We start from the raw sequence: 144,179 nt of genomic DNA, 5'->3' as shown, positions 1-144,179 counted from the left end.
AGAACAAAGAGCACATTTTCCCGGGGAAGAGGCCAGTGCTGAGAAACAATGGCCGAGCTGGCCATCAAAGTGAGCTGCGCCTACAGTGGGGACAAAGGCTGAGCTGGGGATTGATAAGGATGGCAGCGTGCCCTCCCCCTCCTCCTCCCTCCTCGTCTTCTTCCTCCCTCTCCTCCTCCTCCAAGCATGTGTGCCAGGCCTCTGAGGCCCATCTGCCTCACTCCCCTCCCCCCCACAGATCAGACTGTCTCCTCAGTGATTGGCCCCTGGCCTGTTCTTTCCCATTCCAGCACTCCCTGGCCTTCCTCCTCGGCTCCCCTGGCCTCTTGCAACCTTCCTCTTAAGTGTACTTACTCAGACTTCTGCATTTTAGCTCAGAAACTGCCTCCTCTCTGCTCTCCATGACCTTTGACCCTTGGATGGATGGCCCCCCCTGCTGAGATCTTGCCCAGTGCTGGCTTCCCCGCCTGCAGGCCTGCAGTATCAGCACCGAGTGGTCACCAGCTGACCGTTGGGAAGGGTGAGACGGTTTCTTGTCTTTTTGTGTTCCCTTCGTTATTGTTGGGCTGATGATTGGAGAAACACACACACACACACACACACACACACACACACACACACACGGTTGTGGTACCCACACACTTGGCCAAGGTTCTCCCTGGGAATCACAGTCCTTGATTCACGGTTCTTTAACACTGCCGGCTCGGGTGGGCCAGAGGCCACATTCATTCTGTAGCAGCACCTGGGGTCCCAGACCACGGCCACCGGGACTCCACTCAGGACAGGTAGGTGGTCCTGGGGAGTCAAACCAGCAGCCTTAAGCTGGCAGGGCAGGTGCTTTAGCCACCGAGCCGTCCCCACCTGGGCCTGGGAGACAATTTCTTTTTTATTCTTTTTCCAGCACCAGCCCCACCACTAGTGTCAACTTCCCTTCACCAGTGTCCCAGGTCCCCGGCCCCCACCCCCACCGTCCAGCCTGCCTCCTAGACAGGCACATTTTTAAGTTTGCCTGTTGTGGCCGCTTAATGAGTTTGTGAGTATAGGGGCCAGCCTGGGAGGAAGCATGGGGGTGTTTGCCGAATGAACCCAGCAATGGGTGATGTGGAGTGAGCTCTGACACAGGCCTGCAAATGTGTTTAGGGATCATGTTTTGATTGAAATAAAACTTCTCAGAGCACTTCATCTTTACTTAATTTCCATTAACTGCTATTTCTAAAGTACCTTTTCAGGTCAGGGCACGGCTATGCGCTGAGCCAGGGATTCAGTTGGATAGAATTCCTGCCCTCGTGGAGTTCCAAGACTTGAACTGAGCAGGGAGATAGACATTAATCAATTGCATAATAAAAATTTTGCAGGGAGAGTGCAGGGCAAGACATTGAGAGAGCATATTCATTTCAATATGAACTATGTGATCATAAGGGTTGAGTCTTCCGCAGGCCAGAAGGCCTAGGGCTGGGAGGGATGGATCAAGGGACAGTGTGTCTGTTCTAGCCTCAGCCCAGCAGGGAAGATGGGCAAAGTGAGGAAGGCTTTAAAAGCATGACAGCTGAGCCCAGACCTAAGGGAGAAGGCAGCACCAAGGAGGGAGAGGGCAGGAGGTAGAAAGACACAATATTTACTATAATTGGCCGGTGGGGTTGGGCTGCCTATAAGACAGAAGCGCCCATGTATTCAGCTATCCACACAATGCTCTCCAAATTCATCTATCACTTGTATCACTTGTCATCCCGTTGATCTTCCATTTACTCAAGCGGGCACCAGTAACGTCTCCATTCATCCCTTTTGTGTGCTAGTGCAGCCCAGTGATATCTGCCTGCTCCCAGAATAGGAAGAGCCTCAAACTGTTCATTCAGGGCTTTTTTTTTTTTTTTTTTTTTTTTTGCTTTTTGGGTCACACCTGGTAATGCACAGGAATTGCTCCTGGCTCTGCACTCAGGAACCACTCCTGGCGGTGCTCAGGGGACCATATGGGATGCTGGGAATTGAACCCGGTTCGGCTGCATGCAAGGCAAATGCCCTACGCGCTGTGCTATAGCTCCAGCCCCTCATTCAGGGTTTTGACAAAGAAGTCTGACCATCTCGGTGGGCAGCCGTGCGGTCTTTTGACATCCTGTGGAATCCAGTCGATAATAGCTCTAGTCTAGCGGTCGTCTCTGAATCGCATTACATGTCTGGACCATCTGATTTTTGATGTCTTGGCAAACGGCACAGCATCCTTTCTCTAGGTTAATAAACACAAATTCATCTATACTGTAGCAAATGTTAGGATTTCTTTTTTATACAGCTTAACCAGACTAGCGTGGTAGCACAGCAGGTAGGGTGTTTGCCTTGCACGTGGCTGACCTGGGTTTGACTCTTCTGACCCGGGTTCGATTCTTCCATCCCTCTCAGAGACCCCAGCAAGCTTTCAAGAGTATCCCACCCCCACAGCAGAGCCTGGCAAGCTACCCATGGCATATTTGATATGCCAAAAACAGTAACAACAAATCTCACAATGGAAATGTTACTGGTGCCTGCTCCAGCAAATCAATGAACAATGAGAGGACAGTGCTACAATGCTACAGTTTAACCATGCTCCATCGTGTATATATAGCTCCTCTTCTTAATGCACAAGTCTTTCTAGATTTTGGTTATTATAAATAATGATGCAATAAAGATTGGAATAAAAAAGATTGGAATTAAAAAATATATATGCACATAACTTCATATGTGTGGGGTGCTATTAGAAGCACATAACTTCGTTTTGTTTTGTTTTTTTAATTTTATTGAATCACCGTAAGATAGTTACAAGCTTTCATGTTTGGGTTACAATCTCACAATGATCAAACACCCATCCCTCCACCAGTGCACATTCCCCACCACCAATATCCTGGGTATATCCTCCCTTTCCCACCCTCCCCCTGCCTCCATGGCAGACAATATTCCCCATACTCTCTCTCTACTTATGGGCATTATAGCTTGCAACACAGACACTGAGAGGTCATGATATTTTGTCCATTATCTACTTTCGGCATGCATCTCCCATCCCAACTGATTCCTCCAGCCATCATTTTCTTAGTGATCCCTTCTCTATTCCATCTGCCTTCTCCCCTCCGCTCATGAAGCAGTTTCCAGCTATGGGGCAATCCCCCTGACCCTTGTATCTACTGTTCTTGGGTGTCAGCCTCATGTGATGCTACCCCACACTCCACAAATGAGTGTAGTCCCTCTATGTCTGTCCCTCTCTTTCTGACTCATTTCACTTAGCATGATACTCTCCATGTTTATCTATTTACAAGCAAATTTCATGACTTCATCTCTCCTAACAGCTGCATAGCATTCCATTGTGTAGATGTACCAAAGTTTCTTTAACCGGTCATCTGTTTTAGGGCACTCAGGTTGTTTCCATTTTTGGCTATTGTGAACAGTGCTGCAATGAATATATAGGTACAGATGTCATTTCTACTGTGCTTTTTTGCATCCTGGGGATATATTCTCAGAAGTGGTATTGCGGGGTAACATGGGAGCTCAATTTCTAGTTTTTGAAGGACTGTCCATATTGTTTTCCAGAAAGGCTGGACCAGTTGGCATTCCCACCAACAGTGAAGGGGCGTCCCTTATCCCCCACATCCATGCCAGCACTGGTTGCTTTTGCTCTTTTGAATGTGAGAAGCACATAACTTCTAATAGTGCTTTTATGTTCTTTGGGTAAATTCCCAGAAGTAGAATAACTGAATCATGTAGCATTTCTGTTCTTAATATTTTGAAATATCTCCGTACTGCTCAGCCACCCATGATCCCACTGTCACAGACAGTCTGAGGATTCTTAGTAACTGCACGCTGAGCGACCTTACCTCACTGAGCCCCAGCCCCCTCTTTCATCCCCTAGAACCCGTGCTCCCTGAACCATCCAGGAGCGTTTGATGTAGGGTTTTGTTTGGGCGTTCATAGTAAAATATCTCAGTCAGAGTGGCTAAAACCCCAAAAATTAATTTTCTCACAATTCTGAAGGCTAGAAAGTTGAGGGGCAAGGTGTCAGAGAGTCAACTACTCCCGAGTCTGTCCTTGGCCTGATTGTCCACCATTGTCTTCATATGACTTCAGATGAAGTCATGAAATTTGCTTATAAAGGGATAAATGTGGAGAGTATCATGCTAAGTGAAATGAGTCAGAAAGAGAGGGGTACACATAGAGAGACTGCACTCATTTGTGGAGTGTAGGACAACATCACATGAGACTGACACCCGAGGACAGTAGATACAAGAGCTAGGGGGATTGCCCCATAGCTGGAAGCCTGCTTCATGAGTGGAGGGGAGAAGGCAGATGGAATAGAAAAGAAAATGATGGCTGGAGTAATCAGTTGGGATGGGAGATGCATGCCGAAAGTAGATAATGGACCAAACATGATGACCTCTCAGTGTCTGTGTTGCAAACCATGATGTCCAGAAGTAGAGAGAGAGTATGGGGAACATTGTCTGCCATGGAGACAGGAGGAGGATGGGAAAGGGGGGGATATACCCGGGATATTGGTGGTGGGGAATGTGCACTGGTGGAGGGATGGGTGTTTGAACTTTGTGTGATTGTAACCCAAACATGAAAGCCTATAATTATCTTACAGTGATTCAATATAACTAAAAAAAAGAAAAAAAGAAAGAAAGAAAGAAAGAGAAATAGAAAATGCTCTCTCTTTTTTTTTATTGAATCACCGTGAGATACAGTTACAAAGCTTTTATGTTTGAGTTTCAGGCATACAATGATCAAGCACTCATCCCTCCACCAGTGCACATTTTCTACTACAAATGTCCCCAGTACCCTTCCCCCTCACCCCCACCCCTATCTCACCCCTCCCCCTGCCTCTATGGCAGACAATTTCCCCTATACTTCCTCTCTACATTTTGGGCATTCTGCTAACTCCCTCTTCTTATGAGGATCCAGGTCCTACTGGATCCGGGGTCATCCTATTGGCTTCCTCTCATTCAAAGACCTCTTTCAGGATCCTGTCTCCAAGCACAGCCATGTTCTGGGGGACAAGGGTGGGTAAATATCTACATTTGAGGGCAATGCTCATGTCAGATGGAATAATATTTCTGACTTTCTGTATGGTACCTGGCACAGAGCACCTGTTCACTGAATATGGAGATCATTAGCAGTGGTGACACAGGGGACCTGATGGGGGAGATGGACACCTGCTCTCCCTAATGTGCTGAGATGGACCCTCCAGCGTCACCCCTGCTCTACATCCTCCTGCTGTTTCTCGAGCCCTTCGAGGTAGCAGCGATGGCTATGCACCACATTCCTTTCCTTCTCGCAAAATTCCATTGTGTAACTAGAGGAAACAAAGCCCCCAGCACCAGGCACTCAGAGAGCAGGACAGGAAGGAGGCTCAGGTCCTGTCATTTTTCGAACCAGCTACACCAAAGCTCGCAGAGGGCCCAGCTTCCGCTGCCACTCCCCGCATGTACCTAAAGCCGTGCCAGTAAACATTCTCTTCCTTGCCTTTCCCCCACTTTCCTCCCCTGCAAGGGAGACATTGCTTTTTTCCTAGAGGCCATCCATTAAAATATTATCAGGCACAGAAGACATAACTTAGGGAGCCGTCCTGATAAGATTCAATTGTCTCCAGGTCACCCACTGGTATCTTAGGCCAGATTCATTCTGGCAACCTGCCCGGCCCTTCTGGGGACAGCAAACTCTCCAGGAGCTGGTGACAAGGCCACAGTATGACCTGAGAGGTAACTTTCCCATCAGGCTGCCTGTTTGGGTGAGCAGCTAAGAAGGTTGTTGGTTTTGTGGATTTATTCTTGAAAGACAGTATCAGCACATCCTATTTGCAACGTGAGCCCAAGCAATGCCTAAAGACTGCCTTTTAGTCCATTGTATTTGCTTCCGCTTTGAGCCCTGCTTTGAACCCTGTCAAGATAATGATGCTATAAGAAATCACTGAGCAAAGAAGAGATGCTGAAATGGCAATTTGACCCAGCAGGGGAGGATGGGAGTAGGGGAGGCTCAGAAGGTTCTGAAAGGCGCTAATTGATCTTTAGGCCAGAAAGATCCTAATTGGGACACCCCCCTCCCCCCACCTTTGGGATCTATTCTGAGCCCCTGATTTTGTCTTGAGTTTTAAAATGGTCTGTCCTCATTGTACAAGAACAAGACCATGGCAAATCTGAGAGAAAAAAAATATTTGAAAATGGAAATTGTACAGACACTTATACAAAGAGCTGGGGAGATGACTTTGAGGGCTGGAGCTCAGGCTTAGGGTGCAGAAGACCAGGCTTGGTCCCTGGGCCACACTATCCCCCCAGTACCAGGTAGCTCCTGAGCTCAGCTGGGTGTAGCCAAAAAGCAAACAAAAGAATCCTAGACCTACACAAACATATATTTATACATGTATGCACACAAAAGTCCTAAGTCTACTATCTTAAGATAATTGTGGAAATAATTATTATCAGTGTTGGGATAGTTTGTTTGAGCCTTACTCTGGGTGCAGCTGAAATCATATTAGAAAACAATTCAAACATTTTTTTTCCCCACTGTATAGAAGCGCAATGGTCATCTCTTGCTTTTTTGAATTCGTGCTTTATCCTAGGCATTGTCTGCAGAAGAAAAGATTCTTGTCAGTGGATCTCCTATTAAACTGAGGCCGGGCTCTTACTTGGCGAGGCTCCAATGTGGAAGTTTAGGTTAGTGCAATTTTCTGTTTCCTTGTGGACAGTCTTGTTCTGTGTTGCTTTTATCCATTGGATACTCACCTTGTATAACTCTAGGTACTTGTATTCTCCTTTTCCTGAGGGAAGATCCCATCCTTCAGTTCCTGAGCTGTATTCTTTAAACACCCATCAGATTCATATTTGCATGGAACCACAAGGATCCCAGAAGCCAAGGAATGAAACCTAGCTAGAAAATCCAGACTGAAACAGGTTCTTTGTTTAGAGGGGACAGAAGGCAGGGGCAGGTGACCCTGGGTTCAGTGGGCAGGAAGGTTCAATACTGGGCCCTCCTGACAATGCAGTGCTGTCAGACCCAGCTGCTGAAGTGGACCACCAGGGACAAATCCAATGATACTCAACTTGGCTGGGGAGGCAGAACCAACATTGTCAGAGAGTGTTGACAGGACACTACTCTGGTCCAATGGTACATGGGCCACCAGAGTTACACCCAGTAATGCTGGAGGAGGCATGTGGTACCAGGATTCCAACTGAGTCCCTACAGATGCAAGGCATGTGGCCCTGACCTTTGAGCTACCCACCAGTCCCCACGCCCACATCTCTACACCTCACGTCTCATGTTCTTTGGATCACTCTAGGCTTCGTCTTACAGGGGCAATGCCCGGAACTTCACCCATCTTGATCTCAACAGGTCTTGACAGTCATGTCCCACAGTGAAGAGTTGAAGACCTGCAAGTTTTCCCCTGGGACAGAGAAAGATAAGGAGCCAACATCTTCCCCACGGCTGTCCAGATGTCTGGTCCGTGGCAGGCAAGCTCCTTCCATGCTGCCCCAGAGGACAGAACAAAGACATACATGGAAATTAAGGCTGCTTAGGTTTGACAACAGAAGGACTCAGGTTGGAATCTTTCTCCTTTTCTGACTGGTTGTGTGACATTGGGCAAGTTGTTTGCACTTTATAAAACTCAGTTCATGTGAAATGTGAACTGTATAAGGTAGTCTTGAAAACAGCCAGTACTGCACTTAGTATACAGTTCTGCACATAGTAAGGCATATAATAGGGCTCCAAAAGGGGTCACTTTTGTATATTTTATTTATTATGGGTAAGGCCACATCCAGTGGCCTCCAAAGCTACTCCTGGCTCTGTGCTCCAGGAATCATATATGGTAGTGGGAAACCAAACTAGGGTCAGTCGCAAACAATCTAAGCATCTTAATCTCTGTCCTATCTCTCTGGCCTATAACCATAAATTTTAATACTAGATTATGAATTCCAACCCTGAAGTGAGTCACATTCCAGCCCCTGGAATTTCAGCAGGCAGAGTTGAGATACCCATCTATCCAACGTAGGCGGAGACATTGCTTGGTTGACAGAGACAATCTCCAATTCACATTGCGGGGAAAAATGTGAGCCAGGATTAGCTAGCGGCCCCAGACATGAGACCTGGAATCCTGGCTCCATGACTGAGCAGATGAGGCATAAGGACAAATGATTCCCATTTCTAGATTCTAGCCATTTCAGCTATAAAAATAAGGACAACACAACAACGCACTTCTCGATGGGCTACTGGGGACAAGAAATTAAAAAAACATGGTTGTGATGCAAACATTTGACAAAACCTTAAAACTTCCCACCAAAGCCTATTTGCTTTCTGATTATCATTTTAAATGAACCATGTGGTGAGTCTCCTGGGGTTGCATGGAGAGAATGAATCACATTTCTGATGTTTTATCTGCCTTCCCGCCTCTCGCGCCTTTCAGAACAATCACTATATTTTATGGCATTGCTTAAAAAGAGAGTCAGCCAGGATGACCAGAGCTGCCTGGAGTTTGGAGGGGCTTAGGATGCTGCCTCACATGCTGTCTTTCATCTCCCAGTGTGCCTGCAGCATGTCCAGAGCTAATGGGGCCTCATCCCCAGCACTGGTCAGAGGCCTTAAGGACGCATCCCTAGCTCCTTCACGTTGGAGTGTGAAGCAACTCACAGATTTGGAGCGACTGATGTTTGGGCTGGGATGCAAAGCTCGGCCTGACATGCCTTCCATTAACTTCCTTGGGAAGAAAGATCCCAGAAAGGCAAGCTGCCTCCATCCATCTCATCCCTGCCATCCGGGTGCCTGGGACTTGCATCTGTCTCTTCAGATCACAGGTCTGCCCAGTGCCTTTTACTTCACTTGCCATTATAGGAGGCCAAACATTCCTGGTTCTCAGCACATGGATTTTCATTCATCACTTAGAAACGGATGGAGATTTTCTTCAGGGACTAAGGTGGCCTGTAGCTATGTCACTGCATAAATTCTGATGAGGTATTTTTTTTAATGCTGCACTATCTTGCTTCCACAGAAGACAGCGTTTGTATCAAAGTCCCATTGAACTTCCCACAGCAGGAGTGGCCTGTGGAAAGCTCTAAAGGCAGGTAGACCTAAAAACTCAGAGCACTTCTGGCATTTATTTGAGATATAAGGTGAGTTGCTGTGTCGACAGAATGAGAGAGATGGTGTGGGACAGACCTCCTCAGAGCAGAGGTACTGTGAATAGTCTGAACATTAGCTGTTGCTGAGCTGAGGTACAGTGAATACTCTGGACATTAGCAATTACTTGACTGAAGTACTGTAGCTACTTGGTGAATTGCTACAGTACCCTAGTTGTCACTCAGCTGAGTGGTGAATAGCTACAATACCCCTAGTTGTCACTCAGCTGAGTACTATGAATATTCTGAATATTGACTATTACTTGGCCAAGGTATTAGATGTGTGATCTCAGACAATCCATGGAGCATTTTTGAACTCCACTTTCCTCAACTGGAAAAATAGATCATCCGCAAAAGGTGGCTGAGAAGAAAGTCACAGACAAGGTTCATTTTCTTTTTTCCCTCCACACGTCGTGTTTCCTTGGCATGTGGTTCAGAATGGAAACTTGGAACTTGAAGGCCCCTTACTCTATAGAGTTCAAACACTAGCCACGTTTCAGCACTGCTGGGAAAATTGGAAATAATATTTGAAGAGTTCTGAGCATGAAGAGCGCTTCTGGCATTATTCCCGTCGAGTGACTGGCAGATAGATGACCACTTTAATTCTAAGTGATCGTAATTTAGATTTGGTGTCTGAAGTCATTGCCTTCCTCAGTGAGTAAAACAGTGTCATCTTCAGCCCCCACAGCTGCATATTGACACTGAGGTAGAGCTGGGGAGCAGCTGATGGGTCCCCTGAGGGCAATCAGGTCCAGGCTCAAATTACACAGGATGCTTTGGAGAAAGGTGGGGGAGGAAGACCACTCTCCCAATGTTCTTCCCAATGTTTTCCTGGCCCAGTTCAGATGTGTGTACTGTGGAACACTAGTTTCCATCTCTTTCCCAGTCTTCACAGTCAACCTGCTCATCCATCACCTCCAAGTTGCTTTGTCATGTGGGTCCCGACTCAAAGGATTTGAGAGGATCCTCGCTATCTCCCAAAGGAATTTCAAATTCAGAACATGAAGTCAAGGTCTTCTAGAACTTCCCACCACTTATCCTGAAGAGAGTTCCTGGTATCACTAAGAGTCACACACGCTTTGCTGGGACCTGGTCGTGTCATGCAGGACCCGAGTTGTGAGGAGCAAATTTCCTAGAGGAAACGAGAGTCTACTACTCAGAAACTATAAGAAAAGACTTGGCACTAGGCACTTGCACATATGACCTCTTCGTTCTCACCACCACCACCGTGAAATGCAGGTCCTGATTGGCTCTGTCTTGCAGATGTGGGAACAGAGCTACGACCGAGCTATATAGGGAGCACCTCTGAACTCACTCCCTTCCTTGTGTGTCAGACGAGAGTTCTGAGGCCTCCCCACTGGAAGTCTGAGAACTCCCCCAAATATTGGGAGGTACAGGGCCTGCCAACACTGCCTGGGCTTGAGCATTGCTACTCTTTCTGGGGTCTTCATCCTTCCCTGTAGGTCAGTTTCTGACCTACAGACATCAGTGTGGTGTGGAGTTTGGAGCTAGTAGGGTTTTCATGAAAACCTGTAAGTCATTCCTGGACGCTGGACTCATCACCATGTTCCCAGCACAAAGTAAGGGTAGGCAAGTCCCATCAGCTCCCACTGGAGCAGATCCACTTCTACTCATTCCCAAAATTCCTGTGTGAGCTCACAACTCTTGCAAATACACTGAGTGGGAACCCAGGCTGTGGAATTCATGAGGGGTAAGAATTAGATCTTGGGCCAGAGAGATAAGGCAGGGGTTAAGGCACTTACTTGCCTTGCAAAATGCTGACCCTTAATTGATCCCTGCACCGCATAGTGTCCTAAGAATCATAAGGTGCAGCTCTGAAGGCCTCAAACACTGGTTTCAGTGACCTGAGAAACTGCCTGCATCACAGGGCTCAACAACACCACGTCCTCAGGCCCCCACACTGAAGCACCACCGGCCTAATTGGTCAAGAACTGAGCCTCCTGTGAAATGCTTGGCAGAAATCCTCCTTGCACCCAAATTAGGTCTAATGTGCTGGTCTCTACATTTACAGCGCAGCGAATGCAGATGTATTGCTAATTCATCCGTAATCCACATGAATTGATAGGAGTGGCTGCTTTGCTTGGCACCCTGTGTGTCCTGTATGAATTGCAAGAAGAATGAGCAGTTGAGAGAAGTCACGGGTTCACAGTGACCTAATGGAATCTGCTGATCAGGCTGCGAATGCCCTCTTAGCCTTGAGAAGACTAAGGTAAGGGTTAGCGCCCAGAGGAGCAAAGGCTGAGCCCTCAGCACTTGAGTTCCACCTCTGCCCCCACTGACACTGCCTGACCTTGGGAGATGCCCCTTCTTTTGGGGCCCCATCCTCATCTCTTCACCCGAGATGCAGGAGGTGAATAAGTCCCGCCACACGCTTCCAAGTCCTGTAGTCATATGTCCCCACTGAATACTTTCTCCTGCTCAAATGCCTAAGGATATTTGAAAAATAGCTGAAATTGCGTAAGGAATATGAGTGTGAGAGGCAGTTTTTGTTTGTTTTGTTTTGTTCTTGGGCCACACCTGGCAGTGCTCAGGGCTGAGTCCTGGCTCTGTGCTCAGGGACCGAGGGACCATATGTGATGCCAGGGATCAAACCCAAGTCGGTCATGTGCGAGGCAAGCTCCCTCTGTGCTCCCTACTGGCCCAAGAGAGGCCATTTTTTTTTTTTTAAATCTGGGACCATTTGCCTACTAAGTAGAAGCCCTTGTAAATCACCTCCGATGCCCGAGCATATGTGTAAAGGCTTAGAATATAGATCATTCAAAAAGAAAGAAAGGCCTCAAATATTTGGTGCTTTTTTCTATAGGGGCATAAAAGTAGGAAGATTTTCAAGCTCTTGTTCCCCTGTTCTCTGAGGAGAGAGACAGAGAGAGAGAAAGGGAGATCACCAATTCCACTATTCATCTACACACACACACACACACACACACACACACACACACACACACAAAGCACAAAGACAGGGTAGGAGACAGGTAGAATGACATTTCTCTTCCCTCCTCACCCTCCTTTCCAGAATGTTCCTTATCACCCCTCTTTCCCCAGAGCATTGAGCATCACCTCATCAAAACTCTCCTGGAAGGGGGCGGACAGGACAGTTCAAATGCAGGTATGGAGGCCTCCCAGAGACCTCCCGAAGCAGGTGTTTTCCTCATGCTCCTCTCGGATCCCCACACCCCCTTCCTCATTTCCTCCTGGTGAGCCCCGCCACTTATGAAGCTGAGTCAGCGTTTAATTAACAACCACGTGGGGGCTGTTGAGTAGGGCCAGACACTTTCTCTAGCACTGCGGAGCTGGGGCAGCTGCCAGCAGCCCACTGTATCTGCCCTCAGCACTGACGCTGTCCCAGGCTTCCCTGGAAACCATGAGTGGCTCCGACAGCAGCTTCAGCGCCACCTCATACTCGGTGGTGACCCCAAATTTTACAGCAAAGAATAGGGGGCTCAGAGGGATTATAAAGCAGGGAGTGGGGAGTGACCATATCAGTCTGCTCCTCCCCTCAGACCCTGTGCCCCCCGAGAGCCCCCAAGACCACAGATAACCCAGACAGACAGACGCTGACCCAGCCACAGTGCCCTGCTTGGTGTCCCCTTTGGCTCAGCCCTGGGCCTGTGAGTTTGTCCCTCGAGGCCTAGGCCATATGCGTGAGTTTTCAGAAAGCTTTGTTCCTGGTCAGAAACTAAACCGCTATTTTTCCTGGAATGGCTTTCTGGAAGGAACCGGGACTGCTGATTAAATATGAAGTGGTTTGAAACCCAAGTGTCTCTCTCAATAACGTCATGTTTACTCCTGACCAGGAAGGGGTGCCAAGGGGCTGTCTCCTTGACTTATTTACGTGCCCGGGCCTCTGACGCCGCTTTGGGAAGCTTGAGGAGTGACCCTCTTTGGGCTGAATGTCACTCCCCCTCTGGGATCTGTGTCCTGAAGTGGCCGGAGGGTTGGGCGGGAGTAGCTGTCCCCAGTGCCATCAGCTCCCTGGCTGACCTCAGTCTGCCACAGAGCCCGCTGCCCAGAGGGAGAAGTGGAAGGGAGGGAGTCAGACCACGGACATGTGGGAATCCCTGGGGGAAGGAAAAAGAAATGCTCCTACAAACTCCTCAGAGACCCCGCATGGAGTTTTTATTCCTGTTGCCATTCTAATACTGTCACTGTCACTGTCATCCTGTTGCTCATCAATTGGTTCGAGCGGGCACCAGTAATGTCTCTCATTGAGAGACTTATTGTTACTGTTTTGGCATATCCAATACGCACGGGTAGCTTGCCAGGCTCTGCAGATACTCTCGGTAGCTTGCCGGGCTCTCCGAGAGGGGAGGAGGAATCAAACTCGGGTCGGCCGCGTGAAAGGCGAACGCCCAACCGCTGTGCTATCGCTCCAGCCCTATGACTAATAAAAATGAAGAATCCTCCAAAGACTTTGCTCCAAATTGCTTAGGATTTGAACCCTGGATTGTCTGATTCCTAAGCCCCTGCTCACTCCAGGAAGGAGGTGGGAGTGAGGGGGTTGTGGTAAGGGTGAACCAGCAATTTATTTAATGGCAAAGCTCTGTGCTACGTCTTTCCTCCCTGTGATCGTATTGGTTCCTTCTCCCACTCTTGGGAGGCAGGAGTGATCAGACCCATTTCATAGGTAAGGAGACTGAGGTTTAGACGATCAGCATGTTTGCCCCAGGCCACCCAGGTTAATGCCTGGTAGAACCAGGCTACTCCCGGGCTGATACTCACCTCTCTCTTCTGGATCTCTTTTTAACTGTGTCACTGACTAGCATGTGGCATGGGACCACAGGGTGACTTCTGTCGACCTCAGTTTCCCCTCGTGTATCATGAAAAGGCTTCCAAGGTCACCCAGCTTGACCTAATGGGAGACAGCAAAAGCCAATCAGAGTAGTCCCTGCGTGTTTGGGAGACAACCCGGCTCCTGGCTGGATTATAGATAAATATTGGTTAAGTCACTGGCCCTTGAGCCGTCTGCAGAGGGAAATATCTCAGAAGACAGAGTTTACAATAGCCACTGGGAAGAGGCTGGAGCAGGGACTGGGGTGTGGGAGTTTCCAGAGAACCCAGACACTCGAAGAACAACCCAGACAGTCCCTGAAATCAATCGCTTGCTCAGCCACGTTTTCAAGCAGAGCAGGAAGGGGGAGGGGGGATTTGGGGATCATGTGAAGCGAACGTTGACCTTGCTCGAAGCAGAGTCTTTCTGCACCTGCTCCCAGCACAGAGTCTCAGATCTTCACTCCAAGTTTCTTCCCTGCTCCAGCCATCCCGAGTCAAGGCCTCCAGGGCTCCCTCCGAGCAGCGTGGGGGGCGTGCCCTGGAGTAGAAGCTAGGAGGGTCCGGCCTCAGAAGGGAGAGGAGTGCTCGTGTCACATCCCCCTGTGCACCAGGACACTCTCGATGGTCGAAGAGGCCAACGCTGCAGGAAATCTTCTAACATTTCAGTAAGAAACTGAAGCAATGAAAAGGGACAGGAGGACACTATAGAGAGTGACAATTGTACCCCAACTGAAGGTGGTTTCTTCGTCCCAGTGCCTTTGCAGGGACGTCAAACATTGTTTACTACTACAATCCCAACAGGTTTCCCCAGCATAGGGCCTTTGGTCCTCAGAGCAACTGAGCAACTTAAACTCAGTCGCACACATAGATGACAGGGGTTGGAAAGACCATCTCTTAGGGCTGTAGATTTTGTTTTTAGTAATTTTTGTCTTGTTGTAGGTTGCCTTTGGGTTTGGGCAATGCTCAGGGCTCAGGGCTTAGTTGTGGCTCTGTGCTCAGGGATACTCCTGGTCAGTGCTCAGGGGACTATAGGTGATTCCAGGGATCAAAACCAGGTGATCAAAGACCTACCCTCTATGGTAGCTCTCAGGTCCCTAATCTGGAGATTTGGGTGGCTCTTAGTAACTCCTGACGCTGCCATGAGAAGCGACACCCACATTCTAGTGTCTGTCTTGATTAACATCCAGCCTTGACCAAGGCATTTCAACTCTCTGGTCTTCAGTTGCTTTATCTGCCAGGGAGTTCTATAGGGATCTGGAGGGGAGATTCATTTGCATACAGAGCTTGTCAGAACCCCTTGGGGGAGCAAGACCCTTTTGAGAGCTGAATAGGACTCTGCATTGACGAGAACAACCTCCATGCCACCACCCTCAGGCCCAGAGCTGGGCACCTGCAGAGAACTTCATGCACAGGAGAAGTTCCTGATGGCCTTTCCCAGGGTGGCTCTGGTGGCTCTTTGCTGAAACTCGACTGATTCCTTTTCTCTTTGAGGATTCTCCCTTTAGAGCCCGCATTCCTCAACAAATGCCTGGACCAGCAGGACTTTTTTATCTGATGCCTATTGCAGAACTTGTGACACAATGGATTTTTTTTTTTTAACTCTCCTGGAGTTTATTGGAAAATCCCAGAGGTGACTCAGAGACTTTCAGGAAAAGTGGCCCAAGTAGCCGCCTCTGCAGTCCCTGGATCATCTCAGCTTGGCTCTGTGCCAGGCCTGCCCAGAACAGCAGGCTGGAACTCACTTGCTCAGCCTCACGGCAGTGGGAGGGGGGGAAGATGAGGAGAAGCCAGCTGGGATAGGAGAGAGACGGTGCGGGCAGAAGAGGACCAGTCACCCAGGGAGGGCGTCCACATCAGGCTGCGTGCTCCCATCCAGGATGCATCGGTTGTGGGCCTTGGACAAGGTTCTCCTGGCTCAGTGGCCTCTGTAAATGGCAAGAAATCCCACCCTCTCTGCCATGGAATCCCACCCTCTGTGCCATGTTATCCCACCCTCTATGCCACCCTGTCTCTACAGAATCCCCCGTGCTCTGTAGACTCCCACACTCTGCACAGAATCTCACCCTCTCTGCCTTCCCAGTCACGTGCAGGTGACACAGGTCAGTGAGGTCTCACTGAAGGATGCGCCTCTGAGGCACCACCTGACCTCTGCTCTTATCCTTGACTAGGTACCGAGTCTATCCATTAAGATCTTGAATGATATATTAAGTTACTCCATATAAAATTGTCTCCCAGAGAGGCAGGGGGAGAGGTGGGAGGGAGGGCGGATACTGGAAACACTGGTGGTGGAAAATGTGCACTGGTGGAGGGATGGGTGTTCCATCATTGTATGACTGAAACCCAAGCATAAAAGCTTTGTAACTGTATCTCACAGGGATTCAATAGAATTTTTTTAAAAAGTTATTCCATATAAGCAAAGACCCTCATTTTGCACTGACTCATGAGTGTGATCCCCACAACCACCTTGTCGGTCAAAACTGTCCTGGGTTCCCAGTTTTCGGGGGAGGGGGAGAGCGGTAACTGTTCCCATAGAGGTGAAGGGACTTGCTTCAAACTGCACAGAGGTGAAGGGACTTGCTTCAAACTGCTATGTGAAGAGCTGTTCTAGCTCCAGGGTCTGCCCGTAGCCCTAAGCCTCTCAGCGTGCCTCCTCGCTGTCTAAGGACAAGATATGGCTCCTGTCTTCTGGAGACTGAAGTCCTCTGGGAAGAGAGACAGGTGAGCAGACCGTTACAGGGGGAAAATGGGCCCAGGCTATGAGGCAGACTGTACAAGGCATGCCTAGTGCCAGAGAAGGGACTTGACCAAGGCTGGGTTAGCAAAGAAGGTTTCCTGGAGGAAGAGGGTGTTAGACCAAGAAGCGGGCTTGGTCTAACACCACAGCTGTGGGATGAGAGAGACGGTGACTTGCGTGATTAGGGGTGTGTGTGGGGGGAGGATGGGAATATAGACTCCCAGAGAAGAGACCAGCTAAGGCAGCAGGTACAGGCCATTGACAGCTGTGCCAGGCAGGGCCTAGCAGAGATGTGTCATAGGCCCCATCCCCATGCCATCAGTTTAAGGCTGGCACATGGCACAAAGTGTGGGCCAGGGGCAGAAGGGTCATGAGGGATGTTCTGAGGCTAATAACGCACCACCTGCAGGGCAGGTGGGAGGAGGGTAGGGGGAGACTGGGACAGCTCCAGCCCTCACCCCCACCCACCAGGGGTCTGCTGCCAGGAGGCAGGAAGGGAGACTCTGCCCCTCCTGGGTTTCACTGGCCACATCCAACTGGACCCACTGTCACACTCAACCCTGGTCAGGGACTGGGGCTAGGGGTAGAAGGAAGGGAGAAGGTGCACCTCCATCAGACACCCAGGGTAACACAGCCCACCCCCGCGTGAGAATGTGGTCCAGGGTCCAGTGCAAGGAAAAGTGACAGTGGCAGGGTCCGAGAGCAGGAGACAGCTGAAGGACCAAGGCAAATGTGTCCCTGGGGGGGGTCCATGCTGTGGGTGCTGATGTCCAACAGGTCACCGCATGAGGCCTTTCTCAATTCAGGGAGGGGCAAATCTCTCCTCTTCTCCTGCCCCTGTGAGTGCACCCCAGCGCACCCCAGCACACCCCAGCCCTGGCGTTCTCGTGGTTGCCTCCCTCCTTCCTGATACCCAGCCAGGGGCTCCACACCAGGCAGCATGAGCCCACCCATGCTGCAAGGGTTGTGGGTCTAGAGCAAGGTGTCATGCTCAGACTGGGGGGCTCACCCGGAAACCTGCAGCTCTCCCTGTGATGTTTGCACAAGCCCTCCACTGCTGGCCCAGGCACTTGGATCTCCCTCCTCCTCCAGAGGTGCAGCATGAAGATCACAGGAATCCAGAGACTTGTTCAGTCTGTTCCCAGCACCCTCCAGGGGAACCCAAGTTGGTCAGGCCCCGCCGGCGGAGGGAGGTGGTCCCTTCTTTGTCCCTTCTTTCTCCTGCTGGAGCCCTCTGAGCCCCACACTAGGTCCCACCGAGCTTTGCTGGACGAGAGACTTGCTCCCCAGGGGCGCCCTCGGCTGATGAGGTGGGCATGAAGAGGCTCTTCCGTTGTCTTTGGGAGTCTGGGGTGAATCGGCCACCCCAGCCGTGAATGAAAGCTCGGCCTCTCTCCGCCAATCCCTATCCTAAACAGAGGGTGTCGCCGGCTGGGCAGTGGGCCAGCAGCCCACTCACGGGCCCCACACACAGGATATTGACCTTATGTGCCGCCACTTGAAGTGCTTTTCATTCAGTCACAGCAACTGTAGCGTGTCCTGGGAGCACTCCCGTTTCACGGAGGCCCAGGGAAAGCGTTTAAGAAATCCGTGCCTGGGAGCCACGGGGGCAGGATTCAGGAGAGGCTCTGGTCTCTGTTCGCTTCGCCTCCTTGCACGCTTCCTGTCTGAGTCGTTACACACCTACCACTACCCCTCACTTAGAAAGGGAGGAAAAGGAGGTTCAGGGAGAGTCGGGTTCCATCCGGACTCCCCAGGCTCACCCCTCCCCGTCCTGATTCCCTCCTGACTCTCAGTGCCCCTGGCTGGGAGAGCGGAGTTTCTCCCCTCCCGGACGCCTGTTTGCAGGACTCTAAAGCCTCTTACAAGTGGCCCATATTCCTCACATCCAGACTGGAGCCTGGCCAGGTGCTCCGAGTCATTCCTTGCTGGGGTCGCTGAAGCTCTGGGCCAGGGCCGAACCAAAGCCAAGTACGTGCAGAGGCAGGAAAGCCCCTAGGGTCCCATTCCTCAGCGCCTCCTCGGCCCTCAAGAAGTTTGCTCTGCAGCCAACAGAAAATATTGCCTTTCCTTCCTGAGAGTCACAGGGATGACACCTGGTTAGCCTGGGGTTACCACCACCTCCTAATCATCCTCACCCCATAATTATTCAATAGATGAAAACTCTAGGATGGGAGGCATCTTCATACGAAACCTGACTCGAACCACTGAGAAAACTGAGGCCAGCAATGAGACCAGGCCAGCTCCGGCAGAACCAGCCGGGCTAGAGGCCAGTTGGAGTCCCAGCCTTGACGCTCTCTGGCCTTTTCTCCTCCACACCTGGTTGGCTCCTCCTAGCACTTGGTCAGCCCTGAGTAAATATTAAAAATGTTTTATATTATTCTTAAAATCCTAAACAGCTGTGCACGTCCTTTGGAAACCATTATTTGTCTAAATGAAGAAAAATAGTGGAGGGAGTCGTGTCTCTCCACATCCCCCCCCAATCCCTTACTTAATCTGTTTACCTCAGGATTACTGGGCCAATGAACAAACTGTCCCCTTCCCTCCCCGAGGGGCTCAGAGGAGGGACAGCTAGGACATAGAGAGGAGTTCAGTGAACTCATGTTTGCAGAGTGCTTCCGTTGACACAGAGTTTTCATGTTACATGGACAGCGGCCCTGAGAAGCAAACACAAGCCTGTGGTGTGAGAGGCAGTAAGGCCTGGCTGTGTCTCCCCTGGACACTGAGTGAGGTAAGTGCAGGGCCAAAGTCCAGGCCAACACTCCCCAGCTGTGTGAGCGCGAGCCAGTTATGTGTCTGCCCTAAAAAAGAATCTGTCTTCCTCAGACACACAAGAGGCCTCGGCCCCACGTTGCAGGTGGGTTGGGAAGACGGAAGAGACGCCTGCCCTGCCCAGCACAGCACAGCACTCAGTTAATGCCAGTGATGGTCATCCTGGTGCTGCTGGGGACCACACCCCGAAATGCAGTGAAGCCCTGAATTTGATAGCTCAGTGTGGGGGGGAAAAACACGCACCCCACAGGTCTAAGAAAATCCAGATGATTTACAGTGAATATCAATAACTATGACAAGTTTGTGATCGATTTATCAATGTAATTCCTTGGCGTGTCAATAACTTGAATCACCAGTAAAATGCTCAATCTTGTGGTGTCTTTTCTCCACTTATTCTATGAAATTATCAAAATGTGCACAGAGATATACGCTTATAAACTTAAAAACAAGAAGAACTTACAAGTTTAATCAACAAGGAATTGAATAAATTGGTAAATCTTCAAGATAGAATATTAAGGGCTGGAGCGATAGCACAGCGATTGGGCATTCACCTTTCACACTGCCAACCCGAGTTCGATTCCTCCGCCCCTCTCGGAGAGCCCGGCAAGCTACCAAGAGTATCAAGTCCACACGGCAGAGCCTGGCAAGCTACCCGTGCATATTGGATATGCCAAAAACAGTAACAATAAGTCTCTCAATGAGAGACGTTACTGGTGCCCTCTCGAACAAATCGATGAGCAATGGGATGTCAGTATGACAGTATTAATATTCGAACAGCACTGTTGCTGTCAAATAGCACTGCTGTCCCATTGTTCATTGATTTGCTTAAGCAGGCACCAGTAACGTCTCCATTGTGGGACTTGTTAACTGTTTGGGGCATATCAAATATGCTACAGGCACTTTGCAAGGCTCTGCTATGTGGGCAGGATACTCTCGGTACTTGCCAGGCTCTCTGAGAGGGACGTAGGAATCGAACCCAGGACATCTGCGTGCAAGGTAAACACCCTACCCACAGTGCTGTTGCTCCAGTCCAATTAAAATCCTTTATAAACTAATCTAATGGATATTTTAATGTACTACAAATAGGAGTATATTTAATTTAAAGTTAAGTGGAAGAAGTAGGGAAGAGCTATGTCCCACTAAGAAATTTTATCAAGGTACCTTAAACAGAAGACTTCTTTACTCTAGACGCTTCAAATCACCAGGGCATAATTCTCCAGCATCAAAGAAAGGATGACGAGAAGTGGTGTGTCTGTTCCTTTGAACTATCCACAACTCAGAAACTTTTCTTGTGGTCTCCACATGAGGCTTACATTCTCAGAGTCCCTTGTAAGCCTCTCCTGACTGCAGGAACAATAGTTTCACATCTATCTGTTAGGCCAGAAGGAGAGTTATAAAAGACACACCTGTCTCTGAACTAGCCTCTCATAAGCCACCTTCCTGGTAGCCTATAACCTTCCAGGTATTGGCCAGAACTTAACCATAAGTACACACAACTTTGGGATGAAAGCTAGAAAAATGTAGTCTTAATTCCAGGTGGCACTGTGCTGGGCTGAAAATCAAAATTGTGCTCAAGAGTGTACATTTATGTTTGGCTGTAGAATGCCACATAGATGTGTGTAGGTACACAGAATAAAGCCTGGAGCCATATCAACATACCTAAATGTTTATGTCTGGAAAGTCACTTTTTAAACTTCTTCTATATCACCCTGGATTAAGAAAATAATCTTCAGCCCCGAATCATCTCAACTTTGAAGAACAGAGAGTCTGAAGAAGCTCTAATGTGTAATGAGGTGGTATTCGGAATGGTCTTTGGGAGGTAATTCAGGTTAGAATTGCAGAGTGTGGGGTGCTCACGATGTGATTGTGGAAGAGGGTGGGGGACCACAGTGACGACAGAATGATGAAGATGGGGCGAGACCACCCTATAATGTGAGAGCATCATGTAACGAGCAATGATCATTGATACCGGCATTTGGCCATCTACATTTACACAGTACTCAGGGGGACTGGGGCCGCTCCCTGTGTTTCTCAGCCAACCTGGCCAGGTGTTTAGTGCTGGGGCCGGAGGACTCAGTTATACTTGGACATTGCAGTGCTAAGGACCATGAGGGCTGCACCAAGCACCGTTCAGAGGCCTCCAGGGAAACACCTGGAGAAGCTGGAGGGGAACATGCGGTACCCCCGAAACACCATCCTGGGTCAGGCACATGCAGGGCATGTAGCCTCACCCCTGTACCATCTCCCAGGCCCTGAAAACCTTTCTGATCTAAAAAAAGACAGAATCTACTAACGAGCACATCCCTATTCAGTAAGGATTCCTTTCCCAGCTTCTCCTCCTATGAGACGCATTCAAAGGATGTGAACTGAGTCCCTCTTCTAAACCAGTCAGGGAATAGGACCTTTCTGTCTTCTTTTCACTGAGTCTTACCAAGACGGCAGATCCTATCACCCCCATGTTAGACTCCAAGAAACGAAGGGTCAGAGAGAAGAAAATGAGCAACTAGAGCAGGTGGAGCTCGATGTGAGAACACTCTGGCTTCAAAACTCATCCTTTACCTTCTCCTCCAGGGGGGCCTCCAGAATGACTCAGCACCCTCCTCCCCCCTGGAGCATGATAAATGGCAAATAATCCTCGCCCGAGTTCCCTGTCTCGTAGCTCAGGAGCCTCTGAGTCTGAGGCTTTCTAAAATTAGGCTGAAGGCTTCCTTCCTTACCTCCAGCCAATTTTAAACATAGGCTCCCCTATCCATCTTCCCTACCGGCCAATGTTTCCTCTGCACTTCACGGACCATCAAACCCCGCAGTATTTTTCCTATTGCCCTCTCGGCTTCCTCTTAGACATGCTGGGCCCAGTGTCTGGCCAACTCGTGAATGTTCCTCCTTCCCTAACCATGGGGAGCCCCTGGTCTGTCAGCCTGCACGGACCGTCTCCGGACCTGGGGGTCCTGGCGCCCCTGCCAGGTTCCTTAGCTGAAGTTCCTGGAGGCAGGCGTGTGGATGAGGGAGCTTGGGTTTCGCACTCACGAGGGCTTGGGTTTGGACCTCAGCTGGGCGATAATTCCGAAACAGGGATTTCTTCTTTGTAAAATGCGGGTGAGAATTCCCAGGCTGCATGTGAAGGCTCATTAATGTACTGCAAGGCACCTGGGAATGGTTAATAACTTAGTTAATAGATAATGTATTACTTCATCTTTTTTTCCATTGCCTTGATTGAAAAAGCCCCAGGGGCTAGAGAGATAGTGCAATGGGTAGGTTGTTTGCCTTGCACCCAGCCAGCTGGGGTTCAGTGCCCGTCTGAGTGCAGAGCCTGGAGGCAGGGAGTAAGTCCAAGAAAGAGAGAAAAAGAGAGAGAAAGACAGAAGAAAATGAAAGGGAGAGTGAAAGAGAGAAAGAAAGAGAGAAAAAAGAAATAGAGAGAAAAAGAGAGAAAGAAGAAAGAAAGAGAGAAAGAAAGAAAGAAAGAAAGAGAGAGAGAGAGAGAGAAAGAAAGAAAGAAAGAAAGAAAGAAAGAAAGAAAGAAAGAAAGAAAGAAAGAAAGAAAGAAAGAAAGAAAGAAAGAAAGAAAGAAAGAAGGAAGGAAGGAAGGAAGGAAGGAAGGAAGGAAAGAAAGAAAGAAAGAAAGAAAGAAAGAAAGAAAGAAAGAAAGAAAGAAAGAAAGAAAGAAAGAAAGAAAGAAAGAAAGAAAGAAAGAAAGAAAGAAAGAAAGAAAGAAGGGAGGGAGGAGGGAGAGAGGGAGGAAGGAAGAAGACAGGAAAGAACAGAAGGAGGGAAGGAAAAAGGAAGGGAGGAAGGAAGGAAGGAAGGAAGGAAGGAAGGAAGGAAGGAAGGAAGGAAGGAAGGAAGGAAGGAAGGAAGGAAGGAAGGAAGGGAGGGAGGGAGGGAGGGAGGGAGGGAGGGAAGGAAGGAAGGAAGGAAGGAAGGAAGGAAGGAAGGAAGGAAGGAAGGAAGGAAGGAAGGAAGGAAGGAAGGAAGGAAGGAAGGAAGGAAGGGAGGAAGGAAGGAAGGGAGGGAGGGAGGGAAAATAAATGCCCCAAACCCTGACTAAAGAATATCAATATCAACTACTCTTATGCCAACAATTACATGGTGTCATAGTTGAAAGCACAAACTCTAAGACATTCTGCCTGAGTTTGAATCTCGGCTCTTCCACCCAGTTATGTGATCTTATAATTAATGAATCTCAGTTTCCCCCAGTGAAAAAACAATCAAGGGCTTAATCACTTAGACATGTACCTCACCTATTTGCAGCCCTTACTGTGCGTGACCCATCATTACTATTACCACACAGTGAGTGAGTTCTTGTGAAAGGCCCAACTCTGTTAGACCCTTAGTGCTGCCTCTTTGGTGGTCTCAGTGACCTGGCTCATACTGTGCCCACCTTTGCACCGGAGAAACCCAGATGCACAGCTGGGGGAGGCTGGGGAAGTGATTCACCCCAAATCCCACAGCCCAGTAGGTGGCAAAGACTGGATTCGTGTCTGGTGTCACCACTCATGTCCTTTTCCCTCCTAACCCCAGCGCTAGGCTATCTGGCTCTGATTTCCAGCTCATTCTCCAAGGAGACCCCGTGGCTCCATTGCTACTTCCTCTCCTGATAGCTCAGAGATATTTCCACATCAATCTTGGTTTCCCTTGCTATTTATGTTCTGTTACCTTGCATATGTGGTATCAGAGGGTGGCCCCATCAGAAATTGTGTCTCAGTGGTCATGACCCTGCAGGAAATGCTCCCGGGCCCCCGCCAACCTGTCCCAGATCCCAGCTCGTGACTGATGGGCCGCATATCAGAGGGCAGAAGGCAGCTTTCGTTGGGAAGTAAAGGAACGATGTCCAGATTAGAGGACCTCCTACAAGACGCGCGTCTCCGTGTCCCGCTGAGTAAGTGGGTGTGCTTGTGTCCTGGTAAACAGGATGGTGCACCCAAACCACTGACGCTCATCCTCTCTCTGCTCTGAACGGAGGCCCCAGGGAGCAGGGAGATGTCACCAGAGAGAATATCATGAGTCCATCTGACAATGAAACTCAAATCACAGAGCAACTCCTGAATATAGGATTTCCTGGGGCGCAGGAGGAGGTGTATATACCCCTTTGAATTATTTCACACCACTCTGTCTTGTTCCCAAAGCTCAAAGAACCCCCCCAACCACCCAGAAGTCCCCAAGACATTGTGATGATTCTTGTCTCTGTCGATTCATTCCTTCATGCAACAACTCTATTTTGACCACTACTATATGTGACTATATGGTGTCAGTGGTGCTTCTCTCCCCATCCCCACCCCCCCCACTCACAATTCTTGAATTTCTAACCTAAAATATCTCAGCATGTGATCTTAATGGAAACTAGAAGCATTGCAGACATAGTTTGTTAAGGTTATACTGAAGTAAGGTGGACCTGTATTAATTGCACTTTCTTGAAAGGGGAAATTGGGGCACATGCTCACACACATGTACACAAACACAAACACAAACAGGATAATCTTGTGAAGATGAAGGTAGAGAAACTGGCAATGTGTGAATAAAACACAAGAAATATCCAACCAACAACCAGCAGCAAGGACAAAGGTACAGAAGGAATCAACAACACTGAGAGCTTGACTTTTGACTTCTAGTTTCCGGAAACAGAAGAAAATCAGTATCTGTTATTTGAGCCACTGAGTCAGTAATCCCTTGTTGCAGTAGTCCTAGTAAACTAAGACAGAGCCTGACCCAGTAAACTAAGACAGACTCTGACCGCCTTACACAGGATAGTTTCCCACCGGCAGAAAGCCCTCATTGCAGCAGGGAAGACACGCTGCATGCACGAATGTTTATGATTTCAGGTCACAAGTGAAATAAAGGAACTAAAGCAAGGTAAAAGGACTAAGTGACTGGTACCATCAAGAACATGCCAGGGATGAAATAACAGTTTGGGCAGAGACCCCAAAGAAAAGAGGATGAAAATCATTTGAAGTTAGGGAGAAAGAACATTCCATACCAGCGCCTTTCTCTAGAAGATGTTCTACCTCTCCTGCAGACCTCTTCATTCCTCTGGCTCATCCTTTAGGTATTGGTTCAAATGATGTCTTCTCCAAGGATACTTGCCTGCCCTCTGGGCTCAGCTAAATGACACTCTCCTCTCCTCTGGGTTTCCAGATACTTTGAGTAGAGGGGCTTCCCTGCATCCATCCTCATTCTTTTACCACTTCTGGGCCTGGATTGTGCTCTCATAGATGACAGGATCTTCATATTCTACTCATATCTCTATCCCCAGCCCTTCACATAGGAACTGGTGAATGGTATATAATACAAGTCTGTTGGCTGATAGATGGATGCATGGATGGATGGATGGGTGGATGAATAGATGGAGAATAGAAAGGGATTATATTCACCAGACCCTCATAAAATTATTATTACTGCATTCACTGCTGAAGAAACGGGAGCTCTCTGTGGAGGGATCCATGCTGTTACACTGACCATGTTCTAAGCTACAATTCAATTGATCCAAACTGGGAAGCAGCCGGATAGACAAGTCCACAGTAGGATCCCTCTTCCCTGAAGGACACTTGTATTGCATTCTCCTCCAGAGCCTTTAAGCAAGCAATCCGGCTGAGAGTCTTTATCTGACAGTGAGGACAGTCCGGATTCCGAGAGGTGAATCTAATCCCCTGGGGCAGACTGTGGAAAGTTGAGCAAAAATTCTTGCCCCTCCCCCCACTCTTCCTCTTCTGTTTATGTTGCTTCAAGCACAACCAATTGACTCCCAGAAATGCACCTTATACTTGGCCGTGGAGGCTCCTCGGCGTCATCTAATTCCTTCTCTTACGGACAAGGCAGGCATGACTCAGGAGTACCAGCCCCACCCCCTGTCAGCCTCATTGCACTCTTGCTCTAAACAAATGCCAGAGAGATGCCCTCAGTCCAAAGACAACAGGAAGCACCTGCCTCTCAAACAAACTAAACAAAAAAACTGCACAAAGAAAGATAAAAAGGAAACCATTATCTACGCATAGCCCAAAATTTCATTGCTCCCTGCATGAGGCATGTTGTCTTCAAGTCCCCTTTCTTTCCCTTTAATAGTACGTGCCTTTTTTGAGGCCCAAACTGGATGAAGACCTGGTGGTGACAAAGCCACCAATCACAGTCCCTTTCACTGCCTTTTAATGACAAACAGGTTGGGGGTGTGGTGGAATGGAGGCCAACCAAGTTCGAGGGGTTCCTCCCCTTGTGGCATAGATGGAGGGTGGTGTGGCTCAAGTAACCCAGCATTCCTGGGGGCCACAGCAGCTGCAGGCTAGGGTCACAAAGGTGATACTGTCTTCTTGGCCTTCTCTCAGTGGGAAGGCAGACGTGACTTCAGTCCTGCCTATCCACATTGCATCCACATTGCACAAGCGACTGCTCTTCAGCCCGGGCCTCTGGACCCAATTCCAGAACATGGACTAGACCCAGAGAGGCTAAAGTCAAGTCTTGGAGTTATTGTCAGCTCCAGTTCTCTGGTGAAAAAAAAAAAAGGTTCACATTTACAAAGCATCTGATATTTATCTCAAAACTGGTCTAAAATTGAGGCTCTTACTCATCTTTCTTGGTTTACGTCTACTCCTGTTTTCTCCATAAACAAAGATATTCACCTACCAATTAGCTAGGGAAAAAACCTTCAGTATCTTCCTCCTATCTCCTATCATCCCCAAATACAAAGGATGGAAAAAAAGTCGCTGAGTGTGCTTGAGAAATGTGTCTTCGGGGCTGGAGTGATAGCACAGCAGGTAGGGAGTTTGCCTTGCACGCAGCAGAACCGGGTTTGATTCCCAGCATCCCATATGGTCCCCTGAGCACCGCCAGGGGTAATTCCTGAGTGCAGAGCCAGGAGTAACCCTTGTGCATCGCCGGGTGTGACCCAAAAAGCAATAAATAAATAAATAAATAAATAAATAAATAGATAAATAAAAGAGAAATGTATTCTTCACTAGCCTTGCTCCCCTGTCCTGGACCTCTCTCCTATCTCAGGCGCTCTCACCTCTCTGGTGACCTTCCCCCACATACCTACATACCTACGAGCATCATCATCCTCTGTCCACTGCAATTTACCCAACTGAGTTAGTCCTTGGCTCCAACTCTTGGCTTCCCGTTTTCCTTGGGGTAGATGCAAGCTGTCTGTGAAATAGGTCGTGTGTCTCCTCAGCTCTCACCACTTCTTCCCACCACATTCCTCCCCAGCCGCTCTGCACTGGAAGTTGAAACCCCATCACACCGTCACATGCATTCACTTCCTCATACTCATTTTTCCTGGAATGCCCTCCTTCCTGCACCATCTCCTACCTCTTACCTAACTGTTCATTCCTTCTTTGAGGCGCAGAATAGACATCAGCTCCTTAAGGCAGCTTCTCAGACCCCCTCCAGCTCACCCTGGCTAGGGTAGGTGTCTTCTCCATGATGCTGTATGGGATCTGGATTGTCACTCCTCTCCTCCCCTGTGCGTGTGCATGTGTGCGCGCTTACAGACACACACACATACACACACACACACACGCATGCGTGCACACACACACACACACACACACACTCCTGTGCCTTGTAAATCCAGAGTGGCAGTCAACACTTGCCTTTCTCATCTGACTGTCTGCAGAGCCATAGCTCTGTTCTACTCATCTCTGCACAACCAGCTACTAAGTAAGAAAGAACCAAATACATGTCTAATAAATGAATGCAATGATGTGACTGTTGGGGAAATGGGAGGAAACTCGGTTCATTCCATGTCTGAGTGGATGACACTATCACTCTTAAGTTCAGAAAATAAGGAACGAATGAGGGTTTAGGGAGCAAACGGCAGCCCTAGGAGGGAAACAACTCACTAGACATTTGTGTATATGTGTGGCTATGTAGCTCACAAAGAACTCATCTGCATAGGAGACATAATTTAGGGGATTACTGCAGTGAGAAAATTCCCCCAGAGAGAGGGTCTAGCATAAGAAAAATTGGAGAACAGGGCATTAATAAGTGTGTGTGTGTGGGGGGGGAGAGAGAGAGAGAGAGAGAGAAAGAGAGAGAGAGTCATCTGTGCCAATGAGAGATAGAAAGTGAGCAGGGCATTTTACTTAGCATGATACTTTCCATGTTGATCCACTTATATGCAAAGTTCATGACTTCATTCTTTTTAACAGCTGCATAGTATTTCATTGTATAGATGCACCAAAGTTTCTTTAACCAGTCATCTGTTCTCAGGCACTCAGGTTAGGAAAGAGAGATATCAAATTGGAATGCCCCGCCACAGAGGCGGGGTGGGGGGGATGGGATGGGGGGGTGGGAGGGATACTGGGTTCATTGGTGGTGGAGAATGGACACTGGTGGAGGGATGGGCTCTCAAACATTGCATGAGGGAAAAACAAGCATGAAAATGTGTGAATCTGTAACTGTACCCTCACTGTGACTCACTAATTAAGAAATAAATAAATTAAAAAAAAATAAAAAACCAAAACAATAAAAAAAACAGTGAGCAGGGCAGTAGGAGCTCCTCCATTCAGTGTCACATCACCTGAACTGAGAAGAGTGTATCCTGCGAAGAGACCAGCCTTTCCCAATGCAGCAGGCATGCTCACACCTATTATCACCAATCGAGTCCTTGCCTCTATCTGCCGCCCACCCCTGCACACTGTAAATGACAGCTGGGCAGCATGCTAAAGTTCCCTGAAGGTAATTTGTCTTCCACCCCACCACACTTCTTCCCAGTCACTCTCTCTCCCTGAACGATCTACAGCCTAAAGATCCAGAGGGGCTTTTCTTACTAGGAAACCTTCCTACCCTGTGTCTCGTGGAGTCTCCAACTTCCTTCTCTAGGCTTCTACTCTTGATAAATTGGGCTTTGGCCACCACCTATCATACTGGATTTATGTTTCCGTGGATATTTTTCTCTACAAGGTTGAGTTGCTTTGGAGCAAAGTCTATCTGACTTATCTTTATCATACCCAGGGTGTCTGTCATCATAGAATCTGTTATCAAGTCAGCAGTTCACGTATTTCATTGAATGAATGAGAAAGAAGGGATGTCTCTGCACAGCAACGTTGCTGAGGAAAAACCTCAATAAAACTCCCCCAACATCAAAATCCAAGGAATATCAAAACACCAATTTAAAAACAAATATGAACACCAATGTTCATCATTGTGCTACTTCACAACAGTCAAGATCTGGAAATAGCCCAAGTGTCCAAAGTCAGAAGAGTGGATAAGAGATGCGGCATGTATACACAATGGAACACTATTCAGCTATAAGAAAGGATGGAGTCTTGAATTTTGCTACATGATAGAATTGGCAGGGATGGAGGGTCATGTTAAGTCAGAAGAAGAAAAACAGGCACTGGAGGCTCTTACCTGTATCTGGTAAATCCAGACAGTGGTCAGTGAAAACAAGCCCTTAAAACAACAACAACAAAAATCTGTGGAGCTCCAAGATTTTCCAAGGGGGCCACAGGTGAATAACCACAAATTGAAGGACTAATGTATAAAAAAAGGGGAGATAATTGTAGGGCAGGGTGGCCCATCAGTAAAAGGTTGAGAAACACTGACTTAGAAAACAGAGACTATGGGAAATAGGGGTAGAGGTAAGGTAGGAAGGAGGCAGAAGGTGAAAAGGGACGTAAGGACAATGGTAGAAGGATACTGGCACTTTGGAGTTTGTACAGTCTATTGTATGCCTAAGGCACAAATACACTATTGTAAAACAAATATCAAGATTGAGTGTCAAAATGGGCGGGAGCGATAGCACAGTGGTTGGGCTTTTACCTTTCACGCAGCCGACCCGAGTTCGATTCCTCCGCCCCTCTCGGAGAGCCCGGCAAGCTACCGAGAGTATCAAGCCTACGCAGCAGAGCCTGGCAAGCTACCCATGCGTATTGGATATGCCAAAAACAGTAACAATAAGTCTCTCAATGAGAGACATTACTGGTGCCCGCTCAAACAAATCAATGAGCAACGGGATGGTAGTGACAGAGTGTCAAAATATTGTTAACTGAACCTTTTTTCGTTGTTGGCTTTTGGTCAGGGGAGGTTCTCCTTCGAAGGCCTGGGTTAATGTTACGCAAGAAGCATTTTTAAGTGAGTTTTGCCTTGATCTGGAAGAAGCTCCTGAATATAATTGCAGATGAACTCATCTGGGTGGGTAGGAGCTTCATAGTGGGTTATCTTGAGACATCCATTTGCGTCGACTCTGCCAAACCGCCTTTTCCTTGTCCCCTTTGCACTGAGGCTGTCTCATAAATGTTAAATAATCGTAATGACCGGGCTCAAGGGGGTGTCAGTGGTCATCAAACTCGGTTTTATGGATGCTTCCTTACATCTCCTGGTGGGTAGTTAGGAACGGAGCAGGCCTCATGGCCAGAGGCCCATATGCAGGCAGCATTAGAGCTATATGCATGGGCGGCTGGAAGGGGACCCTACCCCAGGCTGTGATGCGCAGCCAGTGATTGATTGAGGAAGACCACCCACACTGAGCCTTCTGGAATCCATTGGTGAGTCACGGGCCAAAGGATTATATCTTCAATATGGGCCATTGGGCCTGATACCGAGGCATTTCCTGCTTACAACTTAGAGGAGCCATCCTTAATGAGGGTGATGACCTATAGGTTCATGAAACAACCGGATGAGAGAGGAAAAGCTGCTCTCATGTGCATCTCATGGGACATGGCTTCCTAAAGCCTTTTGTCTTTGATTCTATATTCTTCAACAGACTGGGGCTTATACTCATTCCACTCTTCGGCTGTTTTATCTATTCGGCCAATTGACATTAATTGAGCACCTGGGATAGATGTTAAAATTAAGGGCACATATTAAAAAGAAAAGGTTCCCACCTTTATTGGCTCAACTACAGAGCAATAAGAAACCATTTCCCATGGAGTATTTAAGTATATGCAACCATGGAATTGGGCACAAAGTGAAGAAAGAAAACCAGGGAGGTGCATTCATACTGAACTTTGAAAGACTAATAGAAGTTCAGCAGGCAGGTGAAAGGGAATTAGAGAGGTCATCCAGGGGTGTGGAAGAGGCCTTTTAAACCATGAGATGCATTGAGTAGAGTGCTAAAGTAGAGTCAGACCCTCCTCTTACCCTATTCTAAAGGTAGACTGATATCAGTCTATGGACATGTGTAGTGCACCACTTAGTAGAAGTCTGTTCTTCCTGGGTATAGTTGGGATACTTGATTCAATTCCTGAGTCTGCCACGAACTAGCTGTATGACACTGAGTTATGTTCTTCCTCTCTCTCAGTCTCTTCAAGGGTGAAAATACTGGCTGGGATGATTTCCAAATATCCTCTCTTGAAGGTTGTCCATGAGTTTAACACTCCAGACTGAGATGAAATGATATGGGAATTAAAAAGCATCATGAATTAAATGTTGTCCTTGGCAATGAGACTTTAATCTGCCCTGTCTCTTGATTTCTGGCCCCTTTTCACTTAGTTTGATGGATGGTTTAACAGTGATGTATAAGTATACTAGTGCAAGAAGGGAAACTAAAAATCATCTAACTAGGTAATTCATTTCTGCAATGAGTTTGATATCTTATGACAGTAAATGACCCAAAGAATGACAACTAAGAGTTGGAACTAAGACTCAGGCCACAGAGAAGTGTTCTTTGTCACAAACCAACTGGTCAATGTATACAACCCTGGGTCTTTGCAAGACATTGTATCCACTCCACCCCTAGTTTCAGGTAGATAGATAGATATAGAAATATACATTGATATACATATATGTGTGTGTGTTCAAGCAAACGTCACTGTGGTAAGAATAATGCTATTAATGAAGCCTGCCTTGCCTCCCAACCAATCTCTTCTCCTATGCTGGCTCCAAACTGCAGAGAAGGCAGTTGAACAAACTTGTAGCTCTAGGACCATCATGATATTTCTGTGAAATATTAAAATTCAAAAGCCTTTTCCTCATAGGTAACTTAAATCTATGCATGTATTTGAGTCATTTTTAAACAGTGATAAGAGTATTCTAAGCACCATCCATCCAGGTACCCAAGAGGAAAGACTTGATCAAGGCTCTCTCTCTCTCTCTCTCTCTCTCTCTCTCTCTCTCTCTGTATCTCTCTCTCATATTCTCTCTTCACAATTCTCTCATTATTATCACATTCTACTTTCAAAACACGTCCCTCTCTCCAGCCCACTGACCTACTTCCAGGCCACACCCGTCCTGAGCAGAGTGATTGCATTACTTGTCTAACTAGTCCCCTCCCTCCCATCCCTCTTTCTCCAGCAAGATGGTTTTGTCTCTCTGCTCAAAGGCAAGCCAGGGGCCCTCCCACACTCATCAGATAAAACCCAGCTCTCCAGTGCGACTGGTGTACCCCACCATTGGTGCTTTCCCCACCCACCTGTTATTGCTTATCTCCACCTTCGTCCTCCACAACGCTGCAAGATGATCATTTATGGTTCTACAAATAAGCCTTCACTTGGGCAATTTCCTGTGCCTGAAATGCTCCCCCCCATGCACAAATCCATCTGTCTTAAGTATTTTTCCATGCACCCAGCCCAAGCTGCCATAACATCACACCACAGACTGGGTGGCGCAAGCAGCCACCATGGATTTTCTCACACTTCTGGATGCCAGATGTCCAAGGTGTGGCAGACTCAGTTTCTGGTGAGAGCTCCCTTCCTGGCTTGTAGTCATCTTCTGGTTGTCTTATAGCTTCTCTCTCCCTGTGGCCTTCTGTGGCCTTCCTGTGCATGCTCAGTAAGAGAGTTCTAGTACTTTCCTCTCCTAAGAGTGCCAGTCCTATCTGGTCTTGGTCTCGCCCTTCTGACCTCACTTTAGGCTAATTCCCTCCTCAAAGACCCTCTCTCCAAGCACAGTACCAGCAGAGCACTGAAGCTTTTCAAGATCTTTTAATAACTCCAGCCTTAGTTTCAAGTAGATAGATAGATAGATAGATAGATAGATAGATAGATAGATAGATAGATAGATAGATAAATTTAATTTAAGGGGATCGAACTTGGATCCTTGTGCATGCAAGGCATGTATCTCTGACCCCTGAGTTATCTCCCTGACCCCTAGCATCTGAGTTATTGAGAGAATTTAGATTCATTTCTAAATTGGGGGAACAGACCCAATTTGGTCCATCAGGCTGACATTAGAATTCTCATCTCTCCTTTTTATGATGGTTTTCATGTTTATCTCCTCCACTGGCTTCTAAGTTGTTACTTCTTAAATTTGAAGTCTCTCACACAGTGATCAGGAGGTCTAAAGTACACTCCATACTATACTCAGCCAATGGGGCCAGATGGTTCAATGCTCCCCAACCCCCAGTGATGTGACAATGCACAGGCATCAGTGTGGGGGACCTCAGGGAACACTGATGGGGCTTGGTGGGGAGCAACCGTATGAAGGTGGAGCTCAAACTTGGATCCTTTTGCATGCAGGGCATGTATCTCACACCCCCGAGTTATCTCCCTGGCCCTTAGCATCTTAGTTAATGAGGGAATTTAGACTCATTTCTGAATCCTTATATCAGTGAGAACTGATCAGGTAAACCTGAGACTCCTAAACTGTGATGGACCCTGAGTCATAATAGGATGAAAACGATAGAGTTCTTGCCATGCACATGCCTGACCTGGGTTCAACTCCCAACATCTTATATGGTTCTCTGAACACTGCCAAGAGTAACCCCTGAGCACAGAGCCAGGGGTAACCCCTGAGTACCACCAGGTATGGCCCACAAAGGCAAAATAAGGTGGAGGGGACTAAAAAAATTCAATACAAAGCAAATAAGCAAATTTAGAAAGGACCTAAGCATGTGAGGGGTTCTAGACTTCAAGATTTATAGTTTCCCAATTTGGCTATTGCTGTGGTCCATCCAGCCATATCAAGCTAAAAGACCCATGGGGTTGCAAGGAAAGGCCCAGCTGGCTGGTGCTCCAACTTCTCATCTCAGTTTGAACAGGTAACGTCATGATCTGCATCTCAGTATGATTCAACTGTGAAATGGGCTTAGATTATCTGCTGCCCTAAATTGTTTTGGGTAGATGACATAACCTGGAAATACCTTAGCTAAGTGCTTGCTCACCAACCACCACGTCAGGTCCATGAAAAAAGGACATTCCTGGTCACTGCTGTATCCCCAGTGTTACACAATGGTGCTTGGAACTGGTTGAATACTCAATAAATAGTTCTTGATTCTAATAGCAGTGGTACTAACTGCTATTAGAAATGAATCGGTGAAATGAAAAAGGTAGAGAACTTGAAAAAACTCTATCAGAACATGTCAAATCCTCGGTTCGCTGACTTCTGAAGAGCATGATGATTCAAAAATTGTTTTTTGGTTAGAGGGCCACAGGAGGCTTCTCAAGCAGTGTTCAGCAGAGTGCTGGGGCCCCTCCCAAGTGGTTTTCAGCCCACCAGGTCAAGGTTTCCACTCAAGGCCAGTGGATATGATGCTGGTCTGGTCCTACTGTGTCAAGGATTACCTGGACCACCCGGCAGACATGCTTGAAGGCCTCCAGGGCTGCACTTAGCAATTCTAGGTGACTCTATCACTGCATCACTATCATTGTAATCCTGTTGCTCATTGATTTGCTCTAGTGGGCATCAGTAATGTCTCCATTGTGAGACTTGTTGTTATTGTTTTTGGCATATTGAATATGCCACAGGTAGCTTGCCAGGCTCTGCCATGTGGGTGGGATACTCTCGGTAGCTTGCTGGGCTCTCCGAGAGGGACGGAGGGATCGAACCTGGGTTGGTCACGTGCAAGGCAAACGCCTTACCCGCTGTGCTATCGCTCCAGCCTAGGTGACTCTATACCGCTAGGAGGTAAGCAGCACTATATCAGGGTAAGCCCTATGCAAGGCATGTGCCTTAATCCCTGCATTCTCTCTCTGGCTTCTCAAAATGTCCTAAATATTTTCTGTATTTTGATTGTTGTTTCTTTTGAAGTGCAGAAGCTTCTTAGTTTGATGTAGTCCCATTTGTTTATGTTTGTTTCCACTTGCTTGGTCAGTGGTGTTTCATCCTTAAAGATGCTTTTTAGCTTCAATGTCATGGAGGGTTCTCCCTACATTTTCCTCTATGTACCTTATGGATTCATGTCTGACAGTGAGGTCTTTAAAGTGCGTAAGAACATATGACTAGTTAAAGAAACTTTGGTACATCTACACAATGGAATACTATACAGCTGTCAAGAGAGATGAAGTCATGAAATTTGCTAATAAGTGCATAGACATGGAGAGTATCATGCTATGTGAAATGAGTCAGAAAGAGAGGGACAGATATAGAGGGACTGCACTCATTTGTGGAATATAAAATAATATAACACGAGACCGACACCCAAGGACAGTAGATATAATAATATATTTTTAAAAAATAAACAGCCTTAAGAAGTTTCTTGGAGATGGACACCGTACTGTCAAAGAAAAAGATATTTAATATATTTTATTTTTTTTAAGATAAATTAAAATTATATATTTTTTGTTTTTATTTTTATTTATTTTATTTTTTAATTAGTGAGTCACTGTGAGGGTACAGTTACAGATTTACACATTTCGTACTTATTTTTTCCTCATGCAGTGTTCGGGAGCCCATCCCTTCACCAGTGTCCATTCTCCACCACCAATGAACCCAGTATCCCCCCCACCCCCCAATCCCATCCCCCCCACCCCACCCTGCCTCTGTGGCAGGGCATTCCAATTTGTTCTCTCTCCTTTTGGGTGTTATTTTATTTTATTTATTTATTTATTTATTTATTTATTTATTTATTGTTTGCTTTTTGGGTCACACCTGGTGATGCACAGGGGTTGCTCCTCGCTCTGCACTCAGGAATTACCCCTGGCCGTGCTCAGGGGACCATATGGGATGCTGGGATTTGAACCCGGGTCGGCCGCGTGCAAGGCAAACACCCTACCCGCTGTGCTATCTCTCCAGCCCCCTTGGGTGTTATTTTAAAACAAACCAACCAACCTGAAATCTGCTCGGCTTGATCTTACCAGGATTAACCGCAGAGGGGTGGTGACCCCTGGAAGAATCCCACGTGTAAGGGGCTGCTCTGGGGGTCGAGAAGTTCAGGGCACAGAAGACTGAATCCAGCGCTGAGGACAGAAGGGAGCTTGGCCTTAGCCAGAGGAGGAGAGGGAGGCCCACAGACATGCGGTGACAGGTGTATGGGACCCCCTGTTGCAGGCCGAGCTGCTCCCAGCATTCAGTCGCTCCTCCCACTCTCATCCCTGGTCACCCTGGCATGCAGTGGGGGAAGGGAGTATGGCTGAGGTGCTACAAACCCGGATTTGGTTTCTCCCTTAGCTTTCTCCACACAGGAACCGGGATAAGTGACTTCGCCTCTCCAGGCTTCCATCATATCCTCCACATGAAGGGATAAGCATGTTCATCCCAGGCACCAGGGAGACAGGGCAGAGGGGAAAGCACCTGCCTTGCATATGGCTGACCTGGGTTTGATCCCTGTCACCACATACCACTCAGAGTGATACCTGAGCACAGAGTCAGGAGTAATCCCTTGTTTCACTCGGGGCGCACCAGAGGGGGAGCGAGTGAGACCCCTCCCCACCCCAAGGGACCCAGCCCCAGCAGCTCAAAAGCTCCAGAACTCAACCACCACCCTGTACACGGCTGCTCTCCACATGCTCGGGCTGAAGCCTCACCCACAAGTAAACCTTTTCCTGGACCGAGTGACACTTCAGAGGACACACTCTACTCCTACTCCAAGAGTCCCGCACCACATTTGAAGGGATTAAAAGTAGGAGGCAACCAATCTTAGAGGGAAATACTATACTCTTTTAGTTCTGCTTTGGGGCAGGGGTTGGGGTTGGGAATGGAAACACCGGAAATATGGTGTGGGGAAGGAGTAATGGTGGTGGGATTGGTGTTTGAATATTAAATGTAATCAAATATTGTGAACTACTTTCTGTCACTGTCACTGTCATCCCGTTGCTCATCGATTGGTTCAAGCGGGCACCAGTTAAATCTCTCATTGAGAGACTTATTGTTACTGTTTTTGGCATACCAATATGCATGGGTAGCTTGCCAGGCCCTGCTGCGCGGGCTCAATACTCTCGGTAGCTTACCGGGCTCTCAGAGAGGGACGGAGGAATCGAACATGGGTCGGCCACGTGAAAGGCGAAAGCTATCGCTCCAGCCCTTTATAAAATAAAAAAAAAAAAGGAGTAAGCCCTGAGCATAGGCTGGGTGTGGTCCCCAAAAGAAGCAGACAAAAATAGCACTTATCTCAGCCGCAAATGGTCAACTGTCAGTGAGATAGCTGTTCTTTGGGTGCAGGATAGATTTTAGTTCCATACTTCCTCCTCCTTTGCTTCCTTCTTTCTCTCCTCTCCTTTACTCCATCTCTTTCTTCCTTGGTGTCATTGGTTCTAGGATGCATGTGGGGAAGAAAGGGAAGAATAATCAGTGCCTCTGCTGAAATAATCAGTGCCTCTGCTGAATAGAGGTGGATTCTCACACCTCCACCGCAAGGAAGGGAAAGACCCATGTTCCTGGCCCAGGTTTCTGTTGAAGAATCCAAGCTGAAGACAAGCAGGAGAAAACCCACAGCCAGCCTGAGCTTGAGCTGAGAAGTTGCCAAGGTTGAGAAGTTACATCGAAGAAGAAGCACAGAACCACTTCACGGTCCAGCAAAGGGTCTGAGGGGAAACCCAAGCAGGAGACTAGTTCTCTTTGTCTGAATCAAAAACCAAGCAGAAAAAAAAATAAATAAATAAGTAAATAAAAGGAAGTTGAAGTTTATGACTTACAGCGAACTACTTTGAGGAACCACATTTTCTGAAGAAAATCTAGTACCTTGACTCAGGGCTCTGGGGAAAATATACAAATATATAGCACAGTGGTTGGGCGTTCGCCTTTCATGCGGTGGACCCGAGTTTGATTCCTCCACCCCTCTTGGAGAGCCCGGCAAGCTACCGAGAGTATTGAGCCCACGCAGCAGAGCCTGGCAAGCTACCTGTATGTATTGGATATGCCAAAAAACAGTAACAACAAGTCTCTCAATTAGAGACGTTATTGGTGCCCGCTCGAACAAATCGATGAGCAACAGGATGACAGTCCAACATGTAAAATGTGATTTTACAGGTGGCTCTCTTGCCTTCTGAGTGAGAGCCCCTGGGATCCATCCCCACAACCACCTGGTTTGCGACTATTTCCAGGAGTGACCCCCAAGCACAGTACCGGGAGTAGCCCCTGAGCACAAAAGGTGTGCCCTTTCCGAAACAAATGATAGGAGACTTAAGGAAAGGAAATGAGGGATGGAGAGAGAGTACAGAGGGAAGTTACTTTCCTTGCATGAGGCCAACCTGCATTTATTTCTAGCATGGACGTGGTCTCCTAGGCACTTCCAGGAGTGATCCTTGAGCACAGAGCCAGGAGTGAGCTCTAAGCACCACTGTCTACTCAAGAAATAATGAAAGAAGGAGAGAAAGAGAGGAAAGAGAGAAAGGAAAGAAAAAGAAAGGAAGGAAGGAGGAAAGGAAGAAGGGAAGGATGGGAGGAAGGAAGGAAGGAAGGAAGGAAGGAAGGAAGGAAGGAAGGAAGGAAGGAAGGAAGGAAGGAAGGAAGGAAGGAAGGAAGGAAGGAAGGAAGGAAGGAAGGAAGGGAAGGAGGAAGGGAGGGAGGGAAGGAGGAAGGGAGGGAGGGAGGGAGGAAGGAAGGGAGGAAGGAAGGAAGGAAGGAAGGAAGGAAGGAAGGAAGGAAGGAAGGAAGGAAGGAAGGAAGGAAGGAAGGAAGGAAGGAAGGAATTGAAGGGAGGATGATGGCAGGTCTCTGTCTCCACTAAATGCCATAGCTAGAGCCCTTCACACATTCACTTCAAGAGTGGAGAAAAGTGGGCCAGAATTGTAGTTCAGCGGGTAGGGTGCTTGCCTTGCACATAGCCAATCCAGGCTCGTTCCCTGGCATCCATGTGGTCCCCTGAGCATCTCTGGATGTGGCCCCTAAACAAACCAAGTAAAAGAATAGAGAAAAGTGTCAGAGAGGAGGGGAACTCGGAGGAAGAGGACAAAGGAGATGGGGGCGGGGGAGAGGAAAGAGCAGGGTGGAGAGAAAGAAGAAACCTGGGGAAGGGATGGCGTCTTCTTTACATGCCTGGCAAGATGAGGTGGGGAGAGAGGGCCGCCTGGCCTAAGGGCTCAGTCAGAAGTGGACTGAAAGTCAGCTGGGCTTCCAGGGACCAAGAGCGCAAAGGACTATTGCTCAAGCGTGAGTTTAAGTCCCACCGCCTGGTTAATAGAGGAAGGAACCAGTACCCAAAAGGAGAAGTGGTTGGCCCACAGTCCCTCGGTGATAGGCCGTGTTCCCAGGCCTGAGAGCCAGCCTCCCTCTCCTGCACCACTCACACCCGTCAGGCCCACACAGCTTCTCACCAGGCCCATAGGTGAAAGTCTCTCAGCCCCCGCCCCCCGTCCCCCCTGCCCAGACAGAGCCCTGGTCTTCTTCCGGGTCAGGGGTGAGTCTCATGTCTTCAGTGGTATATAGGTGAGTCAAGAAAGAGCCTGATTCAGTAGATTCAGCAGCTGAGCCCGTCAGCCCCCCTGCAGGTCCGAGAAAGTAACAGGCTGTCCAGCTGCTCCACAGACCCCAGAGGGCTGTTTTCTCTCCTGGGCAAGAGATCCAGAGGACTGAACAGCGAGGCGCAGCCCACTGGTCCTTCTGACCATGGCTGAAGGGCTCTTGTTCCCAGAAGTAGGTCAGGCAGGAGCCTGGTGTCAAGGAGAAGCCCCCAAAGTCCCAGGCACTGGAGCTGAGGGCTCAGTTTAAGGTTAAAAGCGATTATTCATATGCATGGTCCGGAAGTTCCAGTTCTCCTAGGGCTTTTGCACACGTTATCTCACTGGGGTGCCCGTGATGCTGGAGAGGGGGCAGGGCAGGAGTCCAGATGCCCTGTGGATACATCACAGACTCCGAGAACATCAATGTCACTGAGGCCAGGGACTGTGTCTGAGGTGGTTGAGCCCCATTTCCCCAGAGCTCGTAACAGGAACCTTGGAATGAGACCCACCCAGACCTGCTTAATGAATGAGCAAATTCTACACCGCCTTGGCCCACCTTTGCAACCCCCTCTGCCCTCCCTTCCCATCAAACTCTGCTCACATCCAACGGGTCAGAGCACCACCCCCCCTCACTCCCCTGTGTCTCTGCTGGACGCTGAGGTCCCAGTCTTGACTCTGAGGCTACTGCTGTGTTTAGATATGCAGGCGGCTCACCACACGCCCGCCGAGGGCCACTGGGAAAACACACAAATGTGCGTTTATAAAAGAGACGCCTCCTCCGACTTTTCACAAAGGCTTCTTAGGACTAACCCTGGACCTGCAGGCGTGAGTTCTTCCAGGGGTCTTTGCCAGACCCCAGAGTCCTTTACAATCTCTGCCCTTCTCGATTTCCCCCTGGGGCTGTATTTTAATGACCAGGGCTGTCTTGTCTCAGCCAATAGGCTCATGCCACGTCTCCGTAAGGGGTTCAAGAGAGGTTTAGTGAATGACAGGGTGAGTGAATGAAAACTACCCTAGGCCTCAAGAGATGGAAGAACCTTTCCAGGGCACATATAACTACTCATCAGCATGTCTGATGCCAGACCCCAGACCTCACGGAATCTAGTCCAGACCTCGGCCTCTTGACAGTGGTCCCCGTCCTTCTAAACATCCCTTCTAGAAGCCAAGTCCTCAGAGACACCCCAGTTAGCAGTGAAGACAAACCAGATGAACTGAATTATTTTCGAGCACACTCATGCATCTTACTCACTCAGAGGTAGAGGGTTGCTGGTGAATAGAACTATTGGGGAAGACTCATTTTTCTGCCCCCAATTCATAATTCTGTCTACTCGTCACTCTTCACCTAGATTTAAGAGGTGCTAAGTAAGTCCAAGCAGGCCCTGGGCTTCCCAAGCCGGCTGTCCTGACCGGGCCCTGGTCCTTTGATGGTTATCCTGCAACCCCAAGTCACAGTGGCTCTCTGCCAGGGTCCTAGAGCCAGAAGCATCTCACGTTTTGGTCTTTGGTGAGGATAATGAGGTCCTCTGGTGATTGGCTGCTCTGCTGAAAATCACCATCAGGGTAGCTGGGAGACCCCACTTGGGATCCTTGCCCTTTCACTCACCCTGTAAGGCAGTTAGGCAGGTAAGTCCCTGCCAGAGAAGACTTGGCAATGCTACTGCACACGGTGAGCTCAATTTTGCCAGTGGAGCATCCCTCTCAGAAACCTTGGAAGGACTCCTCAGAGGGAAAGGACGAAAGGACGGCTCGTCCTTCCCAGGTGGTGCTCTCAGGAGAGCAGAGAGACCCCGGCACTCTTCCCCAGCACCTGCCCCACCGACGTCCACTCTCTGGACTCTGGGCCCACCCCCAAGCATCTCTGAGCTTCCACTTCCTGCTGCATCAGGGGTGTGAAAGTACCTATGAGGAAAGGGTGATGTTCAGGTTGGTTTTTTTTCATAGGGACCCCGCCCTGAGCTCAGTACACCTGTGCTACCAGGCTCACACCCTGTGGTATACACAAAGCCATGTGGTGCCTGGGATCCAGCTCAGGGCCTCGTGCACCATGCAAGGCCTGTGCGGCACCCCTCAAGCCACATCCCTGTACTTTGTTCTGTTTTGGGTCAGGCCTTGTGCTCCTTCTCTCCTTCTGCGTTGTTAGGGTGTTTCCCAAGTAGGAAAGCGCACAGGCTCTGTGCTGCAACTTGCACCCCGTCCCTTGGGCGAGTTAGCGCTCAGTCTCCAGTCCTCTGTCTAGTGCAGGGAGCAGCCACCGGGACTCCAAGAGTGCAGAGAGCAGTGGTGCAGGACATGCGAACAAGCGTGAACCACTCTTCCATCCTCTGCCTGACAGTCGAGTTGCTAGAAGCCAGAGAAGAAAGTGAGAGCCCCTTTGAATGCTCCGTTTGAGGATCTTAAATCATCCCTGAGCCTTCAGAGGAGGGGAACATCCCCGGGATGTCCTCAGTAAAACAAAGGGACAAAGGGTCTGATGTTTCCCACAGGCCTCCCTGGTCCTCACGTTGTGTGGGCGCCCAATTTCTACCCCTGTGAACTTCCACTCACTAGATCTGGTGTGTTTACCTGTGTCTCCCTGCCTCCCTGTCCTCTGCTCTCCGGCCAGATTCAATGGAAAGTTCTTTGGGGAGACATCCCTGGATGACACAGAAGCAGGCAAGCATCCACTTGGGCGTTTCCTTTGCCCTTGGCATTCACCTGGCTGCTGCTTCTTATCACCAGTTTCTCGTCTCTCCCCAACACAACAAACCAGTTCCCCTCGAGGGCATGGCCTCCGGTGGAGTCAGAAAGTGTCTGGGATCTGTTTTGGTTTTGTTTGGGGTGGCCACCCCAGAGATCCCAGGTGTCACCAGGGCTGCCCCAGTTGTGCTAGGCAGGACATGCAGTGCAAGGGACGGACCCCAGGGCCCCACGCATGCCAAGGATGCCCTCTGTCTTTTGAGCCATCTCCCCAGCCCAGGGCCTGAGCTTCGAAGGCAGGTTAGGGACAAACTACTGTTCCTAGGATGTCTTTGCTGAGTGTAGAATGTTCCTCCCTCTTCCCGGAACTGTGTAGCATGAGTCACATTCTCTGAACTCCCATTACCTGGACAGAAAAGAAGGAAGCCAGGAAGAGTCGTCTGGTAGGGTTCAATGCCCAAGAGCCATGCTCGGGGAGAGAAGAATCAAAGGTGATAGAGAATTACCTGAAAGGCCTGCCAAGTGCTGGAAAGTGCTAGAAAAATGCTGGTGGACCCATGGCTAAACATAGAGCTGCTTGCTCCTAAAGCCAGGTCCCTGACTGCCAGGCCTCTCCCAGCCCTGACACTGGGACCCCCATCCCTAAAGAGTTCATGTGCAACCACTTCTGACTCTGCCCCTTCCCAAACGGGGCCTGGCCGGGGTGTGGCACCTGACCTGCCTGGCCACCCGAGAAACGCTTTGCACAAACACTCACAGACAGGCACGCAGCTACCAAACAAAGATGTGCTGCCTTGGGAAGTGTGGGTGCTGGGTAGGGACTTAGGTTCAAGGCAGGACCGTGAACCCCTCCGGCAGTGCTGGCAGAAGAGAGGGGGATGGGAGGGACCCCTTTCCCCAACCAGCTCCCCTGGCCCGCAGGTGACACAGCGGGGGCTGCAGGTCCATGCTGCCGCCTTCTAGCTCCTTCCTCCATGTGGAAAGTACAAGGCAGCAGGAGGGAAGCAGCACCTAGAAAGACAAAAAAAAAAAAAAAAGTGGCTGCCCAGGAAGTGGACCTGGGGCCATGCAGGCAGCTGCGGCAAAGGAGAAAGCAGCACAACTGTCTCCTCCGAGAACAGAGCTAACTAATGCAGGGCTGGGGGGGGCAACCAAGAAGGAAGAGGAGGCGGTGAGGAGGCTCCGTGGGCAGTGGCACGTCCTGCGTGTACGAGGGCCTGAGTCTCATCTGATCCCCGACTGTGTGAAGTGGGTGATGCAGAAAAGAACTGGAGAGTTTGGGGGTGTGTGTGTGTGTGTGTGTGTGTGTGTGTGTGTGTGTGTGTGTGTGTGTGTGTGTGTGTGTGTGTGTGTGTGTGTGTGTGTGTGTCTACATGAACACTGAAATTTTAAGGAGAAAAGTCATTACTCAAAATGCAATTAAAGCTCATTGAAGGGTGAGGCTGCAGCAATAGCACAGCAGGGAGAGCATTTGTCTTGCATGTGGCTGACCCAGGTTCGATTCCCAGCATTCCATATGGTCCCCCCGAGCACCTCCAGGAGTAATGCCCGAGTGCAGAGCCAGGAGTAACTCCTGTGCATTGCCCGGTGTGCCCCCCCCCACCAAAAAAAAGCTCATTGAGGAGGCTAAAGACTGAAGAGATTGTAACGCATGTGCCGTGCTTGTCTTTTTTTTTTTCTTTTTATTAATGAATCACCGTGAGGGTACAGACACAGATTTACATATTCTCGTGCTTGTGTTTCAGTCATACACAGGTTGAGTACCCATCCCTCCACCAGTACCCGTTCTCCACTGATGACCCCATCATCCCTCCCCCATCCCCCCACACCCCGCCTCTGTGGCAGGGCATTCCCTTTTGTTCTCTCTCTCCTTTTGGGTGGTTAGCAATGGAGGTATTAGGTGGTCATCATGTTTGGACTATAGTCTGCTTTCAGCACGCCTCTCCCATCCCGAGCGGGTCCTCCCACCTCATTTTACTTGGTGTTTCTTCTCTATCTGAACTGCCTTTTGCCCCAGCATGTGAGGCTGGCTTCTAAGCCATGGAGCAAATCTGGTACTTATTTCTGCTATTCTTGGGTGTTAGTCTCCCATTCTGTTGTTTTATATTCTGCAGATGAATGCAATTCTTCTATGTTTGTCTCTCTCTTTCTGACTCATTTCAGTTAGCATGATACTTTCCATGTTGATCCACTTATATGCAAAGTTCATGACTTCGTCTTTTCTGACAGCTGCATAGTATTCCATTGTGTAGATGTACCGAAGTTTCTTTAACCAGTCATCTGTTCTCGAGCACTTGGGTTTTTCCCAGATTTTGTGTGCCGTGCTTGTCTTGCAAGTCGCTGATCCTGGTTCTAACTGCAACACCACTCATGAACCCCTGAGCCCTACTCAGAGTGATCCCTACTCAGAGTGATCCCTGAGCACAGAACTAGGACTAGCCTCTGAACACCACCTGATGTGCCCAGAAAACCAAAACAACTCAATTAAAATGAAACTCAGGGGCTCAGTGGCACAGCACTTACCTTGCGTGTGGGAGGCTCTGGATTTGATCCCCAACACTGCCCCCCACAAAACTAAGCCACACCAAGCCAAAGAGATGCAGACCTCCTGGGTTTCATTCCTGGGTCTCAGTTCCCTCACTGCACACTCCCATCCATGTAGGTGCCTGGAGGCCCCTGCTGGTTATCTGCAACCCTCCTGCCCACCCTCACCTTGTCATCCCGACCTATCTGCCCTCTCTACCCACTGGCATGGGGCAGAGAGAAGAACCGCCTTGACACCTGAATCAGGCCAGGTCTGAACCCTCCATTTCCCGGTGCCTTCTCCGTCCTCTAAGCCCATCTTTTCTCTTGGTGGCACCAGCCTCGTCGCCCCAGCGCTTCTAGCCCTGAATCAGGCTCCATTTCACTGTCAGTCGCGGCCACCATCCCCAAAGCCTGGGCCTCGCTTCACCGTGTCCCGGGAACAGAGATGGTGGCTCTGTCTTTCTTTCCTGTCTCAGTCTCACCTACATGGCCGAGTGCTCTGTGTTCACCTCCTTGCTGTCCCTAAAGCGGTGCATCCTCCTGGCCTGCACTGGTCACTTTCCTTGTCTTTAAGTGCCTGTGAGTGTCCCATCTTTAAAAGTAAACCAGGGCCAGGGAGAGAGCTCAGAGGACTGAGCACCTTCAGAGTGACTTAGTGCTGTGTCCTGGAGCACAGAAGACCATGGGGTGACCCTGTGTGTGACCCCCTCCCACAACGTCTAAGGAGGGGAACAGCACCACATGGGCTGGCCCTAGTACTGAGCCTTGTGGGCTAAATATCACAGGAGGGGCTGGAGCGATAGCACAGCGAGTAGGGCATTTGCCTTGCACATGGCTGACCTGAGTTCAATTCCCAGCATCCCATATGGTCCCCTGAGCACCGCCAGGAGTAATTCCTGAGTGAAGAGCCAGGAGTAACCCCTGTGCATCATCGGGTGTGACCCAAAGACCAAACAAACAATAAAAAATCACAGGAAATATACCCTTTTCATCACCTGAGCACTGCTTAGGAGGGTCCCTCCAGCAAAGAATTTTAAATATCAGAAAATAAACCCCCAAGCAAGCACCTCCTTTGGCCCCACATCTCCTGGCAGCACCTCCCCAGCCCTCAGTGCTCCTTCAGCGTGTTGTGACTCATCTTTTCAACTCAACTCTGTTTATACAACTCTGCGTGTACTTTAGTTGAAAAACAAAAACAAGCAACAACTAAAAGAACCTCAGCACTTCTCCCCTGATGATAATAGTCATCTAATTATCTTATTTCTTTCTCTCCTTCGTTACCCTCTGCTCAGCTCAATGTCTAAAGGAGTGACGTGTTTTTCACTGCACAAGCTATGCATATTCATTCTGAAAATGTGGAAAATACAGAAAAAGTTGGGGAGGGGAAAACATATTGAATAATTTCTCTCTGCGGAGATAGCTATAATTATGTGGGGGGTACAGCTCATCCCATGCATACATATCTGTGCACATATGTGATACACAAATATTTTTCTTTTGTTCTGTTATTTGGGAGTTGGAAGGAATCAATTCCCGAAAAGGAACAGGGGAACAGAGCAGTGGGTGGGTAGTTGGTGAGGGGGGTAAGGGGGCTGTCACAGGCTCGGCTGTAGCTTCTGCTCGAGCTCCCCAAGCCATCTCTCAGGCCCCATATATTTCCTCCTAGTAAGTCAAGACAATAGCTGTTAAGCTTTGAATTTCTCTTTTTGGCTTGCCATTTTAGCATGAATGTCTTCCTATCCATTATTTACTAATTTTACATTTATAAATACTAATACAATTGAATGTTTGACACTATTGCATCGGCTATATATATATATAGAATGATTTACTAATAATTTTCTAATTAAAATTTGGATTTCCCCCCCCCTTTATTATAAAATAAGCTCCCATGTATATCATTTGTGTGTGATTTTTGTTTTTATCTCTTACTATTTTCAAGGACTGATTCCTAGGAACTTTAGCGCTACATAAGATGAATGTGTTCACAGTTTGGGGCAGTTTTGTAAAAAAAAACTTTTCAAAACGATATTTTAGGGGGGAAGGTTTTGCGGTCGTACCTGACAGTGTTCAGGGTTTCTTCTTGGCTCTGCACTCAGGAATCACTCCGGATCATGTTATGGGGGTGGACAGGACAATTGTTTGTAGTGCTGAGGATTGAACTCGGGTTTGCTTGAACATATGAGGCAAGCAAATATATTTGCTTTTTGGGTCACCCCCAGTGATGAACAGGGGTAACTCCTGGTTCTGCACTCAAGAATTACTCCTAGAAGTGCTTGGGGGACCATATAGGATGCTGGGAATCAAACCCGGGTTGGCCCCGTGAAAGGCAAACACCCTACCCTCTGTAATATCGCTCCAGTCCCTCATGTTCATATTTTTAAAAGCCTCCAGAAAATGGAGAAATTAGTTCAGACGTTCCCACTAGGTATACAAGCCTGCATGCCGTGGCCTCTTTTTATCTCTCTGCCACCATCCATGAATCTTTTATTTCAGCTTCCTCTCCCTCATTTTGCTAACTCCCACCTGCTGCTCCAAAACTTTGCATGACGCATCATCAATAGAAGATACAGCTAATTATCTCTCATCAAAGTGCTTGCTGTGAGTCAGGTTCTATGCTAAGAACTCAGTACCCTTAATCATCACAACCATTTTGCATGGGTATGCTATCTCCAATGTCCACGTGAAGAGAGGCCAATTAGGGAGCGACTTGTGTAGTCAAGTGGCAAAGTGGATCTTTAAATCCAGGTTTATCTGACTCGAAGCCCACATCATTTATCAGCGTGGGTGTATGTGCTTCCTCTTCCAACTTCCTGTCATTTAGTGTCCTCTTGTCTTGCTTTTCATAATATTCTGGGCAGACCTGTGTCATTCTGCTGGTGGATCCATTGATTTCCCTCCTTTGACTGTAAATCCCCTGAGAGCAGAAACTGAGGGACCCACTGAATATTCATGGAATGAGTAAAGAGTAGAAACAATAAACAAGCCCTGTTTGAACTCATTTCTCGGACCTTGGTTTTTCTTACTCCCTTTGCTGACATTGATCATGAGTATGCGTTTGTCTCCTTGGGGAAATCATTCATTCCTTCTGAGGTCTTAACTCATGCTGGAGTCCTCCAGCTCAGTGGGGTTGATAGAATGTCCCTGGAACTCTGATACCAATAAAAGTAAAACTTCACCCCATCCACCCCATTTATCCTCCCTCCCCCTCCGCCTCCCACCGCCACACACATACACACCACCACCACCCTGCTGTCCAGTCCCCAGGAAGCATTCTGTGAATCAAGCCAGTAACGGAACAATGTCAAGGCGGAACACTGGTAGGAAGCTTCTGTTGGCTTATGCAGGCCAGAGTAACAAGAGGAAGGGCAACAGGGCAATGCAAGGCGGAGGATGAATGGGATGGAAAGAGAGGTCTCTGTGTGTGGCAGAAACTGGCCTCGAAAGATTAAAAAGAAAATGAAGAGTGAAAACTTAACATAAGCTTTAATTGAAATTAAAGGACCGCATCCACAGGAACCAGTGTCTACCCAGATTGACCCAAAGATGTCAAAATTCATTGTACTCCTCCTTCTGACCCCAGGGAAATATGCTGTTTACTTAGGTGCAGTGTCCTTCGGCTCCCTGTGACGAGAAACTTCCTTAAGAAGATTGGACTTAGAGCTTCTGGGACCACATATTCCACAGTTTGGTCATCAAAGTGGCAATTATCCTTTATTTCTGCTCTCCAGAGTCACCACAAACATCATAGCATCTCTCCACCCACACCACCTAAAGTTTGTGGCACCATTCAGAAGAAACCGTGAAGGCTGGAGAGATAGCGTAGTGGGTTGGGCATGCTTGCCTTGTACATAGCCAACCTAGGTTCTGTCCCTGATACCCCATATGATTCCCTGAATTCTGCCAGGAGTGACCCCTGAGCACAGAGCCTTGAGCACCTAGTGCCAGGTGGGGTTCATGTTCCCAAAGAACATGAACATGCACAAACGTGCATCTTCTTGGACAAGAACAAGCTTGTGTATCAATTCAGTGATACAGAATCGTTTTAACAAGTACTTATGCAATTGTGCAAATATAATTATATATACACTTGCACATTTAAAAACTCAAGGGGGACTCTCCAGTCATCTATTTATGTAAAAGATACTTATCAAGGATCTACTGTGTGCTGACCACAGGAACAAAGGGAAGGATAGCACATCACCTCCTTCAGGGTCACAGACAAGAGTGAAATAGATGCATGATCCAGTGCAGGGCAAGAGGATAGTGAAGCCATTCAACCCAGCCTCTCTGTGCCGGTTTCCCAGTGTAGATGGAGGCGGACCTGATCCTGGAGGGTAATCAATAAGAAACAGCAACAGAAGGACAAGCAAAGGGGCACAGCTTTGGAAGAACTGCAAGCGGTTGGGCATGGCTAGATGTTAAGGGCTCAAAGGGAAAGGAAAACGATTTCAAAGAATAGTAGTGACTAGGCAAGTAGCAGGCCATGAAAGCAATCCCGTGCTGAAACGACAAAGAGAAACACTCATGCCAACTTCACTACTGTTGAACTCTCTTTCCCCAGAAAAAAAGAGTCTAAAAATACAGAGGAAACGACAAAACCTCCCTGCGTTCGGCCCTGAATCAGATTGACAGAAATTGTATATATATAAAAAATGAAGGGGGAGTAAAACCAAGAGACTGCCTCCTGGTTGGAGCTGCAGTCGGAGAAGCGCATACAGGCCCTACCCGTCTTTAATATCGAAGAAGTTGAGTTATTTTCTGAAGCTTTCTTTTGAGCGTTTTTGAAGAGAATAACGTGACCAGATTTGCATAGCCACGACCTGTGAGACCCGAGGGACTCCTTCCTGGCAGGAGCAAACAAAACTGCTTTTTAGAGACCCAGGCACATGGGACTCAGACTGAAAAAAGCAGGCCCTGCTGTGGGCAAGCTCACAATGTAAACTCAGAAACCACACAAGCTCAGTCTATTCGGGATCCAAGAGGAACATGGACACCCAAAGGGATTTTCCTTCTTCGCACTTACCAGATGGCTGAAATGAAAAATTCCAACAATACCCATTGCTGAGGATGGAAAATTAATTGGAAAACTCAAAAGCCACAATAAGAGTATAACTCTAACATAGCTTTTTCTGGGACTTTAAAAAAACTTTAAAAAAATGCTTAATATAGTTTGTGCACTGTGGTGACAGTACTGATGTTTACAGTACTGATGTACAAAGTCACTGCACGCCACCATCGCCCAGAAACTTTCAACACTGTCCCGATGTCACCTCCAGTCTGATCTTCAGATCTTCATTCCCACCCACCCCTCTCCCCATGCTTGATAGTCAGAGTGTTGTAATCCAAGGCAAAGGGTTTGTCTTCATTCAAAACTATCTAGTCTCTTGTTTTATCTCTTTCTATACCATCGATGAATAAGATTACCCAATAATTGTCCCTCTCCCTCAAATTATTTTTTTTAAGTTTTTGAGCCATACCCGTGATGCTTATATGGGTATGGGCCGGCTGGAGTGATAGCACAGCGGGTAGGGCATTTGCCTTGCACATGGCCGACCCGGGTTCGATTCCTCCGCACCCCCTCTTGGACAGCCTGGCAAGCTACTGAGAATATCTCGCCCGCATGGCAGAGCCTGGCAAGCTCCCCGTGGTGCATTTGATATGCCAAAAACAGTAACAACAAGTCTCACAATGGAGACATTACTGGTGCCCGCTTGAGCAAATCGATGAGCAATGGGATGACAGTGATACAGTGGATTTGAAAATTGTTATTTCTCATCATGGAGTTTAATTTCTTCTCTAAGGATGTAGTAAACTGTTTGTTGCTTGTTGAGCCTTTCTGTGTTATTGCTTTTGTTTGTTGAACTTAGTTGACTTTTTTTTCCTTTTTTTTTTTTTATTGAATCACCATGAGATACAGTTACAAAGCTTTCATGTTTGAGTTTTGGTCATACAATGATCGAACACTCATCCCTCCACCAGTGTACATTTTGTATCACCAATGTCCCCAGTCTCCCCCCTCAGCCTCCCCAAACTTATTTTTACCTACCATAATACTTTCCAGTTCCATTCATGTTGCAGCAGATGTCACGATTTCATTATTTTGATTTTTATTATTTTATTTTATTTGGGGCCCACACCTGGAAGTAACCAAGGATAACTCCAGACTCCGCTCAAAGATCACTCCTGGCAGGGCTCAGGGGACCAGGGGTTCTGGAGATCAGACCCAGATCAGACCCAGGCTGGACACAAACAAGGCAAGTTCTTTACTCTCTGTACTGTTGATCTAGCTGCAAGATTTCGTTATCTTTAAAGCTGCATAATATTTCATTGGGCATATATACCACATAGCATATATACTGTCCTCTCTAATTATTTATCTAATTATTTATCTGTTGTTTGACATTTGGGTTAGTTTATGCCCTGACTATTGTACTGAGTGTGGTAATAAGCACAGGTGGGCATCTATCTTTTCCAGTGAATGTTTTTGTGTTTGGGGGGGTAGATGCTGAGAATTGACACATTAATAAAAGCTTCTTTCTGCTTTTATTTAAACATTTGTGCTACTGGGGATAGGATCCTCTTGCGTGCAAAGCATGCCCTCTATCACTGAGCTACGTTTCCTGCCTAATAGCATATCTCTTTCTGAGTAGCAACAACCAATATTTAATCTGGAATTTAGATCAAAATGCTCATCTGAAACTGACATTTATTTTATTTTTTCTTTTTGGGTCACACCCAGAAATGCTCAGGGTTTACTCCTGGCTCTGCACTGAGGAATTACTCCTGGCGATTCGTGGGGGACCATATGGAATGCCAGGGACTGAACCCAGGTCGACAGCGTGCAAGGCAAATGCCCTCCCTACCCACTGTACTGACATTATATTTTATAATGTCAGTTACAGACCCTGGCCCCTGTAACTGACATTATAAAATTAGAATAAATCTTTTTTTTTTCTTTTTGGGTCACATCCAGCAATGTACAGGGGTTAGTCCTTTACTCAGGAATTACTCCTGGAGGTGCGCAGGGGAACATATGGGATGCTGGGAATTGAACCTGGGTCAGTTGTGTGCAAGGCAAATGCCCTACCCGCTGTGCTATCATTCCAGCCCCTAGAATAAATCTTGTGTGGAAGGTGTTTTCCCTAAGCTATTGAGTCAGATGGCTAGATTTGTGCCTTAGAAAGCTTCATTTGAGCTCAGTATGGAAAAGTTTTCCTAAAACAGTGGATGGAATACCTAGTGCAAAGTCTGTTGCAGTTGGCTGAGCAAGACTTAAAGAGACCTGGCAGAGATTAGTAGAATAAAGGGAAGGGATGAGTTCGAAAGTTAATTAAGAAGACACAGCTAGGGTCAGTTTTTCTTTTGTTATTTCATTTCATCCTCTTAATTTTTTTTTTTACATGTCCTTTTTATCCCTTTTCAGTTGCTGCTAAGTAAATTCCACAAAGCAACCACCACCCAGTCATTCTTTCCTGGTCAGTATGCAGCACACTTCCTCCTGTGAGCCCTCCCCCACAAGTGCCACTCCCACCAACCAAAGCTACCTTCTAGGTTTTGAACTTTATAAAAATATTTGCACAGGGGTTAGAGAGATGGTACAGTGGATAAAGGCACTTACCTTGCATGCAGCTAACCAGGATTCAATACCCAGACCCACTCACCCATACCCACACCCACACCCACACACACACACACACACACACACACACACACACACAATCCTCTGAGCCCCACTAAAAGTGACCCCTCAGCAGAGTAAGCCCTGAGCACTCTCTGATGTGGTCCTTATTTTAAAAATAAGGGATTCACAATAGTACGTATTCTGCTGTGCCCAACTTCCTTCACTCAATATTTGTTGTGTATGTGTGAATTCACTCATGTTGTGCTTACCATGACTTCGCTCATGTGCATTGCCAAACATTCCACTGTTTCATCAGCGGCTCAAGTGGTTGAGTTTCAAGATTTGGATAGTCCTGCCATTGAGCATTCTTCCTCCCACACTGCCTACTATTTTGGCCCTCGCAGGCAGTGCTTCTGGGCTACCACAGGGGCCACGTATTGATGGGGCAGGGTAGAGAGGTAAAACATATGATACTGGGAATGGAACCCAGAACTTCTCACATGTCAGTCATGTGCTCTACCACTGAGCCACATCCCCAGCCACTATAATGTTCTTCCTTCTCTAGGAAACTTTTGGTGTCGGAATTCTAAGACATAGGAGATGCATACTATTGGCTTGGATAGATCACTTCACTTGGATTACTTGTCATCCCGTTGCTCATCGATTTGCTCGAGTGGGTGTCAGTAATGTCTCCATTTCTCCCTCTCTTGTGCTAAGTGTAGCCCAATGGCGTCTGCTCGCTCCAGGAACACAAAGAGCCTCAAACCGTTTGTTCAGAGTTTTGATGAAGAAGTCTGACCATCTCGTAGGTGGGCAACCAAGCGTTCTTTTGATGTCCCATGGAATCCAGTCGGTAACTGCTCTAGTCCAGTGGTGGTCTCCAAATCCAATTGAGAGAAGGAATCTGGAACTCTGACCTCCAATGACAATCAAGAATCAGGGACACTATCTCTTTTGCCAAGGCGTCGAAAATCAGGTGGCTGGACATGTAATGTGATTTGGAGATGACCACTGACTTGGATAGATACTACCAATAACTTTTAATTAAGATAAGGGTGTCTCTGGTATATAGTACTCTCTCACTGTGATTTTATCTTACATTTCCCCACGACTAATAATGTTGAGTGTGATTTTATATTTCCCATGTTTATTTCCCATTATTATTTACCAACTGTTTTGATATCAAAAGAAACTATCAAAGTCTCTCTAAGGCTTAACATTCCCTGGGGTCTTTCCCCAGACTTCTTTTGGGAGGTGAGCACCCCAATCTGGTTGTTCCACTCACATGCTGGTGAAACCACTAAAGTATTGCTAAGGCATGATTCTCATCCTTGCAAGGGTTCATATGGAAGTGGAATTCCCCCATTTCCCCTGCTCTAGCCCCCCCCCCCCAACACACACACATATATACCGACTCGATGTTCTGGAAGGGATATCTACATGACATGGTCAAAGGAAACACGTGGAAGACATCAGAGACCTTCAATCCTCCCCCTTACGCTGCCATCACACTTCATAAAGGTCCTCTCTCTCTTGTTCCATGATTGTAATTATGATTTGCTCATTCGTCTTTCCCTGGACCTCCATGTGGCCATGCTCTTTCCATTCACTGGGGTAGAGGATTGCTGTGAAGATTTTGATCACAGGGGGCCCCAAGGGAAAACATTCTCTTTCTCTCTCTCTCTCTCTTTTTTAAATTTTATTGAATCACCATGAGATAGTTACAAGCTTTCACATTTGGGTTATAATCTCACAATGATCAAACACCCATCCCTCCACCAGTGCACATTCCCCACCACCAATATCTCGGGTATACCCCCCCTTTCCCACCCTCCCCCTGCCCCTATGGCAGACAATATTCCCCATGCTCTCTCTCTACTTTTGGGCATTATAACTTGCAGCACAGACACTGAGAGGTCATCATGTTTGGTCCATTGTCTACTTTCGGCATCCATCTCCCATCCCAATTGGTTCCTCCAGCCATCCTTTTCTTAGTGATCCCTTCTCTATTCCATCTGCCTTCTCCCCTCTGCTCACGAAGCAGGCTTCCAGCTATGGGGCAATCCCCCTGGCCATTGTATCTACCGTCCTTGGGTGTCAGCCTCATGTGATATTATTTTATACTCCATAAATGAGTGCAGTCCCTCTATGTCTGTCCCTCTCTTTCTGACTCATTTCACTTAGTATGATGCTCTCCATGTTTATCCATTTACAAGCAAATTTCATGACTTCATTTCTCCTAACAGCTGCATAGTAAGGGAAAACATTCTCATACAGGACAGGTCCTCCTGCAGAAATTGCTCATCCCTTCCTTCCTGCACTCCTCATCCTAGTTCTAAACAGCATATATGTGTAAGGTCATTTGATTTTTCTTCTTTCTTTTTCTTTTCTCTCTCTCTCTCTCTCTCTCTCTCTCTCTCTCTCTCTCTCCTCTTTTTTTTGTACCTTCTTGAGTCTGGAAGTTCCTTGAAGCTGAGTGCCCATCTTCTTTATCCACTATCCTACCTTAGTGCCTGGAACATCACAGTTCCAGGAAGAAATAAGAACTTCTTATAAGAAATAAGTATTTCTTACTCATCGACAGAAAATAACATGGTTTGGATCTGAATCCCAGAACAGCCCTGAACTTTGGCATAGTTCTCGTTCCTTAAATAATCCCCATGAAATGGGATTGTTTCTTCCTGAAATAACTCTACTTTGCCAAGGGCTGTAGGAAAGGTGTAAAGGGAAAACTAGGGAATGAGCAGTAGGGCGGTAGGGGGGAGAGGGGGAAGGGTGGCATCGAGGACTTTGTCTCCTCCTTTCTCCACTTACTTTCTGCAAACTTCTTTCGTCTCCACACCAAGTTATTCTGAGGACCTGAACCTTTATTTCTCTAGATTTGAAAAGACAATTTGGACTCTGGTCTCCAGAATTTCCTTAGGCACATCCCAGATGCCAAAGTTATATTTTAAATCACAGGGAAATGCTAGGAACATTTGGAACTAGTTTAGGCATGAGGGGGAACTTGCCCTGTGTCAGTAGCAGAGAGCAGGTTGACCTTGGTGGAAAGCAGGAAAGCCCCCAGCCATAGGAACATCTGCCCTGGTCCTAAAGTGAAGTTAGCGGGGCTGGAGCGATAGTACAGCAGGGAGGGCATTTGCTTTGCACACAGCGAACCCGGGTTCAATTCCAAGTGTCCCATATGGCCCTTTGAGCACCGCCAGGAGAAATTCCTGAGTGCAAAGCCAGGAGTAACCCCTGAGCATCGCCAGGTGTGACCCCAAAAGCCAAATAAATAAATAAAAATTTAAAAAGTAATAAAGTGAAGTTAGTCTGGGTTTTGGAACTGCATGGAACCGTGATCCCTTTCTTTTTTCCATGCTTGTGAACAGGAATGTCTCTCACCTTAGCTTTTCTCATCCCTGAGTTGGGTAGCAGAGGCCTTGTTACCTGAGCTCCATGGGGTGACTGATGGACAATTTGTGGGTCAAGGCTGACTGAATTCAGAGCTGCATCCAAACCTGATTGGCATGAGTTTAGACCGTGAAACTTTGGATGTAGGAATCGGTAAGACTGAGATTTGGGGATTTCAAGTTGACTCTGAAGTATGCTGGTCCTTTGGGCCAGGTAGGATGAGGTGAATGTATATTGCTTGTTGGGCCTTTGGGAGCAAGAGGCTAATAAGCTTCATAGGCGGAACAATGGCATCCTCAAAGATGATCATGCCCTAATCTCTAGAAATTTGATGATGTTACATGACATGGCAGAGGGAACTTAAGGGAGTAGGTGGAATTTAGGTTGTTCTGCCGCTGAAAGTTCTTAGGCAGGTTATCTGGGATGCTTCATGTGGTCCCAATTGTACTTGTCAGGGTCCTCAGAAGAGGAGGCAGGAGAGCGAGCAGAGTGAAAGGCTAGGCCCAGTGACACTTGCTTATAAGATGGAAGAAAATAAAGAACACAAACCAAGGAAGGAGAGTCTCCGGAGGCTGGGGAAGGCCAGGAAACAGCTTCTCCCCTTGTACCTCCGGTACTGTCAGATAATAACTTTGTGCTGTTTTAAGCAGCAGAGTTTGTGGTCATGTGCTGCAAGCAGCCATCGGAAGTGAACTGAAGTCCATGTGTTCTTTGGGGAACTCAAACAAGTCTTTCGTGTTTATATTCCTTACTCTGCCTTCTTCCTCAAAATAGGAATTGCTGCAAAGACATAGAAAGGGACACACGGGCAGGAATCCTGGCGACAGGTGTTCAGTGAATGGGAATTCTACTCCCCCAGGAGCCGAATGCCATTCCCAGCATGCATCCTGCTCCTTTGAAGTGAGCTGGGTAAAGGTCTCTCCTGGGGACTCCTGCGCCACACCTTATCTGGAGCACTGCCCCTTATCTGTCTGTGGGGGACCCGCAGCAGCTCCTCTCCCCCCTCCCTGATGAAAAGTCCCTTTGGAAAACAAAAGCTCTTTCGAAGACCCTGAGCTGGCAGGAGAGCCTGCTCCTCTCTGCAAACAGGCTTTGGGAGATGAAAGCTCAGCTCAGACTCCCTATCTGTAGGGGACGTCCCCCCTCCACCCCAAGGTCGGGGAGGGGGTGCCTGGCCATGAGGTCAGTCCCAACTCCCCGCCCTCCCGCCCAGCCCCAGCCCTCCCGGGCGCATAGCCTCTTCCATATCCAGCCTTCGGACGCCTTCATTAGTTGTGTTATGAGCTTTTATTTAAAAAGCACATTTAATACAAGTATAGTTTCGCAGATACAAGTTTTCACTTTGTATTCTACAAAAGTCTTTGCATATTATTCTCTTTACAAAATGGAATCTTACAAAAATACTGACAATTTAATGTTTTTATACAGTCTTCTCTAGTTGCAGTTATTTCCCTCCATTGTAAAACAAGGTCTACCACAGAACTACGATATTTTAGTTGATATTAAAAAAAAAAATTAACTCGATGCTTTTTTAAGCAGCTAATGTAAATAACACAGGTCGAGACACAGTTTATAATCATAGTGGATATAGCTAAAATTGTTTCAGAAATAATATTTTACATAGTTAACTTTTAATGTTTTATACATTATTTATATAATATTTATATATAAAAATCATAGCTTGCTATAAATTGAAATGGAAAGGACGGCTTCTGTCGTTAGGATGTGCCCGAGGTTGAGCCATGTGGTTACATTTAGCCCTTTGCAAGGTTTGCATCCAGATCGGAAAGCATTTCTCCCTTCCTCCTCTCCTCCGAGTTCCAGTCCCGGGGCTGTCTCCTGCTCAGAGCAGGCGGTAGAGCCTGTGAGGGTCTACCGCCTGCTGTCCTTGCTCAGAAGGACGCTCACCCACAAAGGGTGAGTAAAACTCTCCACGGAGACTGAACCCAGGAGTTCTGCCCAGCAGAACCTACCGAGAACTGCCCTAGAGATCAACCCCAAGACATTAGTGCTTTCTCCAGCTTAGCAAGAGCGATCCTGTCGGCAGACAGGCGCTTTCGCTCCATCCCTTCTCTGGAAGGTCAGTGGCTCAGACACGAGACCATCTGCTACTCTGGCTCCTTTGGACTTGGAGTCGCCACGGGGTGGGTCCATTGTTTATTCGCGCCCCTTCACGTCCCCATTTCTGGCTCTCCATCACTGGGTGGCAGGCTCGGCTCCACACCCTCCCCACGGGTGCCCGGGGTCAGGGGGGGGGGCCCGGGTAGGGGGGCGCACCACAAGGATGGCAAGGAAGAGAACAGGAGCCCCGAAGCCAACGTTCCTAAGAGTGTGCAAGTGCTGGGGATTGCGGTACAACGGCCGTTTCCACAGCGCGGGGCGCTGCATCCAGAGCGGAAGGCGAGGGCCCTCTCCGTTCCCAAATTGTGCTATTTGTGAAATTCACTCATCCACAAAGAGTCTCCTACTCACTACTGGGAGGACACGAGGGACAAGACCCTAAGACTGGGAATTTGGATCCAGGATCTGATCACCGGACAGAGCCAACTTGCTCTTGTATTACCTTGAAAAAAACCAAACCCAACCCGAAACAGCCCCAAACCATCCTGAACCCAAAGTCAGTAAGAATAGAGTGGTGTGGACTGAGGGACACAAGAAGGGAGGTCCCCCCACCCGCGACCCCCCCCATAGCTATTTTCTTGATTCAGTGCTTAAATGTCTGGCATTGTGTGCTACAAGGGGAATTGGAACTTTCCTCACAGGCCTGGGATTCCTCTGGTCACAAGGTGACCAGCAGGCTGGACTCAAATCATTTTAGTGTTTGTTCCAGAAGAAGCCCGAGTTCACTAGAACATGAACACTGAGACCAATTGCACATCCGGGGTTCCGGCACTCGGTGTTAGTTTGCTGTTGTTTCCGTACAGGCGAACGCTACCTATGCTGGAAGGCCACAAGGTAAAGTGGTGGGGTGTTTTGTTTTGTTTTTTGTTTTTGTTCTTCCTTTTTTAAAAACCAGTTGGGTAAAAAGTTTTTCCCTACATTCTACTGTCTGATGAGATTGGCGAGCAGCAAGAAGTTGCTGTCAGTAGTCACTTTACAAGCGCGGCTCGGGAGGTGGGTGGCACCTACACCATGTTGTGGTGATTGTTCCTGTCAATAATGTCCACCGGGGAAAGGATTTCCTTCCGGATGGCGGGGGGAGGCAGGGAGAGTGTCGGCTTGGTCTTGAAGAGGTCGGACACGAAGAAAACCTAGAAACACAAAGCAGAGAGGCGAATCAGTCACATGATCTCTTAGGGTCTGGGCAGAGCAGACGCGACGCTGACAGGAGCGTGAACTGTAGGCCAAGGGGGCCTCGAATCAGCCCGTGCAGGATAGGGAAGGAGCACAGAGACCATGGAGCCCAATTTGCATTCTTACTGTACAGATAGGGAAACGGAGCCCAGAGAAGGGCAGTGAGATGCCCCGGGTCGCACGGCCACAGAAGCGAGGGCAGAAGAAGTTAGTTCTATGGGCCCTCAGTCCACAGCCCCAGACCTCCCCGGCCACCCCCCCCCCCACCACCAACCCCCGACTTCCTCACTTCTCAAGGCAAATGAATAGCAGTGAAAGATAAGTGCCTAAACAAAGCACACAAGTCATAATTAGTCACAGCCGTAATCCACGATACTTTCCCTTCCTTTCCGCACATAGGAGTCTAGGGTGTAACCCGAAAGATCAGCCCGTATCAATTCCTATCAGTAGGAGCTGGAGTAAGGAAGCAGTTATGACCTCCGTTTCCTGAGAAAACCCAATGATATCAACAATTCGTTGGGGGTCAAGAAGCCAGGGTCTCTCCTTGTGGAGGGAGTCAGCCACTCAGCAGGAGGAAAGGCGAGGAACGCTTTCCTATCGCTGACGCCAAGGTTCTTCCTCCCACTGAGCATGTGAGCCGAGCGCCTCTTAGAATCACTGAGAAGTGCTTACTAAACACCCACTCGTCAGAGACTAAGAATGGCTCCTCTCACTCGGCTCAAGAGGGAAGATTCCAGAACTAGATGGGTTGCTGCGTTCTGCATGCTGGCTAGGAGATGGGACACGATGGAACACATGGACACGCATCATAGCTCTGTAAGCACTCATGTGTGGTAAGTTACTGTCAGGGGCAGCTCTCAGTTTTTAGGGACTGTGTGCCAGGGCTTCCACAGGGGGAGCAAAACATGTTCAATGTTCTTGTTTAAAAGTTTTCTGGAGCCAAAGGTCTTTGTCTTTGGAGGGTAGAAGGTAATGATAGTACTGCTGCTTCGTACTGTGCATCTGAAACACTGGTAAGAAAACGAAGGTCTTCATAAGGCTTCACTGCCCTTCATGTTGGAGCAGTTGGCTGGCCATGGTAAGGATGTGGATCATCTGTTTAACCCAAAATCCTTCCGCAGTAATACTACAATCGACCAACTGCCACAGACACCATAGCCCAAGTGGGTGATGCTGGCTACCCAGGGAGACCTGGTGAATCCCGAGACTTACTGGCTGCCATAAAGCCCTTCTACCTTCTTAATTGTGTGTTCGTTCTCTGTAGGGCTGTTCAGACATGGCATTCTTCTTTGGAAAAGAAGGTTGCACTATTTCTACACTCACAGAAGCAATTAGCCAAGAAAGTTCACCATTTTAATACGTCCGTAGCCTGGATGCTATTGAATAGTTTGCAAAGAGGAAAATAAAGTCTTTTGTCTCTTTTCTAAGGAAAACAGGGAGAAGTGTAGCAGAGAAATAAGGGTGTCTCCTAGCCAGAGTCCAACTTGAGACAAGATGAGCCACTGTGCCAGGAAACAGTAGGGTTCTCTGTCTGGAAACCCTTATCCAGTTATGGGAAAGCGAGTTCTAAGAACCCCCGCTATCAGAAAAGACCAATGGATGTAATGAAATTTAAATACAGAGATCATCCCATTTTTCATGTTGCTCTTACTAGGATCAGAACCTAGCCCTCATCTCTCCCTGGAAATCTCTGTCCTCTTCTGTCACCTCTGTCTCTGAGGAACTGGTTTCTTTCACTCCCTTCTTTCACTCCCTCCATACTTGCCTCTTAATTCCATTTCCTCAGGCTAGCTACTAGCTCCATCCAAGAAGAGTGGGCAGTGCCTCATTCTTAGAGATCTTTCTCCCAACCGTTTCCCATCTGCTGACTAACATAGTAGGGGCTGTCCCCGACCCCCATGCAAACATCCCCCTTCAAGATCCGGACGCCACCTTTATCTACTGGCTTCCTTCCCACCTTAATTTCCAGGCCGCCTATCTTCCATATATTAGGGTTTCCGTTTCCTAACAGCAGGATAGAAATAACATAAAGGTCAAAGGCAATCATGTACTGGAGAAAACCCAACCCATGTCCAGAATCCAGCCCAGGATCCTTTCTGTAACGCTCTTCACACCAAGTCATGTTCTCTGGTTTTTCCAAAACCTGGCCTGTCAGCCTTTCCTCCTTGAAGGAGAAAGATAGAGCCCTGGGACACTGATGTCAACTCACGTGAACTATCACACTTAGCTGAGACGGGTCTGCCCCAGGAATTCAATATTTGTTGTACAGTTTCTAGAGCTTATAGAGAAGTCTGCCCGGGCCCTGGATCACTAACACACAAAGCTGCAAGAGACTTCAAGGGAACACACTCTCACACGCGTGTGCACATGAGTACATCTGAGTGGCAAGAGGAGGAGTAGAGTCACGTCTCACAGGAACCCCCCGATTTTAAGCTGATTTTGCAGCACACAGGCTCACCCTGCCACAACCTGTTAGTAATCTCTAATACAAGGCCTTGAGGGCTCCAGGGCGGGATATGACAATCTTCACACACTTTCTCAAAAGAAACATGTTTGGATCACTTTTAGCGGATTATTCATAACAAGCAACACAAAGTAAATTATTTAGGATCTGCCTTTAGGCACGCTGGGGTGGTGGTGGTAGGAAAATTTGACTTCATGGTGGTGGGATTGGTGTTAGGATACTGAATGCAATAAATTATTGTGAACAACCTTATAAAAATAAATAAATAATAAAAATATTTTTAAAATTTATTTATAAAAACAAATTTTAAAAAGCTGATTTTGCTTTCGGTATGACTTGAGGTCACACACACACTTTCTGGGAATCATGATATATGATCCTTTCAAGCAGGGCTCCGAAAGAACTGTTGAAGTGAACAAATCTTGATCAGAAGCAGTTTCATTGACCAAAGATGATTTTCAGCCAAAAAATAAAATCCAGGCTTGGAAACCTCTACAGAAATGAAGCAGATCTCTTGGTCTCTAGAATAAACCCACCCACAGTCCACAGATCTCCTGGACCGTGAGGGGGGAAAAAATATCCCATAAAACAACACATGTAGTCTCTGCAAGCTAGAAATCTACACCCTACGAACTAAGAAAAGTTATAAGGTACACACTGCCCTGCGCTCTTGCTTTTTAATGATGTTCTTTGATTTTATAAATGACTTCTTCGGGGGAGGTTCAACCAGCAAACACATATTCAATATTTAGGCCCTGAGATGAGAAAGATAACCAGACATGAGACAGAGTCTTTCACCTTCTGAGATCTCACAGGGCAATGCGGGTGCAGTGACAGGTAGCAGATAACTACAACTCCGCCTCGTAAGCATGACAGTGGAGTGAACCCAGGTGTTAAAGAAGCGCAGAGGACGCGGCATCTAACTCAGGCAGAAGAGTGGGAAGAGGGTCTGAGGAAGCTGCCCGCTAAGGAGTATTATCGAGCTTAGCTTTAAGGGTCAGTAGGAGTTAGCCAGGTGGTGAGTGCCGGGAATGTTGTTTTAGGCAAAGGGAGCGGTGTGGGCAAAGGCAGAGCCGCAACAGAGAACTGCACATTCAGAGACCGTGTGAAGCTCAGGAAGGGGAGGGCTGTGCAGTCAACGAGGATGAAGAGGAAAGAGTTTTGAGAACCATCCTGTGACACACTGAGAAAGTCAGACCAGATTCTCTTGACCCCAGGAACCAATGTTGAGGCTGAAGCAGGAAACAGCGTGTGGGGGAGAACTTGACACTAAGATCAGGGGCTTGCACGAAGACAGAGATTTTGGAAAGACCGACTTCCTAAGTCACATCACGCTCTCAGTTATCTCCAAGTCTTTGGGCTACTCCTTCTCTCTGAGGATTCTCTATGCAGAGAGACTAAAGGCAGAGAAACCGTCAAGACCCTGTTGAAGAATCAAGAGGGGTTGAATCCTGAGCTCCAACCATGTTGAGGGCAAACACATGGACTTAGGAATGCGTTGGAGTCGCTCGTTCATGATGAGGAGATAAGAAACAAGAATCCCGGTGGAAGAGGCCAGGGTCGGGGATAACTAGTGTACTGCCCTGTCCCAGTCCCTGGCTAATTAATATCTGCGGCCCAGGAGACAAGCTTTGTTCTTTTGAATGGGACCAACTTGTCTTCAAGGCCAACTTTTCCCCATTCTTCAGGAAAATAGGTGAGATCTACACACCTGTATAAAAGAGTTACCATATATGCTTATATACAACACAAAAGGCACAAATGTGCTGTGGAGGTGGGGGTGGGGTGGCAAATGGGAGCTGGTATGCTTAATGCCTCCCTACGATCTTCCCCTGCCTCTGATGCAGGAAGAAAGAAGAGAAGGAGCTAAAGAAAAGGAAAGGAGAGGAGGGGAGATGGAGATGATGGAGTGTATGGAATCTGTGGCGGCCTGGAACATGGGTCCAGCATTCAGTGATGCTGATGATGTGGGAGCTATATATTCAAAACACAGACTCGAAACACTGAAAACACGACATCTAAGCTGCAACCACCAGAACTCTGGAATGTGCCTGTCAAAGTGACAGGCAGGAAGCAGGGGTCGGAGCATGGATTATGGGACACTGTGGTGGGAAGCTGACACGGGTGGTGGAATTGGTGTTGAAATATTATATGCCTAAAACTCAATTACCAATAATTTTGTAAATCACAGTTCTTTAATTGAATAAAAAACTATAAAGATTTTTTAAAAAGACTCTGGTAGTCTGGTGTGAGTCCCATATGTGGAGGCAAGTTTTACAAAGGAAGCCCAGGACCAGCCCCTAAAGCCCCAGCTTCTGAGGTCCTTTGGGGGTGTGTGTGTGTGGGGTGGATGAGTCAGCACGACCACAGAGGAAAATGTTTCAAATGTCTTGTTGCTGGTATTCACTGGCTCTGGAGATGTGCCCCCAACACACACACACACACACACACACACACACACACACACGCATGCATGCACACACACAGGCACACGCGCACACACATGCACACACACACACACACACACTCGCTGGGTACACACAGCCAATCCTGTGGTCTGCTGCCTGAAGCAGACCAAGAATCACACACACACACACACACACACACACACACACACACACACACACACACACACCCGCTGGGTACACACAGCCAGTCCTGTGGTCTGCTGCCTGGAGCAGACCAAGAATCACACTCAAACGCGCATGCGCGCACACACACACACACATACATACATACATACATACACACACAAACACACACACACACACCCGCACGCATGCATACACGCTGGGTACACACAGCCAGTCCTGCTGGGCTGCTGCCTGGAGCACACCAAGAGCCGCGCTGGCCAGAACCAAGGGAAGTCTGGGCAGGCGCTCAGCTTTCCACGCTCCTTGCTGCAAATGGCCAAGTCAGCGGATTCTGTGGGTCCTGTTGTCAAGGGCAGAAGCCGACAATCAGATTGTCCTGGATGTGTCTGGAGTCCCTGAGAGTGGTAAGTGAACTCCTTAGAGATAAGAATCACATCCTTATACGTGACTTTTCCGTTAGTTTATTTGTTTTTCTCTCAGACTTCCCAAACACTGCTCGGGGGGCTGAGGGCCACTTGTGGCAATACTTGGCCAAGACAGCTGGCAGTTCAGTGCTGGGGTCTGGGCCACCTTGAATCAGGGACCTCCAGGTCAGAAACAGCAGCACTTGGGTGGGTTTCCAGGGCCATATCCAGCGATGCCTGGGAGGCCATGGGGTGCTGGTAACTGAACCCAGGCTGGGCGCAAGCAAGGCAGATGCCTTAACCCCTATATTACCTCCTGGCCCCTACAGTGGAATTTTTATAAGCCCCCACTGAGTTCATTAAACAAAGCTGATAAGTATAAAAGCAGCAGCAGAATTTTTGAATCCTAGAACCCGAAGAAAACTCAGATGTCTATTCTGGTATTTGTTCAAGTATAATCCTCAGAACATCTATTTCAGAATCAACCAGTGCATCTTGAAAAAGTAGACGCCTCCTGCATGTGTGGCCTGCAATCTGTGTTTTGATACACTTAAAAAGGTATTCGTGATGCGGACCCTAGCTCAGAGACGCTTCAGTGGACAGTGTCTTGAGGTGGCCATGAGTTCAAACCCCGGATCTGTCAGTAAAGGGTTGAGCCTGAGATGCTTTCTAACCTCTCTGGGCTGCTCCTCAATCTGCACACTGGGCATTGAGACACCTTAATGATACCTTGAGATTCCTCAAGATGCTCTTTCATTCTTGGTGCCACACTGAACTTTCAGTGACCCGTCTTTGCACTAGGCACAGCCTTGAAATACTATGTCAGGGCCCCTTCAGACCGTATTACTCAATGGAAAACTTTGTGCCAAGTAGTCCTCCATAAAAGCAGCCAGCCCCCATGGGAACCCAGGGCCACGTGTCACTCCTCAGGCTTACACTCTCTGCCCTTGCCTTGATATTTCCTTACTGCATCCTGTTCCCTCCTACTGAATAATCTCATAGATTAAGGGGTCATTTTTATCTTCTAGAAAATGTCCACTCATCTTTCCAGAAAGATGGGCTTTGGAAATTCTTTCCCACCTTCAAACACACTCAAAAAGAATAAACAACTGGGGCCAGAGATAGTTCAAGGAGCAGAACATCTGCCTTGCAGCCCCCAAGCCAGGGGGAAGCCAGGAACACAACCGGGTGGTCCCCAAATCAAACAAACAAACAAACAAACAAACAAGCAAACTCAAAAAAGTCAAATCACTGAGTGGCTACCACCAGCACTTTTAAAGGTTAAATTAAAAAGATGCACGAGGCTGATCACACACAGTAGCAGATCTTCTCTAGAAAAACAGTTTAGTTCTGCAGAGGTGCCTTTGCTGGGTTATAAGGCAAAACATCTTTTAAGTTATGGATCTCATTTAAGACTTGCAAAGCTGGTGCACCCTAAGCTCTTAAAGGAGCACCCCCCCCTTCGTTCCAAATCTTTAAAACAAACGTAGCATGCAACACATAATACATGTTTAGGGCCACAGAGATAGTACAGGGATGGAGGCACTTGCCTCGGAAGCAGCTGACCTCAGTTTGATTGCTGCAATGCGTGGTCGCCAAGCACTGCCCAGAGTGATCCTTGAGCACTACTGGGCATGGCCGAACCTCCCCTCATGCCCCTTCAGAGACATGCAGTAGCATGTTCAATCCAGGCACACTCCAATGTTTATGTTTTAGCCACAGACTCCTCAGTCCAAGGCTCAGGAGAGAAGGCACCATCCCCACCTGCCCGGAAGTGGCTTTATCAACACCTCTGAGTCTCAGCAGGGTGCGGAGAAAGGAGATTGCAGAAAGACTTTCCAAAATGTGGAACAAGGGTCCCGCCACCATCTTTTGGGACCAATGCGTCTCCCTGTCTTTGCTTTGCTTCCTCTCTCCCTCATGCCCGTGCTGGTCATGCCCACACCCATGCTCAGCCTCCCAGCTGCAGGGCAGAGACGAGGCTTTTGCAGAAGAGAGCTGAGGGCTGATTTCCGGTGCGCCCCAGTGCCCTGGCAGCTGGAGGGATCAAGCACAGGAAGAAAGGGGGGTGTGCCCCCGCAGAGAAGGAAGCGCAGCCCCCGATCACAGCCCACGGCAAGCGTGCCGAGAGAAGCAGGAGTGGAACTCTGCTCCTCCCTCCATCTGAGGGGGCAGCCGTCCTTCCTGGCCGATTCTGCAGGCGAGCAGCCACGCTCGTCTCAGTGCGGGGTCAGCAGGCAGGGGGCAGAGACAAAGCCTACCCCCGCTGCCCTACTTCCTGGAGGAAGAGAGCAGCTCAGGGCGGGCCGAGGGCGGCCGGCGCCCCACCCTGGGAGAGGAAAGCCGGGAGAGCCGTGGCCCATGTTTATGAACTTCACCAGCAGCTGCTTCCTCCACCCAGGCTGCAGCCATGGCGGCCTGGCCCTGCCCTGACCCCTCCCAGGGCCCCACAATTTACCATCTGTTGGAGGGTCAGGGGGGAGGTAACCAGAGAGGCGAGTTGTCACCAGGCAGGAAGTGAACTGCTGCCTGTCCCTTCGTGAGAGGCCTTGGGTGTGTCCCGGGGGTGGTGGGCACGGAGCACCCCACCAGAGAGCTCATCGCACTACCGCGTGACAGTGCGTGTGCAGGGGCAGGAGGGGACAGTCGGGGTCAGTCTGTACCCGTGTTTGTATTGGCCTGTCTGCCTGTGTGTATGTGTGTGTGTGTGTGTGTGTGTGTGTGTGTGTGTGTGTGTGTGTGTGTCTGGGGTGCGGAGCGCTGCTGTCTGGGTCCTGTGGGGTTCCTGTCCTTGGGCCCCGGCACGCTGTCCTCAAGGTGTGCAGGCCCGCTGGTCCCACACACTCAGTTCCCTTGTCCAGACGCCCCCGAGGGTCTGCCTGTGTTAGGTTCCACTGTCTTCCCTCTCAGCAGACAGCTCAACTAGTGACCCACGGGGGAGGGACTGAACCCGCTCCTTTTTGGCAAGTAATTTTTGTCTAGACAAGTCGGCTTGCTGTGACAAGACTCACTCCCCACAGACTCAGGGGAAGGCGCTAGCCGGCCTGGCCTGCTGCCCAGGGCCTTGTGGTGACTCAGCAGCATTGTGGGGTGAAGGACTGCACCCCCTGGGGATTGAAGCCCAGGTTAGGACCTGTCCCCCCATTTCCCCCCCGCCAGGGGAGACCACCTTCATGGGCCTGGCAGGGAGATGGTGCCACCTGAGAAAGCTGAGCCAGTCCAGTGACAGATGCCCTCATAGAGAATCCAGGGCTGGGGTGGGCGGGAAGGGGGTAGTGTCCTGCCTGAGGTCACAAGCTAATTCCCCAAGCATTCCTTCACCCACGTTTATCATGCACCTATTGTGTTCCGGCCACTGCATTCAGCACGCGAAAGAACAACCAGAAGGTTAATCCACGGATGGGGAGACAGGGAGCCAAGCAGGCAATTAGGACAAAACCAGACGTGGGAAGAATGTGCAAAGGCCACACGGAGGCTCAGAGAAAGTCAGACAGTGCTGGCGGCTTCAGAGAAGAGAAGCGAACACACTTGCCCTAAATGAAACAATACCGTTGCCCTCAGCCCAGGGAACCACAAAAATACACCTTCCCCTGCAAAACAGACTCTGCAGATGTCAGTGCAAGTTCTCGAGATGGGGAGATCATCCCTGCTCTGTCTGAGAGACCTCCTGGGAGCCTGGCGGGAAGAGGCGGGACAGGTCCGAGGAAAAGCCACCACAGAAGTTCAAGGCCATAACACAGCAAGCGGCAGATTTGAAGATTTTCCCTGTTTGGGTTTGAGGCGGGTGGGGAGCAAGGGGAAGGGGTAGAAGAGGGGACTGAGCCCAACGTGAAGGCAAACAGGTTCTGCCCTGAGCCCCAGGCTGAATCACAGCCCGGCCAACAGGCCAACATTTCCACTGGGCCCAGTGAGATCCAGTTCAACATTCTGAGCTCCAGAACCGTGAGAAAATGGAGGCACTATTTTATTTATTTATTTATTTATTTATTTATTTATTTATTTATTTATTTATTTATTTATTTATTTTGGGCTTTTTGGTCACACCCGGCAATGCACAGGGGTTACTCCTGGCTCGTGCACTCAGGAATTACTCCTGGTGGTGCTCGGGGGACCATATGGGATGCTGGGAACCGAACCCGGGTCGGCCACGTGCAAGGCAAATGCCCTACCCGCTGTGCTATTGCTCCAGCCCCGGAGGCACTGTTTTAAACCAGAGGGCAACCCCAGGTCACAGCAGTGGCATAGAAATGGCACGTTCGGAAGAGTCGAGCACTCTGGGGCTCCATCTACGGGCACAACTGGGGGAGGTGGGAGCTTAGCGCTCAGAGGGGGAACTGGGGTGGGCTGAGGAGGCGCATCCAAGGGTGAGGCCCACCTGCGCTTCCCCCTTCTTTCCCTCCACGGGACCCCAAGGTTGTCAGGCCCTGTTCCCTGCTCTCTGCAGGAAAGACTCAAGAGAGGATTGGAGGGAGGGAAGACGATGGGCCAGGCGCGTGACGGAGTGATGGGACTTTGGAAATGCTGTCCTTTGGCGCTGTGGACAGACAGGCACGGCTGTCATTCTCAGGGAACTTCTGCTCCAGGAGGGAAAGAATTTAGGCCAGAGGCCCCTCTGTGCTGGAGCGATAGCACAGCGGATAGGGCGTTTGCCTTGCACGCAGCTGACCCGCGTTTGATTTCGGGATCTTTGACTTTACTATCGGGAGGGGTGTAGGAGACCCCAACCAGGGCAGTGGGAGGGGTAGGAGGGGATAAGAAAGCAAACTGAGACTGAAGGCCCCAGGGGCTGGCCTCCTGTCCAGAGCAGCGTTCAGAAAGGTCCAGTGAGCAAAGGGCTTGTCCCATTTCCTGCAAGCCCCGCTCCCCCGCTGTCACTCTGCATCAAGGGCCAGTGAGCAGCTATTCTCATTAGTGGGGAGCTCCCCCAGCCTCCCTCCCTCTGGGCCTGACTGACAAAAGAAGAAAGAAAGCCATGAAGAAAGACATGGACACAGCCCCGCCCTATGCTCAGATTCCCACGCAGACGGTGCTTTTTTTTTTCCTATGGGGTGCACACCTCTATCTCTCCAGTTCCTCTTCCTCTCTGTGCCCACCATACACTGGGGCAGATCCTCGCCTGCCTGGCAAGGCCCCTCCCCACCCCCTGCCTGGGTCTCTGATGCAAGTACTACTTGGTACTATAATAGCGGTGCTTGGCTGCGCTGTGTGGAGCAACTGGGCAGGGCTGTCCCAGCGAGTGAGGCCTGGGGCCTTGGTCACTGCTTTACCTCCTGGAGACTGCCCTCTAGACATGTGCCAGCGTGGACATGTTGATTTTTTTCCTGGCACACTGACTTCCTCAGAGGTAGGCTTCCTGAGGTCACAGTGAGTGAGAATAGTATGTTCTAATCTACCCGCTGCCCGCTAGGAGGGAATCCTCATAAGGGAGCCCCCCCCACCCCTGCAGCAATATTCATGCAGAGGAGAGTAGGACGCGGGGTACTGGGGGAGATGTGGGGTTGCAGCCGGGGTTCACGTTAGCAAAGGGCAGGGGTCTCTATCTCTCATTTACTGTCCACGGTCCCCACTGTGAATGCACTAGGAGCCCCCTAACAACCAGGCAAGCTACGTGTGCAGAGCTCCAGTAGCCGGTACAGGTTCCTGGGGTTTCTGTTAGACGGATGAGGCAGGTGCTCAGTTACCTTTGCCAAATACTCCCTCTCCACTTTGAGCGACAGGAAAAGCAGAGAGAGATGGACAAGGAGCTGGGGCTCAGGTCAAGGACAGGTGTCATGCCTGGCTCAACACCCTGGATGCCAGATGAGCTACATGAAAAGGGGGGAGCCCGTTTATTTGGGGGCAAATCAGAAGCCCATTCCTGAACCATGCTCCAGGAGATCTGTGCCCGGCCATGCCAGGTCCTCTCCTCGGGGAGGGAGGGCACAGCCTCCAGCAAACTCCAGTCAAAGCTGCGTCTGCAGCTGAGCAAGTGGCATTAAAGGTCATGGAGGCTGGGGCTGTTTTCCCAGAAGTGGGGCCTCGTGAAGTGTCCGCCAAATCGACACGTGAGCACCTGATGAGTCGGGGGACTGAGTCCTGACATGGGACTCTCTTCCCCTCTTGAACCCTAACACGTCCACGTGCACATAGGGAGCAGCCAGACCATTCCCAACTCTCTTCCGATCTCTCATGCCGAGGGAGCCCCAATCCCTTGTTTCCTGGAGAAGAAGGGGGTCTCAGGCCCGGCTGGCATGCCGACCCCCCACCCAGGCTGTGGGGAAAGGAAAAAAATCGCTGGCCTGGAGTCCCAGCGCGAGTCGCTTTCCCCACACCGGGCAGAGGAGAGGCGTGACACAGGCCACCGGCGAGGCATCCAGAGCGCTGCCTGCACACAGAGGGCGAAAGAGACTTACTATGCAGCAGGCCACCAGGGCTCCTTGAGCGAATCCTGCCAGCACGTCGCTGGGGTGGTGCTTGTGGTCAGAGACCCGGGACAGTCCTGTGTAAAAGGCCATCATGATCAGGGTGAACTGCAGGAGGGGTCGCAGGAGGCGGGCCCCTCGCCAGGTGAAGCGGGCCTGCAGGTACAGCTGGAGGGAGAGAAGAGGAACACACGCTCAGAGACGCGCTCAGCATTCCAACCCGCGGTGCTTTCTGCTAAACGGGACCATCTGGGACCAAATGGAACCATGCCTGGGGTGGCATCTAGGAGAAAGAATGCCCAACTTGGACGGGACCTCAAGCTGGTCATTTAAATCCCAAGCCTTAGCTCCTGTAGCAAAACGCACGCACACACACACTTTTTTTTTTTTTTAATGGAGATTTTCTAGGGAGCTAACTTCGAGACTGAGCTCAGCCAGTGAGACTGAGATTGGCCTTGGCCCCACCCTGGCACACAGACTCCTCACAAATGCTGGTATCTGGGCCGGAGAGATAGTACAGGAAGTAGGGTACTTGTCTTGAACCAAGTCAGGTTTGATTCCCCGCATCCCATAGGATTCCCTGAGCCCATCAGGAATTATTCCTGTATGCAAAGCCAGGAGTAACTCCTGAGCACTGCTGGGTGTGTTCCCCAAACAAACAAACAAACAAACAAAAACCCAAATGCTGGTTCCCTTTCCCCTTTCCCAGATTGGAACTCATTAAAGAACAGCAACCAAAGTGAATAAAGATTATATATGTGTGTGTGTGTGTATATATATATATATATATATACACAATGGATACATATATACACAGTGTGTGTATATGTATATATGTATATATATACATACACGCATGTGTGTGTATATGTTACACACAATGGATATACTTGTGTGTGTGTATACACACACACACACACACACACACACACACACACACACACACACACACAATGGATATACTTGTTCACCATCCCCATCCCATGCAGTAAGAAGAGTTTGTCTCTGCAGTTTCTTTCACATAAAAGCTGCTCTACCAGAGTCCAAGTTTCCAAGGCAACACTTAGAACTATGGCCCTTGAATGAGAATCTCAGGAAACACATAAACCCACCAGGCCATGCCAGAGAGCCTGCAAACGGAGACTGGAGACTGACAGGCCCAGGGTTGGGTGGGGCAGAGGAGCAACCTGGAGAAAGCGGGAAGAAAGAAACAAACTCCTCTAGCAAGCAGAAAAGTTGAAATGACGTCAACTGGGCATTGTCCCTTGGAGTTATCTTCCTGCTGTTTCCGTTCTAACCTCTGGGCACAACCTACTTCCCAGGTTCCTGTGGGAACTTGGGAGAGGAGGAGGAAGAGGGGACAGGACAAGAGGAACTCCTGACCACAAATCAAAGCAGAGCCCTGGCAGAGGCCAGGAGAAAGGGGAAGAGAGTAGGAAAGAGGCTAGAAACCCAAAGATAGAGCCAACACGGAGGCAAAGGGGTCACTTTGTCCCTCCTAAGACAAACAGACTTTCCTTTTGGTGATCAGGAAAGAGCAAAGCAGAGCATTGAAGATTCCGGAACCCCTCTTACCTGAGTAGGAAGAATGTCATACCCTGAATCCTCAACTACCTGAGAAACTATTTACAAAAATCCACATAATCAACCTGATGATTTAGAAATTACATGAAAGTACTGTTGGGAAATCTAAGAATGACAGTGACATAAGTAAAAAGAAAATGCAGGGTTTGTCTGCTAAACAATGATAAAAATCAATGGCATTTCATGTACCAAAAACAAGCTGTTAAAATCTACAAGAGGTAAAACTACTATAATAGAAAAAAAGATGAAATAAACATCATCTCTTTAGCCAATAATTAGCTCAACAAGAACAGCATAGGGCTTTTATGAAGCAAGGAGAGAAAGAACTGTTTGAATAGATAACTACAACTTCCATTTACAGTAATAATAATCAAAACTCTTTAGTTGGTATGTAGCTCTCTCTGGTTCCCCAACCCATCCTTAAAAAAAGAAAAGAAAAAAAGACTTGGAGGAAAAACTTGGAAAATAATATTCTACAAAGAATCAAAGGCTAGACCAGCCAAAAGAAACCAAAAGCAAACAAGCTAGGAAGCCAGATACATGAATGGATGAAGTTCCCAGAAGTGAGATGCTATCATTTCTGTCCTGAAGGCAGGGACCGGCTTGAACCCAGGAAAGAGGAATAGGATGGAAGGGGATGGAGTTGGTGGTGTGGGATGTCCGGCAGAGTGAAAGCTCAGAAGCCAGCAATCAATGTTCCGGAGAAGTTGGCAGAGTTGGGTGGAACAGCAGAGGGTATTGAGGCAAGTGATGAGGACCAGGCTCCAGGGCCAAGCAAAGGCAGCTCCTGAAAGGCCTGGCTCCTACGCATTGAACCCGGTCTGTATTTCATAGCTCAGTCTTTCCCAAACCATATTCCCTAGAATGCTAAGCATCCCTGAAGAGATTGGCGAATGCTCTATGCTCCTTTTCTCACACTTACAAAATTTGCCTTCTTTTTCACAGAAGAACTAGACCCTTGAATTGAAATTGGGAAATGTTGGAGTCAGCCCTGAGTCCCGCCAGGTGTGGTCCCCCCCAAAACAAAACAAACAAACCAACCACAAAATTGGGAAATGGTAGTGTAAGCAAGGGTGAAAAAAAAATGAATGGATTGTCAGCCAGGTTCTCTCCCCTAAGCAACAGCAGCCCAGCTCAGGCTACTCCCACAGCTACTGAAAGGGCCCCCTGGGGTTCTGTACTCAGGAAATCAAAAGGCCCTTTGCAAGTGGGGATGGCATGGTGGTGGCATAGCTCCGATTCAACCTCAACCTTCTGGACGATGGCAGGCTCAAAGAGCAAGGAGCAAGGAGCAGTCCATTTGCTTCAGTCTACGACGAGCAGCCCTTCCGACAGCCAGCCTTGGCAGTGGAAGAGAGTGCTGGGTACCAGAAAGAACCCCCATTTCCACCAGCAGATGCCTCGCATATAAAGTATGACAACTGCTCTGCCATGGCAGTAGGACAGGTGGGTGTCATGCTCAAGAAGCTTGGGGGCTAGCCACGAGGTGTGACCCGATCAACAAATGATGTAACCACTTTTCTCCACTTGGACCTGGCAGCCTGGAGATTTTTCAACTTTTCCTGAGCTGAAAATTCTGCAGATCCTCAGAAAATGCTAATTCAAAAGCCTCCAAGCACTTCCCCCCACCCTTCCTGGTAGGCTTGAGGTCAAGGGGCCCTAGAAATCAGGGTGGGGGTAAAGGAAGGGTGGGCTCCCCTACCGGATAAGGCTTACATCTCCCCTTCCACTGACTCAGACACTCAGGGCTGTAGCTGAAGAAAAGAAATAAATACAGGAGAGGAACTTGAGGAGAGAGGAAGAGACTTTAGAATAGCTGCAGGAAGGGAGTGCTCAGGAATGAGGGAGGCGTAGGGGGGCCATGGGAAAGGAACCCCTTGGGGAAGTGGCCAGACATGGAGTCCCAGTGGGCAGATGGAAGCTCATCCCCCAGATCCATCAATAACTCACACCCTGAAAGAGAAAAGCCATGAGAGCTGGGGATGGATCCCAGTGCCAGTGGCCGGGACACTGGAACAAAGCAAAAGCTCGGGCAAGTGCCTTTCAGCCTGGCTTGACTTCACCGAGCATGTGGCCACTTGCTTGGGTCTCAGACTCCTGCTCTGTGAAACGGGGAAGACTGTCTCCCTTGTCTCGGGAACGCAGCCTCCAATGAGAACACACAGCTCCCCAACTGTTGCAAGTCAGTGGCCGGGACAGATTCCAAAATCTGTGACCCTGTTGGCCTTGGTAAATGCCATGTCCTCCACGAATGTGCAGATTGCACCAAAAACAGGCCAGTTGCTAAAGAAAGAGATTGCACAACGACCTTACACCCAGTGGGGACATCTGATTTCAGAAATAAGCTGGTGGCCAACAGGTTTTGAGGTCGATCAAAGGGCCTGATAATAACTCTCTCTGTCGCATGCCTTCCGCACTGGGAAATGGGCTGGTTATTGCTAGCCTGTAACGCAGGTCTCACGAACCACTCCAGGCAGAGGTTCGGACCAAGATTAGAGAGAACATTCTGGAGCACTGTGTGCCCATGGACACTTGGGAGTGGGACAGTGAGGTCCCTAGAAAGCTCCACAAGGGAAGGTCCCCTTGTTCAGTAGTGAGTCACAGGATACAGGGCCTAGCCCTGGGCCAGAGAGGAGACTTCCCCGGAAACAGAATCCCTGCAGGGGCTCCAGAAGTCTGAGGCACCCTAGAAAAGGAGACTAATCTCATGTCAGTTTATATTCCACAAACCCAAGGACAGTAGTAGAGACAAGGGCAAGGAGAATCACTCCATGGTTGGAAGCCTGCCTCGTGTGCCGGGGGAGACGGCAGTTGGGATACAGAAGGGACCACTAAGTCAATGATGGATGGAAGGATCGCTCGGGATGGGAGATGTGTGCTGAAAGTAAGCAAAGGACCAAACATGATGGTCTCTCAGTATCTGTATTGCAAACTATAGCGATAGCACAGTGGTTGGGCATTCGCCTTTCATGCGGCCGACCTGAGTTCGATTCCTCCACCCCTCTCGGAGAGCCTGGCAAGCTACCGAGAGTATCTCACCCGTGCTGCAGAGCCTGGCAAGCTACCCATGCATACTGGATATGCCAAAAACAGTAACAATAAGTCTCTCAATGAGAGACGTTACTGGTGCCTGCTTGAACAAATACCCCAAAGTAGAGAGAGTAAGAAGAAAGGCGAGGGGGGCTGGGAGGTGGGTAGGGATACTGGGGACACTGACGGTGGAAAATGTACACGGATGGAGCGATGGGTGTTCGATCATTGTGTGACTAAAATTCAATCATGAAAGGTTTGTAACTATCTCACGGTGATTCAATAAAAAACATTTTTTTTTAAAAAAAATAAAGGATATCAGAGATTGGGGAGACAACTCAAAGAGACGGAGTGTACGCTTGGCATGTTGGGGTCCAAGTTTCCATCACCTGCACTGCACACTTCCCCAAGCATCACTGATGTGGTGCTTCCCCCCACCAAAGAGGAACTGAGCAAGAGAGAGCAGGACCAAATCAAAAGCCTGACCCCTGCCTGCTGATCCTTGGTCCCATCACGCATGCTCTCACTTCCCCGCCACAGGCGGGGAGAACCTCATCAGCATGCGCCTTCTGAGAATCAGCCTGACTTTGCAGAAAGGACTTGATCTGAGTCAGAGGAAATAGACTCTTTTCTTTGCTTCACACCAGTCATTGGATCCCAGACCAGTCACAAGACCCCTTTCAATTTCTGCTTTCTCATAGATAACAGAGATTTGGTCATTAAAAAAAAAAAATCAAAAAGCCACGTCATGAGCATCAATCCGTTCAAAACTGTGAAAGCTCCGAGCGGAATGAAACTTTTGAAAAAGTCCCTCTCTTGTGCTAAGAGTTTTCTTCCGTAGGTTTTATTTTAGCAATTGGAAAGATGGGAAGACGGCAACAGAAAAATATATTTCTCCTCTTCTCCCCCAAATGATATCTGAGAAAGTCCCTGGCACAGAGAATCCACTCCCCTAAATCTCCCTCAGTGGAGCCCTCTCCTTCCCGACCCTGGTTTCAATGTTGGGGTTCTGGAGAATTCCAACAAAACCTCCTCAGAAAGGGCTTTCTGAGTACAAGCCAGCTCCTCTGGCCTGGACGCGCAGAGCCAACAGTGGCCCAAGTCAGGTTTGCTTCTTGCGAAGTCACTTGTGTCTCCTGACATGATTTGCATACCGGGGAAACAGGTTTGGACTGTCCTTTCCCTTCATTTCCATCACTCTGGGGACCCCTCTGCTAAATGTGAAAAGAAGGCTTTTGTTCCTCCCTGCCTCCCTGCCCACTGCTCTTTCTGGATGTGTGTCCTGAACCCCACAGGACACCCACATGGAGAACCATCTCCCTCCTCTTGTCCCCTCCCTGTCTTCTGCCTGGCATTGGTTTGCTTGCTGGTGATTTGTCTTCAGGGTGCAAAACTAGACTTTCTCTCTGGGAGGCAATTCAACTACTTCCCACTGACTTTTCTCCTTTAAAGGGGTATTGGGCTGGAAAGATGGCTCAAAGGCCTGGAGCACATGCTTTGTCAGGTGATTTAAGTAACACTATCTCCCACTGTCACAATCAATAGGTATTAGGTGACACCATTGCGGCCATTTTACAGAGGCCAACATCAAGGTCCAAAGAGACCATGTCACTTGTTTGAGGGAATAGGGAACCATATACATTGCACAACATTCATCTTTTCTAATCTGTGCTCTAACCACAGGACCACCCAGCTTCCTTGAGAGATTCATGCTTTGCAAATACAATTCTGCTCTTTTGTACTGGACTTCTGCCTTTGCAGGAAACAGCAATGTGGGGGAGTCCACAGCTGTGAGCGTCCGAAGGACTAACCTGCATAGGTCACAGTGGGGAACCTCAGGCTCCTCTGAGGTACCTCCTCCTGCTTCCTAATGCCATGTCTGAAACACAGGGTTTGTGAATTAGGGGAGGAAATAACCAGAACTGAGGTAAAGGGAAGCCTGGGAACTGGCAGAGTAGACCTCCTGATGGGGTCCACATGCGCCAACATGCAACAGCCTCACTGTCCCCCAATCACAGGACTTGGCCAACTGTCTGGGACCAAGGGTTGAGCCTTGAAAACCACAAGTTTGAACCACAGGTCTATTCTCGTAAATAGAGCCTGTGAAAGTCCAGCCTGGATAAATACAGTCCTGTACTGTAAATGTACTTTCTCTTCCTTCAGATTTTCTCAATATCATTTCTTTTTCTCTCTCTTTTTTTTTTTGTTGTTGTTATTGGTTTTGGGGTCACACCTTGTGATGTCCAGGGCTTACAGCTGGTTCTGCATCAGGACTTACTCCTGACGGTGCTCAGGGGACCATATGGGATCTGCTCCCCCGCTCATTTCCTTTTCTCTAATGTACTTTCTGCTAAGAATCCTGTATAGGATACATAGGAAGTATGTGTTCATCAGCGGTTTCTGTTCTCAGGAAGGTTTGGGATAGCAGCAGGCTATCAACAGCTTGGTTTTTAAGAGGGTCAAAAGTAAAACACAGGTTTCCAGCAGTGTGGTAGACCAGATGTCTAACCCTCCACACTGCAGAGTTCCACCAGATCTACTTTTCAGGCTTCCCAAGCAAAATGGTGAGCTCTTTCCTTGTCCCTGTCCCTCAGCGGCACAGCACAGGGGCTCAGGAACTGTGGCTAAATGGTTGTGTGGAAAGCACACAGGTTGGAGGGACGCCTGGACGATGGCTCTGGGACGAGGAGGCAGAGCAACATCTGGCACAGTGGTTTATTCCCCCTGAGTCTGCCATCCTGTTGCTGCAGAGGGTTTCCCCGGGCACTCCCAGGGTCTGCGGGCATGTCTCGTGGGTACACCAGGCCCTGCTGCTTTAAGGCTCTAAACATGCTGAACGAAACCTCAATGACTAACAACCACAGGCCAGAGGACAGGGCTATCAGAATACAGCCTGTCTCCTTGGTACCCAGCAAACCCTCCAACACAGAAAGAGTTCTCACAGCGTCTCGGGAAGAATCCACAGGGAAAAGTTCACCAAGAGGATCCTACCCCACACGAGGCCACAAGGGCTGTCAGATCAGGAGTGGGGAGATGAAGAAAATCCTAACTAGAAAGGAAAGGCTAGGGAATGCCCAAAGACGTGGAATATCCATTCACTTCCATCCTTCCCCCCTTCACTCCCTCATTCACTCACTCGCTCATTTCCCCTAACACTCGTGGCACATTTCATGCCTCCATGTCTGGAGCAGAGAGCTACAGAGTGAATCAAGAGACAAAGTCTCCTCCGAGACCCTTACAGGGATCAGGTGGACAGAAACAAAGAGATGAAGATTCAGGATGCAGTCGGGGAGAAATATGGGGGTGAGGGGAGCTAAAGGTGCCAAGGGAGTGAGCGAGACCCAGAGGCAGGCTGTCATAAAACAGGAGGTCTGTTCACACAGAGACGGCTTCTCTGGCAAAGTGACCCAAAGAATGTGAGGAGATGAAGTTCAACTTGGATGATGGCTTACTCCTGACCCTGAGCTGTGGTGATCTCTCTCGTGAAACTTGGGTGGGGTAGACATGTTAGTCCCTGTGTGCTCCTGATGGCTCCCCAACCTTCCATTCCCTACCTTCCGTTTCCATTCTGCACTAAGAAGACTTTAAGCACTTCAAAGACTGCAAAGTGTCAGGAGAGGTCAAAGGACACCAGGAAATTCTACCCTTCCTGGGGCAGGTGGTCAGAGGACACAGGGGCAGCCGTTGTTCGAAGGAGACATATGGCTGGTTCTCCTTTCCAGGAGTGCATGAATGCCCAGCTCTAGAGCCAGGAATCGACCTGAGTCGACTCATAGCTAATGCTAACAGGAGCTCCCACGGCTGCCCATAGCAGTGAGGAGGTGACAGCAGACCCTTAACAAGTGCTCTGGGTTAGCTGGAGTCCCTCTGGGCAAACTTTGGCACTTTCAGCAGCTAGACAGGAACACTGTGGGGAAGTAGTCTGTTTAAGTCACTTGTAACCCACCTCTTCCTTTCTGCAGCATCCACTATTGCATAGTAAATTAAGGTTTTTTTAAATTTTATTATTTTTTATTTTTTGAAAGACAGTGGTAGTAGAGTTATGAGCACTTTGTGGTGACGGGGTAACCATGTACATCAGAACTATTTAACTTTTTAGATCCAGAAACAGGGTCACCATAATTTATGTCAGTGAGATATTAAGAGAATCAGACATTCTAGATGAACACAGCCCCGTGCCTGACACACAGAAGGTACTAGAAAGTGCTAGAAATGTCCCTCCTGGGGCCTTCTGGAGCACACAGAGTTGGTTTCAAAATTACTCAGTGTTTTTCTCTTGGAAGTAAATGAAGGAATGTGAAAAAAAAAATTATTCCTCCTCTAAAGCACCTTTACCACATGCTCTGAAATTACATTTGTAAAATTGTTTCCAGGTCTGGGTAACATATAAAAAAATGGAACCGGAAACTAAATATCTATGCTAAATTATCCTTTCTCGGGGCAAGGCAAAAACAAAAACAACTTCAAAAAAAAAAAAAATGAAAAGTGACGGAAAGTGTGCTGCGGGAATAAATAAATGCACGTGGAACAGCTTCCGAGCTTGGGCCCACCTTTGACGCACCATCGCCTTGGTTACAGGAAGGCCAGAGGCCTTGGGGCTCGAAAAGGATGGGGGGAAAACAAAACAAAGCAACCTCTGCTATTTTTTCCAATTCCTAATTATGTTTTTCGACATCAGTCAAAATCAAAACACTCTTTTTCTAAACAGCATTTGCTGCTCTCAGCAGTGTCTGGCCTCTGCGGGCCTTTTCGCTCGGAGCGCCCTCACAGAGCTGACAGCAAACATTCCTGGGCATAGGGACCGCATTCAAGAAGAGAGCAAAGGTGAGGGGGTGGGGGTGGGGGGGCGGGATGAACTGACAGAGAGAAAGAGCAGTGGCTGCCCGAGGCACAGCCCTCACCCACCCAGAGTCTCCAGAAAGATGGAGGCCTGGCCCTGAAGGCAATGTGGGAACTCAAAGCCCAGCCCCACCACCCACCAGGAAGTGCCTGCACCAGGGCCTCTGGCAGGCCGCTTAGCTGTTCTGGCCTCGGTCTCTCCAGGTCAGGGCTGGGGCTCAGGAGGGCTGGCTTTAGTGTGACATTACGAGGCACCTGCTCAGTTCAACCTTACCCCGAGTGGAGGAGTGATGGTTTTTCAAGTTCTACCATCAGGAGAGAGAGAGTGACAGAGATAGAGACAGATAGAGAGACATAGAGAGACAGAGAGACAGACAGACAGAGACAGAGAGAGACAGAGAGGAAAGAGAGACAAAGAGAGAGGCAGAGAGGATAGAGTGAGAGAGACAGAGATGGAGAGACAGAGAGAAGAGAAACACAGAGACAGAGAGACAGAGAGGGGGGAGGGAGGGAGGGAGGGAGGGAGGGAGGGAGGGGGAGAGAGAGAGAGAGAGAGAGAGAGAGAGAGAGAGAGAGAGAGAGAGAGAGAGCGAGCAGAGGGAGCCTGGCAGGGCCAAACATGCCAGAATGTGATCAGCTAAATGCCAGTTCCAGTATTCAGGTAAATTCTGGCAGCCAGCTTCAATTTCTGGACCCTCGCTGAAGTCATCCTTTGCAGGGTCAAGACAGTAACTTAGACCCTAAGAATGCTGAAGAGGGAAGTGAGCTTGGGGAGCATCAGAAAGCATCGCTTGGCATTCTAAAAGGCTACAGATCTCCGTTGCTTTATGATTTTAGTTTTTTTTAAAGATGCATGATCCTCATCAAGGAGTCCCAGTAAAATAGTTCTTGGTAAGGAGGCTTTCAATCAGTGCTCAGGAGTCCGGGGCGGGGAGATCCCTTTGGGTGATTCTTGGGTCCTCCAGGCTGGAGGTTCAAGGCAAGGTCCTAGAATGTGGTGACAGGAATCTCCGGGGTGACCCTGGCAGTACTGGGACCTCCTGGGCCACAGTAGAGCTCAAAATCTCCAAGGCAGCACCCAGGGAACTGCATGGTGCTGTGGACCAAACCGGGTGATCACATGAAAGGCATGTTCCCTACTCCCTGTACCATTTCCCACTCTATTTTTGGGGGCACATGCAGCGGTGCTCAGGGCTTCCTCCTGGTTGAGCTCAGGGGACCATATGTGGGGCTGGGGATCGATCCTGGGTTGGTTGTATGCAAGGCAAGTGCCCTAACGCACTGTACTATAGCTGGGCCCCGACACAATAAATAGTTTAAATTGAAAAATGGGAAAAGTCTAGAAAAATCAGTGGGAAGCCAAGCACTATTGCTCCAGCGGCAGTCGGGTATATTTCCAGCAACTTCTTTTTCAAGGATGGCAAGGGGAAGGGTGACTGATGGCTCTTGTACAGAGGGGACTTACACTAGGAGTGGACCCGGGAGCCCACTGGAATCAGAGGGAAGGAACTTACCACCAAATACAGCATGGTGTACATGGAGAAGGAGGCATGGCCAGAGAAGAAGGACTTCCTGCAAAAGCAAGAGAGGACCGTGAAGGGTCAGAGTCACCTCACGCACACCTATCCCAGTCTTCCCTCCCGAGATCCTGGTTGTGCTTTGCGTACACTGCCTGGAGCAGGTACCATGAACTCATGAACGAACAAATGGACTCATCAAGGTTCTGTCATAATTATTTTATTTTATTTTTGGTTTATTGATTGTTCATGTGTGTGTATGTGTGTGTGTGTGTGTGTGTGTGTGTGTGTGTGTGTGTGTGTGTGTGTGTGTGTGTGTGGTTTTTCAAGTCCTACCATCAGGAAAGAGAGAGAGAGCAATACTCAGAGGCTACTCCTGGCTCTGCACTCAGAAATTCCTCCTGGTGATGCTGGGGGGACCATTGCGGAATCCAGGAATTGATCTGGGGTAGGTTTCATGCAAGGCAAGCACCCTACCCGCTGTAGGTAGGTAGCACCAAAGTTTTATCTTTTTTGCAGCACCAACGTTTTATCTTTTTATGCTTGCTTTGGGGGCACACACCCAGCAGTGCTCAGGCTCACTCCGGGCTCGAGGCCACTCCATGTGGGGCTTGGGGAATCATTCAGTGTGCCTGGATGGAACCCAGGTCAGCCATCCACAAGGCAAGCACCTCACCAACAGTATAATTTCTCTCCAGCCCCCACTGGCATTTCTTTACATTCTTTCCCAAGCACTGCACAGTGGAGTCCTCGGGCAGAGGGATTTGTATTGTCTTCAATGACATCAGAGCCCCAGAGCGGAGTCTAGCAACTAGCAGGTGTGGAGGAAGTGCTCCCGAGTCACCTGCGTCAGAGCGGGGCTGGCAGAGGGGCGTCTCACCTGGCTTCCTGCACTTTACTGTCATCGCCTCTGCACGTGTACACCTGAATGTAGCCTTCAGAGCAGTTGATGTGGCGGAAATCAGGGTTACAGACGCTCAGGAAGTGAGGGCGCAGGCGCCCGATGGCGACCTTGGCGATGTCTGTGAAGGACTGGCTGATGGCACAGCCAAAGAGGAAGCACCCCACTTGCTTGTAGAGGGCCGCCACGTAGGGGTTCTGGATGGTCGAGCGGGACTTCTCCTTCAGGTAGTAGATCCGGTAGAACTCCCCGGTGATGATCTGGAAGGAAACCAACATGGGAAATTAGGGCACGCGGAGACCCATGTTCAGAACAGATGCCAGAATGGGTTCGTAAAGACCCCAGGGGCTGGAGCGATAGCAGAGCGGTTGGGCGTTTGCCTTTCACTCGGCTGACCCGTGTTTGATTCCTCCGCCCCTCTTGGAGAGCCCAGCAAGCTACCGAGAGTATCGAGCCCTCGCGGCAGAGCCTGGCAAGTTACCTGTGCGTATTGGATATGCCAAAAACAGTAACAATAAGTCTCTCAATGAGAGACGTTACTGGTGCCCGCTTGAACAAATCGATGAGCAACGGGATGACAGTGACAGTGACAATGACCCCAGGAGGCCGGCATGAAACTGCAGGTCAGAGTCCAGGCATTCAGACACGAAGAGGCACAGGGTGGGGGACCAGGGTGCCAACGCAGCTGTTATTTCCTTTACGAGTATTTTGGCTTTTTTGCTTTTTTTGGGTCACACCCGGCAATGCTCAGGGGTTACTCCTGATTCTGTAGTGCTCAGGAATTACTCCTGGCAGTGCTCGGGGGACCATATGGGATGCTGGGAATTGAACCTGGGTTGGCCGCGTGCAACGTTAACGCCCTACCCGCTGTGATACCGCTCCAGCCCTCCTTCATGCTTTTTATTTTTCCGGAAAAGTTCTACCTGGCCATAAAGCACCTACAAAACAAGAAAAATATACCGACACCCACCTATGGGGGAAGAGGCATGTATACAGGATTTTTTTATATACAAACAAGGACTCGATGGCTTCTCCAGGAAGGGAGGCTGCTCTGTTTGCGAGGCTGCAGGCTTACGGGGAGGGAAAGCATCGGGCATCACATGAAGTGTTTCTTCCACCCGACCGTTTGGAAGGACGTGGGAGGAAAGCAACGCTGGCTTAGAAACTAGGCATTCTACCGTGGGACCCGGGGGCTCTTCTCACAGCTCTGAGCTCGGGAGTCACTCCTGGCGGGGTTAAGGGACCATACGTGGTTCCGGGGATCAGGTCAGGGATGGCCGTGTGAAAGTTAGTACCTAAACCCAGTCCTGTTTGCCTCTATGGCCCCAAATCAGGAGGTTTTCTTGGGTTTGTTTTGAGGCCACCTTCAGTGGTGCTCAGAGCTTACTTCTGCCTCTGCACTTAAAGATCACTCCTGGTGGGGCTTGGGACGCAGGAGATTGAACCTGGGTTGGGTGCATGCAAGGTATAAATGGCCTACCTGCTGTGCTGTGTCTCTAGCCCCCAAACCTAGACACTTTTATTTATTTATTTTTTAAATTTATTTATTTTTTAATTAGTGAATCACCGTGAGTGTACAGTTACAGATTTATACATTTTCGTGCTCGTGTTTCCCTCATACAATGTTCAAGAGCCCATCCCTCCACCAGTGCCCATTCTCCACCACCAATAAACCCAGTATCCCACCCCCCAATCCCATCCCCCCCGACTCTGCCCCTGTGGCAGGGTATTCCCTTTTGTTCTCTCTCTCCAATTGGGTGTTGTGGTTTGCAATAGGGGTGTTGAGTGGCCATCGTGTTAAGTCTCTAGTCTACTTTCAGCACGCATCACCCTTCCCCTGCGTGGCCTCCAACCACATTTTACTTGGTGTTCCCTTCTCTATCTGAGCTGCCTTTTCCCCAGAAAGTGAGGCCAGCTTCCAAGCCATGGAGTCAACTGTCTGGTACTTATTTCTACTATTCTAAACCAAGACACTTTTAACGTGGCATTTATAGCAGCTCATAATTTAAAAAAAAATTTTTTTTTAAAGGTTACCCATCACTAATCATGCCCTACATGCCAGGCTCTGCATTTATACCCTTCACTTCATAAAACCCTCACAATCACAAGGGATTCATCCACGGAGCTTCCAGGACAGGAAACAACTCAACTGAAACTGCCTGGATTTTCATTCAGAACGGTGGGCGCGGGCGGGGAGAAGATGCCCCACTTCGGTCAGTGCCAGGGATGCCCAGGCCACTGAAGTGAAGGCAAGGCCAGTCCACCTTAGCCATGGCCAACCACACAGCTGGCTGGCCTCAACACCACAGCACGGCCTGGCCACTTCCTGCTTGCGACCACATCCAGCGGCGGAACAGTCACCTCATCACTCACCACAATGTCCCTTTCACACTTCCTCCCCTGGACCATGAGCCACACTTGCCCTTTCAGGGAGCATTTTTCTAACCACAGGGGAAGCCATAGATGAGGATCCAGCACTCCTCCTGGGGGTACCGTGCTATTCACCTGCGTGAGGGGAAGGAAGGCGCCCAGAGTTGGGGACTGATCCAAGCCCTCCGGGTCTCCAGAGTCCGGAGACAGAATGGCAATGCCCTACGAGGCCGGGGAGGAGCAGTGAAACCAGCACCCGCCGACTGCAGACACATCGACAGGGCCTCTGCATTGATCAGTGCTGGTTCTCTATGTCTGTCTGTCTGTCTGTCTGTCTGTCTGTCTGTCTGCCTGCCTGTCTATCTCTCTCTCTCTGTCTCTCTGTCTCTGTCTCTGTCTCTCTCTCTCTCTCTGTCCTTTCTGCGTCACACCCAGGGATGCTCAGGGGTTACTCCTAGATCTGTGCTCAGGGATCATTCCTGGCAGTGCTCGGGGGACTATACAGGATGCCGGGGATCGAACCTGGGTCAGCCCCGTGCCAGGCAAATGTCCTAGCCACTGTACTATCCCCAGTGCTGGTGCTCTTGCTCTGTGTTCAGGTGTTGTTTTCCCAGACCGTGTGCAGGGGGATTCTACAGGAGAGAGATGGCCAGCACCCTGGCTTTGCCATACCTTCACAGAACGAAGACAAATGCCTGACTCCTCCTGGGTGCTCAGACACGAGTGGATGAATGAACGAAAGGGGGCAAGACAGTAGTTGCAAAATTGGATATATCCTCTACACATTAGCAAGAGTGCTTTGATAACATTTTTCTGAGATTAAAATCTGAGAAGCACAGCAAGTCCGAAATGAAAGGGGCTATTATATATGGAAGAAACCGAGGTCCTAATTAACTCACAGCTACAGATTAGACCCAGGTGTCCCGACTCCCCGCCCAGAATTCTTTCCTACCATTCCTGGTCTAATTCCCCTTTTGAACCTGTTTATACTTTTACCCTATGTAACCTTACAGGCTAACAAGTTCCAGATGCATCTTTCCACAATCATGTTCATCGGGTTCTCTTTCTTACTCTTTATTTATAAATCTTCTCCACGTGACTTCAAGATGCAGAAGGAAGAACCCGAAACAAGAGGTCAGGGACCCAGGGCCTGAGTCTCGCTTACTCGGTGAATGAATGACGAGTGTCACTTTCTCCATACGAAAAACACAAGGGTGCCAGGCTCTTCATCAGGGCCGTGACGTTTATCCTCGACCCTCTCCGCTCCCTCTGCCTTGGCCCCCAAGTAAAGGGAAGAAGCTGAAACAGAGATAAAATAACGCTACGGGCCCCACACTCCACCCTGCCTTGGATGCTCCTTGAAGCAGCCCCTGATCACAGATGCAGAAAGGGTTCCTAAGTGGCCTCAGCTTGAGTGTGATGCCCCGTGTCAGGCTACAAGACCCCGCCATGAGGGAGGACTGCAAATGAGCCTCTCACGAGTTCACTCACTGACTCATCTCAGGTGGGTCACCTGCTTCCCGAAGTCTGTGGTGAAAAGGGTTTGCTTCCAACCCCATGCTTCCTTCCTTGCAGCTCTACCAGCCCTTTCTTGTGAAACTTTGACTCTTAGTACCAATTATCTACCAATTATCGGAACCTGAAAATTCAAAGGCTTCTTAAGAACAGTGCTCATCAGAGCAGCAATCCTTTACGACCCTTCACAGTTCCACACAACCTGCCACTTTCACGAGGCTGTACCCATTCCACAGATGGGCACACTAAGACTCTCTCAGACTTGGTGACTGACCTGAAGGACGTGAGGCTAGTGAGTGACAGAGCAAAGTGCAGAGTCCAGTTATTCTGACTCTCGAGCTCAAAGCCCCACACCGGCTGCACAGAGATAATTTCACTAGGTCCGTTGTTATGACAAAGCGTCCACTGTAGAATTGGCAATGGCATATTTTAAGAGCCAGGTTGAAGCCATTTAGCAGACATATGACTCCAAGTCCACAAAACTTCTGGGGCAACCCTGACAGATCTGGGAGTTAATGAGCAACAAATTATGTATTTTCTCTATCCCCTTGTACAGAAGGGTCGGGGAGTCGCCAACACAGCCATAAATCATCCTTAGGAACCAGCCGGACTTGGCTTCTTGTAATCCTAACCCTTAAAAGACCATTTAATGAAATTCGTGTTGTGAAAGGCAGCCCAAATACCTCTCCCCTGCAGAAGAGGCAAAGGCTTAAACTGTTCCCCAACATGTTACACACCTAAGTCTGGATCCCCAGATTTACTGCTTTCGGACTTTATTCATTACACACAATGTTTTTATTCCTGGGTAATAAAATAAGCTCTTCCTTCTCCACCGCCTCCCCGTGCCCCCCTCTAAACCTACAAAGACTCTGTCCCCAGCCTGGACTCCTCCACCCCCCCACCCCCCAGCCTGCATTTCTGCTTCCATCAGCAGGGTTGTGATACGTACATTGCACTGGATGGAGGGGCGGGTGGGGGGTGGGGGCAAGGCCTCCAGTGTGGATCCCTTTCTGAAACAGCAAGCCACAGATTCTGGGGGTGATGGCAGGTTGCCAGGAGCATATAGGAGAAAGTCTCCCCTACCTGCTTTTTAAAACACTTGGCCCAGAATCTGGAAACTAATAAAGTGGAAAAGCATTGCAATTAAGCTGTGAGCGGACAGAAAGGAATCAGTCCTTGGCTGGGAACGGCTCTGGTTTGAAGGGGACGTCGCCTCTGATTCTAAGACAGTTCCCCTTCCTGTCTTTTCTGCTGGAGGGGGGAAAAAAAGAACTCAACTCCCTGCATATTCACAGATATCAAACTGTTCCAGAGAGGAAATTTGGAAAAACCTTAGAACAGACTTTTTGGAAAGGAGAGAGCAAGGGATGGAGAAAAAAACACTGACTTTGCAGCCAGTAAACTCTGAATGCCGTCTCTTACGTTTGGTCAGTGATGTCACCGCTGGGCTTTGAGTTCCTGCTCTATAAAATAAGCTTGATCATCTCTCCCTGGCAGGACAGCCAGGGGTTCAGTCAAGTGATGTGTCAAATGCCCGACACCTGGCAGAAGAGTCCTCCAAGGGATAATTTTCTGCTTCTTCTTCCATTGAGAAGGAGAAACAAAACAAAACCAAAACACCCTGCACTTATAGAACACATTTTTTTCCCCCCGAAAGACTTGGTTCCAAGAGTTTCTTAACAGAGAACCTTCCAAACTTAAGTATTTGCAAGTACCAAATCCTCAGGGTAAACAGTGTGTGTGTGTGTGTGTGTGTGTCTATGTGTGTGTGTGAGTGTGAGATGATGTTGGCTTTGATCATTGAATCCCAAATGTCTTTTTCAAGATAACCCAATGGAAAGAGGGCTAACTCCAAAGCAGCACAATCAATCTCGTTTAACATTTGTGTCATTTTTAACGTTCCGTTCTATTGACAGACTGTCCCGAAGTCAAGATGTTGGCACTCAGCACCCTGGCAACCCCTCTCTGCTGAGCTCCCCCCACTCCCAGACCTGCTTTCATAATAATGTTTGCACCACATTACCCAATGTACAAAACATGTTCACGCCCACCACAGGACTCTGACATCATTATCAGCATTTTAGGAAGGTCAGAGGTGCCAGCAGATGGTTCTGGATCACTAATGGGGGCAGTTCCAGACCTGGACCCCCTTGTTCTAACGCTTGTGCTCTGTCATGACAGCAAGCTGCTTTTTTTTTTTTTTAATTTTTAAAATTTTATTGAATCACCGTGAGACAGTTACAAGCTTTCATGTTTGGGTTACAATCTCACAATGATCAAACACCCATCCCTCCACCAGTGCACATTCCCCACACCAATATCCCGTGTATACCCCCCTCCCTTTTCCACCCTCCCCCTGCCTCCATGGCAGACAATATTCCCCATACTCTCTCTCTACTTTTGGGCATTATAGCTTGCAACACAGACACTGAGAGGTCATTATGTTTGGTCCATTGTCTACTTTCAGCATGCATCTCCCATCCCAATTGGTTCCTCTAGCCATCATTTTCTTAATGATCCCTTCTCTATTCCATCTGCCTTCTCCCCTCTGCTCATGAAGCAGTCTTCCAGCTATGGGGCAGTCCCCCTGGCCCTTGTATCTACTGTCTTTGGGTGTCAGCCTTATGTGATGCTACCCTACACTCCACAAATGAATGCAGTCCCTCTGTGTTTGTCCCTCTCTTTCTGCCTCATTTCACTTAGCATGATACTCTCCATGTTTATCCATTTATAGGCAAATTTCATGACTTCATCTCTCCTCACAGCTGCATAATATTCCATTGTGTAGATGTACCAAAGTTTCTTTAACCAGTCATCTGTTTTAGGACACTAGGGTTGTTTCCCTATTTTGGCTATTGTGAACAGTGCTGCAATGAATATATAGGTACACATGTTATTTCTACTGTGTTTTTTTTGCATCCTGGGGATATATTCCCAGAAGTGGTATTGCGGGGTCATATGGAAGCTCAATTTCTAGTTTTTGAAGGACTGTTCATATTGTTTTCCAGAAAGGCTGGACCAGTCGGCATTCCCACCAACAGTGAAGGAGCGTCCCTTTTTCCCCACATCCACGCCAGCACTGGTGACAGCAAACCACTTTCTCTCTTGTAAATGTCTGAGCAGACAGCAGGGTCTGTGTCTCCAGGGGAACACCTGAGAAGGGCAAGTGATCTCAGAAGGAACTTCCATACCCAGGTCCCCGCCAGCCAGAGTGTGAAACCTTTCTTTCCATCTCAGCTAAGAGGATTACCATGAGCCCAGGAGAGATTCATTCAGCACACATTTGAGGAGAGAAAATGAAGAAGGAAGAACGTTTTCTTTTTTTTTTTTTTGCTTAGTCCCAAAGGATAACTATAAAGACACGAACCATCCTGAGATGGAGAGAATAAAGACCCAGATCTATCCCAGACCCCCAGAAAAGTTTCTAGACTCTATGGGTAAGTCCTGTTTCCAGTATCTAGAATGCAGACAGTCACAAGGTGGGAGAGAGGTCACAGAAAGACCCGGTCCCTGAAATTAGTCTCGGCTGTGCTCCATTTATAATTCTTGAGAACCGTCCACAGCAGGAAGCATCATTCTCTCCCCCCAAAGCGAAGACTCTTCTCTCTCCTCTCCTCTCCCCCATTGTCACCAATGTCAGCTCATTTTGTGTCTCATATCCATCTCTGTCTCTTCCCTCTGCCTCCATCACTGTGGTTCAGGCCTTCCCTTTACCTTGGAAGGAAAATTGTTCAAGCCTGCTTAGAAGACTTTTATCTACCTCTTACCAATTAACCAGATGGAGCAAAAATTCCTCAGCAATCTTTCAGTCATCTTTTCCTACCTTACTTCATCTACTCCCCAATCCACTCCACCAGTGAGATTTTCGAACAACATCTCTATTTCACTCTACTCATCACTGAAATAGCCCCCTCGACTTGAACTGGCAGGGTCTTGGGTGAAGAACCCTCGATCCTTAAGTGCCAGCAGGTATAATGTGACTCTTCTACTTAAGAGTTGGACAATGAACTCTACCACTTTGGCTCCTTATGTGTCAAACAAAACAGGGATAAGAACAGTACCAAGAGCTCAGGAGCTATAGTGGTAATTAACTGGGACGATGATGATGATAATGGTGATGGTGGTGCTCCAGGTGATGATAATGATAAAAGTCTTGCCCAGAGAATAACTATCAGTGATCTGCCTCTGAATGCCTATAGCAGACACCACCATCTGCAATTCTGCCCTTGAATTCAGCTCTCCAGAGCACACCATTCTGCACAACCCTGACTGTTTTCTGATTCTCTGACCAAGTCTTCAGTGCCCTTGAGGATCTAACAGTGTAGCCATCATTATCCTTACCCCGTCAGTACATCTGATCTACCAGCATACGGGCTAAGACAATGGTTCTCGACTATTTTCCAACCCCGTTTCCTTTCCGTGGATCCCTCATCCTATTGGTTGGCCCCTAGTCTCATGCTATTGTCCCCATCCTCATTTTGTGCAATTTTGACCTCCGGTCCCCTTGAAATATTTTTGGGGCTCACAGGGTGGGGGAGGGGCAATGTGATTCTGCTGGGCTAATGTACCCACCCCAATGCTTGCTCATTAGAAGAAAGCTTTTTCCCAAGCTCTCATATAGAGTGGATCATTCCCTTCCCTCCAATCACTGCCTTCAAAACACCATCACACACTGTGGCTCTAAGGCGGTCTGTCTACTTGATCTTCCTTCAGACACTGAGTTCTCCAAGCCTCAAACTAAAAGCTTTTCTAGCTAACTAAATAAAAACTGCTCTGGACAGCAGCGAGCACGGAGGGGGTCTTCAATGAATGTCAGCTCAAGTGCTTTGAAGTCGGACTGACCCGGGCTTTCATTGCTGCTCCCCCCCGCCCCCCTTCACTAAGCAGTTACCTCACACCAGTCCCCTCACCCCTGCAAGTCTCAGCAACCTGCCCCCTCCCACCCCATTTGTGCAATGGGGTGAATGAAGTCGACCTCCCACCAGCTACTGAAGAGGATGGAAGAAATGGCATGCTGGATTTCCACCCATGAGATAGCTCAGGAATGTTACCTAGCACCTTACCTCAGACCTCAGCACACTCCCAGAAACGGAGTTTCTCTGTCTCCTGAGTGTGATCCCGAAAAATGGGGACGATTGTCACCTTCACTGGACAGAGTCATGGACTCCTAAGTGAGGGAGAATGACGGGCAGTGGGAACTAGCTAAACTTAGCTCCCCTCGTCATCTTCATGCCCATATATTTGTGAAATCACAAACAGTTGCCCTCTGCTGCGCCCAGACCCCCTGGGATAAGGGTCTCAGAAGAACTCTGTAGCCAGCTGATCCGGGACAACAGAGTTGAAGGGTATAACGTGGCCACTCAATGTTGGTGGTCTTGGTAATTACACAGATGTAGCGGATTGTAAACCGGGGGACTGACTGGGTTTCTCACCAAGACACCGGGAGGACAGCACGACTTCACTTTTTTTTTCAGAGCTGAAAACTCGACTAACCTTTAATGAGGAGGCAATCTCAGGGAACCTTGTTTTCTTGGCAGTACTCATGCAGATAAAGGGAGAAGGAGTGGGGGGCGGGAGGAAGTAATGAAGTCCAGATGTGGGCAGACCAGAGTCTGATCCTGAGCAAACAAGTCTCGGAGGCATGAAGCTCTTCTTGTCTCTCGGGCAAGAACTCAGCCTGTGGCAGAGGGCACTGGGTGCACGTGTACTTATGGGCGTTGAGTTAAGACTTCAGGGAAGCCAACAGTATGCTTTTCCCAACTCCTCTGACATCTTCTGGCTTAATGCTTAATGCTTATGACTTTCTGCCCCCAGTGTATGGCCTTTCTCTGTCCTTATTACAAATAAGCATCCAAGTCAGCAAGAAACACAACTGTGTTAGAGAGGTTTCTGCTCAGCCGCAGCTGACAGAGTAACTGGGAAGGGGCTGGAGCCATAGTGCAGTGAGTATTTGCCTTGCATAGAGGTGACCTGGGTTCGATCCCCGACAGGCCATCTGGTCCCCCAAGCACCGCCAGGAGTAATTCCTGAGTGCAGAGAGACAAGAGTAACTCTTGAGCATCACTGGGGGAGGCACAAAAACGAAAAACACAAACCTAGAGAGTAGCTGGAAAATAGTTCGAAAGGACAATTCAGCATCACTGCTAAGACAGAGAAGAGACCACGGCTCTGTGTGGCCTGGGGAAGCCACAGAGAGAAGCAGGCCACGTAGAAGTATGTGTCATCCCGACCTTTTGCAAAAGGCAAAGATTGGTTGGCCTCTGCCTTCGTAGAACCCAGCCGGGGAGATGAGACCTTTGGTAAGGCGCCATACAAGGCCATATGGACTGAAGACGCTGCTGTTGCCTGAAGTGGGGCAACTCTGACAGATTCCATGGAGCCAGCCCGCAGGGGAGGCACCATGGAGTCCCCTATACCTGCCACCCCATGAGAAATCACCACAGAGGTAGGAAGACTTAGAAGGCAAGCACAATATAATTGTGGGGAAAAAAAGCATCGGCCTTAGAATCAGAAGAATTCTGGTCTGGTCCTGCACTTACTACTGATGAGGAATTCACCTAACACTTGGTGCACTCTACCCCTGTCTCGATGTGCTTTTCATTGCAGTGCCACTGGCATCACTGTGTTCATCTCCACACATCCCAGTGCCATTGCAGTAACCACTGACAAAGCTGAATGCCGGCTGCCAATGAGAAAGTGTGTGCATCGGAGAGCTGCTCCGCAGGGCAGACTGTAGGGTCAAATGGAAATGCCAGTCCCTGGTGACATGTCGTGCCCCTTAATTTGAACCCTCAAACAAGAGTACTGAGCTGCTGACCTGCCAGCACCCATTTACAAACAAGTATAGCTGATTTCTGAGGGATCAATGACTGGGTATATACCACTGAATCTGCAGACAAAATAACAACAACTAGGTCAACACCTGCACCTCTGTCCAACGATGACCAAAGTCTGAGCTTTTGTCCCAGTTACAAATGTTATGATCACAGAAGTCAGATTCAGCAGGCCCAGTTTTATGGCCAGAAGGAATTCACCCATGACTCACTGTGCAGTAGCCTCCAGCTATTAAGACGCCGTCCACCCTCTGCCAGGGTCCGACCAAAGCACGCACTGAATCTATGTTTATTTTCAATAAGAATATTGCGCATTTTTTCCATATTAAAATCTTTGCCCCAAATACTCTTCACAGCCCAGTGCTGGCCAGCTGAGAGTAGCTAGCTAAGAGATAATATTGTACTATTTGCTCTTGATCTCACCGCTGCTAGAGTCATTAAGCCTTTACAAGGCAGGATAGGAACCATCGCTGTGTGGATTTGGAAGGAATTCCTATTATGCTATAATTCCAGAACCTGAGATACATCTGACAAAAAAAGGCCAACATGACTAGATTTTTCCATATATGCTGCCACAGAAAGGTGTCTGTTTTGTCTGTGGCCTTTGAGGAGGTGAATCTCTGAACCCAGCACAGGACCCCACCGGCATTTCATTGCCTTGCTGTGGGGACAACTCAAAGAGAAAAAAGGAACACTCATATCCGGCAAGGCTTTCCTTGTCCTAAACAACCCTGACAGGGGCTGGAGCAATAATAGCACAGCAGGTAGGGTGTTTGCCTTGCATGTGGCCGACCCGGGTTCAATTCCCAGCATCCTCTATGGTCCCGAGCACCACCAGGAGTGATTCCTGGTGGTGCAAAGTCAGACGTAACCCCTGAGCATCGCTGGGTGTGACACAAAAAGCCAAAAAAAAAAAAAAGAAAACCAAAACAACAATAACAAAAAAACAAAACAGTAGCAACAACTAAAAAAAACCCCTGACATTCAAACTTGACACTTGGAGCTGGCTGATTCGATTTGCAGCAAAGAGGGCCCTTCTTCCAGGCCTCCTTCCCTGACTGCCACTCACGCCCAGTGACGAGGAGCGGACTCAGGAGACAGCTTGCTGGGTCCATGTGGGGAGAGAGGAACTGCAGTGGTGGTGGTGGCGGTGGTGGTGCTCCCCTGAAGCCGGGCAGCTTTGCCAGAGCCGAGTGTAGCAAAGTGAAGTCTTTAATCTCCAAAAGACTCAGGGGGCTTCGCATTTTTACTTTTTCCATGAGTCCTTTGGTGGTTTGTGGGAGGCAAGAGGCAGGCAGAGCCTGGGTCACAGACATGCCTTCAGCTGGAATACAGGAGCAGCTGGACTGGAAGGTAAAAGGCCCCTGACAAAGAGCACTGGAGTGAGAGTCAAGAGGCCTGGCTTCTAACCGATCAGAGAGGTGAAAGGAACAGGGCAGAGGAGATCAAAACATAGGACTCCCTCCCGGATCTATTCTTACCAGAGCGGTGGTCTTGGTGAAGATACTTCTCTACTTTTTGACTCAGTTAACTGATTTAGAATAATAAACAGGTTTTATTTTTGCTTTTTGGGTCACACCCGGCGAGGCACAGGGGTTATTCCTGGCTCTGCACTCAGGAATTACCCTTAGCGGTGCTCAGGGGACCATATGGGATGCTGGGATTTGAACCTGAGTTGGCCTCGTGCAAGGCAAATGCCCTCCCCAATGTGCTATCGCTCCAGCCCCGAATAATGAACAGTTTTTAAGTGGACCTCTTATGCATCGGGCAGAGTGACTTTGCCTACATAAGCTCAACTGTTTCTGAAAACCTTCACAAGAAGGTGTTATCTTCATTTAATAGTTGAGCCTGCAGAGAGTCCCGGAGGGGAGTTACCTCGCTCTGCCCTGGAAGCAGAGGAGCGAGGACAGCAACGCAGAGCTTCTGCCTTTAGCTCCGTGCGTGACAGCACGGGACAAGGATAGAGCTGCGGGGCTTCTGCAAAGGTGAAACGCTTGAGGATGATCCACTCTAGGATACACAAGAGCATGTGCCCATCGCTGCTGGGATGCCGGCATTTGCTCACCCAGTGCTTCTATAGGAAAGCAGGACCCAAACCGCTTTTGCTGACAGGATAAGGCACGGCTGATCTTTCAGCCAAGGCTGCAGCAGAAGCTGCTTCAAGGAAACCTGGGAGGTCGGGGAGCACTTGAATTCAAGCATCAACACGACATAAGGCAAGAGACAAGCCACGAGGGTGCTCCAGCAGGCAGAGTTCTCTCAGCAATGCGAGGGTCTCGAGGGGAAGCCAGGGCTGGTGTTGGAAAACAGGAGGGAAAGAGCTGCTGAACGGGAAAGCTTTGCCTGAGGAAGGAAGCGGGACTAAGAAGCAGGGTCCTTTAAGAAGCTGTGGAGCACCTTCCTTTGTCCTGCAGAGGGACAGAGCAGGAAACCAGAATCAACTCCCTCCCCCAGACTGCCAACCAACTGCCATGGGCTATCTTCCTGCCCATGAAAGATAGTGTCTGGGGGCTGGAGCGATAGCACAGCTAGCACAGCGGGTAGGGCATTTGCCTTGCACACGGCTGACTCAGGTTCAATACCCAGCATCCCATATGGTCCCCTGAGCACTGCCAGGAGTAATTCCTGAGTGCAGAGCCAGGAGTAACCCCCTGTGCATTGCCGGGTGTGACCCAAAAAGCAAAAAAAAAAAAAAGATAGTGTCTGATCCTTACGGCAACCCCTGGCTCCAGGGAAACACTGTTCATTCTCATTCTATACCTGAGAAAGCAGAGATTTGTGTAATCCACAGAGCATGTGCGAGGCCTCCGAAAGGGGTCTCTTCCCACCGAGCTGGCTATGGGACCAGCCTACCAGGCAAGCAGAGAAAAATCCTCACTCAGTCGAGAGAGCCAAGAGCGCATGACTGTCCCTGTGCCACCCTCACCACCCGGGCATGCAACGAGCCTGTGCTCTGCAACCGTTGAAAAACACCTGCTCACACCCAAGGGCCTTTGACTCGCCTTCTGGGCGAAGGATCTTCACTGCAGAAAGCCATTCCCCCCGCCCCTTCGGGCCCATCTGGAGTACAAAGTCAGATCAGAATTTCTCCGTCGCAGTTTCTCCATACAAAGCCCTTTAGTCCACCTTGAAGAAAGGACTACAGTTGCCAAATGAACTGTTTTCCTTTTTAAAGGCTGGAAAGAATTCTACTAGCCTTTCTCCCTAGCTCGAGACTGCGGACTGTGGGCCTGGTTTACGAGGTTATTAAAACACAAAGAGGGGGTCTCAAAGTTTACAACCAACCCCCAGAGTGGGAAAGTCCAGAGAAAAACTTCATGAAATGCGGTTCCTGTCCCATCCACCTCCTGCATGGGACACAGCCCAGGCTCGACTCGTTCACTGCCTAGCGTGCCCCCACCCCCCCGAGCCCCCGCCCCGAGCTGTTCATGGGGGTAGGAGAGTTAAGCAGGGCTGCAAAAGCAAGTCTGTGACAGGGACAGAGGACTCTGAACCGAGCCGGGCACAGTCATCAGTTCCAGGTTTTACTCAACATCCAGCACCGAACCCCACAGTTCCCATCTGTGCAATGAGGGTAAGAGCACTCATGCCACGCGAATGATTCTTTCTGGGCTACCGCAGACAAAAGGCATCTCAAGAATCGGTGGGAAAACCCTGATGAAGCTGTGAAGCGACGAAGCCGTCCGCTTCTTTCACCCACCACCTAGCAGGGTGCCAGGGCAAAGAACACAATACAGGAGGTGCCCCGTGGACAGCTGTGAAAATGCAGGCTCACATGTGACCGCCAAGATCACCTTCACTCCATCTCCCTATCCCTAGCCCCTGCAGACACGTGGACAGCAGGGCCCATGCTGGCTGGACACCTCCCAGGCCTCAACATTTTCATCTGGCCCTGGTCAAAAGTCCACAGCACATTTTGCATCCAAAATGAAGCTCTACCCCTTAAAGAAAGACAAGGGTGCAATTCTGATTTTACACCTGCATGGAAGTATGCTTCTCAGCAATTTAGAGTTTATCAAGTGGCAGAGAGAGAGAAAGAGAGAGAGAGAGAGAGAAAGAGAGAGAGGAGAAATAGGGAGAGAAAGGAGAGAGAGCGGGAAGAGAGAGAGAGAGAAAGAAGAGAGAGCGGGGAGAGAGAGGAGAAAGAGAGAGAGAAAGGAGAGAGAGCAGGGGGGAGAGAGAGGAGAAAGAGAGAGAGAAAGGAGAGCAGGGGGGAGAGAGAGAGGAGGAAGAGAGAAAGAGAGAAAGGAGAGAGAGCAGGGGGGAGAGAGAGAGAGGAGGAAGAGAGAGAGAGGAGAAAGAGAGAAAGGAGAGAGAGAGAGAGAGAGAGAGAGAGAGAGAGAGAGAGAGAGAGAGAGAGAGAGAGAGAGCGCACAGTGGCAAAGGGGCTTCCTTGCCTTGTGTGCTGAAACCCGGGTTCCACCCCCGGCACCACGTATCCTCCCCTAAGCACAGAGCCAGGAGTAAGCCCTGAGCACAGCCAGGTATGGCCCTAACATTGCACTCCAAATAAATGAATAAAAATTCGTGAACTATCTCAATATCCATGACCTCTTCCTCCTCCCCCCTCCAAGGAAGGAAAGTGGCCATGCCTCGTTGGAAAGGTGCTCTGCACGTCAAAGGGGAACCCGGTCTACGTCCTCAATCCCTCAGGACTAAACTGCATGCTTTGCCCGCAGGAGCCCTGGGTTTAATCCTGGCACCGCAGGGCTTCCGAGCACCACCAGCTTGCTCCTAAATCTAGATCTCTGTGTTCTACATCCCATTTTATTTTCACTTGGACACCATACCACTGGATGAGAGAGCAGGACGACATGCCAGAGACCACAGTGGAATCTGCAGGCGCTTCCGAAACCATCTCTGTGCTGCTGTAACGGGACAATCTCTGACAGAGCATTTTCCTCCCTCTCTGGGGTTCCCCCTAATAGCACAGGAGCTCAGAAGCCAGACTCTGCTGAAACAGAGCAGCCAAGTCCAAATCCCCAACCCTGCCATTTGCTAACCGAGTGACCTAGAGCTCACACATTTGATTCGGAGGATCCGTTTCTTCTACAAAAGATAAGAATGGTCTACATACAGTTGTAATGATAGTTTATGCAAAGTAGTTGGGGATGTTACTAAGTATATTTGGATCATACTTAAAATACATCTATACACTGACAAGTAAAACTCAAAGTTACTAGTAGTCTCTTCACTGCATGAAATAGGGAGTAACTGCATGAAAGAAAAGGGGGCTGGGTCTCCACTTCTGTGGGGGAGTGGGTGGTCAGTGAAGCCAGAGGAGGGGAGCCTGGCTGGCTGGCCGCTTACCGCCAGGATGGCAATGACGATCCCAACTGCGCAGAGCACGGCATCATTGATCGTCTCCCCAGTCTTCAGTGGGTACTTGATGCTCTCATCGTTGCAGTAAAACCCCCGCTGGTAAGGCTTGATGGTGCTGGTCTCGATGATGATGAAGGGCAGGCCAGCTGGTGAACACGGGACCAGATAGAAGAGGGGGGGAGGGAGAGAGAAAGGGGTAACGTCAATATAAGGAGGCCAAAGGAGAGTAACCCGCTGCCAAAAAACGGACACCCCAAATCCCAGCATTGTCAGTGACATCAATTCCCTGCATTTGGAGCCATCTGCAGCCTACAGAGAAATTCCACGGCCGGCGGCTCCTTCCTCCCCTCCCGCAGCTATTAGATGAAAACAGCATCTTCTTGTCTGGCCGGAGAGCAGAGGGGGAGCAACGCACGGCTCCAAACAAAAGCCTAGAAGCTGAGGAGAGGCTCCAAGGGCCGGATCACTGGCTCTGTATGCAGGAGCCCTGGGTTCGATCCCAAGCACCCTAGATCTCTAGAGTACTTCTGAGTCTGGCCCCCCAAACCAAAATAAACAAAATAAACCAAACTGAAAGCCTGATTTGCAATTACTAACAGAGCCCTAGATCAACTGATAGTTCACTCTGCCTCTGGGGGCAGTTTTCCTGGAAGTCTGCACCAGATCACCTTTGAGAGGCTTGCCCATGGCCGTGCCAATGGTGCAGCGAAGGCCCGGTGGTCAGAGAACTGGAAAGTCAATCCTAGAACTACCACTTTCTAGCTTTGGGGCCTCTCAACTCTTCCAGAACCTCCCAGAATCTTCCAGAACCTCAGTCTCCCTCTGTGCACAAAAATGGGTTTTATGACGCGAAAGATGAACACGTTGAGCATGGCACGTAGTAGCTGCTCACCGAATGCAATTGTTCCAGTTTTTGCTTTGACCGCTCAAAGGATAAGCAAGACTGAGCAGAGCTGACAGGGCCCCACCTCCACAGACCTGAAGCCACGCCCAGAGGCCTCTGAGAGCACGGGGTGCAGCTGCTCTGATAAGCCGGCTCAGATTGCCATTCCTTTAAAGGTCCTGGCCAAGGGATTCCATCACCTGTCCAGAAAAGGGCCATGTAACCCTGGAGCAAAAAGGGTACAGGCCCACAATGTCCCCTGCATTGCCTCTAAGCCACAAGCCCACCCGCCAACTTCCGGGCTATTAGCAAGTCCCCACCTTGCTAGTGTCTGCAAAGTCTCCCTTGCCCAGGACCAGAAGTCCCAAAGGCTGTCCCGTTCTCCCCTCACCCCCACCCCACCTTAACACTCCTTCCAAGAAAACGGGACAGCCTGACTCTATCTTGGTTCAAGCTTTCACGTCAGCCCTCCCCTTCCCACCACCCAACTTCAATACCAAGTACGAATGTCATCTCACAAGCGAAGGAGATCCACGGAATGTTAGAACTGGCACCATCCCCCCAAAGTCTTATTCATGACGTCAGTTGTCACTGAAGTACACAACAGTCACTGTCACTGTCTCTGTTATCCCACGGTTCATCAATTTGCTCAAGCAGGCACCAGTAACGTGTCCACTGTGAGACTTTTTGTTACTGTTTTTGGCATATCGAATATGCCACGGGTAGCTTGCCAGGCTCTGCCATGCGGGCGGGATACTCTCGGTAGCTTGCCGGGCTCTCCGAGAGGGGCGGAGGAATTGAACCTGGGTCGGCTGTGTGCAAGGCAAACACCCTACCCGCTGTGTTATAGCTCCAGTCCACACCAACAGTATGTCAGTATTTTGCTCTCCAGCTTTGTCCCAAGTGTTCCAACAACTCTGAGAGGTCACTCTAACGCCTCACGTAAACACTGCTATTACCCTCATTTTCCAGAAAAACGCAGAGACTCAGAGACCCTTCCAGAGTCTCTAAGTCCACCCCCCAAAGTGTCTACATCCCTCATTTAACTTCGCAAATTGGTTTCATCCAAATGTGAATTTCATTAGCTGGAAAAAGAAAGAAATCCCCAAGATCAGTGGTTGTTTGAAAGATAACATTCCACTTCCATGTTTTTCCAAAAGAATTAAATTCATGTCCTGTTGCTCAAAGCCCCAGCCTGCCCCTTAAAGAAAGAAAAAAAAAACCCTGCACCATGAACTCCACCATTTTTCAATTACTTTGAGTCCAGACCGGCAGCGATAAAAATGCTCACTTTCCAAAAAGTGTATTTATGTATCACTGTGCATACACACATGGATTTATTTGATCTTATTCTTGGGATTTATTTGAATTCTACGGCTATTTATTTGGTGACCCCCTAACTGCTTCCTGCTAGAACAACAATTTACTTTATCAAATTCATACTGGTGCTTTGAGAAGAAAGAACAGCAACACATCACAGCATCGTACCCGGCCTTTTCAAAGCAAACACTGAGGGGCCCTGCAAAGCAGTAACCATGAGCTCTTGAAATCCTGTCTCTGCAGTGGCACAAAGGGGGTACCAGAGGCAGGGGGTACATGTTGTAGCACTGGAGCACTGTTGTCCCGTTGTTTATCGATTTGCTCGAGCGGGCACCAGTAACGTCTCCATTGTGAGACTTGTTGTTTTTGTTTTTGGCATATCAAATACACCACGGGTAGCTTGCCAGGCTCTGCTGTGGGGCCGAGATACTCTCGGTAGCTTGCCGGGCTCTCGGAGAGGGACCGAGGAATCGAACCCGGGTTGGCCACGTGCAAGGCAAACGCCCTACCCGCTGTGCTGTTGCTCCAGTCCAGGGAGCGGGGGAGGCATATGTTAGGGGGGTCTATGTTAGGGCTTGAAAATGGCAGGGGCAGCTGGCTGTTCTTAGGTCAAGGGCTGGGAGAGCAAAGCTATCATATGGCCTCGAACCATCTCGGTTGCACTGCCGAAACATTGAAATGTGGCCAAGTTGGCCACGAAAAGGCGCCAAGAAGCCAGCAGCCAGCTATTAATAGCCACCTTTAAAGTTCCACACATCTCTGATGAAAACCTTGAGCTTTGCGGCAGTGCGCAGTTGCAGCCTCTACGTGCCCCGGAGCCAAAGTGTTGCTAATAAACTCCGGAAGAGAACAGATCCGCGTTCCTGATATTTGTGTTCTACTCCGAGGCCCTCGCTCTCCTTTAAATACTGTTCACATGATCAGCCCATAAAGCCAGTGTTTCTAAGGACAATAAAAAACACGTATAAAAGTGCCGCAGTGCCTCGGTGTTAGACGGAACTAGGTTAATGACCTCAGCTCTGCTTCCTGCTACCTGAAGGAGTGAGGTCACCTCTCTCTCTCTCTCTCTCTCTCTCTCTCTCTCTGCTCAAGGGGAAGTGACGATCTGGTTTTGGTGCTGGCTAGGATGATCGAATGAATCCCTGCATTTATTCATTTACCCAGAAAACGAAGTCTTAACTTACGGATACGCAGGACCAAGAAAACCAAGATGACACAAGCACGAGATTGGCAGGCAGCTGGCCGCCTGGTCGGGAAAGGTACCCGATAATTAAATAAAATGAACAAGAAGTTGCTTCCGTCAAAAGAAAATAGGCCACAGCATTGGGTGACGTCAGCACCACGTCTAACAGACGCTGGCTGTTGAGTAGGAGTTAAGAGGGAGAAGGGGAGCATCCCACTGGGAAGGCAAGAAAAGAAATTCCGACATGTCCATCCCTTTTTGCCCTGTCCTAGCCAGGGAGCAATCCAAAGGCTTTTTCTTCCTTCCTCGCCTAAGGCTCGGGGAGGTTTCCGGTTTTGATTATGTGGATGACGACCACAAAGAGACCAGAAGCTGGATCTGAGTCTGTTCTGTTTATTTTCTTGAAAGGCATGGAGATAGCATTTAGAAAACCCAATGGCTTTTTCTGTCTCCCCTACCAGCTTGTGGTGTGATTGGGGGTGATGCCAGTCCAAACTTGACTCTGCTCCAGGGAGAGGGTAACCTCAGATTCCCTGGCGTTGATGGGAAAAGCAGAAGCGTTTCCCCCGATGGGGCAGTGAGACCTCTTGAGACCTGACACCCGGCTTTGTCTCTCCAGGACACTGGGAAGAGGCTGCTCTTTGCCAAGGCAGCAGTGCCATCCCCGACATTGGCACCATCTTTATTACTAACCACTGTACTTCCTGGTCACTTCAAGAAAATCCCCCGAACTAGCCACTGGGAATTAGAGATGAAAAACATCACAGCACCAGCCCTCAAGATTGTAAGAAATCTCAAAAACAAGTGCACTAAATATATCCCTAGTGTGATGTGATCCAGGTATTTGCTATACAAGACCACGAAAGACCACTCTCCTTGAGACACTAACAAAGAAGTCCCACAGGGGACAGGAGGTGGAAGCTGACCCTCACACGAGTAGGTTTCTGGGAAGAACAGGCGAAGTAGATTCAGTGTACCGTAGAGACTCCAGCAAGCCTATCAGCAAAATGAAAGGCCTTTATGAAAACACATGTAAACATTGCTACAGGGTTGGAAGACAGAGTTAGTAGACCACGAGGGGAAGGAGAAAGCAGGATGGGGAATAACGAACATCACTAACATTGACTAAACAATTGGGATGTGTCTGGAGTGCTGAGGGCTGCCGTATCAACCATGGTGCCTGACCAATTCAGTATGTTCTGGCTACTGACTGTGCTACTGACATGAAGGAAAATAAATCCCAACCTTCAAAGCAAATGGAAGAAACAGCCCCAGGAGACGCACAGGTCCAGTCACCCTCAGGTTCAAAGGGACTTAACCAGGGCCATCTACACATAAATGAAGGCGTTAGATGGGGTTGAAAGGATCTGAGTTTTTATTTGTTTTGGTTTGGGGACCACACCCAGCGGTGATCTAGCCTTACGACTGGCAGTGCTCAGGGGGCCATACCCGAGTGTGAGGCCAGTGTCCTACTCACTGTATTATCTCAAATGATCTGACTCTGGGGTTCTTCCTACAGTGAATGACCTTTCCCAAACGTAAGAGTTATAATAAATCAACTGAAGCTCAACAAATCTCATGGCCTCTGGAGGAGGGCAAAAGGGCTTTGTTAGAAACAGCTCAGGCCACAGCACGGGGTAAAAATGTTCACCGAACACTGACCAAACACCAAACATGGACTCAGCACCTAATTTAATGAAAACTCTGAAACCAAACGCCTTGAATTTGGTAGTTACCTAGAATGAGAGGTAACTTTCAAGCTATTTTTGAAAAGAAGCGCCAAACACGTACACACATCCTCACATCTGGTGACTCTGCCTAGACTCAAGCATTTCTCCGTCTTTTTAATCAAGGATCAATTAACTTCCCATACCTCCCGGGAGCTCTTGAGATGTGTAGACTACAGAGGAGGCGAAATCCAAACTCACTGACAAACACTTAATGGGCAGCAAAATCAAAGCCTGAAGAAAGGCCCCTGTGTTGGGTTCGGGCCTTTGAAACTTCTTGGGCTTTGAAAAACTAACACTTGGGCAGATTGGGTGGCTGGGGTGGGGTGTACAAAAACACAGGCTAAGTTTTCGCAGCCCACCCATTGATAAAGTCATGTGGGAAGTGTTACGATGTGACCCGGCCCCACAGCCCTGCTCCTTTCAGCCACAGCTTCACATTGGCTCAAAATTAAACACAGCCTCCTGCTCTCGGACTGCTTTTGAGAAAGGCCTTGCTGAAGGGAGGGTCAAGATGCTGGTAGAAGAGGAAATGAGAAAAAGGGTTTCTCTTGGCTCCTGGATCTCTAGTCCTCCTCCTGCCTTTTCCTGACTTGTGCACCCTTCCATCTCAAGTGGCGCAGTTATTTTAAAATAAGTCATGTCCTGAGGCGGGAGCAATAGTACAGTGGGTAGGGCATTTGCCTTGCATGTGGCTGACCTGGGTTCCATCCCTGGCATAACATATGGTACCCTGAGTACCACTAGGAGTAATTCTTGCATGCAGAGCCAAGAGTAGTCCCTGAACATTGCTGGGTGTAACCCCCAAAGCCAAAATAATAATAATAATAATAATAATAATAATAATAATAATAATACAAGTCCAGGGTAATAACAGTATCTGCAGAAAGCTTTTATACCGGCCCGCAGAATAGTACTGCATGCAGGGTACATGTGGAGGGATGAAGGACTGCTTATATCATGCAGTTATGGGATGCTGTGATAGATATTTAAACACCTCCCAAGCGAGTTCTAGTCAAACCCCCAAGGCTCAATGAGGTTCCACAATTTTTCTGACATACAAAGCTAGCAAAGGCCATCACCTTGGAGCAGATGTTGGCAGAGCAAAGAGAGGACACTGGGTTCCCTATTCGGAGAGTTTCCATTCTAAGTGAAAATTCACATCTCTAGTCTCCACAATGGCAATAAAAAGCTGGGGGTTATTTTTATATGCACCCAAGAGCAAGCTGAGGCCAGAAGCAATGTCATCTGGCCAGGGTTCCTGACCAAGGCCATTGACCATGGGGAATTGAACCCAGGTCTGACTTTCTTTGGGCTCAAGTTTTCTTACTCCATGGCCTGACCTTCCCTTCCTTTATAAAGGCATTCCCTGTGAAAATAGGACCAAGTGTTTTTTTAATCACTTAAGGTCAGCATGGTCAACCCAACTACTACTTAGAGGTTCCAACTACAAATATTTATGTTGTTTGTAAGTGACAGGGTTTCTATTTAAAGTAATTAATTGCTACTGGTCTTAGAAGTGTGCAAACTTTCCTGGGTTTACGATATTTGTCCAGATTTTCAGACTGGACACAATCCAGATGAGACAAAATGAAGTTTATTAGGGAGGCGGTTCCCCACCTTTGAAATGGACGGCCATGAAAAACACTTGCTGTTGGCTGTTGCAAACAGGCAACATTCTGGGCCTCGAGAGCTTCTGACAAGTGCTCATTCTTCAGTTTCGGAAAGTTCAGGCCCTTTCTTCCCCCAAGAGACTGTCATGTCAGCAGCCAAAGCAACTGCATGGCAGAAATTATGAAACCAAGGGCAGATTACAACCTGGTGGTTGGGTATCCTGACCCAAATCCAGATCTTTAGTTTCATTCTGCAAATAGGGATGACCAGTTCCTGAATACAGGGTACTGTGTTAAGTGCTTAGTACTAGGGGAGTTTGAGAGATAGTACAGCAGATGGGGCACTTGCTGAACCAGACCCACGTTCAAACCGCAGCATCTTAGATGGTTCTCTGAGCACATCAGGAATGGTTCCTGAGCACAGAACTAGGAGTAACCCGAGCACCACTGGGTGTGGCTAAAAAAAAAAGTGCTGAGTACTGGGTGCTTGTTAAGTGCTAAGTACTGAGTGCTATTCTAAGTCCTGAGTACTGGGCATCCCGTTAAACTCTGGGAACAAAGTGGGGCATCACACTGTCTTTGAGTGCTCCACCCACCTTGAGTAAGTCTGGGGCTCTAGAACACAGAAACCTATCTTTTGTCTAATTGTGGGTGTGTGAAAGAACTCTGAGTAGCTTTTTGCTTATAGTGGAACATTTTACTATTTACAGTGATTCCTCTCAATTGTCTGAAAACAGGCTGACAATTGGGAGCTTCAGCTTGAAAGTTTACAAGGTTACCACCACCAACAACCTTAAAAAGTAGCAGTATGACCCTAGGCTTAGGATTTCCACCTCTCCTTGAGAGCTCTTCAGGCTTTTGAGTACTCAGGGGCGTACTAAAGGATGCGGTCCTCAGTGACTTTAGTTTGTGTGGCACACACCTACCAAAGCCAACGGACTTCCCTCTGCTCCAGGTAAAACTGGGTCACTTCCCCAGAGCTCCTCTCGTTTGATCTCTCTTTTAAATAAGGGTGAGAGTAAATTTACATTCGCTGGGCACCTATTATGTGTCAGGAACTTTAGCTACATCAACTGATTTAAGTCTCAAAACAATCCTCTACATTAATTATTAGTCTATAGTTAAAGAACTGGGGATCAAAGAGATTATAATTGGACCGTGTCTGCTCTGCTGATAAGAGGCGTAACCAGGCAGGTGGTGAACCTTTCTTGCTAAGTACACACGAGCCACATCTGTGCAGATATTAGCCAAGCGACAACATTCTGGAAAGCGTACTGACCTTAAGCCAGGCTGAAAAACAAGCTCCTCCTTAGATTTTAGATGCATTTATCCAGCTACAGTCACACTCCTGCCTCAGTCTCCCTTCAAACCCAAAGGTGTTTATTTGGGTGAGATGTGCCTGCCCAGGGCTAACACAACCCAGGCTAGAATCACAGGGGTGCCTAGATTTACAGCGCTGACATAAATAATCTCACTGGATCTTCCTAACATCTCTGTGAAGTCATGATCTGAACATCTGGATCAGAGTACCACGGATAAACTCCTATTCATCCTTCAAGATGTAAATATCTCTTCTACAAAGGAGTCGCTGAACCATAGGACTCTTTCTGGCAGAATTACTACTTCCCTCCCGATGGAACCATGAGCTCGGGAGTCTGGAGGACAGAGTTGCATTTCCCACTTTCATCAGCTGCCCCGCTCACCAGATGACCTTGGACAACTCCCTCTCCCTTGGAAATTCCACGGGCATCGACATGCATGAGTGGACACAGTACAGAACTGCAGGTGAACACCAACAGAGGCCCGGGTTAGAAACAAGCCAGTTAATTGCTGACTTCTGTAACCATGACTGCCCTGCTTCTGTGTATGACAGGAAGCCCCTGAAAGCTTTTCAACAGGGATAACATAGGATCAGACTTCTGTCAGAGCGGACTCTGGCAGCCACGGGACCACCAGTCCTGTCCCCAGTGCAATTTGATCCCAAGAAAAAAAACATGTTCATGAACTCCTCATGCCAGAGACCTTCTTGGAATTGTGTCAACAGGTGGGCTCCGGCCAGGGCAAACAGGCCCCGCTACCCCGAAGCAGAAACGAAATATCATAACAGGAAAGCCAGCTGGGCACAAGGCAGAATGGGAGGTGAGTCTGGGGGCACGGTGGGTAGATGCACAACTTTCCCTTTATTTTTTCAACCCTCGTACATGCACTCATCGGCACACATGCTCCCCCTCAAGTCCGGCTGCCCAGGTGTACACGAAGCAGCAGGTTCACGTGGCAGTAAGATAAACACCATGTGGCCTGGCAGGACATCAGACACCTGTGAGGGCCAAAGTTCGGGAGTCCAAAGGCAGGTTTGGAGCCGGCACAGCCCAAGAGGGAAGATGAAGCACCATCGAGCACTCAGGCCCCTCAGAGGCAGCTGGCAAACTCCCGATGGCCCCGTGAGGGGCCAAGGTCACGAATCTGGCCTTGCATGCTCTGTGAAGCCCACCTGGCTTTCAGATTTTTTTTTTTTAATTAACTGTTAGCATTTTAATAAAGGGAAATCTCACATAGCAGCCAGGTTTCCAGACCTTAAAGCCGCTCCACTCCAAAGCCTCTGGCCACACAGGCTGCAGCCGTGCACCTTTGCCAGGATGTCACCACTCCGTCACCCCACAGTGTTCTCCCCCTGCGAGCCCCACCCCCAGGCCTGAGTGTCGCTGGCTTTCTCATTAAGCACAGAAGGGCAGTTCTTCCTGACTTGGGTCGCTTATGTGAGGACATCTGTCTTTTCTCTCCTGTAGCTCTGGAGAATATGGAAACCCCACGTGATGACCTCTTTGGCATGGGTGCCAGGCAGGCATGGGGCCCCAGGTTTGGTTCCCTGGCATTGCACGGCCTCCAGAGCATGCCCAGTCCCTAGTGGCCCCCAACAACACTGGGGAGTCCTCCCTCCGTCCCTCCCTTGCACCCACCTCACCCCCAAAGCAACCAAGCAAACAAAAACAACCACCGCCTTCCCAAGGTAATAACCACCATTAGACATGTATGTATGTGCCTGTGTGTATAGACATGTCTTCATTTTAACCCCAGACTGGACTCCTGTCTATGTTTTCTCAATTATAAATTCAAGGACCGTGTCAAGTCACCACTGCACGGGAAAACTGAGAACAAGAAGTGACTTGCCCAAGGGTTTGCAGCAAAAGGAATGAGGCCTGAAAGCCGAGTGCAAGTTGAACTACAGCCCTCTCATTGAACTAGCTCCCTCTAGGAGGCTGGCAGGGGAGCCAAAACCCATCTGCCTTACTCGCCCGTTAAACACAAGTAGGTATTGATGAATACATGATTTGTATTTATTGGGTAAATAAATACAAATTTGATACATGATTTGTATTCATTGATAAATACACGTATTGATAAATGCATGATTTGCTCCTGAGGAAAGAGCTGCACCCATTAAAATATTTCTATGTGGTACTATGGAATTACCAGAAAGGTCTATTCTTTATTTATTTGGGGAAGGGGAGCGCTTACCCCACGGTGCTCAGGGATGACTCCTGGCTGTGCACTCAGGGATCGCTCCTGATGGCTCAGGGGACTATATGGGGTGCTGGGGATCAAACCAGAGTGGACCAGGTGCAAGGCTAACGCCCCTCCCGCTGTACTATTAAAACAATCATTAAACAGAAAGATAAAATATCTCATTCTGATGGCCGCTTACTAATTCTAATCTCATAAACCCCACTTCCTTATTAATCTTAACCTAATCTTTCACATTCCAAATCCTGGTTTTCTAATGCAATCCCACAAAGCAATCCAATGCCATCATCTTTTTGTTTGTTTGTTTTGTTTTGAGGCCACAACCAGCTGTGCTCAGGGCTTATTCCTCCTGACAGGGCTCAGGGACCATATGGGGTGCCAAGGATCAAACCTGGGTCAGCCATGTGTGCAAGACAGTGCCCTATACACAGTACCCACACTCTGACCCGATAGCACCTGATCTTGACAAAGCACGCACAACAAACATCAGTAGGAATCATTCACGGCAAACCTAACCAGTCTCAGATGGGTGTCGGGGACAAGCATCTTTAAAACCTACAACTTCAGTTTCCCATGTTTTCCACATGGTGAAACTGTCATAAAAACCCTGGCCAGGCACTCCTGGCTAAAGAGAATCCACCACTCAGGAGCACCAGCGGCCATGACTGGCCCTGCCCAGCTTCCCCAACAGCTCAGAGATCTGGTACAGTCACCTCCAACTCATTTGTCAAAATCCTTAGGGGATCCCAAGCTCCCTAGAAAAGAGCTCCCTGTAGGGGAGGGGAGGTGAAAAAAAAAAAGAAAAAAGAAAAGAGCTCCCTGTACTAGGAAGAAAACGCATCTTAAGAAACCAGCCAAAGGGGCCGGAGCGATAGCACAGCGGGGAGGGCGTTTGCCTTGCACGTGGCCGACCCAGGTTCAATTCCCAGCATCCCATATGGTCCCCTGAGCACCGCCAGGAGTAATTCCTGAGTGCATGAACCAGGAGTAACCCCTGTGCATCTCCAGGTATGACCAAAAAAAGCAAAAGAAAAAAAAAAAGTGGGGCTGGACCAATAGCACAGCGGGTAGGGCGTTTGCCTTGCACGCGGCCGACCCAAGTTCGATTCCCAGCATCCCATATGGTCCCCCAGCACTGCCAGGAGTAATTCCTGAGTGCAGAGCCAGGAGTAACCCCTGTGCATCGCCAGGTGTGACCCAAAAAGAAAAAAAAAAAAAAAAGAGAGAAAGAAAGAAAGCAGCCAACTAGATCTCAGTCTGAAAACCAGTTTTGCCACTTACAATCTATGCCTTCCTTAGCAAGCTGCTAAAACTTCTCAGAGCTCCCCTGGCACGACAGGGGTGCCAATACCTCTGTGGAGCCGGGAGGAGATAGCATATGGCAGGCATCTGAAAAGGTTAGTGTGCTTCCCTCCCAGTCTTGAAAACCTATTACCCGACTGTTTACATGGTGCCCATCAGCTGGTTTGACTGGTTTCCTCAAGAAGACAGCTGGGCCAACCTGGACAGGGCTCTGTGGGCTCAGACAGGCACTGTCCCTGGGGTTGAGTAAGCCTGGCCCCGTGCCAGGGCACCGCGAGAAGACAGCCCTCGCCCCAGAGCACACTCCCCATCCCTGCGCCTGTCAATGTTCCTTTTGTACAACACAGAAACCGTCTTCAAATCTGACAGCTGCCACCTGCACAAATAATTCAGGGATGTAATTTTGTAACTGAATCCAAGCCCTGAAAGCTGAAAAGTTTGAAGTCCAAAATAATTCCTTTGACCTCCTGCCTAAACGCTCACTAATCACTTTTTAATTCGGAGTTTATTTCCTCTCTCTGGGCTGTCTTGGGAGGCTACGTTTTCCTCTGCAGAAGCATCCAGGGAGAGCGTGGCATTACAAAACACCTGACTCAAGTGCAAGGGAAACTTCTTTCCCAGACACATGAGGCCCGCTCCAGGCTCCACCAAGGAGTTTACTTCCAAACTGCACTGGGTGGGCAAGAGAAAGGAGAGAGGAAAAGAGGTACCTGGAAGGAGGAACTGTCTCAAAGGAGACAATTTTGGGGAACAAAAATGAATAAGCTGTGCTCCTCACCTTGTACGAAGATTCTTAGGGATGGAGAGATAGTACAGCGGAGGGCCAGAGACATTACAGCAGTACAGCAGGTAAGACTATACTTGCACAAGGCCGACCCAGATTTGATCCCCGGCATCCCTTACTGTCCCTCAAGCACTGCCAGGAGTAATTCCTGAGTGCAGAGTCAGGAGTTACCCTGAGGACCTAGGGGTGTGGTCCAAAAATAAAACAATACCCCCCCCCCACATACACACACACACACAAGAAGATGCTAAGACTAAGGACCACTACTCCTGATGCAATGTGAAAGGCCCTCCCAGAGAAATATTCCCCTAAAGTCTTGGGGAACACAAGAACCCCTTCAGCACCAGAGTTGCCGACCAGAATATCTGCAACACCAGCTTCCTGACTAGCCCAATAAAAGCATTGCAAAAACTCTCCTCGGCTGTCACTGGAATGCAACAATACAGGTAAGGCCATCCCTTAAAAAAAAAAAAAATCCAGAACTTTCCTGTATTCTATCTGCATGCTCTATCCCACTTTTAAAAGTGATTAAAAGAAGAAGTAGCTTGATCTTAAAGACACTAAGAAAAAAAAAAAACAATTAAATGCTAAAAGTGTTACTTAATCCCAAAGAAATGTCTTACTCAGAGAGAAAGGCTTTCTAATTTAATCATCAGGATCACTAAACTTGAAGGAGGGTGAAGCCAATAGATTCAGATCATCCTTTTATGTGAGTCTGTTCTAGAAAATGTTTTAACCTGACACCTCTGAGTAATGATAACTCACAGAGTTTGACCTGGATCTCCCCAGAATCCTAGAGAGTAAAATGATTTCAACATGAGCCTTAGGTTCAGTAAAGGAGCCGCTTCTACAAATAAGATGGTAATACAAGTGATGTTCGAACACTGGTCACATTTTCTTTGCCAAGAGGCCCCTAAGAGCACTTATTAACCAACAATAATGGAAAAGATCACTTGTGGAGTTGGAGAGGAAGTTCAACAGATCAGAGTGTCTGTTTTGGTACCATTCTCTGTACCACTGGGTCCCCAAGAAAAGACAGGAGTGACTGACCCCCACCTAGCACAGAGCAGGAGTAGTCTCGGAGCACCAAGGATGGTCCAGAAACAAAAGGAAAAAGGAACAGAATGTAGAGATCAAACAGGGGTTGAGGCACTTGACCTGTAGGCAGTCAAGTCGCGTTCCATCCACACATGGTCCCCTCAGCACTGGCAGGAAGGATCCCTGAGCGCAGAGCCGGGAGTGAGCCCTGAGCACAGCCAGCAAAGGAAGAAAGAAAACACTTGTATGCATTCATGCCGGCCCTGCTGTGAACTCCGTCTATGCACTTTTGCTCAATCAGGCTGTTTCTTCATGTATGAAAGACTGTTCGGGATCATTTCGATTTTAGGGGTATTCCAAAGAGTGCAGAGCATTTTACAGGTGAAGTGAAACCTTCATCTCCGCAGAATCCTTAGCACGAGGGGCACCACCAGCTGCTCCCGCCCCCCCCCCTCAAAACTGGGGTAAAGAGAAGCACTGGTTCGCTACAACAGCTCTAGAATACACCTGATGTACACATCTTCAAGCTCAAGCTGAACTAACGACTGGCAGCTTCAGTTCTGCCTAAGGAGGAGGCATCAGCAAAATCAGCAAATCGTGTTGAAGGTGGATGGGGATGAACCTTCTCTCCACTGCAATAGGGTACGATTCTAAATGCTTCAAGCTGGGCCTTGGGTCTTCCCCCATCCTTCTTTCCAGGTAAGGAGGTGACACCCCAGAAGAGACAAGATTAAAAATGGGGCAATGGAGTGATAGCACTGCGGGTAGGGCATTTGCCTTGCACGGGGCTGACCCGGGTTCAAATCCCAGCATCCCATATGGTCCCCTGAGCACCGCCAGGGGTGATTCCTGAGTGCACGAGCCAGGAGTGACCCCTGTGCATTGCTAAGTGTGACCGCCCCTGCCCAAAAAAAAAGCAAAAAAAAAAATGGGGCAATGGAAAGGGACTGGCCAGGTCTGCAAAAATATGACCTCCCCTCCGTGGGCCACCCCTCATGCTCCAAGCTCCCCACTCTGGCAGCCCCACCCTGCCCCCGAGAGGACTGGCATATTCACGTCCACCCAGGAGAGGGCCACTGCTAGTCAGTTTTTACTGGCTGCTTTGCTCTCAGCACCCCATTGTTCCAGAAACTCTTTAACCAGAACGCGCCAGGAAGCCTCTACTCTTGGGATGAATTTTCCAGCTGTCGGGAGAAAAGGGCAGTTCACAGGATGTGTCCTCAATGGATCTAGAAGCCCTTCATCCTGGCAAAGCAACCGGGAGCCAGCTTCTCTCTGGGGAATGGAATTCTAGAGTCCTTTCAAATCAAATCATTTTTTTAAAAAAAGTACCCCTCCCGAAAATTCACCCTTCCCAACCCCTCCAAGTGTGCAAATCAGGCAGAGGGTTAGAAGGGGGTGTCAAGGGGGACTGGGGTTGGGGGTGGGGGCAACGGTTAGGCCTTTTCAGCTGCCCACCTCCCCTGTGACCCTGTGCGGCTGACCTCCCTCTGGCAGGAAGTTACAAAGCCAAGTCTGTTCCCACTGCCGGGGTGAACACTCTCACCCCCAACTCCCCACCACACACACACACACACACACACACACACACACACACACACACACACACACACACACACTCGTTCAAAAGAACCAAATGGCAGCTAACATTATTCCCTTCACCATGGTATTGCCACAAGAGCTGCCTGGTATGTTTGTCTGAAAAAAAAAAGGGGACGTTTTCGTGGCAAGCCTGCCCTTTGTGGAAATGAGCTCAGAAAGCAATGGAAGGATCCCAACCAACAGCTAATGGGACGGACCAGAAAGAGGCCCTGGAGTGGTCCAGAGGCCGAGGGATGCCTGGCTGTGCCCTTGGCAGTCAGGCAGCGGGCTTCTTCTGCACCCTTGCCTGCAGCCGCGGTCCCCAGCCTCATCCCTCTGCACACATACAGCAGCTCTGGAGGACTGGAGGGCAACTGGTACCCCATTTTACCCACAATGCAGTGGGGGCCCGGGAGCTGAATCTGCGCCGCAGGAAGCAGCTTCCAGGCCTGCGCCCATCTGCTGCAGGAGCCACAGGACAAATGAACGGCCTTTTGCAGGCGTGGTCAGGTGGCCACTTCGACTCGCTGGCCCCAGCGAGGAGCGTCTGGCCGCGACGCTCAGTGAGTGTGACTTAGTGACACCAGGCTCTGCCATTCTCAGGACCTGGGCATCCTCATGGGGCAAACGGGCCCGGCAATGGGAGAGGGCGAGGGTGGCGAGGGATATGGTTCATAAAGGGCTGGAAGCGAGGGTTTCCCAAGACGCTGGGTTTCGTGGCCCCAGCATAGCCGGCATCTCAAAAATATTTCTTCCTTCCCGCGACAGCACGCGGCGGGGCAGGACCGCTGCCCGGGGTCCCTGAGAAATCGCGGGCCCTCTCCCGCTCACCGCTCACTGTACACGGCTGGGCGCCAAGCCTGCTACGTGAGCTCCTGCTTGTCCGTCAAGATGACAGAAAGGGTCTCAGGGAATTAATTATTCCACACACTCACCCTTCACAAATCCCATCCAAAGGAATGGTCTGATGCCTTTCAGTACACTGACTATTCAAAATACTGAAAGCCGGGGGCACTTCAAAAGCCTCATACAAAAAAAAAAAAACCCAGGCCTGGGCTTGGCAGGAGTTCCGCAGCCACTGGGTCTTTCTGTGTGTGGTTTATAATAACATGCAAGCCCGATGCCAAGTCCTAATCTATTAAGGGACTGCCAATTAGCAGGAGGCTTAGAGCTGCAGGTTGGAGAACTGGGGGGCAGGTCTAATTAGGTCTGTGGATCACTTCTCTCCTTGGTCCCTCTCAACCTGACACCAGGTACACTGGCCAACGGCTCCCCTAGTTCCATATTTCTGTGCGCACCATTGCTACGTGTTTGTTCAAAGGTTCCAAGCCCCGAAGTTGCTGCTTACATTCATGTTTCTTTCTCTGTCGGGATGAGCCAAGGACCTGATAACGAGCTTATCTCTAAAAAGAGATTCTCAGATTTGCCCCATCATCAAAAAAATCATCCGGGGCATTTAACTTAAAAATACTCGCCAATCGAGAAAGCCCAAGGTACCAGGCTGCTGCTGAGGGTACCAGCGGCTGTGTCCTCCTCAGGCAAGGAAACAAAGCTTCTCTATGGGGACCCCCTGACTTCACTTACCCTGTTCCAATTCTGGGTGCCCTCTGCCGGAGCCCCCTTCCCCTGGGGTTGGGACTGACGTCTACTAAACAGGAACTGGGTTTGTTTGTTTTTTTCTTAAATGAGTTGGAATCACTACTCTTAATAAGAAAATCCTTCCATCGTGCCTTTCTTCCTTTCAATCCAAGACATTTCATATGCAAAGCAAATATTTCACTGCTGAGCTATATGCCTGGGCTCACCAATTTGAATGCAAAGGCATGGGCCAGAGAGATAGTACAGTGGGTAGGGTGCTTGTCTTGCATGTGGCTGACTTAGGTTCAATCCCTGGCACCCCAGATGGTCCCATTAGCCTGGGATGACGTGATGCCATGGCCAGCCCTGGACAGTGCAACACAAATAAATACGGCTGGCCCTTGAGAGGTATCTGGGCGGTTTCCCATCACAGATAACACTCTGACATGGACTTCTTTGTGGCCTTCCTACCAGGTTCTTGGGTTCTCCGAATGCACGGTATGACTCACGAGTGCACGGCATGACTCATGAGTGCAGGTAGGTCTCCATCGCACTGAACAGCGGGAGGGGTCTTTACCTTAGGTAAAGGAGGTGTCGGGGCAAAGAGCAGTTGACATGACTAAGGCATGCCTGGGAGTCAGTTAATCTAACCGCTGAGATGGTCAGAGACAGGATCATGCCGTGGACTCCTCCCCAGGGACGGGGATAAATAATACGGTACTAGGTGCAAAGATGCTTCGTGGAAGACCTAGCACCGCAGAAATGCTCCAAGTTCCCATTTTGAGTAAGGGGTGATATCACGTTGGCCGAGAGACTGGGATTTTGGTCCCTAAAGAAATCCATAGGTGGCCAGATAGTACAGTGGGTAAAGTGCTTGTCTTGCACGCAGCTGGCCCAAGTTCAATCCCCGGCACTACATATGGCCCCCCACCCAGGCCCCAGCAGTAGGGATCTCTGACCTGAACAGGTATGACGGAAAAGAAAGGAAGGAAGGGAGGAAAGGAGAAAGAAGAAGAAAGGAAAGAAGGGAGGGAGGGAGGGAAAACAAATTACCAAGGGATGCACTCAGCCTTTCTCTGTCTCAAGCTATTCACCTTCTCTTTGTTTTTTTTTCTGTTTTTTGCTTTTTTTTTTTTTTCTTTTTGGGTCACACCTGGAGATGCACAGGGGCTACTCATAGCTTTGCACTCAGGAATTACCCCTGGCGGTGCTCAGAGGACATTATGGGATGCTGGGAATCGAACTCGGGTCAGCCGCGTGCAAGGCAAACACCCTACCCGCTGTGCTATTGCTCCAGCCCCTCACCTTCTCTTTGTTGATATTTCCCCCCACTAAATATCAAACACACACAACGAACCAGGCGAGTCAGAAGAGCAATGACCACAATTCAAACCCTTTCTCAATGCTTCCATGTTTTACTTCAGAACACTACAAACATAAATCAAGGAGACCCCAGGTATCTGCTGTACAGCTTCACCCATTCTTGACCAAGCTGGCATCCTGGGTAAGTTTATAATGAGCATGTCCCTCTCATCCACCCCAGCATCATCTCACATAAACACTGTGGAGATGCCAAGTCCTTCACTTGGTATTTACTTGCTATTCATGTGGGGAAGCTTGAGAGGTAGGGTTTGGCCAAGGGACACTCCATGAAGGAGGGATGTAGGAACCTGAGCACCAGGCTTGGGCTACGTCCACTGTCCTGACTGGAACATAGAAGCCCCAGGCAGCCTGTTATGTCAGAGGAAAGTTGGTAGGGTTCTTTCTGTATGCTTTCATGGATACTCTGATGATAGCAGTTGCGTAGTTGGATCCATTATCTAGTTATTATTCCTGTGGCCCTGCGTGTATGTGTGTGTGTGTGTGTGTGTGTGTGTGTGTGTGTGTGTGTGTGTGTGTAGCTTTCCACAGTCACTTGCACAAAAAGAAAAACCCAAACTTAAAAGGAATCTATCAAAAAGAGAAACAAAAGAAAAAAGATGGATACCCAATATTTAATACTAATTGGTTTTGCTACAAAATATTCTATGACAGGCAAGTGATGCTCTATGGTCTCTAGATCACTGTGTTCCTTGGAACTTTTGAAATGGAATGGTGGGCAGGAGAAATAGTACAGAGGTGTAGGCCCATGCCTTGCAATCTAACTGTTCATCCGATCAAGGTCACGGCATATGGTCCCCCAAGCACTGCTAGAAGTGATCCCTGAGCACAGAGCCAGGAGCAAGCCCGGAGCACCACTGGGTGTGGCTCTAAAATAAACAAACAACAAAAGAATGGAACTACTTGTTTAGCTGAATTGAGAATAGCTCAGAATATTTAGATTATTTAAAAAATTCAGATGGGCCAGGAGATATAGTACAGGGGGTTACAGGGCCCTCGCCTTGCTTGCAGACTGTCATCAGATCTCTGAGCAAGGAGCCAGGCTAAGACCAGAGTACCACTGGGTATGGGCTAAAACCAAACAAATATGAAACAAAAAAATGGAACTTGTGCAACTGAGTTTAGAATGGTTTAAAAATCCAGATAATATAAAATAACCAGATTGGGGCTAGAGCAATAGCACAGCGAGTAGGGCCTTTGCCTTGCATGCGGCCAACCCGGGTTCGATTCCCAACATCCCATATGGTTCCCTGGGCACCGCCAGGAGTAATTCCTGAGTGTAGAACCAGGAGTAACTCCTGTGCATCGCCGGGTGTGACACCCAAAAAAAAAATAAAAATAAAAATAAAATAATCAGGTTGTTTGCGAGCAATAAATAAGTAGCAATTAAGCATCTTGTGCTGTCCTTGCGCTTGTGTTTAAGGAACACGGTCACATAGTTTCACTGGTCAAACTCAGTTAAATTTAGCAGATAATAACCGTCAAACATTGTTTCCACACTAATCAAAATCAGATCAAGGAAGACTTTTTTTTTTTCTTTGTTGAAGGTATTTTCAATTCAAGGGTCAAAAACAGGATGCGATGAAAACAGACCCTTTCAGAGTCTCGCTCGGTCTAAATGCAAGCCTCTAGCACTTGGCTTGGCCCTTAATTTCCTCACATATAAATAAATGGCAGGGCGGGGGCACAGGTTATATTGTGTTCCCAATTCATATGCTGACACTCTAACCTCAGAGTGTGGCCCTCAGGGGAGAGAGGGTCTTCACCAAGATAGATGAAAATGAAGATGTTAGGGGCCGGAGCGATAGCACAGCAGGTAGGACGTTCGCCTTGCACACGGCCAACCCGGGTTCGATCCCCGGCATCCTATATGGTCCCCCAAGCACCGCCAGGAGTAATTCCTGAGTGCAAAGCCAGGAGTAACCCCTGAGCATCGCTGGGTGTGACCCAAAAAGCAAAAAAAAAAAAAAAAAAAGAAAAGAAAATGAAGATGTTAGGTGGGCCTGCATGCAGATGATGAGATTGCCACCTGGTTAAAAGGATGTCTGCAGGCCCGGGGGGAGGCCAGGTGGCAGGACACATGCTTGCATGTGAGAGGCTCTGGTCCAGCCCCCAGCATCACACACAGGAGGGAGGGAGGGTCTGTCTGGCGACAGGGAATCTGCACACAAGCTCTGCAGGGAGAAGGCCAGCATGGGAACAGGGGCTGAGGGTGACCCTCCCTCCAGCCCTCTGAGGAGCACTTGGCATTGTCGATGCCAACTGCCGTTTTCCAGAGTCATAAGCAATTCCTTTCTGCCACTTGCCATGTTTCCGGTCCTTGTGACAACAATGCTGGCAAGCAGCGGGCAATGGTACGTCCATCCTGGAGAGCTGGAATCTGGGGGAGGAGCACGGCAAAGGGGAGAGAAAAGGAAGTGAAAGACAAGTGAAGAGTTAGTCTAACTCCAAAAGCTATCACGTGGTCATCTGGTGAAGTAACGATAAAATAATTTTAATCACAAAGTACTATGGATCTGTAAAAAAAAGTGCAAAGGGGACAATACTGCACTGCCCCCTTGATCATGGGACAAGACAGAGAACAAACACTCTAGAGATGTTTGACTATCCAAAGACACAGCATGGGCAATGCTGGGAGCACCCAGGAATGTATGGCGCATACACCTACCATCATTCGTTTGTGGAAAGACCCCCATATAGCCTCCTGTCTCTGGACCCTGACTGCTGCGGATGACCGAAGGCACGAAAGGCTCATCCGAGCCTTTGGGGATAAATTCTGTTGGTCACGGAAGGTTTTGCCAAGCTATAAGATGAGCATGGAATCCATCAGAATTTAAGTTCTTTTCTCTCTCTGGAATTACATCACGGAGTCTCCTCCCATGTGCAGAGGCGTTATTGGACTGACCCTCTGGGGGCCTATCTGCTGGGGCTTAGATCAGCCCTGAAGCTGAGAATGAAAAGTTTCACCCCAGGAAAGGTCGTTCTAAGAGCTGGTTTGCATGTAGGTCAGAATGCCATAGAAAAGCTTACCAGGAAAACCTCCTTCCTTGCAATTCTTTACATTTTGATCATCTAGATTGTGAGCTCCTTGAATAGAATCCCCCTCCCCCCCCATTTCTTAGCTACATCAACTTAGCCTCTAACAGGTACTCAATAAACACCACGCAATTATGTGGATGAGTGAACAAATGGAAGAATGCAGTTGCTTTGGGTCTTGAAGGTAAACCACTGGTCTTGGGTTGGGTGAGAGATGGCTCCAAGGGTTGGAGCACATGCTTAGCATGTGGTAGCCCTGGGTTTGATTCCTGGCACCATGTGGTCCCTCAAACACTGCTGGGTGTGGCCGGGAAACAGTAACAGGGAAAAGAAAACCACATTCGGATCAGACGGTCTCGCTAGAATGTATTGTCTACTTGGCCCTTCATGGATTGCTTCCTTCCCTGCCCAAAGACATATCACGTTGTTAAGTCCACAGTCTGGAGCTGTGCTGATTAAGCGGACAGAGGAAAGATAGCTTCTGAAACCAACTTTCGAGGGTTTGGAAATAAACTCTCACTGTATGGAGAAACTTTATACTTCCTCCATCCATCTCCCAGGCCCTCCTCTCCTCGGCAAGTCCCAGGGCGCTTTTCCAAGCCCACATCGCTCTGTGCTGAAGCCAGAGCCCAGTTTCCTGCCTCAAAAGGCCCTTTGTTTGGGCTCTCTTTCCAAATCAGCGTATCCTGAGCTTGAACCCTCTTGCTTTTGAGAACTCCAATGCCTTGGCAGGAGAAGGCTTTGCCAGCAGGTTTGTGGTCCTAACAGCTTTCAAAACCCTCAATGTGAGGCCATGTCTATAGCTAAGAAACTCTTTTCATGGGAGGGGGGGGAGAGGGAGTATTATTTTAAGAGTTGCAAAAACAACTTCAAATTGACTCTTTAGTCTTTAATTGCTACCAGAAGACTGAGAACTTCTTGTTCTCTTGTATTTAATTAAGATGATAGTTTTAATCAGCTTTCAATGATATTGGTTAATATGCTCTGTTCAATCTCGCAGGCAAGTTTTGCCGTAGAACACTGCAAGGCATTAAGGACAAATTTCCAAGGAGTACTCTCCCAACTGGGAAACACCTCCCTGCACCAGCGCAGACGGAGAGGTGGCCACATGTGGGCAGCTGCCACCTGAGCCTCTGGAAAGTCTCCAGGGCTCCTTCACCCAGGTCGGGTCTACAGCTTCCCATTCCTACGTGGTGCATGCTCGAAGCCCAGGATGCACGCTCTCACACCCTCATTTGGAAGCTAGCCTTCGCTCTAGGAGGGGTCTTAGAGAGGTCCCTCACACAAAGGCTTTGGGAGCCAGAGTAGATAAGAGTGTAAGCGCGGACTGTCAGGCAGGCATCTTCCACCCTGGGGGCAACCTGAAAGATAAGAATTACTGTCCCCATTTTATAGATGAGGTAACTGAGGTTGAGGAACAAAAGTCCCTGCCTTAGTAGCGAATTAGCAAGTGGCGGCTCACCCACCTTGACCCCAGAACCGTCTGATGCCCAAATACCTCCTTTTACTCTTCTCCCACTGAGGGCTTGAACTTTATGACTCTGAGTTAAACTGGAGGGGACTTGGTGGTGAACCTTTTCATTTTCTCCTCTTATGTTGAAACCCTGTGGCACGATTCAGCAATTCAACACAGCCGAGGCCTTTAATTATAAAGCACGGTCCCAGGGGCGGAGTTTTCTTCGATTCGATGACCTCAACAGATATCCAAGAGCATCTCATTCAGCTGCACCATTATTTGGGGGAAGGAAAAGTTGTGCAACAGAGGGGTGACGATTTCTTAAATCTCGAACTAGTACGAGAGCAGAAAATGACTTGAAATGAGAAGAAAGGACAAGTTTTAGATTAGGGAACTAGACGCTGGGGTCAGCAGAGAGCAGCCTCCAGAACAGATGCTCTTTCCCAGAAGCAGAAAAAGAGAAGGTGGGTAGTTTGAAGAGGGAAGGGTGTGATCAAAGGCTGAGGGCAGCATCTGTGTGGTCCAGTGAGACCAAGGTGGATGGGCGGATGAGAATACCTGTGTGCTCAAAACCAGAGGCAGGAACTACAAAGTAGCCTCTGCAGATGCCTCTAGGAAATGCAATTTGGAGAACAGTAAAAGAGGCGGTCTTTTCTTCTAATACCTTCTTATTCTTGGGCCTTTCCCCCACATTTGATTGTAACAATGAATTACTATGCTCCAGCGCATTAGATCCAGGGATGAGAGGCTTTCAACAGTCCTATGGCCTGGGGCTCATATCTGGTTTGCAAAATAATCAAATCCACAACCTAAGAAGCAATGCCTTCACAGGCGGTGGTGACTAGACTTAAAATTTGAACTGAGGGGGCTGGAGTGATAGCACAGCGGGTAGGGCGTTTGCCTTGCACGCGGCCGACCGGGGTTCGAATCCCAGCATCCCATAGGGTCCCCTGAGCACCGCCAGGAGTAATTTCTGAGTGCAGAGCCAGGAGTAACCCCTGTGCATCGCTGGGTTATAACCCAAAAAGCAAAAAACAAAACAAAACAAAAATTTGAACTGGCCCAAAATAAGCATTTCATTTCCCCAGAATCTCACTCCTTTTCTAAGCAAACTTCTCTGAGCCTCATTTTCCATCTATACATTGGGAGTGTACAGGGGACAACGGTTGGGGCCCCTCCAGATTTGGCACTCAGGCTTTTCTGGGAGTAGGTTCTGCCCTAAGCTGAGGCAGGAGGAACTACTCAGAGGAAAAGTCCTTCTTTAGGCCTTTTTTGGGGAGCAGCATCCTGATTTACTGGTCCCGACTACCCTCAGGACCCCAGCTCCAATCTGCTCCAATCTGCTCCCTCCTTGCTGCATTTCAAGAACTCTGCCTGCCCAGTGTCTGTCCCAGAAGACACACTGGCAGGACCCACATCTGACTCAGGAAAAATCCCCAGCACCGAGCACAGCCCCTGGTACATTTGAGATGCCCAATGAGGGCAGGCTGGAATGACTCACCACCACTGTTTATTCAGGCGCTTTAATTATAAAACCGATTATATGATTATTATTAATGCCAATAATTACTAACACGGTGCCAAACACAGCTGGCACTGGGTTAGAATTATAGGAAGATAGATCTTAGATTAAAATAACCTTCTGCACAATTAGAGCTGCCTCCAAGGAAGACACTCACCATCATCACTGGATGGATGAAGCAGAAGCCAGATACTAAAGGAACAAAGGAAAAAGGGTTTTGGTGAGCTGGTTGGGGGTGGGAAGGAAGGGGATTGAAAAAGTGGTCTTGAAGTCTCACGTTTTTCATAAAATGCACAGGTCTGGGGTTCCCTAGTACTTGTAGCCCCCATGCCTCCACTTTATCATCTGGAAAATAAGAGTAATTAATACACCCGTTCCCTGAGGATACCATAAGGACAACATAAGGAAAGGGGAGCATCAGCACACCCCAGGAGCTGACTGGGGTTCTGTCTGGTCCTTCTCTGACTGGTCATTCTGTCTCTGAGGAAAATCAGGCCTTTTGGTATCACCCCCATAGAATGGCGCAAATCAAAATGAACCCAGATGAATACCTGTGGAGGCAAAGACCTGCATGCCACATATTGGTCATCTTGAAGCAGATTGCTGTTTCTTAAAAAGTGAGAGCAGTGGACCGGATGCTTCTCAACTTAGCGATAGAAATAATAGGCATGGCAGCTGATCGAAGGGAAAAAGAGCAAAGGAGAAAAATGTTTGCATTCTGCCCCAACAGTGCTAGCTGCAAGATACTTTAAAGGACAGATCTGTCCCTGTGGGGCATGGGCTTGAGAATTCGTCCTGCGAGGTGTCACTTTTATTTCACCCAGGAGGCAACCAAGCCACAGAGCAACTGTCCACAGGCCACGTAGCCTAGTGAGTTAGTCATAAAGTTAAGATATGGATTGAGATGCCTCTACTCCTCATTTGGAGGACTTTCTTCCCAGGGAGGATTCCGGGCTCCTGGTTCAGAGCAATCTGAAGGCAAGGCGGAGCTGGGGAATACCTTCTAAATACACTCCCATGTCAACTTTTCTTGACAAAGGCTGTCGTGAGGCTGGGCGATGGCTCAAAGGGCTGGAGTAACATGCTTGCATGGGGAGGTGCAGCATCGTTAGGTCCCCAGACACCTCCAGAAATCATCCCCAAGCACAGTATTGAAGTAGCTCCTGAGCACCATCAGGTATGGCCCCCCTCCCCCACCAAAAAAAAAAATAGATGCAATTGTAACTGGAACAAATGCAATTCATTTACAAATTTAGAGATGCTCTGGAAATGAAAAGTTGAAGTTAAAATGCCCAGAAGCTCTTTCTTTAAGTTCGTGACATTCTCCCCACACTCTTGGATCAGTGCATAATTTAATATGAGCTTCTACAAACTCTAGCATGCAAAGGATTTCTTTCCATTTCGTCACACTGACTTGCAGGCAGTATTAACAAGCACCCAGTATGCAGCTTTATAATTATGCCCAATAATAATTTTGCTATTTATAGAAGAGACACGGTACCTTCAGATGGGTGGGTGCGTAGGCAACAAACAGGCTATTTTTCTTGGTATGTCTTGTATTTTCTAAAATAGCTTTTTATTGACATTTCCACAATAAAATCTTTTGAGCATGTATTATTTACAAGTCATCATCTGTTCAAGTGGAGTGATACAAAACTGTAAAGCACACCAAGATATGTGCTCGAGGAAGGTCAACACAAAGGGTTAGGGGGCCCAAAGAATAATTAATTCTTCCCAGAGGAAATCAGGAAAGGCTTCATGGAGGGTGTGGCACTTGAATTATGTTCCAAGCGGAAAGTAGCACGGACTGAGCAAAAAAGAAGGAATGACATTATGGGAACGAGCCTGGAAGCGTCACCAAATAGAATTGTCCGGGTGAAAGGCACAAAGCGGGGAGTGGAAGAGATGGGATGCAAAAATGCAGCCAGATTCTGAAGGGTCCTTCGGAGACTAAGACATTTGTTCAGTAGTCAGGGAGGGTCCACGAAAGTCCTGCTTGAGAGAAAAGATCTACAGAAGCAGAATCACTGTTTGGAGAAATAATTTCAAGTGTTCCTGTTGTATAAAGGAAATATGGGAGAGGAGAGGCCATCCTGCTCATCAAACCCATAGAGAAGTATCTTCAGATCTGGGATCTGGGTGCCTGCACTTAAAGTGGCACTGACAGAGAGGAGAGCTAATTCGGGAGACTTTATAAATAAATCTCTCTGCGGATATTCATTATATAACTCCAACTTTACAAATCCAAAGCATTTTCCCGAATACATGGGATCACCATACAAGCTCAAAAGTCTCTAAGACGCAGACATGGAATACATCATCCCTCCCATTTTATCATTCCTAAAGTAGCAATGGTGGGGGTGGGATGGGGGGGGGAGTCACCAAGCCAATATAGCAAAGCCGGAACGGGTCCCAGATCAGCACCCAGCTACCACTTACACTGTATTTTAAAAATTGCATTTAATTATCAGCTCAAGACACCTGGCCATATTTTCTCCAAGGGCTGATTGTGTATCTATTTTCTCATCTTCTCACCTGGCCCTGGAGGGCAGGATCCCTTTCTTTAGTTCTCTATCTCCCCTGGGTGCTTTGCATTTACCTCAATGGCGGGAGAGTAGACGGGGTTGACTCGCAGGACGGGTCTCATCTGTACTTTTCTGAAAACCCAGGCCGTCAATAGCCACAGATACAGTTTCTCATTAGTCTTAAGGTCATTGCCATTCACTGTGGGGGAGGGTCAGCCCTTGCTTTGACTCCCATGAGCTGAGGTGCCCTTGCCAGCTGCGCCGCTGCTGCTACTCTGCATTCCAAATGGGAAGGATGGGTACAAAATGAGCCTGCTCTAATTCCTATTTAGCTCTTCGAGGGGTCTGTGTTTGTCAAAGCTTCATGCCAGCACAGTCTGAAAAAGAAACGCCACAAAACTTCTTTTTACGAAAGGAGGGGGTAGAGAAAGACCTACTTTATGCACTGGCTCTCATGCTAATCACACTGCCATTCAAATCCCAGCTGAATAGGAGCCCTACAATAATAGCCTGGGAAATACACAGAGCCTTTAGCAAAGGGTAGGCTACTTCACTCAAAATGTTGCATTTCCCTGGCTTTTTAACTCCTTGGGAGAAGACTGATAAGAATGAACAATATAATCTGAAGTTGCTCTCTGCTGGCTTCTGCAGAAATGTTATTCCATTCCGGCATGAAACTGACAAAAGAATTCTTCTTTCTCAGAGCCTTCAAGATTTAGAGAGGGCTGAGATTCTCTTTGACATATTTACAATCTGAGTGGATGCCTGGTTCAGTGCTGGAACCAGATTCACTCCCCTGGAATCTTAGTCACTCATCTCTGCTACCGATTAACAATCTCTGCTAGTAATTAACTCATTGAAGGATTAATACACTCGCACCATCCACCGAAGAGTTGAAACCGGCATTCCTGACCAGGTTCCGAGAACAGTGACATGAATTCCAATGTCCGCCTCCTTCCTGCGGCTGTTGTGAAATTCAAGAGAGTTAGTGTGCATTTCTCTGGCCCCTGCCAGAGAAATCCTGAGTCAAGTTCAGGCTCTTCTCTTTCCGATCTAGAGGTTGTGAGTCTCATCTCGCTATCATCCCGGAATTTGCCAAGAAACGACAATGAGTAAACGGGTTTGAAATCTCACACAAACTGGAACACATTCCAAGGCCTGTCAATTGATCTTGAAACTTGCTGGCATGCATCGAGGCTTACTAGTGAAAACAGGAGTGAGTGTAAGTGTGAATGCACCTTCTCTGGCGAAGGAAAGAGCACAGGTGTGGGTGTTTCCAGCTGTGAAATGACCAACAAGCCACTCACCCCCTGGGGAAGGAGTAAGAAGCCAACTCTGTGTAATCAGTTTGAGTGGTCAGCTTTCATGGGGGTGCATGAATGTGCCTGTCTTGAGCCTAAGGATTCAAAAATATTCTTTTTGGGTCACACCCAGCAATGCACAGGGGTCACTCCTGGCTCATGCACTCAGGAATCACCCCTGGCGGTGCTCAGGGCACCATATGGGATGCTGGGATTTGAACCCGGGTCGGCCGCGTGCAAGGCAAACACCCTACCTGCTGTGCTATCACTCCAGCCCCAATTCAAAAATATTCTTTCCCAGCCTATTTTTCCGGTTGACATTTGGAGGATGATATACTGGGTGTGGTGGTTTTGGGTTGTGTTTTTGTTTTGTTGGCTTTTCGGAGCTGGAGAGCTGAGATGAAGAATGAGAAAAATTAATTGAGGCAAGCCCAGGATATTTAAATTCACAGTCTCTCTCGGTTGCATACATTATCACTGGGTGGAACTAGTCCGTGAGAGGAATGAGTAATAACAAACGTTTAAATTTCACAACGGAGGCCAATACTACCACAGACAAATAATTGAAGGGAAGATCGTAATTAAAACTCTTGTAGTTTCACCGGTGGCCTTAGGAAAATTCAACTTAAAAACCAGACAACTCACTGAAAGACCTGTATTTGGAATGCTCTGACCTAAGAAAGGCATTTAAATTTCCCAAAACAGCCCTTGGGAATTTGCATTCCCCTTAAGGTCTATGGCACAGACCTTCCAAAGCAATGATGTTCCAAAGCAATGTTGCTGTAGAGTGAAGGTACCCACCACTCCCTTGCCTAGTGATTAGAACCACTCTCTCCAAACAGATCTACATGAGAAGGCCACTAACAAGACTGGAGTAACTTAGTAATACCTTTGGCAACATCTCTTTAAAACACAGATTTCCCGAAGCTCCTGCTGTAGACTCATTGAGCCCAAAGAAAGCACTACTCCAACCACCAAAATACCCGGGAAGGCCACTTGGATGCAAGACAAATACCAGGATGATAAACAATGTATCAAACATCTCCACATAGCTCTGGGGTGAAACTGACCAAGACAGTAACTCCGGGCAAGTATCTCAAGGAATCTTGGAGCCAGAGCAATCGCAAGGTGGGGAGGATGCTTGCCTTGCACGTTGCTGACCCAGGTTTGCTCCCTGGCACCCCCAAAGGTCCCCTGAGTCCCCCAAGAATGATCCCAGAGTGCAGAAGCAGGGGTATGCCCTGAACACTACTAGGTGTGGCCCAAAGAAAAAGAGGGGGAAAAAAAATCTAATGGAATCTGCCTGCGGCTGAACAGCATTTCTGCCACTTCCTATCAGCAGCTGTGAACTTTACAACAATGTGGGTCATTGGTGGAGAAGTTACTAGTGGAAGTTCTGGTTACTGCACTTAAGGAAGGCACCACATCCCCTGCCTCTGACCAGAGAAGCGTGACATTACTCAGTGTGACCCAAAGGTGACACACCACAGCAGTCAGCCTGTGGCAGAGATCTGCATAACTACTGCTGGCTGAGGAGAGTGACAAAGGCCTTAGTTCAAGTCCGCCCTCCCTTCTTCCTTTAGGAAACCTGCCACAGAATTCCAGGATCCAGAGGTCCTCCTCTCCAATCCCCGCACAGACTGCAGTGCTTTGCAAGATATTCAACTTTCCCATCACCAAAGAGGCCTGCAGTTCCTTCTTGGCCCACTGTCACGTCAGTTAAGTGTTTTAAAGAAGTAAACTTAATGTCCAATTTTTGTTCATCAAAGGATAGAAACTTGGACTGGGGATGTGGTTCAATGGTAGAGCCCATGACTTGCATGGTGAGGCCCGGCACACTCCCGGCCTCCCAACACACACACACACATACAAACCCTAGAAAGCGATAATTTCACCTCCTGACGTGTAGAAGTAAGTAACCAGCAAGATCGGACGGAACTAATCCACATAGCTCAGCGTTGGAACGCCAAGCGTAAGGGTCAATGTTTTGACTGGTCTAGGCAGAGGCTGATTGATGTTCTACGTTTCTCTCAGCAAGTCAGCCATGGATGACTGTACAGTCCCGTGAGCTAAAGGTGATAAGAGTAGGAGTTGCCTGCAGTGGTCCTTATCATCCTTTATGGGTGCAGAATCCAGGGTGAGGCTTGCAGCACTAACTCTTGCTAGTCCATTCAGCCCACTTTGCCAACGTGAAAGGCAGCAAGTAGTCATGGCAAAGGACTCCTGGGCTTCAGACGCCAGGGAGAACCAAAGCGGCAGAGCTTGGGGGCTACGAATGGTCTCACGAGCAGACGTCTTGGGTCTGACCCCCGCCCAACTATCAAACTCTGCATGACTCAAATGCCGCATAACTCACGCTCAGTTTCCTCTAACTTCTGTGGGCCCTGGCAGAGATCATGCACAGCCCGTACGGGCTCACTAAAAGGATGAAAGAGGGAACGCGCACACAGCGCTGACGCCCACGACAGGGCTGAGCGAGCACGTGCTCCGTATTAGTCACGGGCATTCTGAGACTGAATCCAAATCCCAGTCACCTCATACAAATTAGCTGTTGAACCTGGGCAAACCACTTCCCTTCTCGGAGTTGAAATACCAGAATACCAGTGTCTCACTGCAACTCTGGAATAGGAAGGATTAAGCGAGATACCATCTAAAGCTTCTCATAGTAGAAGTGAGAACTTTTTTTTTTTCTGACCCTCTTGAATACCGTGGTTAGATTTTCACGCTCACCATTTCATTTTTAGGACAATGTACAGCTCGATGCGCCCACTGATTTGGAAAGGTTTCGCTTGTGTGTAATATTCTTTAGTGATTCCGAGCTCCCAGTCTGGGAGTCCAATAGCTCCGTGGTAATTTTAATTTTTTTTTTTTTTTTTTTTGCTTTTTGGGTCACACCCAGCGATGCTCAGGGGTAACTCCTGGCTTTGCACTCAGGAATTACTCCTGGCAGTGCTTGGGGGACCATATGGGATGCCGGGGATCGAACCCGGGTCGGCCGCGTGCAAGGCAAACGCCCTACCCGCTGTGCTATTGCTCCGGCCCCGGTAATTTTAATTTTCTGAGATGAAAACCTTATACATAACTGTAATCAGCCCAGGAGAGAAATCAACCGGAGCACAATTCTATCTCAAGGTTTTAAATATATTACAAAGCAAATCCCAGGAATGCAGCACTCATACTACTGATATTTGCATTCCTGTTGTTTCAAAGAACTCTCGAGATCTCTGGTCCTTTGGCTGAGGCCAGAATGTGCTTGTGACATCCTGGTTTGGGGAAGTCTAACGCTGAGCCAGGACGAAGATCTAGCTGCCCACCAAGCATTAATTCACCTGTAGTGTTCTCCCCTCCGTCATCGTAAACCCAGAGACACTACTACCCTGATACAAAACATTTCTTTGTGGAACACTCCCCCACACACCACCCTACCCTAAGAACAAAACACACAATACGGATGTCATGAATGCACTAATTCCAAAGAGCTTCAGTCAACACTTTTTATTATTTCCCATACACAACTACCCTGGAGGTATTTCTAAAATGTGGCAGCCAGGATGGAGAACAGCTGGGCAGTTCCGGAGAAGTTCAAACACAGAAGGACCAAGTGACCCAGCAAGCCCTTCTTCAAGGTATTCATATCCCAGAGACTCGAAACTAATATCCACACAAATATCTGGATGTGAATGTTCTACAAGCCTCACTCTTCAAAACAGCCCCAAAGCGGAAATAACCCAAACGCCCATCAACTGATGAATGTGTGAATTGGATGGTATGTCACATAAGATTATTATTTGGTAATGAAAGAAATAAACTAGTGATAAACTGCAACATGGAGAAATCTTACCATGTTCAGGTAAAGAAGACACACACCTGGTATTTGATATAACTTACATAAAATGTCCAGAACAGGCAAATTTCTAGAAAAAAGAATTTGACTCTAATTGTCATGGCCGAGGAAGAAGAGGGTAACTGGGCAATGGTAAATTATCACTACTGTTACTGTCACTGTCATCCCGTTGCTCATCGATTTGTTCGAGTGGGCACAGTAACGTCTCTCATTAGAGACTTATTGTTACTGTCTTTGGCATATCCAATACACCACGGGTAACTTGCCAGGCTCTGCCATGTGGACTAGATACTCTCAGTAGCTTGCCGGGCTCTCCGAGAGGGGTGGAGGAATAGAACACGGGTCGACCTCGTGAAAGGTGAACGCCCTACCGCTGTGCTATCGCTGAACCTCCAAACAAGCTCTCACGGATAAATTATATGGCCAGTAAATTCTATCACACAAAACTGTTTACAATGCCACTCTCGAATCCAAAAGGATTTCTCATTTCCAGTTATTTTATAGGTCACTTGGGGAGTAGAAAGAGTCTCGAGTGCTTCCCTCCCCCCTACACACATACAAATAAACAAAAATCTGAAGAGTGATTTATAACCTTTTCTTTCTAAGAAGGTTCTGAACATAAAGGAGCATTTCCTAATCCGGTAACGCGGAGATTTCATAAGTCGCCTACAAACACTGTATTTACAGTGTCTGTGGAGGGAGTGGCAGCTCCCGGTTCACAGGTTCCCAAGCAGGAGATCAAGAAGGACCTGAAGTGTCCTCCGCGACCATGTCCTTCATCCTCTTCAGTCCCGCAGCCCGGGGGCTGCCAGCATCTTCCTCCAAGCCAGATTCTACCTCAGCCTTCACTTTCCTCCCCTCAAACTCAAAACTCAAATGCAAACCCTATCCATCCCCTCTTCAAGAGGTTTCCAGGGGAGCCAGGGAGAGAGTCTGAGTGGCAGAAGACACACATGCCTCAACTGTGAGGCCTTAAGCTGGACGCCCAGCCCTGCATGTCTGCCACACCCTTCAACACTACCTGGTGTGGCGTGCCCCATATTAAACAAACAAACAAACAAACAAAAAAAACACCCTTTTGAAACTACGTTCATTCCAACCATCATTTGCCAAACTTGTATCCCAGACTCACCCCTGTTCTAATCTTTTTTGTTTGTTTGTTTGTTTGTTTTTTTGGGTCATACCTGGCGATGCACATTGGTCCCTCCTGGCTCATGCCCTCAGGAATTACTCCTGGCAGTGCTCAGGGGACCATATGGGATGCTGGGAATTGAACCTGGATCGGCCGTATGCAAGACAAATGCCCTACCCGCTGTGCTATCTCTCCAGCCTCCCGTTCTCATCTTTTTATTAATTAATTAATTTATTTTTTAATTAGTGAATCACCATGAGGGTACAGTTACATATTTACACATTTTCGTGCTGGTGTTTCCCTCATACGATGTTCAAGACTGTTCTAATCTTTTAACTAACCTGCAATGTTTCTACGGTTGGCAATTTCTAAAAAACTTCAACATGGAATTATCATATGACCCAGCAATTCACCTCTATGAAACACTCCTGTGATTGGTTTTCTCTGAGTTTTTCCATAGTTAAAAAAGAAAAACAAAAATAAAAGCGCAGCTTCATTAGCTCTGTTCAAGTTTTTAGCGGCTGGATGACATCCAGTCCCCCTTCTAATGGGCTCTGACCTCGCTTTCTCTTGAGCTTCAGATTCGTCATCTTGCCCCCACATAATGGAAACACACAGAACCTCCACTCCAGCCTCTGTTCACTCTTCCCAAATATGGTCCTATTTCATCTCCGAGTTTTTCTTCGAGGATCAGCTCCTTCCTGGCTGATGAACTATAACTTCTCTTATAAGAGAATTATGCCCTCAAGCTAATGTCATCACTCCTAGCAACTCCGAGCATCCCTGGGTCCTCTCTTACCTTTTGGTCCTCCCCAAACCTTTTCATTCACGGTGTGATACATGTCTGTTTCCCATTTGCCACGCTGGTGATTCTTACAAGGCAAAAGAACCCCAAGGGTTAAGCATCTAGCAGGTGTTCCAGAAACATCCGTGAAAAAGAAAGCTTTTGCTTGAAAGATAAGTACAAACAGAGAGGCTGTTTGGAGAGTCAGAGAGGCTCTCTAGAAATTATGCTGATGCTGCAAACTAATTCTGAGGTGGTAGTTGGGGTGGGGGGTCATGGGGGTTGCAGGCATAAATATCCCATCAATGAGAAGGGCTTCCTGAGTGTCAATGTAATCATCTTTGGCCTATGCTTCAGGATACATAAACAGGAACCAAGGCATACCACTTATTATGACAAGGCGCTTACCCTGATTTGCATTTCTCTGCAAAACTCTCTAGGCATATAATTTTGTTAATTCGTGACAAACCTCAAAAACACACTTACCATCAATACGCTGATTGCAATGTATAGTTCCAAAGTGCACAGAAATCAACAAGTTCCTTTCCAAGGTTTCCACCTGGGCTGTATGTGTCTTGCTGGGTGAAGGGTCTGTTTTAAATGGGGGAGTTTTCATGCAGATCATAAATGATCATTTAACCCAGATTCAGGGGAAGGAGAGTTTCAGACCGATGTCTGAGAACCTGGCACAGCCTTCTGAATCTTAGGGTGGCCAATTAATGCTTAAGAAGATTATTTAAATTGGGTCTCTAGTTTTCTCCTCAAAAGAATCATTTCCCCCTCAAGAGGGGGGGGGGGGGATGAAAGACATTTTTTTTAAAAAAGCTTGGAAACCCTGGGTTCTTTTTTCCTTCTCTCTTGGGCTCTATCCTTTGAAAAAGATGGCGTCTATTCCATTCAAATCAGCTGGCGGGGATCTCAGTGGTAATAAGCACTTTCCAGAACGAGTTGCCAGTTAGAAGTGATATATCACGAAACTGCCTCATCCTTCAAACTTGCCCCACATATCTGACCCCGCTCAAGGAGCCTGCACTGATCTGGATTAAAAGTTAAACCTGTTTGTCTTGTTCCTCTCAATTGATAGGGACAAGAGAAAAAAAAGTGCTTAGAACTCTCTGGAGAACCACCTCGGGAGGGATATCAAATTTCAGGCTGACATGTGAACAGGAGGAAGGCAAAATGGCAGAAAGGCCAGCGGGGTTCTAGGGCCTATTCTTCCACTGGACACATACTCCTGACTGGACACAATGACAAGGGGAACCGCCACTGAGCATCTATGGGTTACGCAAGACAGTCCATGGCCTCACAGGTTCCCAGAGCCCCTATTGACTCAGTTCACAAAGGAAAAGCTAGAGACCTCAAAGACATGCAGCAAATCACCTCAGCATATGTGGCTAAAAATAGTGCAAAATCCCATACAGCCTGTGTGTTCCTCTTCAGATCGTCCCACTTTCCCCTAATCATTTTCTGACTAAGATTTTTAAAATTTATATATATATATATATTTATTTATATACACACATATATATATTTGCTTTTGATGATTTAAATGAAATCTCCAAGGTATGTTCAAATTCTAAAGATGGGGGGATGGGTCCTGAGACACTGGTGGCAGGAAATATACACTGGTGAAGAGATGGGTGTTGGGACACTGTGTGACTGAAACCCAATCATGAACAACTTCATAACTGTGTATCTCACGGTAATTCAATTAAAAATTATTTTTTAATAATTCAAAAGATTTATTCTTAAGATCCCATTAATCTAAGTGATGAAGACCCATTCTAATGGTATTTTCTTCATTATGTCCACAGAGAGGCCCTCTCTAAGCTCTTTTTGCAATTATTTTTGCAGAACTTATTCTCTCCCAAGGCTCAAGAGAGTTATTAAGACTCGTGTCTGTGGGCCGATGAGAAAAATACAGTGAGTAGGGAGCATCCCTTACACACGCCATCCTGGGCGGATCCCTGGGTATCCCATAAGATCTCCCAAATCAGCCAATAGTAAGCACTGAGCACAGAGCCAGGAAAAAGCCCTAAACACTGTCAGATGTGGCGCAAATAAAAAAAGAAAAAAAATTAAAGGGAAAGGGAAGGAAGGAAGGAAGGAAGGAAGGAAGGAAGGAAGGAAGGAAGGAAGGAAGGAAGGAAGGAAGGAAGGATGGAAGGAAGGAAGGAAGGATGGAAGGAAGGAAGGAAGGAAGGAAGGAAGGAAGGAAGGAAGGAAGGAAGGAAGGAAGGAAGGAAGGAAGGACAGAAGGAAGGACAGAAGGAAGGAAGGGTAACGTGATCCCTAGCACCACGTATGGTCTCCGAAGCACCTCCAGAACTAATTCCTGAGCACAGAGCCAGGAGTAAGCCCTGAGCACCTCTGGGTATGGTCCGATGTCTTCCCAAAAGAACCCCAAATCAGAATAAACCCAAAGCTTGTACTGTTTCTATAATACTTTGCCATGCCAGACTCACTTTGTTTGATGCAGGGTTGGGTAACATTCTGCCCACGGACATATAAGACACGGAAATCATAGGTTCTGGCCATGGTACCTAACAGGTCTGACGTGAATGTTTCTCGTCAGCTGCCTGCAGCCCCATCTGCCTCTATTGTAAGGCCAGAGATAATGTTACAAATATCAAAATGACCCCTGGCAGGCCAAAAGTCCCCCAGCCTGCTTTAAAAGGTCTACTGGGGAACCTGCTTTAAGCCTCTCACTCTACTCAGACAGAAACTTCAGCCTCTCGAAAGAAAATTTCACAGGACCAGGGCTAAGGACAGCAAGCAGAGTCCTTGCCTTGCACGTGGCAAACTGGGTTCGATCCTCAGCACCACACACAGTCCCATCCAAGACTGACCCTGGAGAGTCAAGATAAACCCCAGAGCACTGCTGGGGTTTATCCCCCGCCCCCCATAATAAAACAGAAAAAAGAAAAAAAAAAGAAAACTTCATATAGCAATAACACCTTCCTTATCCTAAGTGGTCACTTGTCTGGCAACTACAACTACACAGAACTTGGTTTAAGGATCTGGAAATAGATAGAAATCCTAGTCTCCCAGCAATAGGAAGTACAAGTCCCTGCACCAAAAATCATGAGAGACCTTGAGGGGAGTCCCCAGAGGGAAGATTTCCTTTTGAAAGTATTGCATGTAAGAAGTTTGATTTTATTTCCTAAAAAAAAAATGAGAGGTGCATGGAGCTGGGGAAGTGGCGCAAAGGACTTTTATGTTGGGAATTCACAGTCAATCCTGGGACCACATGGCTACCCAGTGCCACGTGGTCCCCAGAACCCCATCACAAGTGACACCCGAATGTATGCTACAGATCATTACAACATGCCAGTCGATCAAAAGCTTACCTTCAGTAGACTGGGAACACCTCTAAAGGTGATTAGAGGCTGTCCCAAAAGTTTCCATCCCTCTCGGAGAGCCTGGCAAGCTACTGATATGCCAAAGACAATAACAACGACGGTCCTCATTCCCCGACCCCGAAAGAGCCCCCAACACTCCATTGGGCTACACTAGCACGTGACAGGGACAAATGGAGACATTACTGGCGCCCACTCGAGCAAATCAATGAGCAACAGGATGACTGTGATACAGTGATGGTTTTATCTTGGGGGCAGAGGTGCACACCCAGCAGTGCTCAGAAGTTTCTCTTGTACACCACTGGGCAGCACTCAACCCCCCACTCTGACCTCTAGAGAAGCCAAAACCAAAATAAAATGCGGAATCGCTTGACCCAAATTCAGTCTATGGACACTCCAGCCCCCAAAAGGAGCCCAAAAATCTATGTTTGACACTTGCGTGGGTTTCCCTCTTGGTAGAGTTTGTGAAATATTGACACAGTGGGCATCCCCCAAATAAATTATTAGTTCTCAAAGGCAGAACCAAGACAACACCCAGGGTTGGGTTCCTCCATAAATATAACTGCCCACTCAGGAAAATGCCCTTGAGGATGGTCTCATTAGCCCCATGCTGTGACCATCTGGACGAGCCAGCTCAAACAACTGCTCAGGAAGGGGTCAAGAATCCCAAAGGGACAGGAAGTCCAAAGAGCTAAAAGTGGAAAAGGACCCCACTTGGCTTTAGCTGTCACCCACAAAGGCAGCTGTGACCCAGGGTATGGCTATTAGTTTTAAGAGCAAGGAAGGGAAGAAGAAAGGATGAAGCGTCAAGAACAGAAAACAGATTACCATTTGGGACCACGAGGAAACAGAGTTCAAAAACAAAGTAATTCCACCAGAGCAGAGTTTACTAAACTGGGGTCCTCCTTCTCTATTTCCACCCATGCAGGCTGCCGGGCCAGGCAGTTCCCCCATGTGTTACTGAAAATCTGGGTTTCTAGTCTGTGGTTCACATGGGAGCTTTAGTTCTCAAAACCAACAGTTACTAAAAACAGATTTGGTGCATAGTAACTGAGCTACAGAAAAAAGGGACGTGTCACCTACGGGCCTGCTTACCTGGCAGCAAGTGATTACTATAAATTTCAAGAAGCAAATGAAAGGACACATCCAGGCAAAAAAAAAAAATTCTTGCTAGTCTCTGAATTTTGGATACTCTGGAAAAAATACAATGCACGCTCTTTCTCCAGTATATAGGACTCTCAGCTAAGGTCAGCATTCTGTGGTAAATGTCACAACAATTTCATGGCTGGTGAATGGTCCAAGAGAAGCCATGACTCTTTCTGCACCCCAGACGCAATATGGCGTAAAGCCCAAATTTTCCAGAGAGATGATCTTGACCCTTCCATTTGTGTCCATGACCGAGAAACCAACCAAGGCACAGAAAAGTCCAGTGAATCTTCTCAAAGTCAGCCAGGATGTGGTGACTCCACAAAGTCAGACCTCTGACATGACAGCTGCTCAATGTGTGAGTGACAGTGACGTAAGATGTGGCTAACAACGACAAAGACTGCTTCTTCCACTAGAAACCAGCCACAGACTGCTGCATCCCAGTCCTAAGGATCTTGACATATCCCTCTCCCAACTGAAGGCAAAAAGGAACAATCCCTTCCACCCGAAGCTCTTGGCTCCGAGCCTCCCATTCTCTTCACCATCCTCCACTTTGCCTTCCTCTCTCGCTATTACGAGTGAATCGTTTAATAATAACACATGACGTGTTTCTGTACCCGTCCCATCTATGCAACCAGTTCTAGATTTTATCTCAGCTATTTAAGTGCAAATCAAGTGATGTCCAAAAACATTTTGGATGCTTCTGTCCAGGTGTTCTAGTCACCAAATGAAAGTGCAGCGTGCAGACCATCCCAATTCTCTAGTTTTACTGGTTTGATCTTCCTTCCCTTTGCCTCATGAGACTCCACCTGCTTTACTGACTCAATTACTTCCTGGTTAGGGAAGGGAGCAAAGTACCTTCCTTTAGCCATCTCCCCTCCCTTCCTCGGGCTCCAAGCATCTCCTTTCCACCGACAAAGGCCAGATGAGGGGCAGTCTTTCTGAGGAACCCTCTCTATTTAGGGTTGGGGCTTGCTGTGGGGATTCAATGCCTCAAACTCTGTTGCTCTCTCACCTAGAGTTTAGATCAACAGTGCACAACCAACTTGCCTTGTGACTTCTGTGCAAATGTAAGACATTCTCCTATTTGGAATATAGTGTGTTCAGGATCTGCACAGGAACACCAGCCAAACTTCATGGCCCCTACCTAGCTGACTTTAAGACACAATAGATGAAGATACTCAGTAAACCTTTATCCAAGGCTCTAGTTATAAATCCTTAGCCTGTGTCCAAGAGACCTCAGATAACTTTCACATCCAATATTTCTTCTCTGATCCTCCCAGCAGTGCCATGAAGTGGATATTCTCCTTACCACTAAGGACTAGTGGCTTTAACCAGACTCTTCAGGACAAAACACCAGGCCCATCTCTTAAGTTCCTACTCATCCAAGTGCAGGAGTCAGAAGAGGGTCACTGTCACTGTCACTGTCACTGTCATCCCGTTGTTCATCAATTTGCTCGAAAGGGCACCAGCAACATCTCCATTGTGAGACTTGTTGTTACTGTTTTTGGCATATCGAATACGCCACAGGGAGCTTGCCAGGCTCTGCCGTGTGGGCGGGATACTCTCGGTACCTCAAGAGTTGCTGTTGCCCTCGAGAGGGACGGAGGAACCGAACCCAGGTCGGCCGCGTGCAAGGCAAACACCCTACCTGCTGTGCTATCTCTCCAGCCCCAGAAGCAGGTATGGAATAAAAATACCCCGGGGAGGGCAACAGCAAAGTTTGGAATGATTTTACTCAGTCTCAGTATCTGTGCCTCAATTCACATTGTCTTCTCTGGGGAACCCCTATCTCCTGGAGTCAAAAGGCTCCTGCAACCAGAGTATTATTCTGCTAAAACTGAATGCCAATGCCAAGGGACAACAAAAGTTCATCTCTGACCCAAAAAAAGGAGTTAAAAGACCTTTCACCACCAGCCTTGGTGCAAATGGGGAACCAGGAAATGTGGAGAAGGCAGAACTGTGTGCAGAATGAGTTTCTGACGGGAACCTGAGTTTCAAGGTCCCTCAGACAGGAAGGCCAATCAGGGGGGGACTCCACTCATAATTACTGAAAACTTGTGACCCGACCGAAAAGAATTCAATGTGGATCTTGGCCCTTCCTCTCTGCCACTGGTGTTTTCCTCTGTAAAATGGAGCGATTTCACCATCAGATTACAGTCAAGAATCCATACACTAATTTATACCAAAAAAAAAAAAGAGGCTGACATTATACACTGTGGTTTCACAGGGACCATGATTTATACAATTCCCTAAAGCAGAACAAAATGTGTTTATATATGGAGAGCTCCTTGCCTTAGCAATTACACATGAACTATTCATCTGTAATATGAATCTTCAAAAGACAAAAAAAAGAAGAAAAAGAGAAGAGTTAGCTTGAAAGAGGCTGACGCTCCGCCCTTCTGCCCCAGGGCAGTCTTGCCCCTTTCAAGGAACAGCCTAGGCCAGACCCAGGCAGCTAACAGGAGGACAAACATTTCTTAATTGAAACGAAAACAAAATCAATTTCAGAAAAAAAAAAACTGCTGTGCAAAGTTCCAAATTGTATTTATAAAAGCAATCTGTCAACAAAGATAGCTTCCCTCCGCGAGTCTGACTCCAAATTCCATGGGCCTGCTAGCCAGAGTGGACTTTTGTTTTTTCCAGTTTTTAATATTCCCCAAAGGTATGTGAAACAAGTTAAACTGCTTGCATATTTCCACTTACATAACACTTATACAGTACAGCAGCTTTTATTTTTTCCAGATACAAGGAGATAGAGCTTGGTATACTTCTAGGGCAGAATAAACACAAAAAAAACCCTGTCTCTTTGGGAAACACACACACACACACACACACACACACACACACAGACACACACACACACACACACACACACACACACAGAGTGCCCTGTAATCCAGACCATATGATCAATAAGCTATATAAAAAAATTAAATCCAACTGACAGTCTTAGTAAAAAAAGCAAACCAAGTAGAAACAATGTTTAGGGCTGTGGTATATAGGAGATTAAAATTGGGCATTGTGTTACTAATTTTCTTTTGGAAGCTGACTAGAGTTCTGCAGAAATTTCTCCAGCATGTACCTACCTGATGCCCTTTCCTAGTGAAAAAAGTGTTATGAATCAAATTTGTGATGTTGCAACTGAATCTGTGCACAGGAGAGGCACTTAGAACACTGGAAACGAACAAGTCAGCCACTTAAGGACCTGGTTTTTCTATAAGACATACTCTTCAAATGGCTAAATAGTATGCCTCTTCCTATAAAATTCTGAGTATTCTTTTTTTCTTGAGGTGCTCAGAGTCATTTGCTCAAGCCTACCAAATTTACTTGGGCTGTGGTGGGTGGGAGAATAGGTAGCCCAGAGAGAGTTTAAGCATCTAAAGATCTAAAAGGTGTAAACACACACCTTCCCGACACCTTCTGCACAAAATTGCAAATCGCTATTGTTTAATCCAAAACTGGTTCTGTTTTGTGGGTTAAACTACAGCGGACAGGTGTGTCTTTTGGCAGATACCTCCCCCCTGATCTCTCGGGCCTCGGAAGACGCTATCATCTGGGAACTGCCTTCAGGAAATCTCAGCGCAGAAGGGAGGAGGAGAACAATGAAACTGTGTAAAGGCTTTCGGATCCTAAGCGTCCAGTAGAGGGTAGGAGAGGGCCTCTGGCGGGCAGGGAGGGAGCTCCCGCCACCTCCAACCTCCAGCCCCACACCCAGGCAGGGGGCTGGGAAGCCCCAGGCTAGTTTACAGCAAACAGCTTCAATGCTGCTAGTGTTTCCCAAGCCTCCCCCCCCCCCCGCCCCCCCAGGACCAGGAGGGGCTTTCTACAAACGCCGGGGCTCCAGGGGAGTGATTTTTAAATCCTAATCTTCCTACTGTGCATGATAATAAGGCAGCGCTTGCGGAAAGTGGCCCCTAGGCCCAAATCCGACACCCAGCATCTCAGAGTAGGATTTCAGTCTAGAGGTGGGAGTGGGGGTCGTCCTCCTCTGATTAAGCCTCCCCTCTCCCTTGAACCCTTTGCGATGGTGGGGGGGGGGGTCGGCGGAGGAGGGGGGAGGCGTAAGAGGAGGAGCGCCCTCTGAGTTGTTATTTCTCGGGGCTCTCAGCCGCACATCACTCTCCAGACCTCGCAGAATTGACTTTGAACAAGTTAAGGCAGAGACGCAGGCACGGAAGCTTCCGGAAAGCAGGGGAGGGGAGCGCCCCCGGGCCAAGACGTGTCTGGTGTGCACGGTCTGTGTGCACAAGTCCGTTTCGGGCGGGGGGCCGCGGTGGTGGTGGGGGGGGGGGGAGCGGGCGCCTCCAGCCTCCGTGCAGGAGTTCTATTTTGGGGGAACTGAATCGGGAACACAGATGTTTCTTCAGTTAGCAGTTGGCAGCACAGCTCCTGGCCCCAATCCGAGTTGCTAATGCAGGAAGGGGCCTTGGAGTGCATCTAGTTCAGACCCGCGCAACTCGCCTCCCGGGGAAACCGAGGCCCACGGGTGGGGGAGGCGCCCCCTGCAAAGGTGGCAGCGGGGCGACACGCGGGGCAACAGGGCCCGGGAACCTGCCAGCCCACCGCGGCTCTCTGGAAAGGATGGATCGGTTCGAGCTCAGAACTGGGTGCTCGTGGACGGGGTGGGGGGGTGGCGCTGCGTGTCCTGCGCCTTTCTCCCCGTCCCGCGCCAGTCCCCGGCCCCGCCTGCCTCCCGCACCCCTTCTTTGCCTAGCTCTGGCTTCTCCCTGGGTGGGAAAACCCAAGCTGGAACGAACGTCCCCCGGTTTCGTGTGTGTCCCCCACCAGAAAAAAAAAAAATCATGTCCGTGAGAGCTGGGGGAGGGGAGAGTTGGCGCTAGCAATGCCTCAGTTTCCTCATCCGTGGAAGGGGGAGGGGGCTCCGAGCTCCCCAGGGCACCACCGACTCAGGCAGGACGAGGAAAGTTGGGAGAAAACGATCCCCCGGCGCAACGCAGGCAACCAGAAAGGGAATGGCAAGAAGAAGAAGAAGAAAAAAAAAATTAAACTTTTCCAAAGTGGGGAGCCCGCCTCGCGCCTCCCAGGGCGCCCATTCGCCGCCCCGGAGCGAGGAGGAGGGAGCAGGGGGGCGCGCGGAGGGGAGAAGCCGCTGCAAAGCGCCGCTTCCCTGCGCGCCTGGCGCGGCGCAGCCCGCGAGGGCGGAAGGGCTGGATGTTTACACACGGCCGAGGGGAAGGCGGCGCGGCTCCAGCGCCAGCTCCAGCTCCCGCCCGGCGCTCCGGGAGATCCATTTTCCTTGGATGCGAGCAGCCGGCGCTCCGCGGGGCTGGCTCCGGGTCCGGGGAGCCACCGGCTCTCCCTGACTTTTAAGATCGCGCCCCCAACCACCACCACCACCACCACCACCACACTCCCCGGCCCGCGCGCGCCTGGCCACGAACTTCACTCTCTCACCCGGGGCTCCCAGCTGAGTCTGCAAGAGGCAGTTTCGGAGGAGCCCGCGGGAAAGTCCTAAGCACGCCCCAGACGGCACAGCTTTTACAGGCCGGGCCGTGGCGGGGTCCACCTCCCCCTCCCCTGAAGCCGGCTGCTGGGGGGCACGCGACGGTGTAGGATGATGGGGGCTGGCGGGGGGGACCGACTGACAGCGCCCGGGGGGCCCGGGGCCGGCGCTGCTCACCCATGAAGAGGCAGAAGAGGTCGAGGCCGATGAGCAGCACCCGCTTGCTGCCGCTCCTGCGCGGGTTGCTGCTGAGCGCCGGGCTGCCGCCGTTCTTGCTCTCCGGAGCGATCGCCTTGTCGTACTTGTAGTTTTGCATGGCGCTGGCTGCCTCCCGCGACAGCAAAGCCCCGTCGGTGGTGGCGCTCCCCGGGTCGCCTCCCGAGGGCCGAGGCAGCTGCTGCTGCTGCGGCGGCGGCGGCGGCGACGGCTGCGGCGCGCGCGGCTCCCCGGCTGCAGCCCGGAGCGTGCGTGCGTATGTGTGTGTATGTGTGTGCGTGTGTGTGTGTGTCGGTGTGTCTCTCGGCTCGCCGCTCTCAAGCCCAGAGCGCTCGAAAGTCCTCGGCTGCGGGGTGCAGAGAGTCAAACTCCGAGCAGAAACGGGTGCAGAGCCGGGCTGGAGAGCGGCGGGGCGAGCGGGCGAGGGAGCGGGCAGCGCCGCGCTCGGCCACCTTCCCCCTGCAGCTGGGTCCCTAATGAATGGGAGCAGCGCGGAGCCCAGCCGCTCCGGGGCGCCGGTCCTGCCGCAAACTTTTCCTCCTCCTCCTCCTCCTTTTCCCTCCTCCTTCTCCTCCTCCTTCTCTGCTCCTCCTGCCGCCGCCGCCGCTTGTGATCGCCGAGGTTTGTTTGCTGCACTTTTTATTTCACGAGGTCCTTTAAAAAGAGAGAGAGCGGGCGAGAGAGGGACCTCCTTACTTGGCTCAGAAGAGAGCCCGAAAGTACAGCCCCTTCCTTAAGCTGCCTAAGACGTAGGATAATTAAGGCCACATTTTCCCCCACCCCCTTCCAAAAAAAAAAAAAAAAGTCCTAAAAGGAAAAGTTACTCTCAAACCAGAGATCCCGGGAGCCCCTAGCGTTCAGAAACACCAACTTGTCACAAAACATATATATACAAGTCAAAAGAAACTTTTTTTTTCTTTTCTTTTTGCTGTCCTTGGGTCGCTGTAAATTTTTTGGCTGTGCCGCTAAAGAACCGTCCAGATGAACCTGGGGTCATCAGAGTCTTTTATTTTGATTTGAATCGTATTATCCTTGAAATGGCTCAAGAAGAAGGCGTTTTTCGGGTTTTCCAGAAGATCTTATCGCTGCGCACCCGAGGCTGGGATAACTGAGGATTTGAACACACGATGAGTTCCGAGAATCCCAACTTGGTAAAGGCCGCAGGACGCTGAGTTACACCCTGGGACGGGAAGCTTGTCGGTGCCTCCGTTTCCCCTTCTGCAAACTGGAGATAACTGTCTCTCCCAAATAGGTTACTGTAAAGATTTAGATTAAATTACTACGTGCCTTACAAAGTACCTGATTCCCGGAC

At 48.7% G+C, this 144,179-nt stretch overlaps 1 protein-coding gene across 1 annotated transcript; it reads right to left on the bottom strand.

The window, feature by feature from the left end:
- Positions 1-57,368: 57,368 nt before the first annotated feature.
- PLPP3 (phospholipid phosphatase 3) lies at positions 57,369-143,478 on the bottom strand. The gene is made up of 6 exons (XM_004607109.2): positions 142,829-143,478; positions 99,157-99,314; positions 83,108-83,388; positions 82,225-82,282; positions 71,249-71,425; positions 57,369-59,351 (listed from the first exon to the last, which is right to left on the bottom strand). Exons 1-6 carry the CDS (start codon positions 142,965-142,967, stop codon positions 59,226-59,228), a joined length of 939 nt encoding a protein of 312 aa, XP_004607166.1. The 5' UTR covers positions 142,968-143,478; the 3' UTR covers positions 57,369-59,225.
- Positions 143,479-144,179: the final 701 nt, after the last annotated feature.

The sequence above is a fragment of the Sorex araneus genome, chromosome 5 (assembly GCF_027595985.1).
Source record: "Sorex araneus isolate mSorAra2 chromosome 5, mSorAra2.pri, whole genome shotgun sequence".
NCBI classification, from domain to species: Eukaryota; Metazoa; Chordata; class Mammalia; order Eulipotyphla; family Soricidae; genus Sorex; species Sorex araneus.
The sequence above is the reverse complement of the archived record's forward strand: the minus strand, read 5'-3'. Positions and strand labels throughout refer to the sequence as shown.

Excerpts from the sequence above, each read along its gene's own strand:
- PLPP3 (XM_004607109.2), bottom strand. The coding sequence starts at position 142,967 with ATGCAAAACTACAAGTACGACAAGGCGATCGCTCCGGAGAGCAAGAAC. Across the intron at positions 99,315-142,828 it reads CCTCTTCTGCCTCTTCATGG|CTGGCCTGCCCTTCATCATC; the intron begins GTGAGCAGCGCC and ends CGTGTTCACCAG. Across the intron at positions 59,352-71,248 it reads CCCTGGTGGCCTGCTGCATA|GTTTTCTTCGTGTCCGACCT; the intron begins GTAAGTCTCTTT and ends TTGTGTTTCTAG.